Below are 144,179 nucleotides of genomic sequence, written 5' to 3' on the forward strand. Positions count from 1 at the left end.
CCATGCTGCCTATTTCTGTTCTTTCCATTGCTTTGCTGCCTCTCTTCAGTTGTTCATCCAGATGAATTCTACTTTGACTACTTACTGCATTAGTTCCCAGAGGCCTCCCCATTTCTGGATTTACCTGAAATCCAAACTGCCAACTGTGCCTCAGCTGTCCCAAAGGGAGAATTGTTTTTTGCCTAGAGCCACCATTACTTCCATGCTTCCTTTTATAAATCTTTCATTAATAACTCATCCAAACCCTCCTCAAAGCCAGGTAAAGTGACTATTTGTCCCAAAGACTTTTTTTTTTTCCCTCTGACTGACACTGAAGGCATTAAAGTAACCTAGGGCTTAGAAAACACAGTTCAGATAATGTCTCCAGAATGCCCCAGATACAATGCTGACATCTAAGAACCCTTGAGCATTTTTTTCCATTAGCAGATTATAGGGATTAGTTTAGAAGTTTAGAAAGTTGACACCATGAGCCCGGAAGGGATGAACTAGAGAATGGTAATGAGAGTCTGCCAGATGAAAGGCAAGTGGGGATGAAAGGGCAAGTTAGGGAGAGTTTGCCCTGCCTGGGAGCCATCAAGGCAAGAAGATGGGTTTCTCAAAGAGCGGATTTCAGTGATAAATTCACCTTAACAGTTTAAGATTCTTCCCTACTGTGCTGGGAGAGAAGGCAGGAAACTGAAATTTGGAATTAGTAACACAGACTTTGGGATACTTTGTGTGAACAATAGAGGGAAAGCTTCAGGGCTTTGTGGCAATTGAGTACTGATCCCCTTTAATGGGGAATATTTGTGCTTTGCCTCTAACAAACGAAGCAATCCTGTTTTACTCAGTTCTTATGTTTCTTCTCTGTCTGAAGCAGCTGCAGAAGCAGCAAAAACAGCTCTATCTGCACAACTGGCTCTAGCCAGCAATTTACTCCCAAACTACTTACTGATTGGCCAGGGCACTGACAGAGGGCTGGGACAGAGCCTCTATATATTCCTAAAGGAGGCAAAGGCAGCCCCAGAGCGTGCTGAAGTTGAGTTCGGCCAGTCCCACCATCCTGTTCACTGCTTGAGCTCAAAATCCAGAAGTCAAAATGTGCAAGGGATTAGCAGCCCTACCCCACTCCTGCCTGGAAAGGTGAGATAACTGAGGTTTTTTTTTTGTTTTTGTTTTTGTTTTTTTTGGCCTCACTGGCTGTACCCAATCAAAGCCTAAGGGTGGATAGGAACCTTAGGTGCAGCTGGGCGATTTGATGCTTAAGCAGAGGTGTAATTTGTGACTGACTCAAAACCATAATAAACTCTAGTATTCTCTTTTCGGAGCTAATGCCAAGCTAGACTTTAGCAGAGGTTTCTGAAGGAGAAGTAGAAATGGGTGATAATATTGTCTCTGGGTTGGGGTACTAATAGATTTGAAATCACAGATTTTAAAACTAAAAGGGACCGCAGAGATCTTCTAGTCTAATCCTTTTGGTTACAGATAAGAAAATTGAGGCCCAAAGTCCCACAGCCAAAAAGTGTCACAGGGGGGCTTTAAACTCTGGTCCTCTGATTTCAGGATCATGTAATTTGCCCCCTCTATCAACCTGCTACATTTAGCGAATTCCAGCTCTTAAATATGGTAGCTGAGTGAGCTTGGGCAAGAGTCTTTCTGCACCTTAGCTTCCTCATTTAGGTCTCACATTGTTAGAAACAAGGCCCCAGACTCAATTTCAAAGTCTGTGATGTTTTATTGAAATGCCACCTTTTATTGAAGGACTCAGCCTTTGAACTCTCTCACTCCTTAACAGCATGAAGGAAAACTTCCTAAAAAATAGAGCTTACCCAGAAGTTAAATGGGAGAGAATGAGGTTCTCCTGCTTTCATTTAGGTTTGATGTAAAGGCAAAATTCCTAATAATCAAAACTTATCCAAGAAAAATGGAGAAAAGTGGGGTTCTTCTTCTTCAAAGAAAGACTGGATAACCACGTTACAGATGATGGAAAATGGATTCTCAATAGTTCCAGGTTAGACTAGATGGCCACTGAATTATGATTAGTATATATAATGATTATAGGGATTAGTTTAGAAGTTTAGAAAGTTGACACTAGGAGCCCGGAAGGGATGAACTAGAGGATGGTAATGAAAGTCTGCCAGATGATTGTCTAATAGCTATTATTCTATTATCTGTAAAATCTAGCCTTCACTGTGTCAATAGGAAGAGAAATGTTCTATAGAGATGGAGTCATGATCTTCCCTATAGAGTTGGGTTGAAGATCAAATAAGATAATGGGTACTCTGTCCCTATAAAGCCTTTCTTTACAAATTGAAGCTATTTTCCTTCAAGACCTGAGAGAGGGAAGTTGTCTCAATGTGAGTGGTACTTGCTACACTGTTCAAAAAAAGACAGAAAATCCTTGTTCTAGAACCCAGTAGAACATGGGCATCTCAGTTTTGATTCTGATTTTAAAACAGAAGAAATTAGAAAGGTAGCTTTGTAATAAAGGGACTTCCATCTGGACCTTTTCCAGAATATTAGTGATCACTCAGCATCAGCTATTGAGATAAAAGAAAGCCCAAATGGACACAAAAAGTGCTTATTTACCTAGCATGCTTTCTCAGGTACATGTAGCATGCCTCCAGGCTTGCCTGGGACCTTGCCAGTGCAACCTTCCATTCAGAAATGACAGGAATCTGTAGTCTCAAGATTTTATTCAAAAGAAGGAATGTGACATTGAACGCCTAAAAATTTTAACCCCATAGTTACATCTGTCCACAAGAAACTGTGGTATGTTGATGGATTTTTCCCCCCTCCTTCTATTTTCTTAATTTTGCTTTGGATAAAATCTGTCTCCCTAATTGTTTAGAGAAATTGATATGTGATCTTGACACAACTTAACAATTGCCATAAATACCTTTACTGTGTTTATATATGATTATAAAAGGGTACAAGTGATTAATAGGCATTAAATAACTTAAATTATTGTTTATATTACTTATTTGAATAGGTTATTATATTAAATTGATGTTTTAATTTATTAAATGCTTAATGGACATCCAAGAGTTCCAAGAGTTAAGCTTAACCTTTTAAATGACTTCTTTCCCAGCATTATCATAATTACTTAAACAATGATAAAATAATATAAATGGCACTTAGATATAAATAGAATGCTGAATCTGAAGGCAAAAAGATGCATGTTTGAATTCTTTTGATCCCTAGCTAATTGATCAAAGAGAAGCCACCTAACTTCTCTATACTCAAATAACTGAGACTTATCTGAGAAATTATAGATGAATTGTGGCAAGGTATGAATTGAAGTCAAGGGAGTTCCCATACTGGTGATACTTACTGCCAGTCTTTGATGAATTGAAAGAATAATAGATTGATTTTGTCCAGTCAAGCTATCTGATCAAAGAAAAGCCATCTAACTTCTCTATCCTCAAATAACTGAGACTTATCTGAGAAATCATAGATGAATTGTGTCAAGGTATGAATTGAAGTCAATTTGTGGACTAAGTAAATTCTTGATTCTAATCCTGGCTAGCATCAACAACAACTCTATTAACAGAGATGTTAGAGAAGTTTTTTCCACTTAGTATTGGTAGTGTCTCCTTCTTAAACCAATGGATAACTTGAGTTGAACACATAGGAATTAATTTCTAGGTTGAAATATAATTATACTTATTACATTAATATACTAACATATGTTGCATTAAAGCTGTATAAATTCCTGCCTTCATTGCATTGATACAGCTCCTAGCATCAGGTCTAGTTAAATCCCAAGATCTGAAAAGTAGAGATTATAAAGGGAGCAGAGTTGGAATTCGAACACAGTTCCTCCAATTCCAAATTCACTACAGATTAATTTTAGATAGCTATTTCCCTTTGTCCTTAAGAAATGTGATGAAGTTGGTAATTGGGAAGAAAGCTGTATATTAACATGCCTGGAATCTCATCTCTGATACTAGCCTCTGTGTTTCTGGGCAAATTTTCTATTTCCTAAAACATAAAATAGGAATATTGCATGAATACCTGAGGTTTCTACTTCACAGATTCTTGTTTAAAATATTATTTATCAAATGGCAACTATCATTTTTATTCCTTTTATAAACACCAACAGATTTTTTTTTTTTGGTCTGTTTTTGTGACATTTTGAAAAGGACATGATAACCAGGCATTATAAGTAGAGTTACTATCTTTGTGCCTCAATTGACAAAAGAGAAAAATCTGTAAAATGAGTGTATTGTATGAGATTTGGGGTTTAAGATTTTTGATTATTTTAAAGCTTAATCATACCAAAAAAATCCCACCCTTTTTGCAAAGGAATAGCACATCCGGAGAAAGAACAAACCAGATGTCTTAAATTTAAATGGTAGTCCTTTAATATACTAACTCAACGAGTCACTCGCCTCAGTTTCCTCATCTGTAAAATAAGCTAGAGAAGGAAATTAAAAGTTACTCCAGTATCTTTGCCAAGAAAATCCCAAATGGGGTTATGAAGAGTTGGGCATGACTGAATGACAAGAAACTAGAAGTCAATGTCAGAATTTATAGTTGGAAAAGCCTGGGTTTGGAGTCTAGCTTCCAACAGTTTATCCTCTCAAGTCTTAAGTTGCAGATGATTTGCTAGTTGATATTGGCAGAAAGAGTTTTTATATCCTCCAGACCCCAACCCCTGCCAAAATGTAAAAAGAAAAAAGAAAAAAAAATGGAACCACAGGAATCAAGCTAAGCTATAGCCTCCTGGGTAATCCCAGCCGGAGCCAGAATAGATGAGGATCTCAGAGCTGAAATGAGGGAGGTAAAACTGATGAAGCACATGAATCTTAAGGATGGAAAAATAAAAGGTTATTTAAAGGGGGTTAGAACTAGTCTCAGGCCTAGTTAGCAGGGGAGAAGTCAGTTTTTCTTTTGTTTGATATAAATCTGTGATTTCATAGAGAATTATTTCTCCAATTATATATAATAGCAGCAGCAGTAGTAGCAGCAGCAGAAGCAATAGTAACAACAGCAACAGCAATAGCAGCAACAGTAGCAGCAGCAACCGTAGTAGTAGTAGTAGTAGTAGTAATAGTAGTAGTAGTAGTAGTAGTAGTAGTAGTAGTAGTAGTAGTAGTAGTAGCAGCAATAGCTGCAATTGTAGCAGTAGTAATAATAGTGGGAATAGTAGCAGCAGCAGTAGTAGTAGCAACAGTAGTAATAGGGGAAACAACAGCAGGAACAGAAGATGTAGTAGTAGCAACAGCAGTAGCAGCAATTGTAACAGCAGTAGCAGAGTAGTAGGAATAGTAGCAGAAATAATAGCAGTAGCAGTAGTAGTAGTAATAGCAGCAGCAGCAGCAATAGTAGTAGTGGGAGTAGTAGCAGTAATAGTAAGTAGTAGGAGTAGCAGTAATAGTGGTAACAGCAACAACAGCAGCAGTAGCAACAATTGTAGCAACAGCAGCAGCAGTAGCAACAATTGTAGCAGAAGCAGCAGCAGTAGCAACAATTATAGCAACAGCAGCAGCAGTAGCAACAATTGTAGCAGCAGCAGTAGTAGGAGTAGCAATATCAGTAGCAGCAGCAGCAGTAGTAGCAGTAGCAGTAGTAGCAACAATTGTAGTAGCAGCAGCAGCAGCAGTAGTAGCAGTAGTAGTGACAACACCACCAAAAACTAGCACTTATATGACATTCAAGGTTTGCATACCACTTTATCAATATGACCTCATTTTATTCTCACAACAATGCTGGAAGGTAGGTGCTATAATTATCTCCATTGTATGGATGAGACAAGTGAGGTTAATAATCACACAGCTAAAAAGTATCTGAAGACAGATTTGAATTCAACAGTGAAGTGGGGCTAGGGAGGAGTGGGGGAGAGAGGGTGCGCTGGATATAATGCTAGACCTGGAGTCAAGAAGATCCAAGTTCAAATGTGACATCAGATACTAACTAGCCCTATGTGACACTGAGCAAGTCACTTCACCCTGTTTGATTCAGTTTCTTCATCTATAAAATGCAGTGGAGAGGGAAATATCCAATCCCTCTAGTATTTTAGCCAAGAAAGCCCCAAATGGGGTCATGAAAAGTCTGACCTGAGTGAAGCAATTGAACAACAAAAACCATTCAGTCTCCAGCCCTGGGGCTCTCTCAATGTACTGTGCACTTTTGTATGTATGGGAAACACCTTTCAGTAATTCAGACCTATAATTTCTAATCTTAGAGAGTAACCTGAGGCCCCAAGTGACAAGTAATTTGTTCAAGTCACACAACAAAGAGGCTATGGGGTTTGAATTTGAACTCGGATCTCCAAACTCCAAGTCCAGGGCATTTTCCTATTCAACCCTCTTTCCTCCTGGATCATTGGACCGGCTGAACTAAGTTCAGAGCATCCCAGACTCACTCTTGCTATGTTTTATGCAAACAAGACTACAGTTCTATAATAGAAGCCCAGGAAAATTGTGGGGAAGGAAGGGACATAAATTGCTACAGAACAAAAAAGAGAGAAAGATGTGAAGAGATGACAAATCAGTTTAATTAAGGTCTTAGAGTTTTGTTGTTGGATCTTTTGCTTTGTTTGAAATAAAAATATTAGGAGGGTGTTATCTGTACTTGCCTATTACAAAGTTTGATCCATCAAACAACATTTATTAAGCACCTATTATGCCTCAGGCATTCAGCTAAGCTCTAGGGATACCAAAAAAAAAAAAAAAAAAAAAAAAAAAAAAAAAGTAAAAGTTAGTCCTAGACCTCAAGGAGTTTACAATCAACTGAGAGGGACAAAGGGGAAACTATGGTAAACAAAGTAAGTTAAATACCAGAAAAGGCAGCTGGATGGTTCTTCCAATAAAGGTGGGGAAAACATTCCCTCTTATACTGAAACAGAATATTTACATAAGTGGATTTTTTTGTTTGGCTGTTTCTCCTTGTTAAAAGGGAGGAATCCATGCTGAGGTAGAAGTAGAAAAGGAAGAGGGAATGGATTGGGGATTTTACTGGTAGGGCAATCTCAGGTGAAAATACTCCCTGCCCTAAAGCAGGATGGCCAGCAACTTTCTCTGTAGTTTACAGGGAGCTAACTTAGAGAACTCACTCAGTGATGGGCAAAGGACTTGAGATATAGCATCTTGATCACTGATCCTGCATTTTTACTGTGAAATGCATGGTGTGGATGCCCATGAACATCATATATATACCATCTATGCTCCGTATACATACATACATACACATATATGTATATATGGGTGTGTGTATATTAACATATATATTTATAATATATTAACATAATACTGAAATTCCAGGTCCATTTTCTCTTCTCCCACCCCTTCCCCTTCCATTGATTCCTCCCATGTAACAAAGAAAACCAATCAGAGATCTGTTATCTGACAGTACATGCTGTCTTTTGCCCTAGCAACAAGAGAAAGGAATTATGAAAAACATTTAATGTTATAATGAAACATAGAATACTTACAGAAATGACTTTTTAGTAAAAATGTTTAATATTTTTTAAAAAATGAAGCAGTGGGAGCAACTGTTTCTGGATTAGAATTTTGATTCTGCTTCATTTCCTGTATGTCTTTGGACAAATCATTCCCCCTGTCTGGGTCTGACTTTCCTCATCTCTTGAAAATGAGTGAGTCTGAACCAGCTACCTTCAAAAGACCCTCTAGCCTAAGTCTGTGACTTCTATGATTTGATGCAGCGTTGAGGATTTTCTAACAAGGACCCTCAGAGCCTTATAACATCTAGGACAAAAACAAACATAGTCCATTGTTCTGGACTCTCCAATTTTACCACCTCTTCCTGGATTTGGATTATACTAATTTTGTACATGTATTGCCATAGTACTCAACACCAGAAGAAAAACAATAATAAAAATTAAGCAAATTACTTGCATGAAAGGGAAGTCATTTCTGTTCTCCTCTAATCTCCCACTCAAAAATTTCAGAAAGCTCCTTAAGCCTGATCTTATTTCATCATTGTGATTTGGGGACCCTTTTAAGCAGTCACTGTACAAGCTTCCATATGTTCTAGCCACGTCTACTCTATCCCTGGACGCCTCCACCCAAAGAACATCCTGTTCAGATTGTATAAAAACTATATTATAGAAGAGTTTGGAGGAGGGAGGGATGCTAAAGAGGTATGCTTTGGGGAAAATATGGCGTAACAGCATTCTCTTCCCAGTATGTACCACCCCCACATGATAGTGTTGAAACAGATGGAGTTTCAACATTTCCCTCATATCTTCAGCATAGTATCTTCCTGTCCTTCCCACTTTCACCTTGACATCTATACCTATATTTGGTAGATACCCCAACTACAAAGTTATCACCTTTTCTTCTTTCAGCTCTTCCGAGCTCCCCACCCCCATTCTCCTTGTTCTGTTTCCCCTACTTCTCCAACATAAATTGAGATTCAGATTCTCATTGTAAGGCTGCCAACTTTCCCCTGAACCTGACCTGATTATAAGTTCCTCATCTCAACCCTGTTTTTGAGATCAAAACAAAGGGGGTGGGGAGAGGGAGGACATTTAATAAGGATATGATAAAAGACTTCAAGAGATCATTTGAAGGAGCTGGAAATATTTTATCTGGAGAAGACTTAGTGGGAGACATGATGGTACTTCATTATTTGAAGGACTGTCATGTGGAAGGCACATGGAACTTGTCTTGCTTAGATATGGAGAGCAGAACTCGAAGCAAAGAATAGAAGTTAAAAAGACAGATTTAAGCTTATAAGAATAATTCAGGTCAACTAGGTGGCTCAGTAGATAGAACACTAGACTAGAGTCAGGAGGAGCAGAGTTCAAATCTAGCCTCTGACACTTGCTAGCTCTGTGACTCTGGGCAAGTCACTTAACCCTGTTTTCCTCGGTTTCCTCATCTGTCAAATGAGCTGAAGAAGGGAATGGCAACCACTACAAATATCTCTGCCAAGAAAACCCCAAAAGGCTGATGAAGAATCAGAAATGAATTCTTATATTCTCAATATCAAGGCTCAATAACAAGAAAAACTCCCTAAGAATTTGCTCAGCCCTCATTGTTCTTTATGCAGACTCTGAGTAACAACTTGTGTGGTATTATATATGGGGTTCTCATTCAATTCAGAGTTGGACATTATGGATGGCTTCCAAAGTTCCTTCCAAATCAAGGAATCTAAAGTTCTGTGAAATATTTGCCACCATGTGGCTGACACATCAAGGTGTATTGGAATGGCAATACTGCACTTGAAGTTCCATGACCTGAATATGAGCCTCTGTTCCATCCTTATGGGGAAGGAAATAAACATATATTAAATACCTAAGGATCTGTGCCAGGCACTTTACTAAATGCTTTAAAAATATAATTTCATTTGATCCTCACAACAATTCTAGGGGGTAGATATTAATCATTATTATCCTTATTTTACAGTTCAGATAACTGAGACAAACAGAGATTGAGGAACTTATCCACACAGTTGATAAGTGCCTGAGGTTACATTTGAATCCAGGTTTTCTTGACTCCAGATCCTGTGCTCTATGCATACTAGTGACACCTTGCCCTATGTGATACCAAGTTACCTTTTCTTACTAAATCTCAATTTAATCTCTAGGTTAGACTTGATATCTCTATTCTCTTCCAGCTCTTTCACATTAATCATCATGGCAATATTGCTGTTACTGTGTACAATGTTTTCTTGGTTCTGCTCACTTCATTTTGTATCAGTTCATATAAGTCTTTTCATGTTTTTCTGAATTCATCTTGCTTATCATTTTTTAGAGCACAATAGTATTTCTATCACAGACATATATCATAACTTGTTCAGCCATTCTCCAGTTGATGGACATCCCCTCAATTTCTTTCATATTTTTGCAAAAAGCTGTCATAAGTATTTTTTTTCATAGATAAAACAATGGGTACTTTCCCTCTTTTCTTTGATCTCTTCGAAATACAAACCTAATAGTGATGTTGCTAAGTAGGAGAGTATCCACATTTATATATACCCTTTGGGCATAGTTCCAAACTGCTCTCAAGAATGGTTGGACCAGTTCATAATTCCACCAATAATACATTTAGCATCCCACTTTTCCCACATCCTCTTCAACATTATCATATTCCTTTTCTGTTGTATTTGTCAATATGATAGGTTTAAGATAGAACCTCAGTTCTATCAATTTGCATTTGCTTAATTATAAATGATTTTAAGGAAATATTTTATAAACCTTAAATCTAATACATTCACTACAATTTGTTTGATATATCTGTTTGTAATGAAGCTGTCATTTTTTCAATATAGATAATATGCTGCAACCTCCTTATACCCACCATGCAGCTTTCTGTCACCCTTTGAATCATGAACAATTGTGATTCTTCTTGGGATTGGAGTATTTAATGATTCTTAGAACCATAGCTTCAAAGGGAGAATGTAGGTGTAAAAAAGATGTACTTTCCTGTGTGGGAGCAGCCTATGATCATTGAAAATGTTCTGCAGCTATTCTAATGTAACCTAGCCTCTGTCTCCCTCCTATTCAATTGTTGATTTACCTCAGATAGATTCTGAACCTAAACAAAAAAAAAAAAAAGATGTTTTAAAATATGGACATATACTCTTCTTTTTGTGTGTCATTGACTTCTATGATGAAGGCAGGGCTTTTTCAGAGTGTTTTTCAAGAAATAAAATGCAGGGGATTACAAAGGAAACAAATTATATTGAAATACACTTACTAAAATAAATAAATAATAAATCCACAGATCCCAGGCTAAATTCTCCTTGTTTAAGAGCAGGGAAGGCCTCTTGGATGAGTCCTGTAATGCCTACCTGCAATCCATATAATGACTCAAGAGTCTGGCTCTATCTATGTCTGGGTTTGTACCTCTGTCTCTTATCCCTCTTCTTTTCTCTTCCCTCTTTTGGAAAATCAGTTTTATTTTTTAAAAAAGAATTTAAATATTTCACATAACATTATTCACATACTTAGATAAATCTGTGATTTCAGTGATATCAGTATTGTCTTCATGATGCAAATCACTACTCTTCCACAACTACCAACCCTGTGAGTGACTCTGGCTATAGAGGAACCCTTCAACATTCTAAGGGACCTTGCATGGTTTCCAGTTCTCTTGACAAAATAAGTCATGAAACCAGTGGAGGATGTGAGCTATTTAAGCCATCCTTCGTTCTATCCATTTGACAGTCTGTCTTTTTTCCTCCTCCTGCTTCTCCTCTTTCTCCTCCTCCTTCTTCTTCCTTTTCTTCCTCCTTCTTCTTCCTCCTCTTCCTCTTCTCTCTCTCTCTCATGTATACACACATGCACACACACATATGTTTATATTATCATTCATTTTTTGGATAATAAACATTCTTTTCAACCAGTTCTTCTTTGCAATTCTTTATTTATATGCTATGTCTTATGCACATTCATTTTGTGCCTTTCTATTGCCCTCTGAGTATTAATTATTCTCAGAAAACAACTCAGAAAGCCAATAGTTATGTTTTTCAATGTAAACATTTACATCTTGGCAATCAGCAAATGATACAAATTAGGACTTGATTTATTTTTTTCTTGATTATTTAAGATTCAATGCTAGAGAAAATTCTAATAATGTAGATTAAGCTTGAAAGTATTTCATGGATACTTTTTTAAATCAAAGAAACAGTTGTTAAACATTTAGCAGCATACAACCAATTTTGTTTCATGACTCAAATCTATAAATTAAAACAGGTTTAATATTGTGATTAAATAGATAGACCCTTATTTTAGGGAAAGTTTTGGAACACTACAATTCCATATGCAACACAGTCCAAATCTTTTTTCTGTTTCATTTGGAGCTGACATCATTGTGCATTTATATTGTCTATTTAAAATATATAAAATTGAAATATGTGCTTGAGGTATCCAACTAATGGAAAACCCTAGTCTAGACAATATTTCATCCTGTAACATTAAAACTAAAGCAACATTTCTACTCTACTCACCCCATCCCTGATAAAATTTAAAAGAAAAAAAAAAACCGTCTAGTATTGAGCTAGTGGGTTGTAAAGCCCAACATACCTCCTAGGCAAGACACTTCTTTGTGAGTAGACAAGGACTTTGAAGCTTTGTGAGAAATCAAATGCCATGCAACTGTTCCCAAAGGCAATTCCTTCAAGTATAAGTCACAAAGGATTTCTACTCCCTGCTACCAATAATAGCATAACTAGGCCTTGGTTGCCTTAATTTATTGCCCTTTTCTCAATATCACTGAGGTATAGCTCAAAATGTTGAATTCCCAGTTTTTGTTTTTGTTTTAAATATCTTTAATTCTCTGGTAAATGTCCTTATTCTTCTTAATCCTTTGGAAGGTAAAAAGGTAAGCATTCCCAATCTGAGTTTGAAAGAAGTTTTTGCTTGCACGAAAATGATTGGTTTCATTTCATCTACGATGGTGGATTGAGTTCTAGACTAGAAAACTTAGGTTTAAATATTGTCTTAGAAACTAGCATATATGAGGCAACTATATAGCACAATAGATAGAGCACTGAACCTGAACTCAGAGAGATCTGAGTTCAAATTTGATCTCAGATACTTAGCATTTGCTAACTGTGCCTTGCCAAAGCATAAAAAAAGAAACTAGAGTATATGTCCATAAATCACTTATTAATTTCTATAAACCTTAATTTCCTTAGCTATAAAATAGATAAATAATACCTACTTCTAATTGTTTTCATCAGAATCACAGGAGATATTGTATATAAAGGACTTCATAAGCCTTAAAAAGTTATATAAATTTGGTAAATGTATTTTGTATCAGGTCTGTGATTTCATTATTTTAAGAACTTAGGAACAGGAATCACCTTTAATATTAAAAGAGGGAAAGAATGTTTGAGATTAATCTGATATTTATTCATTCATCCATTCATTTGTTTATTTTTAGCAAGGCTAGAGGGCTTCTAAAGTTTTTGGAAACTAGGGAGAAAAAGAGTTAAAAGGCTAGTTCTGCACATTTTTCTAAAGATGGCATCCATTAGCTTTCAGGTCAATTTCAGGAATTCCTAGATTTGAAGATCTCTTTGTCCCAACTTGTTTAACAAAGAAACTACCTTTGACTTAAATTCATAATCAAAGCAAATACTACTTTGCCTTGCAGACTATTTAAGTTTACCCTATATAGAGAATTATAGGAGGCCAGCACATAATACGCACTTTTGCTAGCATCAATGATTTAGTAGAAATCCAAATATTAAGAGAATTTAGAGATGTAATACAATACCCGTTCTTGACCTCAATTACATTCTGAATACCACTGGCAATCTGGTGAAGATTTTGTACTTCTCAGAATAATATTTTCAAGTCCATAAAGTAAAATATATAGGAATATAATGAAGACCAGTGATGAAATACTATCAAGATATTTAAAACAAAAACAAGATCATGGGTCATTAGGTTAAAAGCTATTGCAAAGGATTCTTCCTATTCAACTCTTTCATTTTAGACACAAGGAAATGTCATTATAGAGAAAGTAAATAGTTTATTCAGTGTCACTCAGATAACAGAGCTAAGACTTGAGCACAGTCTTCCAACAGCAGAATATTTCCCCCCACCATGCTACTGCAGTTTATTGTCTCACTCATGTAATTTATTCCTTATCTCTAGGAAGAAACACACGGTATCCTGGGAGAAATTTTTTTTTCCAGGAAGTTCATATATTTCATTTTGGGGAACCAGTCTTAATGGTGTTTTTCTGAGTTGCAGAAATCCAGAGAAATAAGCATTAATTAATTCAGTCAGAGCTAGTCATTATGAACATGAACCAGATCAAGGCTGGAGGCCAAGAGATAAGAGGTCTTCAATTTCCTCCTCTTTTTTCAAGTTACATCAGTTTTCAGAAAAACTGGGCCAACAGTGTATCTTAAAGATTGAAACACAAAGAAAAGAAAAAAAGCAAACTATGTGCTCTATTATTCCTGATCATCTGGGCAAATGATTCTCAAAACCCACAAATGAGCCTTGTATCACTGATTAAGAACATTGCCAAGAATTTGGCTTAGGTTTTGGGCCTGCCCCTTTGTAGGTTGTCTGACCAACCTAACTCCCCTCTGTAGAAAGGATCCTTAGCAATTGCCAACATTTGACCCTCTCATTTTTCAGTTGAGAAAACTGAAGACCAAAAAGGTGAAGTGCTATGAGAATTATAGTTTGGTAGAATTTCATCTTTTATGTTTAATCATTTCCTCATACCACTTTCAATTTTTCTTTAAAGATCACAAAGAAAATGTCTAACTTTGTGGAAGTATATTATAGCTTGAATTAAAAGTACAAAATATATCACTTAACCTATCCTGACCTCAGTTTTCTTATTTATAAAATTATGTGGGATTTGGATGAAGCTACTTTTTTGGTTTCTTTAACCCCTTAAGTCTTTAACCTTGTGTTTCTCTTTAATTTTGGTATAACACCAGAGGATTCAAAGTCTTAACATCTGATTTCAAGTCTGACCCTTTGCCACTAAATAGCTGTATGACAGTGGAGGATTGAATAAAGAAAATTCTGAGAGACAGAGTTTCTATGTAAATTATAATCAGTTTTATGGACCACAACTAGCAAGTAGTTAACAAAAGATACTTGTTGTCCTCTCAAACATTAGGGATGATAACTATTTCTTAACACTTATATGCCCTTGGAAGAGTGGGTGCTCTAGCATATGGCAATCAGCTCTGATTGGTTAACAAGTAATGAGAAGAATGAATATTTTAATAAGAAGTGGATCTATTCTAATGAGGGAATGAGGGATGTGCCTTTGATTATGTCATTTACTTCCAAACCACCCCCAATCTTGGGGAATGTAATCAAAGAATTTACCTCACTATCCAAACCTGCTTGCTCCCTTCCTCCCTTCCTCTCTCCTTCCCTTTCTCCTTCCTTAATTGATTTGTAAATTCTTTGTAAAGTTTTCTAGTTGGGTGGGGCAACAACTCCACTTAGACAAGATAATCTAGGTGGGGTCAATTTTTGGGAAGTGGGGCCATTTTGTTGTGTTAATTCATTTAAGTCATAAAATTGAATTTCCTTGATTCCCCCTTTGGAATTTTCTTGGTAAAGATACTGGAGTGGTTTGTTATTTTCTTCTCCAGGTCATTTATAGATGAGGAAATTGAGACAAACAGAATGAAGTTACTTATTCAGGGTTACATAGCTAATGAATATCTGAGACACAGGAAGACCTGACTACAACGTCAGTGCTCTATCCACTGAGCCCACTTTGCTACTCCTTTTTCCTTTTATGCATTCCGTGCTTTAGCTAAACTGCCCTGTTGACCACATCTTTGTCCCCTTTGTTCATGTTGGTTCCTATAAATAGAACATCTTCCTGTTCTGCTTTATCTATATCTTTACTTATCTTTTGAAATTCAAAGAAGATCACCTCCTCCATGAAGTCATCTTTACACAGCACTTTGCCACACTCTTCTGTAACACACTTATCATGAAATTTCTTTTAATAACATTTTTTTCTCACCAGAGCTAGACTATAAACTCCAGGAAGGCAGGAAATGACGCCTTATCTAAATTATCTCCCAGAACTTTACTGGATCAATGTTCTTGACACAGTAAATCATTAATAAATGTTTATTAGATAAATGAACTAGAGGAATGTGGAAACAAATGCTTGTAGAATGTGGAATCTGCAAAAGATCACTGACTCCAACCCCATCATTTTATGGGTGAGGAGGCAAAGACCTAAAGGGGGAATTTCTCAAAGTCATATAACTAGTCAGTGAGCTTGGGCTGGGACCCAGCTCTCAATATGATATTTCTTGGTAGTGACTTACTGAGTTCATGTCAGTAAAGCCAGAGACAATTATAAAAGTTCATGCCAAATACAGAACACATGGATCATCAACATATTTTAATATACTGGTAACCCCCAACCTTAGCTTATTTGTCAACCTTAGCAAGGTATTTGAGCAACTTGTTAACACTGACTGCTTTTGGACTGGCTATGGTTAACCCTACCAAGTAGAAATCCATCAAGCTTTATAGATTTGTAGAATGTTAGAAACCAGAAAGTCATCCAAGTTAATTATTTTATTTTATTTTTTTTTTTTAAATTAGTTACTATTTGTTGTCTCCCCCTCCTATTTCTCCTGTTTGCCATTGAAAAGGGGGAGGGGGGACAATTAAAATACTTGCAACAAATATTTATAGTCAAGTCAAACAACTTTCCATATTAGTTACATGCAAAATGTCTCTTATTGTGTCTCCAATCTATCATTTTTATATCAGGAAGTGACAAGCAAGCTTCATCCTTCTCCACAATTGTGATTGATTATCCCACTGATCAGAGTTCTTATAGCTTTCTAAATGGTTGATTTTTACAACATTATTGCTAGTATATTTCTGTTCACTTTATTCTTCCTTCCCTCCTTCCTTTCCTCTCTCCTTCTCTCCAGCCTCCCCTCCTTTATTCTTCCCTTCCTTCCCTCTCTCCCTCCTTCTCTACTTCCCTTCTTCTCACCTCCTTTCCTTCCTTCTTCCCTCTCCTCCTTCCTTTTTGTAAGGAAATTAGAATTTTAATTTCAGAAAAGGAATACAAATTACAAAAGACACAACATTTTTCTAGTATTTTACAATAAATAAGATCTCTCACTGTGAAAATTAGTTAGCAATTTTATTAAATTGTTAAGGCCATTTTAGTAAAAATCTAGTTTAATATGTAAGAGAACAATTTCATTATCTAGTTTTAGTAGTAAAAAAAAAAAAAAGGCAACTTAAAGGGGCCAAATGAATGGACAAGGTAAAAATAATTTTGTAACTACCAAGAAGTCAACATCAAATTTTTATCCTGCCCAAAATCTACAAAGTCACATCCAAAGAATACCCTGACCAGAGTTACTGTGCAACACAGGCAGAGGAGGATCAGGAGGAGCAGAGGGATGTTGGATAGGAAAGACAGTGCATAAGAGTCAGACATCATAGAGATAACAGTATTAAGCACAAGTTGAACTGAGTACACTTGTCATTTATAGGATGTTCATGATGCTCCAGGAATGGGGACCTTGAACCATTCTTACAAAATCTATAAAAAAAAATACTTCACCTAAAATGAAGCAATAAAAAAGTCAAATAACCACAAGAGATCCTTTGTTGATGTTAGCTATATCTAAAACTTTGGCTTTTACAAAGAAACACGTGCCCTAAGGTACAGTGAAGCAATCTGACGGTGTGGGGAAGAACTTGCTTATCAGAACAACATCATTGTGAGAGTAGATAGAATGACTCTCTTGCAAGGGACTAGTCTTTTAAGGTAAGCAGTGAACATGTTCATTGTACTGGGTATCCAGTTCCAACAAGTAAATCCCATAGCCACATGGATAAGAAATTGTTTAATCATCAGCATACTAAACCCGGAGTCAGGAAGACTCATCTTTCTCAGTTCATATGTGGTCTCAGACATTTACTAGTTGTGTGACCTTGAGCAAATCATTTACCCTATTTACCTGAGTTTCCTCACCCGTAAAATGAACTGGAGAAGGAAAGTCCAGACAACAACTCTTTAGCCTGCAGATCCCAGAGGTCACAAAACAGAAGCTGAAAGATGGGTCAGCAGGCTGCTGTGAGAAAGAGCAAGAGACAGATCTGGCCACCACAGCTACATGATTCCCTTTGTGCTGCCACCTCTCATCTGGGTTCATGAAGCCCAGATTGTCTCCAGTTCACTCCTCACTTTCAACCCAAACTGGGCTGCTGGACCCAAAGAGGAACCTGACATATATCATACCAATACTGACACATCCCAGTCCCAGTTCACTGGCTTCCTCTTCAGTCACAACCAACCCATTTCATCATTTCTTAGAATATAGTAACTGCCTCTTTATTCTATAAGGAGGACACTAATATCAAGAGATGGAGTGACTGATGTTAAAATCCAGGTTTCTTTACTCCCAGTTCAGTGATCTTCCCACTACATCACCCCCTCCTCAGTCTTACACTTTGTATTCAAAAGAAATTATAGAAATACTACTGTTTTAAGATAGCAGGGCACCCAATAGGTATGTAATGTTGAAAATACTATACATTCTCTAACTAGTAAATGAGGGAAGTAAGGTGCTTTCTTATACATTCACCAATTCTGTTCTTTTCTCCTTCCCATCTTTTTTCTCCATGCTTTTCTTAACCTAACCCTTTATCATTTCAATCCATCGGGATTGACCCTCATGCTTGACCATTCATAAACTATGAAGCTGTTCAACCAGGAACACATGGAACATGAACGTGAAGCAAAAGACTTGGCAAATATCAAGTGCTCTTCTATACAAATATGTATTAACTGACTTGGAGCCAAGGATCACATTTTAACATAGTCTGGTGTAGAACATCTGTTCTATGATGAGGCCATGGGAATCCAGGAAGCACAGAAAATGCAAGATGTTCCATTAAAAAATGTAGTTCCCTGAGCTATTCCTCATGGGTCAGGGTAAATATTCTAAATGATGGTTATTTCAGCAGAGAGATATCTCAGACAGTAGGAGCTGTGACTCATTGATCTTTTAGGACAAGATTGAGGAGAGGTCCCATTTGGGATAACAAGCAAGATTACCTTCTCATCTGCTGGGACTGTCTGGGAAACAAGTGACCAGGGATTTAGACTTTCTTCCCAAATCCAAATCTATTAAACCCAGGTCATTTTAAATATATGCATATAACCCCTGGGATTTCTTGTTGTTGGACTGAAGGGAAAATACATTGGGAGTTAAAAGCAGAGTCCTCTGTTTTTTTTTTTTTTGTTTTTTGTTTTTTTTTTTAAATACACAAACTGAAAGGAAAATTGAGGCTTAATGTAAGAGAAGGGAACAATTTTTCTATCATTAAGAGAAATGTGGGTTGATGTTTTTTTTTTCCCATTTTAGCAAATACTTTCCTGTTTCCTTCTTTCATCTTTTATATTTTATAAGGGTCTTTCCTTTTTATCTGACACTACTTTAAAAAGTTTCTCTTAAAACTATGTCAATTAGAATTTCCTTCTCAAGTATTTTTCTGAGGAATTACAAAGTGTCTGGGTTATTATTATTATTTTTTTACATTATTATCTTCTTAGTTTCTCACTCTATATTCTACTGTGTGCAGTACAGGTCTAGTCTGACCTTGTTTAATCTCTGCCACAACATTTGATATATTATTATTCTGAGTTCTGAGTGCAGAAAGCTAGGTTGAAGCTGGGTGGTAAGATTAGCTTCTGCAGGGGGCACTAATGGAATACTCTTGTATTGGATGGGGCCCAGCATGACAAGCTGAGTACAGAAAAGATCTCTAGATGACTTCTCTCATCCTTGGCAAGCATGTTGATGGAAAGATAGATTCTATTCTCTGGGATATGATAAGGACATTTTTCTTTTCCTGCTTCAGCATTTTGACTCATATATATTTTTTTTCTTTTTTTTAAATAAAATTTAAATAAAAAACTAAATCCTTAAGGATCATCTGCTCCAAACTTACTAATTTAGAGATGAGTAAACTGAGGTCTAGAGAAGTTGAAAAACCACAAAGATAGTAAGTGGAAGAACCAGGAGTCCCAAAGGACCTACAAGGTCCATTTTTTGTTGTTGTTGTTTTTCACTAGACCAGGCTCATTTGCCTTCCAATCATTTTATGATGTGCTACATCTTCAATAGTTCCCATATGGAGGTTCTTCAATGTTGATAAAGCACCTATAACATGTAGATATTAATTCTGTCAAGTCCTTCAAGTAAAATAATTTATAGACCTTCTCCCCTCTCAAAGTTGCTAAGCATGATTATCTTACCAAATAAGCTTTGAAAATAGTTTTCTGGGCTGAATTCCCAGTTTATTATAGGAAAGCATTCTATAAATGCAGCTACTACTGAGGAGTAGAGGGTAGAGGGCTATGGGTAGGGAGCAGGAGCTTGTCACTGAATAGAAAATAAGTTCAATCTCTATTCCTCCAGGGAAGACCCATCTTTAACATCAACTGGAACTAGAAGACTTGGAGTTGTTGAAAACATTGTAGGTATAAGAAGGATCAGGGACTTCCCCATTTTTATCTTTGGATTTCCAGTATCTAGCTCATAGGAGGCACTTAATGACTCTTTCTTTCCCGTCTAACATAGGCATCAAATCCTTTCATAAAATCTACATATCTCTCATGTGTCTTTTACTCTTTTCCCACAACCATCACCTAATAAAAGATTTCATTATGTCCACCCACACTACATAGCCTCAAGGGCTCTTCCTACCCATACTATATGCCTCCTTCAATCCATTCTTGCCTCCACTGACAGATTTTCCTTATGCATAGAACTATGATTGCTTCTCTATTTCTTAATAAGTAGAATCCAAATATCTTTTCTTGGCATTCAAGGTTTTCCATAATTTGGTTCTGATCTACTGTTATCAGCAAGCACTTATGTGCCAGATACTAAATGCTGAAGAATATTAGCAAAAGCCAAAAGAAGGTGTCTGTCCTCAAGAAACCCACATTTTATTGGGAAAGACAGTATATAAATAAATAATTGTACATAAATAATAATAGTGTAAATGAGTGTCTGAGGTCATATGAACATAGTGTACAAGTCTTTATGACACTTTTTTTTTTTTAGCAAAGATATTCAAGTGATTTTGTCATTTCCTTTTCTATTCACTTTACAAATGAGGAAACTAAAGCAAACAGTACTAAATAATTTGCCCAAGATCATTTGTGCAGGAATGAAAAATGACTGAATGACAACTTCAAAATAGGATTAGTGTTATTTATGCTTCAAGAGTCTTGCACTCATTATATTAAATCTCTTCACCCAAGCTAACTTTTCAGATGTTGATAATGTATAAATTTTCCTTTTAAAATGAACATGTTGTTCATGAGGAGATTGAGAAAATTGGTTTGCCATTCTATGTAGAAAGAATGAACTTAGATTTCTTAAAAATAGATAGTGACATTCTTTGAATCAGAAATTGAAAGCCCAAGGTACTACTTGGGAAAGGGAATAGCAGATTCAAAGTATGGACTTGTGGATAAAGGTCCTTGAGTTGGAAGGAAACCTGGAGATAATCTATCCCCATCTTTTCATTTTATAGGTGTAGAAACTTGGCTTCAGAAAAGGAAAGTGATGAGCCCAGAATAACATAAGTAATTAAATAGTAGAGTCAGAATTGGAACCCAAATCTTTGAATCTAATGTTAATGAATTTGTGTGTTTCTGAAGGCATTCTAAATTGTTCTATGGGCTTGTGAGTTCCATTGACTCCATCTGCAGAATGGACATTATAATAATTGCTGGTATGATTATTAGACAAAAGTTCCCATAAAGTAAGAGTTTTATCCTGTCCAGTTTTATACCATAAAGTAACTTGCACACAGCTTGATGTGTACTGGCTAAATGCATTAATAATTGCATGGATAACATTTGGAACCCATTTAAAGTTTTTATTAAATCCTTGATTGGTAAAATGGAGTTGAAGTTGAGTCCTGAGATGAGAGCAAATAGGTAGCCAATGAATTAGAGCTCTTTAGGGTTATTCTTCAATTAAAAGGTACTTGATCCCAGAATAGGCAGATAATTGCATTGAATTGACTTGCAAAAACCCAGGATGTGAACATGATGCATCATTACTACCAGTTAAGGGTGAATCAGAGATATTCCTCTAGACTGTGTACAAGAGAGCAAAATGAAATGGGGTCAACTCCAGCAAAGCTCATACAAGTAGCTGCTTCCTCTTTGATAATTGACCAATTTTGTCACACATCAAAGAAGTCAAACTAATTGATTAATATCAATTTGGGAAGGAAAAAGGACCAAGATTTCTCCAGAATAAATCTGTAGTAGTCAAAGTGAAAGCTTTTGGAATTGATAAGATTGTGGGTTTCAATTTGTTCTTACTAAAATGCTTCTGATATCATTTTCTGGAAAGTTTGATTCCCCTAGGGTCAGGAACACCATCTCAAATAAGTTTTGATTTCAGTAAATGTTCCCCAACTATGAGCCATCACTAGAACCCATGTTCCTTAATTCTGAGTCATCAAGAGAACCCAGGTTCTCTAACTTTCAGCTTCATTTTCCCTTCACTACATTAGGCTATCTTTGTGATAGTAGAGAGAGAATGTTTTCAGGGGAAAAGGAAAGATGTGTACAGAAAAGTATATCTGGAGTGCATCAAATCCTGAATTCTAGTCTCCAGGAATTAACTGTGCCAGCTGAAGCTGGAAGAAATGTCTGTGCCTGGAGTCACAGGCCCTTAAGAACTAAGAAAGAGAAAATAAAGTCCCACATAAATCAATACAAGTACAAAGTACTTATTAGGCAAGGAATTATCCAGCTATTGTGTTCAGTTCAGCAACTATGATTATGAGTTTCAAAATCTAGTTAAGAAGCATGGACTTTAGCCTTGAAAAAAAATGTTTGGTTTTTTAAGCTTCTTTTCCTTGTTCCAAATTTTCAGCAGCCTTTCAGACTTGAAGTCATTTATTGTTGTTTCCTGGCAGATAAGATCCAAGAAACATCTCTCTATTAAGTATCTAATGTGTGTAAGAGCATTGTCCTGGGTGCTTAAGAAGATAGAAACATTAGATATGACGGAATCACTGTCCTCAATGTGGATAAGACACATAGGTAATGATCATATACATTAAGTGATGGATGCTTTACTGAAACAAAGTGCTTTCAAAGGTGTAAGGACTTGACTAAGGGAGGAATCTCAGAAGAAGTAAACTTTGAAAGATAAGTCATATTCAGGTAAATGGAAAAGATTAGGATAACATTCCAAGTGAGGAGTTAAGAGAGCAGTATATGAATTTTGGGGAAAGAATAAATAGATGATTTGATTCAGACTGAATTACTGAGATCTTGTGAACGGGGAATCATGGGAGGTAAGGTTAGAAAAGTACTTAATGAACAGAAAAGGGAAAAATAAGGAAGGTCTATCCTGTAGAGAGTCTTTAATGTCAGGTCAAGTAGACAATGTAGACAATGGCAGCCATTTAAGATTTCAGTGTAGAAGAGTAACATGATTAGAGTGGTGATTTAGAGAGATTACCCTAGCTTTGGGTTTTAAGGGGAATCAAGGGCAACAGTCAGGAGATGAGAAGACAGAGTGAGGTGACTAGAGTGACTGGAATCTGGATCAAGGTGGATGCAGCAAAGATAGAAAAGGGAGAATACATATACATGTAAGTATGGGTATGTACATATAGATGTTTATACAATATGCATACATGTATTATATAAGCATATACACATATATATGTATGTGTGTATATGTGTGTATGTGTGTGTGTGTGTGCATACACATATACTCACAAATGGAGATAGAGTTGCTTGCACTAGAAACTGCTTGAGAGCAACCACCTGCTATCTTTTGTATAATTTGTTTAGCATAGTGCCTGCAACATAGTAGGTGTTTAATAAATGTTCATTGACAGATTCGGAAAACTGGAATTCCCCAATGGTAGAATCTCAGAGTTGAAAGGGACTCCAGGGGTCATTTAATTCAACTCATACCTGAAAAAAAATTCCTTAATAACATACCTGATAATTGGGAATCCATCTTGCCTTTACTTAAAGACTTCAAGAATACTACTTCTAAATATCCCATTCCACTTTTAAATCACTATTTTCGTAGCAAGTTTTTTCCTTATATCAATCACAGATTTGTCTCTTTTCAACTTTTTAACATTGATCCCGATTCTGCTCTTTGGAATTAAGCTCCAAGGCAGCTCAGAGGAAGCTAGGTGGACCATTGTGCATAGAACACTGGATGCAGAGTCAGGAAGACTTGAGTTCAAACCCAGCATTAGACATTAGCTGTGTGATACTGAGCAAGTCATTTAATCTCTCCTTCCCTTAATCCACTGAGAAGGAAAATGACAAATCACTACCATATCTTTGCCAAGAAAACCCCATGAACAGTACGGCCCATAACGTCAAAGAGCTGGACATAACTAAATAACTAAACAACAACAAATACATCTAATCCCTCTTTTTTACAACAGCCCTTCCAATACTTGAAGACATCTATTAACAGGGGTGGACTGATGAATATTTAACAACTGACTCTTCACAAAAGAAAAAGAAAGAAAAAATATACCCACTATCAAGCTTTTAAGCTTAATTTACATTATTAACATTTTCTCTACCACTTTTTTGAGTCTAAACAATCAATATAGCAAACCTAAATTTCTTACAATGAATGTTTAGCAATCATTGGTCTCCCTGATATAATCTGGGTCCCATACCCTATTGGTATTAAATGCACCTCTCTCCTAGATCTTTTATTCGCAAGGTTAGTTCTTTCAACCAATCCAGATGTGTCATGGTCTCCATGTCCTTCACTATAGGCCTGCTTTGGATAAAACATCTTAGTAGACTTCAAACTTATTATTGTCCTTTCTAAAAATGGTGGCATTGAGAATGAAAGGCAGTACTCTAAAGTTCTGATATGATCAGGGTAGAATATACCAGGGCAATCTCTTCTATGGACACTGTACTTCATTTATGCAATCTTGCATTTTGTTGTTGTTGTTGTTGTTGTTGTTTTGTTTTGTTTTTTGCTTTATTTTTGGAAGTTGGCGGCGGGGGTGGGGGGATGTTGTAACATAATGCAACTGATAATCTATGTTTGTTTTCTCCAAAACTTTTTTCTTTCAGTTGAATTGAGAATTCTATATGACATAAGATACATCCATGATAGTGGTTGGCCAGTGGCAATGGTTATTCTGTAATGCAGTCACACATGATGAAATGATGGATACATGAATTAAAAAAAAATAATGCTTTAAAACCTCTAATTAGCTTAAAGCTTTACTAAGACTTTTGAAGCAGTCTTCATAGCACTTTAAAATTTATTAAACACTACCCATATTTTATCTCTATTTTTCTAGCCTGGTCATTGAATGCTAGAAATAATTGGTTATTTGTCCAGAATTTTTTCTTTCCTTAATTATCTGTTCTGAGGACCTAAAATATGGACTCTTAATTATCAAGTCAGAAACTATAGCTCCATTGGGCCAACCACTGGGCCAGTAGGATTCATCTCATAATTTTATAATCCATTATTTCAGTCATCTGGTTTCATGAAGCCAAGAATCCTTCCCCAATCCTTATATGGGCATCCTTATTTGGCAACATCTGTCATCCCCCATTTCCTTATGAATAAGTCCTCACACAAGAGATCTCAAGACCCAATTCTTATTGCAAATGAATAAAGGGGAACTTGCGTGACTGCATTATTAGTCTTTCTGTGCCAGAGTAGTCTTCCCATGACCCAGTTAGTTCTATATACTAGGTCATATACTAGGACTTGGGTCACTTAACAAAGGAACACAGTAGTAATCTGACAAACCAAGCATTTTTTGACATAAGAGTACAGAGACTCTTATCCATAGTGGCTGCATGATATTTTGTTGCCCCTTCTGACCAAGAACAAAATATCAGTGAGGGGGATTGGTGGGACCCCAAACTCTACTTGTTCATTAGAATGGAATAGATCAATGGTTTATTACTCCTTTTGAAATACTATATAGTAGCAACCATATCATATCCATGTTTTTACAAACTACTGATCAAAAGTCCATATTTAAGATGACACTCAGATATACTATTCCTCTCTTTTGTAGATAAACCACCTTGATATCTACATGACATAAATTGAGATAAATTGAGAGAGGGATGATCCCTAACAACAACTACAACAGAATCTTGAATGAACTTTGAAAAATTATGTACTCCTTGACTAATGAAGTTAATAATCTTATAGGATAGGACTCAAATAGTAAGCTTACAATTTTAAGATGACTTTCAGGGATGACAGTAATAGTGTATTTATTTGTGATAAAGATAACCACACTGTTGAAAGGACTGGGCTATCAACCTTTATTATACTAACATTTGTGTTCAAAGAGATCTGTAGAGCCTGGCCCGACTTTCCCCATAATTTAAGCCCAGCTATTTGATCTTCACATCACTGAATCACTCGCCTCTAAAATCATTCATAATTTTGGCAAAGCAAGTAGTAATTGATGAAAGGTATCTAGCTAATGCATTTATAAATTCTGTAAGGAATACTTAGGCCAATCTAGCAAATTGAACTGTTCATTTCCTTGATCAAGGACTCTTCAAGTTATTCTCTCAAAACTCTCTCAGGATATAAGGGTTATTTAAAGTTAAGGGATGTGGGGGCTGATACAAGAGCTAAAAAGTTTGAAGTCAAAGTTGGGACAAAGCAATGTACTCATTGGAACACTGGAATGGGTACCCTCTCCTTTATGGACCACCTAATTAAATTTAATTGAAGAGAAGCAAACAATGGAAAAAATGACTCTTGAGGTGGTTAGAAGACTAGTTAAAGATGGCCAAAAAACTGAGAATATGATCGATAGATTTGTGTTTTTTTTCAAATTTTTTCTTTCAGTTGAATTAAAAATTCTATGTGATATAAAACACATCCTATGATAACAGTTGGCCAGTGACACATTTGCTGAAATTATGCAGGCAAGCTCAGAATAAATATTAGGAAATATTTGACTGGGGCTGTCAAAAACCCTTTGACATTATTTTAAACAAGTTTGGGACAAGAAATCCATTGAAATATTCTTTCCATATTCATAGACACTGACACTGCCCAACATTTTTCCTTTTTAAGGACTTGATCCATTTTATCTGCAACCAATCAGATTGACTGGAGGATAGCTATACAAATCCTTCCTTATTCCTGGATTGGTGATGTACACCAATAGCTTTATTAGCTCTTTGACTAAGACTTCTTCCTTTAACATCAATGTCCTCAAGAGTCAAGAATTCTGAGCAAGATATGAAAGTTGTTTACATATTCTGTTTGTGTCTCTCAGTACTGGAATCGGTTTCAAGAATACAGATAGATCTAATTTCCATAGAGATAAAGTCTTGGCTGTGTTGTAAAGGATTAAAAATATCCTATATGATGAAGGTAGTCTAACAGCAAAACACAGACAATTCTAAAGAAGTACCCTGATTGCTGAGCAGAGTTCAAGTTCATTATCAATAGGTTGTTGAAATTCAGATATAAAGTGTTAGCATCATATGAAATAGTCTCTTGACCACAGATTTTGTTCTGACAAATTAACTGATTAGCTAATGGATCTAATTCACGATGGAGTCTAGTTGGACTCATAGTAATTTAATGAGTTATAATATTAGGCACTATGTATTCCTTATGTTGATCTCACTAGCAACTTAGTAGATTCTCTTTTCTAAAATCTGCACAGTAAAGAACTGACCCTTTCTATTGAACTCTTTTTCTTTTGAATCTAATAAGGGTAAAAGGTTTTATCCTTCCAACTCTTCAGTGCAAGGAAGAGTCAAGATACCTACAGTATTGTCAAACTTTCCATCATTTAAAGCCTTAACCAATTGTTTTTATCCCTTGGATTCAGGAAGCTGAACTGGCTTCTGATATCCATACCTGTATGTATTATAGTCATAGGGTCACCAATCTTTTTTCTCAATAATCAATTTATCAGATATCAACTTGCTGATGTGAGGATCTCAATCAAAAACATTATGTCCTTGAAGCAAAGACAATGCAGAAAAGTCAAAAGTCTCTTTAATCCATCTCAAATAACTTTGATAATAGGCTAGGCAAGAGAAGCTCACAATGGAACAGACTACCACCCTTTCTTGGTTAATATATCTTCGGTTGTATCTTACAACAAACATATGCCAAGCACACATATCCAAAAGATCTTGAGATGTCCAAGATCCATGTCTCATTTTCTGGAATTGGTGTGCTGTCCCTTCCTTAATGTAATTTTCTGGAAAGAAATTATAATTTTTGCACAGAGCACACTTCAAGTAAACTTTGTGGAATGTTGTCAGCAAATGTTTTTATGTCTATTGCTAACTCAGGTTTGTTTGAATAACAAACTGTTACATGTTTGAAGTCAGAAGACCAAGTCTGAACTGTTAGAAGAATATCACCTTGAGCAGATGGAACTTAGCAGATGTTGAATATGTGTATGGTTTTCCCTTGCCTACAAGTTTACATATATTATATTATTAGTAGATTCATGGTTATGTCTGAAATGTAAGAAAGTGATTGGAGAGTCATTAAGCAACTGATTCACTTGGGAATATCCTAAATTCCACTTAGAAATTATCAATATTTATGTTCTTAACTTTTATCAATTGGAGGTTTTTTTCCCCCACCTTTAAACATTTTCTTCTCCATCATCCACCATCTTTCTCATTCACTCTCATATAGATCTTCTTTTTCTACGTGGGGTCCACAGATCTTTTTTTTTCCATTGTTTTGTTTTTTCACGAATCTCTTAATGATTAAGACTTAATACACTAATGAATTACTTTTGCAAAACACAAAACTTAGTTTGCACTTATATTTGAGGATTGCCAAGTCTCTAGCTTAAGAGGCTCTTCAGACAAAAAACACACAATTTTTGAAGAGTGTATTTCTCAGATCTACTGAATGACTGCCTCATCAAGTTCTATAGTATTTGAAGTCATCCTTAGGACTGACACATTTCCTAGGTATTTGAAGTACCTAGGAAATGTGTCAGTCCTAAGGATGACTGGAAAGGACATTTCTAGGAATAGAAGCATTAACAACTTTATGCTGTATACTTGTGTCTTGGAAAATCTGTTTGGGGCTCCTAGTAGGAAATTTTAACTATTTTTCATTCTTGACTGTATTCTTTTCTGGAAGGTTTTTTTTTTTTTTTTTTTTTACCTTTTTCAATTGCAAGTAAAGAAACAGTGAGAGAAGGAAGACACATATAAATGTAGAGGGGAGAAGACTAGATTTGCATTCAGAATAATTGAGGTTTTTTTTAATCCAGTTTAATCTCTGTATGATTTTGGGCAATTTCTTGGGTCTAGTTTTCATATCCATTGAATGAGAGATGGCAGAACAAATGATCTTTAGGGTTTCCTTGCTTTTGTTATTCAGCTCTCTATTCTCTATTGATATTGTTAATTAAAGGCCAAGAACACACATTGTCTTTAGAATAAGAATTCATGCAGAATCATATCATTGGTTCTATCATGAAGAATATCAGGAAGATTAATACTGTTGATCAATCAATTAATCACTTAATTTATTCAATTGTGATTGTATATACAGGATTTCCCACCACAGAGGATAGAAAAGAAATAGATAAAATTGTACCTGTAGTAGAGAAGATTCCTATTTAGGTAGGGCTTGGTCTAGAAGTCAGTGGTCCTCAAACTACAGCCTGCAGACCAGATGCAGCAGCTGAGGATGTTTATCCCCCTCACCCAAAGCTATGAAGTTTCTTTAGTTAAAGGCCCACAAAACAAAGTTTTTCTTTTTACTATAGTCCAGCCTTCCAACAGTCTGAGGGACAGTGAACTGGCCCCCTATTTAAAAAGTTTGAGGACCCCTGGGATAGATCTATATTTTAAATTGAGGATTCATTGTTTATCATCTAGCTGCAGAGTAAGACAAACATGCATGAAATAATCCAAAGTCATTAACATTCAAAACTTCTTGACACTGAAAATTATGTCCAATAGGAATTCAGAGGAAGGAAGTATCAATGTGAGTAGATGGAAGAAAATAAGTATTGATTAGGCATCTACTGAATGCCAGGTACTGGGCTAAGAACTTTACAAATATTATCCCATATGCTCCTGACAACAACCCTGCAGGTTAGGTACTGTTGCTATATCAATTTTTCAGTGCAAGAAATAGCCAAAGAGAGAAATTAGATGACTTTTTCCAAGGTCACACAGCTAGTAAATGTTTGAGGCCAGATTTGAATTCACATCTGACCCAGCATTCTAGCCACTTGGCCACTTGGTGGTCCCAATACAACTATTTACTTAGCTGATTAGATTAAGGGATGCCATGATGAAATTTGTTTTGTTTCTTCTACCACTGATATTTCTTGTGCTTGTTTTTTTTTTTTTTTTAGGGGGGGAATTGGTTCTAGTTCTAGCTCTCAGATAGCTCAACACTTTCTTCTATCATTAGCCCTATAGAAATTCATTAGTTAGATCTTTGCTAGCTATTGTTCTATGTCTCTTTTCTCTTTTTGTGGCTAAATTCCTGGAGAAGGCCATCTACAATCAATGTCCTTCTAATATTGACCTTATTTACTGGGGAACTTCTTGTCTCCTTTTCACTTTGTACATAGTTGTTTGCATGCTGTGTTCCCCATTAACCTTTAAAGTCCTTTGAAGCTAGGGCTATTTTTTTTTCGGGGGAAGGGGAGGTTGGGAAGAGGTGGCTTTCTGTATATCGCTGGAATTTAGCACAGTGCCTCCTATATAAGCATTTAATAAATTCTCATTTCTGACTAACTTTGATTATAAAAGAATGCAAACTGAGGTTCTCTTGGAGATCTACTGAATTTTTTCTTTCTGTTACCTAGAAAAAGGTCAAGGAGGAAGAACAACAGCTAAATCTCTCATGAAAGAGGCCCTGTAGTAAAGATTCAGGGACTGCCTGGCTCTAAGGGAACCTTTGGTAAATCTAACAGTATTTCTTGCTCAGGTCTGTCTGGTATTTAGACAGGAGCCAGGAGCCTTGTGTACACAATCTCTTCCAGGATGAATAATGAAGAAGGTTGTATTACCCAGCAGAGGAAAACGATTTAGTGTTTTATCACCCCTGCCTGGAGGCCTTCCCAGATGCTGTCTACTTCTTAGAAGTCATTAGAAACTAAAGTAGAAATACTGAGAGATCTTTCTCCACTAGTTTGAAATGAGTCGTTGCTTACTGTTTTGGAACCTGGAAGACCTTGTTTTTTTCTCAGCTATTTCTCTATAATCTCTAAGGAAGAAGTCCTATCTATTCTGCTGTCACTCATTAGCTCCTTTCCTTTGGTGTGAGAAAGTGACCATGAGAAGTCATGTAGTCTGCTCATGCACAAAGCTGAAATTTCATGAACTGAATTCAATACAACAGAATCATAATCCCTAGAGCTGAAAGAATCCCCCTATGAGCTCATCCTTTCCAATTCCCTGTCTTGAAGTGGTAGGATGATATTATCCCCATTAAATGAATAAGGCACTTGAAGACCACAGCAGCTGAATGACATATCAGAGGTTGCTCTTCTGAAAATAACAGGACCAGGACTCTTGCTTCCTTTTGTTTTCCCATTACACCAACTTAATCAGTCTAGATGGTAGGAATTGAGTGTGTTTTGATACATGAAAATAGGAATCTGAGGAGCTAGTTGACAATAGAAAGTTAAATGTGGAGTCAGGAAGATCTGAATTCAAATTCAGCCTCAGACCTTAGTTTGCCTCAATTTTCTCAGCTGTAAAATGAGAATAATAATACCACCTACTTGTTAAGGTTATGGTGAGGATCAAATGAGATATTTGCAAAGTGTTTAGCAGAGTGCCTGGCACATAGTAGATACTTGATAAATGTTTGTTCCTTTCTTTTCCTCCTCTTTACCACCTTCCTCAAGTATTGGCTCCCTCCCCAAACTACCTTGTATGCCATATATATATATATATACATATACATATATATATACATATACATATATACATACACATATATAGTTTATATGTAGGAATTTATGTATATATAACATATATAATATCATATACTATTATATTATACTATGTTACTGTTCAGTTGTATCCAGTTGTTCATGACCCATGTAGAATTTTCTTGGCAAAGATTTTGCAATGGTTTGCCATTTCTTTGTCCAGCTCATTTTACAAATGGGAAATTGAGGCTAAATTGAGGTTAAGTAACTTGTCCAACATCATATAGCTAGGGTTGGTGGCTCTAACCACTGTGTCATTTAGCTGTCCTTAGACCTTTTCTTAAATAATAGCACAAGGATTTTCTCAAAGGTAACTCAAAAGAGAGCCAGAGACCAGCTGCTCTCCCACTTAGAAAGATCTTGATAATTGCATCTTCCCATATTTAACTACTGCTATTTTCCACTAGAAGGCCACTCACTGATTCAGGCCCTTTAATTCAATTCAACAAGTATTTTTGAAGTGTTTACTAATTCTAGGTCCTGCATAAAAATGATTAATAAGATGCAGTTTCCTACCTGAAGGAGCTTACATTCTAATTGAAGGATCAAGACGTGAACACAAATTACTATAATTCAAGGCAATTCTTTGCACTTAAGAAAATAAGTGCCAAGAAATCTCTAAAAGTACAGTGAGAAATATGAAAGAGAGGGAGTAATCATTGAGGGTTCTACACTAAAATTCAGAAAGGGCTTCATAGAGGAGATAGAAAATGTTTTAGGATTTAAAGAGGGGGAGAGATTTCATAGGTAGAATTTGGAGTGTGAAATGGAGATATTTCTTTCAAATATTAACAGAGAAATGATGATTGTAAAGCAAAAGACAAGAATTGGGACAAGGGGAAAAGGAAAGGAGGACAGTTTTCCACTTGGCTGGGAAGCAGAGTTCTTGAGAAACACAGTTTTTTAAAGGAAAAAAAATTTCTTATAGTAACAATCCTTGAATTTAAAAATTTAAAGGAATCTTCTAGTTCAACTTATACAATATTCATTGTGATTATCTTTTACAACAACCCAAGTAAGGATTATTTAGCCTCTGCTTGGTAATTTCCAGTGATGGAAAATTTACTACCTCCCATGAGCATATCATTGTCTTGTTGATTAATTTTTCAATATCTCTTAAAAATCTCTTTTTAAAAAAGAGAAGCACATTTTAAGAGATATTAAAAATTAATCTAACATTCTAAAAATGATCAAGAAGACAGTACAGCAAGATATCAATCTTCATGGTTCTTGTCATTATATTGCTATTAATACATTTCTTACTATGAGGTAGGCTCCCAATCATACTACTAACTCAGCTTGAGCTTTTTTTCAGTCCACTGAAACCTTCAGATTAATGAGCTTCTGTTCAAACTGTCTCTTCAACTCATACTTTTGTGGGTAATTTTTGATCAGTGTTTCAGGAATGACTTTACCTTTATTGATATTCTATTAGATGATATGCTTATTTGTATTAATCATTTCAATAAATAAATGAGTCCCTATTATGTAAAAAGAACTTTCACTAGGCATAGATGTGCAAATTATTCTTTGATGCCCTATTCTTGGGTCCTAGTGGTTTATTTAACTTACTTAGCTGTTTAAAGATATATATATATATAATGAATTCCCTTTGCAGGTGTTCAGTCATACCTTTTTTTTAAAAAATTTTTTATTTAATAATTACTTTATATTGACACTCATTTCTGTTCCGATTTTTTTTCCCCCTCCCTCCCTCCACCCCCTCCCCTAGATGGCAAGCAGTCCTTTATATGTTGGATATGTTGCAGTATATCCTAGATACAATATATGTTTGCAGAACCGAACAGTTCTCTTGTTGCATAGGGAAAATTGGATTCAGAAGGTATAAATAACCCGGGAAGAAAAACAAAAATGCAGATAGTTCACATTCGTTTCCCAGTGTTCTTTCTTTGGGTGTAGCTGCTTTTGTCCGTCATTTATCAATTGAAACTCAGGTCTCTTTGTCAAAGAAATCCACTTCCATCAAAATATGTCCTCATACAATATCGTTGTCGAAGTGTATAATGATCTCCTGGTTCTGCTCATTTTACTTAGCATGATGCTCAGTCATACCTTTTTGATATGGTTGGAGTTTCTAACAAGAAGAGAAGAAGCCTTCTTTTAAACAAGAGATTATATTGGGAACAAGTGCCAGTGAGAGACTTTGATTTTCTGTTCTTCATGTTCATTAGAATTCACAGGTTTTGCATGCATATTTTTGGAATACTGTACTTATTACATTAACTGATAAGTCAACAATATAATTACTGAATGACTTAGAGATACTAAAGAATAGAAGAACTCAAAGCTAAGGATCTTTCAGCATAGAATCTTAGAATTTAATTGGGAGAGGAATTGACAAAGACTTGGACACATTTTTTTTTAAACCAACAAAACAAAATCCTCCACAATTCAAGACACTTTATAAGTGTTTAATGCATAAAAAGATAGAACATGCTCCAAGAATTTAGGGGGATTGCTTCCAGACACAGGGTCTGGAAAAGCTTTCCAGAGGAGACAGGATTGGTTAATGTGCCGGAGCTAAGAATGGGGGCTGTATTCCTCAATAGCAGACAAGCTTTTGTTCTACAGGCTTTATCCCCAATCCCAGGCAGCTTGTAAACACATGCTTTTTATCTTGGTGGTTAGAAGAGGACAGTGTGGATCCTTCAGGGAAGGTCCCTTAAGAATTCTAAATAATAAAATGATTCAACTACCACTACAGACTAAAGATGATGAAACATGGTATCCTCCTTCTAATAGAGAGATGATGAACTGAAAGAATGAGACAAACATTTCTGAACATGGTATATATATAGATTTTTAAAAAAAAGTTTCCTTATACCTATTGGTTACAAGGATTGTATTCTTTTTTTATTGGTAATAGAGGGGAGATTTTTATTTTTATATATAATCCTCTTTTCTATTTTGTTTATGGAGATGTTATGGAGGGAGAGTGGGATTTAAGTCCAGATTTTTTTTTTTTAATTAAAATTTTCATTTCAATAAGTGAATGGAAAGTTACATAAAATGAGAGTATTCAAATTCAAATTTGAGCCTGTGAATTATAGTGATCTAAATAAGTTATCATCATATCCAATCCAAGTGCCTCTGAGGAAGGTCGTGACCTGTGGTGCTTTTAACCTGTGGTAGTGGACTTAATGGAGCTTTGAATCAGTAGTTTGGTAAACAATGCACCATAATTCAGTACTTCAAATCAAAATCACTCTTTTAAAATAGAATAAAGATAAAAGCTTCAAAATCCATATTTTTGTTGTTCAGTTGTTTTTCAATTGTATCTGACCCTTCCTGACCCTATTTGGGATTTTCTTGGCAAAGACACTTGTCATTTTCTTCTCTAACATATTTTACAGACAAGGAACTGAGACAAACAGGGTTAAATGACTTGAACAGGATCATACAACTGGTAAATGTCTGAGGTCAGATTCAAATTCAGGAAGATGAGTCTTCTAATATAGAGAGGGCTAAAGCATTTGAGCAGAAATTCTCCCCCAGCAATACCCCGCCCCTTATCTCTCTACAATTTGAAATTCAAAGATGAAAATATCCCAAAACTATCTGGGAGGGAATTGCATTGGAACATCCAGAATTAGGAAAATTATAATGTTCAGATGTTTACATTTTATAGTTTATTTGCCTTACTATTATTTCTAGTCATCTTGTGGGTGGAATTAATTTACTGAATAGTCAAATGCTAACATGATAAACAACAGGAAATCAGTTGACCTGGTACTCTGTCTCTTTGATTAGAGCATTTATTCTCTCTGGACCTTAGTTTTTTCCTCTGTAAAAAGGGAACATTTGACTAGATAAACTCTAAAGTCCCTTCACATTCTACCTTCTGGAATCCAGTTGTATTGGAGAACCTCAGGATTCATCTCTACAGCTTTTCCATAGCAGTGTACTTGATTCCCTTCTGTCCATGGCATCCGGTCTGATGACTGGAGAAGCAGAGGCTGCTTTTGGAATCCATGTACAGAGATGGAATCTCAGACAGTAGTTTATCAGGGCTTACAGTGAACATAGGATATTTATTATGGTAAATCTACCATGATGGTATTCTCTGAGTCTGAGTGCTAAAGAGGAAATCTTAAGTAACGTAAGCCTTTGTATCTAGCCTATTCTTAAGGAGGAGCTGGTATAGAATTTGGAATTTTCCTTTTTAGCAAAGTTCGGAAGATTATAGACTAGAGATGCAAAACTTCTGACTTGAGAGATGAAGCTACTGAAGCCCAGGGAGGGAGTCACTTGTCCAATGTCACATGGGCAGTGTCAGAGACAGGACTGAAATCCGAGTTCTATAACCACAAGGCTAGTATCTTTCTACATATCTTGATGTCATGTAGAAAGAGAAGACATAATGAAATCAAAGTCACTTGTTGAGATGCTGTGATACTTGGGAAGGACATTAAAGAGAGTACTAGAGCCTTCGATGTGTACATGTACATACACAAAAAAGGGAAAGCTGGACTGTGTCCTACTAACTCACCATGAAAAAGCTTGAATTGGATTTCTCATCAAGATAAGATTATCAGAATATGACTGTGTCAATTATGCCTTTGTTTCCAACATAATAGTTTGTTTAAATGAAAGCAGCCTCTCTCCTCATTAGAAATCAGTAACATGAAAAGTGTGGAACAGAAAGGTCAAAAGTATTTTCAGTTTACCATTACCTGGAGTGAGCTGGAAAGGAAATAGATTTTCACTGATGAAACTTGGCAGGATAGGGATGCAGACAAATTCTAGTTAAATCACCTATATCTTGGTGTCTGAAGAGTTCAGAGGCTAGCTATTTGCTTTTCCATGTAGTTTAAGAGCTTCATTTCAGTGCTAAAATGAATGCATTGTCTTCAATTCACAATGATGTCAGCTACCGATTACAAGGGCATAAAAACATGTGCATGTGTGCTATGAAAGACTGTGAGAAAATTTGGAGTGGTGGTTGAGGGAAGCTTAAATGATGCATCAGGTTCAGAACTGTCTACAAATGTGTTTTAAATTAGGAGTCAGGATCTATTGGTCATATGTCTTGGGACAAATTACTTCTCTCTGCCTCAGTTTCCTCATTTATAAGATGATAAGGTTGGAATAAAAGACTTCTAAATTCCTTTCTAAGACTCTATTTTCTTTTTTTAAGGACATATTAAATAACCAGAATGAAATGACCTGGCCCTTGAGCAGGACAGGAAAAAGGGCCAAACTGGTGATTTCTTGCTATCATGAACTGAGGAAGTTCCAACCCATTGTATTATAATCTTTATTTGAAAGAGAAGGGAACAAGCATTTATATAGTGCCTACTATATGCCAGACACTATTCTGAGCCTGTTACAAATATTTCATCCTCATAATGACCTGAAAGAATAGCTACTATTATTATCCTCATTTTATAGTTGAGAAAATTGAGGCAGACGGAAGTGATGTGACTCAGCCAGGATCACACAGCCAGTAAGTGTCTGAGATAATTTTTTTTTTCAGATTCCAGGCTCAGTACTTAATACAATGAGTGATCCGGATGCCTAAAATAATGTGAATGGGATAGTATTCTTTCTGAGTTTCAACATTTCCATGGAACAAAAGGGAGAAATTCTGCCCTGGAGCCGATTATCATCAATAGGGGAGATCTGGTTGTGGTGAGAATTATAAGAACCCTTGTGGAAAATGACCTCTGTGTCCTATAGTTTGTAGCTGAAGAGAAGAAATCCAGACATAGTCTGACATGCTCCCTAGGTTTGGGAAGTTCTGCTTTCTAAGCATTTAAAGGAAGGATAAATACAGTCCTGTTGTCTTGAGTTCCACAGAGGAAGATAACCCAGAAGGGATGGGAAGCTCTCAAAAAAGAGATTATGAAGACAGAAAGGAAAAAGTGCTTTTGAAGAAGTAACAAAATAGGAATTATTTGAAAATGTGGAAGCACAAGGAATTCACTAGTTAACCTGGTTTCTTTTTAAAGACTTGTCCAGAAGATGGATGCAAGAGAAGGTAATAGACAATGAATATACTACCATGTCATGGACCTCTAAGAATAGTTCAAAATTTCAGAGCAAGCTCTGGCTTGGGAGCAAATATGAGGACACCCAAAATAATCAGGGAATAGAGGAAAAGACAAGCTGTCACAAGAGCTCAGTTTGGGCTGAATGGGATGGATATACCTCATGAGACAAGGCAATGTTGCCAGAGTTTATTTGTCTTCTGTTTTCTCTGCCAAGGAGAATGATCCATGAATCACTTTACATGCTGAACAGAAAGAGTTAACAGGGAAAAAGTTAATCCAAGCACAGGAAGGGAATGGTAAGCAAACAGCCAGCTGCCTTTAATGAATTCAAGCCATGGAACTATGTCCTTAAACACTGAAAGCAATGGCAGATGTGATTGCTAGTCCCTCGGTGATGTCTGAAAGAGAGAAGAAAATAGGAGGGATATTATTGCATTAGAATAGACCAAATTTTGGTTTTCATTAAAGGTAAATGAATGAAATCTTCAGGTTATAGGCCACTGGGAACATCATTAAATCGAGATAAAATTCTATCATTAAAGATATAATGGATATGTAGAAAAGAAAATGGCAGCCAATAAGATCCAGCACAACTTAAGAATTAATCAGATTAACCTTATTTCCTTTTTTTGACTTAATTTCTGAATTAGTCATGCAAAAACCATATTGAAGATATGGTTTGCTTAGATTTTAACAATGAATCAATAAAGTCTCCTGTCATTTTTTTTTTTTTTTAGTTTTTTTTTGGCTAATTTTTATTTTATGTTCTAAATTCCTTTCTACCCATCTCTCTCCCACCCATTGAGAGGTCATGAAATATGACACATTGTATCATGAAGTCATCTCAGGTCATTTTTATGGACAAAATGGAGGCTAGACACTGGCACAGTAGCCAGCAATGGCTTTATGTCTACTTGTGATGAAGTCTACAGAGAAGCATCCCACTGATATATGCTTGGGTCCATGCTCTTTCAGTTTTATTTTGTCTTTTTTTAATCATTGGAATCCTTATCAAATTTTTAAGTGATCCAGAGTTATGCAGAATAGCTAACACCCTATATAATAGAATCATGATCTGAAATGATCTTGATTATCAAGAGCAGGACTTCTCAAACTTTTTCTACTTATGATCCCTTTTGGCCCAAGACATTTTTATGTGACCCCAGTTACATAGGTATATAAAATATGTATTCAAATTAAACATTTGCTAAAAATAAAGCATAATTTTGCAACTACCATATTCAGTTACAGAAACTTTAGCTTAGAATATTGGACTAAGTTGAATAAGATTAAATCTAATAGGATAAATATAAATTTTTTTCAACTACCCAAATTCAAGATGGAGCTTGATATCAATATTTAAACAGCAGGATTGTTTTTTTTTTTTTTTTAAATCAAGGTGACTAATTTCATAATACAATGGATCATATTTCTTGTCCTCTTAATGGTTGGAAGAAAGGTGGGGAAAAGAAGAGAATTAAGAATATAAAATAAAAATTAAAAAAAAATAATCAGGGGAGGGAAGTTAGTGGACTGCAAGATCAAAATGAGTAAAGAATGTGATACAATAGCTTTCTCCTTCTCCCTCCCCTACCCCCAAATAATAATGAACTCATGGACTATGGTAGGAGAGACATACTTCCCAGGAATAGGAAGATGCTTATCACTTCTACTCTGTTTTAGTCAAACCACATCTGGAAGGAGGAAGAGTAGGAAGGGAATAAACATTATCTTCCATTTACTTTGCATCAAACCTGGTGCTGAGAACTCTCCAAATATCATTTTATTTATTCTGGAAAATTACATTCAGTTTTACAAAGTATAGTTGTGATTAGTCATTTTTCAATCATGTCCAACTCTTCATTACTCCATTTGGGTTTTTTTTTTTTTGTCTGTTTGTTTGTTTTTTAAACAGAGATGCTGGAGTGCTTTGCCATTTCCTTCTCCAGCTCATTTAACATTTGAGGAACTGAAGAAAACAGGATTAAGTGACTTGCCCAGCTTCACACAGCTAGTAGGTGTCTGAAGCCACATTTGAACTCAGAAACATGAATCTTCCTGACTCTAGGCTAGAAAGAGTCTAACCATTGTGCAACCTCACTATCCATTATAGATAGTACACTAATTATGTTAAACATAAACATGGTGAAAAGTCTCAAGTTCATGCTTGATAAGTATCAGTTGAAAGCTGATTTATCCTGGAGAAAAGAAGTCTTGGGAAGACAGAATAACTGTCTTTAAGTGTTTGAAAGGCTGTTATGTGGAAGAGAGATTAAGACTAATTCTGTTTGGCTCTGTTGAACAGAATAACAGGAAGAATGTGGAAGGGACATTGATGCTAGGAAAACTTATCAAATAATTAGAGCTTCCCCAAAGTGGAAAGACTATTTCAGATGGTTGTATGTTTCCTTTCATTGGAATTCATGCTACGGTTGATGATCATACATAAAGTATATTATAGAGATTTTGTCTTTGGTAGAGGTCCCTTATAAGGATCTTTCCAATTCTGTAGTCCATTTATTCTGTGACATTTATTTAAAAAAAAACATTTAGGTCTATGAACAACAGCTAAGAAAGTAACCCTCTAAAAACCAATGGTACACAAAAGTGATTATACAAATAACTGAATTTCTGTCATCTCAAAAGGAACCAAAGCTGTGTCTTAATCTTAAAAGAGTAATACAGTCACAGTTCATATTCACCATGAATTATGTTCTCACTTAATTTTTAATATAATTGATTTGTTTAGTTCCAGTCAGTTTGCCTGTTATTCTTTTGGTCTTGTTTTATTCATTCAGCATCACTTGGAATCATAGATTTCATCTTCTCATATTTATTCAATATGAAAAGTCTGTCAAAAGAAATGTTCTATAGGTTTCTAGTAATAATGTCCCACTATTTCTCAACTCATGATCAATACAATATATAGATACAATGGTGGAATGAAAGTCACTTAGAGAGTAAGAAGAATTGAGTTCAAATTATGACTTTCACTAACTAATAAGCTCTGTGGGTAGAGAGGCCCTGCTTCAATTATCATTTTATCTGCTCCAATGCCTATCACTGGACTTTATATATAGTGTTTCTTCAGACTAAGTTTTCCTTGTTCATTTTTTGTCTTGTTCAGGTCCTTTGATCACCATTGCTTAGATAGTACTAGAGTAGAGAAGAGACCTTTTTGCCTATAAATTAACAGATGTTTCACTCCTTACTATAGGTAAGACACTATATTAGGCACTGTAGGAGATATAGAACTTTGGCCCTCACCTTTAGGGAGATTCCAGTTTAGAGAGTTTCTGTAAAATAGAACTAACAATATCAAGTAACTATCTACTAATTGGTTGTTGAATCAAAAAAAAAAGTTGATGAGGTAAATTACTTCACACTTATGGGTCTCAGTTTTTTTTTTAATCTATTCTCTAAGGTCTTCTCCTCCTTTGACTGTCTATGATTCTTGGCACAGCTCTGTCCTGAAGGCCTAATTAATTCCCAGCTATACATATCCTCAAGTAGACTCTATTGGATTCTCCCCCTCCTTTTTGTTCAGGTTAAGATAACATGACTTTTGCAGTGTACCTGTTTCTATTTTTAGTTTTCATATCTTCAGCAATCTATATGGGAAGAAAAGATCTGGAAGGGAACTCAGTGACCAGCCCCCCAATGTCTGCTGACTAGAACCAGTATTCTTTCTCTGGCACAGTGCTGCTAATATTGAAAATGAGTTGCAGACTTTTGCATAGTTGGCTTATTTTTGGCTTTTCTTGGTTATGCAAGGATATTCCTTTTTTTTTTTCTTTTTTTTTCCCTTTTTTTTTTCTGTCTTTTATCCACCTAAACAAAGGAATGTGGTAATTTGCTCAGAATCAATCCCCCGAGTACAGGGTTGCACTTTTTTATACATTTCTTTCCTGGGTCATCAGGCAGGTCTATCTCTTCAAGAAGATTGTCAAATGTTCAGCAAAAGGGAACATGAAGTGTATAGCATTAAGATTAGATTCTAAATGAAAGTAGTTTGGTTTAGTAAGAGTCCCCAGAAAATACCTACTATGTCCTTTTCTTCTTTCTTTGGCTGTTTCTGAGTCCTCTAAAAGGCAACCTGGTGAGGAATTTACTTTGGGTTCCAAGATATCAGACATCTCTGGAATCATCTAAGATTTCAATGACTTTGTCTAGATAAATGTTTGATCTTTAGCAGATTCCCTCTGTGACTACAGTTGACCCACAATCTTATTTCCAGGACTTTCTGACAAGACTATGCTCCATAAAAGGCTAATTGAAGTCATGCATAATGAATGAAGTACCTTGTGAGCACACTTGATTTGAACTTTATAATATATCTTATTTAGACCAAATCTTCTAACTTTTCTTTTATAGGCAGCATGTTTAGTATTTCCCCTTGGAATCCTCATTGGGTTCAAACCTGAGTGTTGACATTTACTAGCTTTGAAACCATGACTTCCCGGGGCCTTGATTTCCTCATCTTTAAAATAAAAGGACTGGAGAAAATGAAGAAAAACAAGTCTATGAGAAGCTTAAGTCAGTCTTAGTGGCATCTGTGGTCTTAAAGTAATGCTTTTTTTTTTCTTTTTTAAATCGCCCATTCTTTTGGCTTCAGTTGTTATTGAGAATAACTTTATACTAGGAACTTAAAGAGATAACTGTCATTCAACTCACCCATGAGCAGGGATGCTTAATGGGGTCCTGGGGCCATTTTGTAATTTGATTCTCAGACAGTGTATTTTCCCCTTCCCAAGAACAGATTCCATTCAGGGCAGCTCTAGAATTATTCACACCCCATTTGAGCTCAAAATGGGTGGTATGAGTCATTTAGAGAGAGAATTTCCTTTCCCTCAGACATTCATTAAAATCTTCACCTAAGGACTTCAATTGATTTCATTTCCAAATGACTTCTTTATAAAACAAAGGGGGAAAAAAGGGGGAAAATAAAATTGTTTCCTGTTACAAGCATCACCCTAATGTGGTCAAGAAAAATGGCCCCTGCAGGGTTAAATACAGTCTGCAAAATAGGAAGTATTTCTAAATTGCAAAATTGTCTCCTGTTCAAGAAGTTGTCTCTGACATTTGAGAAGTCTAAGCTCATCTCTCAAAGGAGAACAATAATGCTATGGGTTTGCATTTTTATTTGTTTTTCATTCTGAAATTTTTTTGTTTATGGAACTAGAAGGGATAAAATACCATTCCCTAGAATCTCCCAAGGGGGGAATTTATAGAAATACTGTATAATCTTGTGGATTTTCTCCATAACCTTAATTGAATTGGCCCCAGCTTCTATTAAAAGAAAATAACTCTGAAAGTCTGACTATTTTAGAATGAAAGGCTCAACATTTCATTAATTCATGTTACTTATGCTATTTTCTTCATCAGACCAAATTCTTGATTAAACTATATGGACCTCCTAAATACCTGATTTATGAATAATATACAGGAATGACCAGCCCAGGCTTGAGAGAGGGGGTCATGAAACAGAGAATCAAATGTATTTGTTGAGCTACCATTGGTGACATTCTGGGTGGCCAATGGCGCCATCCTGACTAGTGGAAAGAAAGAAGAGGGGGAGATGATTGAGTAAGAAATATTTCTGGCCTTTGTGTTCCCAAAGGGAAAATGGTACAGACTGTATAACCAGTCATACATACTGGTTAGGTTTCCAGATCTGCCCACAAAATCCTATTGAAACCAAACCATAGTAGATCTGTTACTCTATTATCTAATTATGGGTTAAATAGGACTTTTATGTGTTGGCCCAGGGAACTGACCACCATGTATTATATTGATACTCTAATCCTTTTCTCATAGAAATTAAAAGCTGTCTCAAAAATGGGTTTTTGGACCAAAATTAGTGTAAGTTGAGCATCCCCTATGGTATAGTTGAAATAATGTGGGAATTGAAATTATAGGAACTGCATTCAAATCCCAACTCTGCTACCCACTGCCCATGGACTGAACAAATCATCTCAATTCTCTGGGTCTTTAATTCCTTACATCAAAAAATAAAGTTGTTACACTTGTTGACTGGCCTCTAAGATCTTTTCCAATTCTTCATTTATTATTCTGTGAAGCCATTTCTAAAGAACTTGACTTCATCCTTGGTATGCTCTACCCAAGCTTTCTAATAACCAACTATTGTCCACTACCCATGAAGGGAATCAGAACTAAACACAAAGTCTCCATTTTTATGTGACACCTTCTTTTTCTTCCCTCTCCCATATCTGTGTATCCCTGATGTGGTGTTCAGGGAAGACTGTCATTTCTGGTAGGAGAGCTTGCTGAGCCCTTTGCAGGGCTGCTCATTTACCTTTGGGTGTCTAAGTAGTGTCAAACTCTTACCTGTGGCTTGAAGAAGCTGTAGTATATACAGTGACCATATCCAAGTAAATTGTCTCAGCAGATGAGTTGATGGTATCCAATAGGACTTGAACATATAGATGAATTGGGGGAGGGGGGAGGTATCTACCCTAGGAACATGAAAACTTCCTCGCATAGAATATATGGATGAGAACAATTTGTTCCAAAAACCATCAGTATGTGCTTAGAGCTGAGTCTGATATCAAAGATGCTCAGGTCATCCACTGCATCCCAGGCCATCATCAGTCATCCTGACTTTTGCCTTACCACTGAACTTCAATGATTCTGGAAGAGAAGCAAGGCTAATGACTTTGTCCAATGCAATGCCATTTAAATCCTACTCACACATGATTGAAGACATCACCGTGTGATTCATTAGTCCCCTTCAAAAACAAAGGACAAACAACCACTCCTGATCTAGGCAAACTCTATTCCATCAAGAACTTTTTGATCAGAATTAATCACAATGAAATGGCCCAAGTTGACATCAGGAAGGAAAGGAAAGGGAAAGAATCTGAATTATGCACAATTTTAATAAAATTTCCCTAGTCAACGGTAAGCTTGATTTTTGGATCAAGGTCAAATCTGACTTGACTGTGTGTGTTTTCCTCATGCAGGTGATGTGAGGAATTCTAATAAATGAATTGTGTGACTGTGGCTAGATCTTTTACTATCCCCTGGGACTCAGCATTCTTATCTGTAAAATGAGGGCAATAATATTTACAAAACTTTCTTCTTTAAGTTGTAATGAAGGAAAACATTTGGCAAACTTTTCTCTATTAAATAAAATGAACTGTTATTTAGATTCCAGAACTTTGACAAAGTGAGAGACACCTGAAAAGATTAGTTATGGGACTAAGTGGGAAGCCAACTTTCTTCTCTGAAGGATGAAGGCATCAGGGTAGTAATATGACACCACATAAAGACTGCAGGATTTGAAGTGAGAGGACCCAAGTTTGAATAGTAACTCTTGTTTACTCATTATCTGTGTGACCTTGGAGTGTGTGTGTGTGTTTGTATAAATTCATAATTTTAATAAAAAATGTTCCTTTCTTTTTCTTTATAGTTTAACTCCTATTAATTCTAAATAATTTAGCTATTGAAACTAATAATTTAATTTAATAATTATTTAAATAAGTTATTTACTTGAAGGAAGGAATTGAAGTGGCTAAGGTTAAGAAGATAGAAAAGGAGGATGGAATTAATTAAAGTAGAAGATGGACATCAATGCATATTGTACTATATAAGTAGGAGGTCACATGATAGTGAATGCAATATGGAAGTAGGATAATGTCTGGACATTCTTAATCATCTGTGGAAATGAGAAATTAGGATGACACTGGTAATTAAAACTCCCAAATCACATTTCATTCAATAGTTTCAATCACTTCCTTTTTAAAAAAACACTTAAAAAAAAAAGGCTATGATCTTCCACTGTACCTGGGGACATCTCCAGTCATTTTGGTCTTTCTCTTCATTGGACCTATAATAGTTCCAGAGGAGAGAATGAGGCTGGTGACTTTGTACAGCCCATACTCACTTAAATCCAATTTATTTGAAGGTTGTAGCATCACCTTCCTGATATCATGGTCTATTTCCCAAATGAAGAACAAACAAAAACAGCAAAGATCTTGGATAAATTTCTTCAATTCCTCATCTGTGAACACAAAAAGCTTGTGTAGTTTCTATTTTTAAAATTGTTACTGCAATTCATTTTAGCTTTAAATATACCATTTATGACTTCCATCACATTTAAGTATTGAGCTAATGTATTGATGGAAGGCATTGTTCTTCAGGTATTCAGTCAGTAAAGTAGTCTTTATTGAAAATTTAATATGTTCAGGAACCCCTTTTAGGAATACAAATTTCTTGAAGACAGGAATTGACTCATATTTTTATTTGTTTCCCCCAGTGCCTACAGAATAACTGGATATAGTTGATATTTAATAAATTCTCATTGACTGAAATATAGTAGAAAGGTAATATATGTTTTTAGTGGATTTAAAGGAGGGGAAATGTAAACCCTGGCCCCTCTCTGCAGTCAGGTTATAATCTAATAGAAGGGGGGTATATTTGCTAAATTACAAACTTCATGATAATAGAGGTTATATCAATCAATCAAAAACATTTATTAAGCACCTTCTTTTTGCCAGGCACTCTGCTAATTACCAAATTACCAAATACCAAAAGAAGCAAAAGAGAATTCCTGCACTCCTATGCTCCTTGAGCATATGATGTAGTGTCTAATCACAGTGCTTTTTGCAAAAAAAAAAAAAAAAAAAAAAAAAAGGCATATACTAAAAGACCCATGAATGAATTAACTAAAAAATACTTGTTATAGGCAGATGAATCAAGAAGGGGTTGATGGAATTTCAGAGTTGGATGGGCTTTTTGGAGAGTTCATGTTGTATAGAGTTTAAAGGTCTGAATTTGAAACCCAGATGTCCTGATTTCAAATGTACCTGTGTACCATCACTTAATCTCTTTCAGACTCCATTTCTTCAGTTTATAAAATGTAGCTAACAATATTTGAGAGTACCTACTTCTTGGGGTTATTGAGTAACCTAGATGAAATCAAATATTTAAAAGTGTTTTACACATCTAAAAATAGAGCAAATATATCCTAATGCCTTGTATATTTTTTTCTTTACATTTACATCTTTTCATTGGTTTGTGGAATTTTGGGTGAGGAAATTCACTTTGTGAAATCATATAATAGGCAATTATTAGGAGATTTATAATATCTTGCTTCCTGCAGGGCCAAGGAGATCAAGACTAAGTTGGGCACTCTCCTGCAGAAGCCTGATACAACCATTGACTTCATCATACCATATCCTGATAAGCCAGAAAAGCCTGTGAAAACCCAAAAGTGAGTATTGAATAAATATCAACCACATTCCCTTTGAGGATTGACACTTTGATATAGAATACTTCTTCATTTATAGAACTCTAAAGATTAGTACTTCAGGAAGTTCCCCCAAGAACCTCCAGAGAGATGACTAGTGAATAAAGCCATAGTACATCTCATATTTCTCCTGCCTGTAGCATCAAGCAGTGGACATTGATGGACTTCTTACAAAACAGAAGAAAATGGGTCCTTCCATAGAGCAGGGCTTCTTAAACTTTTTCTACTCATAACCTACTTTGTCCCTGAGAAATTTTGCTGTGACCTCAGCTATATAGGTATTTAAATCAAAATACACAAATCAAATATTTGCTGATAATCACTAAGAAATTTATTTTAAGACAATTCTTTGATATACATATAATTTCCCATTTTTTAAAGATAAAAGCAAAATTTCATACTAATAAGATGTATATATTTGTTTATTTTTATAAAGCATTAAATCTTTGTGGAATATTTGATACTACAGGATGCAGAGCATGTATGTACATGACATGGTTTTAGAAATTTTACAAAAGCTTCCTAAACATATGTCTTATACAAAGTTCAATGAAATCATTTCATAGGGGCCACAGATAGTATAGACAGAGGTCTGTCCTGGAAAAGACCTGGGAAATCTAATTAATTGGAAACTCAGTATTGATCTGTAGTATAATATTGTGGCAGAAAGGCCCCAAACAAGCATATTCTATTTTTTCTTGATTTATTTATTGTTTTTAGGATGTTTTTTTTTTTCAAAATATATAAAAAACTAGTTTTCAACATTCCCCCTTGCAAAACCTCAAACAAGCATAGCTTCCCTGAGAGCTATCAAGACTAGCGAGGTCATGATTCCAAAGCATCTGTCCAACCATATATGGAGCACTGTTTTCAGTTCTAAGCATCACATTTGGGGAGTTGAGAAACTGAAATATATTCCGAAGAGGGTGATCAACATCATGAGAGAGTTTTAGTTGGAGAAACTTGCAGTATTTGGGCTGGAGGAGTCATGGTGTAGGGCTCCAGATATAGGATTAATTATCTTCAAGTATTTTCATTGCTCTGATAAGAAAGAGGGATTGGATTTGTCCTATGTAATGCCAGAAAGAGAGAGAAGGACTTGAAGTAAATGGTTAGCAATTATGAAAAGGGAGTTTTCAGTTCCATGTAAGGACAAAAATCTTCCTAACAATTAGAGCTATCCAAAACTGGAATAATTTGTATCAAGAATAATGAATTCCTGTTCACTAAAGACCTTTTAGTGGAGTCTGGATATCCATTTATTTATTATGTTGTAGAAGAAGTTCTTGTGGCCTGTAATGGAGTAAAGAGGATAACTGCTAAAGGCCCTTCCAACTCTGTGATTTTCTGTAATTCTTATTTTGTGATTCTGAGTGATTATAGTGAGAATGCTTAAACAAAGATAATTGTGGTTTAGTTGAAAAAGCAATAGTCTTGGAATGAAAACCCTTGGGTACAAGTTCCATCTCTGATACCAGTTTCATAACTTTAGTAAATTTACTAATTTCTTTGGAGCCTCAGTTACTCCATCTATAAAATGGAGATAATAATATTTGTAACAAGCTATATCAGAGAATTTGTGATTGGGGTGAGGAAAGTTTTGCAAGTCTTTTAGAGCTATGTAAAATTTTGTTATTACTCAAGGATTCTTAAACTAAAACAACTTCATGGCTTAATGGGCTAGAGAACTAGGAGAGAGCTTCATTCAAGGTTATATAGCAAGTTAAAATAAATTTTAATTTAGAAGAAATAAAACAACTTTCTCAGCATAAAAATTCTTGCCCTTGTCGTTCCACTCAATGACAAACAACTTTGGCCTGGCCAGCTACCCAGCTACTTGATTCTGTGATATTGATATATTATATGGCTTCAGTGAGACAGTATAATTAAATGGCTACAGCCATGTCCATTTCCTCGTTTCATGAAAGATTAATTCCAAGGCATTTTTAAGAATCCTGGGAAATCCCCAGGGAAAGTCTGAGCCAGAAATGGTGACCCTCAAATGCACTTTAACAAATATTCTTCTCTTAAGAAGAAAATAGGCATGGAAATTGGGAATAGGTCAAGAATTAAAGGATCTTTTAGATATCTAATTAACAAATTTGGATCTCAAAACAATTGTTTTTCTAATTGATGAAAAATGTTAGATGTATCTAGATTAACCCCCATATTTTAAAGATGAGTTCTAGACAAACCAAATTACTTGCCAAGGATTAGTTAATAGTGGTTAGTATTAGAATAGGAATTTAAATACAAGTTCTTTGACTTCCAGGTTTATTGTTCCTTTCACTGGTCAAATCCTCTTTTTATGTTCTTTTCCATTCCTTGGAATGGAAAGAAAACAAGGATGAAACTCAGTAAATCTGAGTTCTGGGCCTTGTAATGTAGTAGGAAAAGCACTGGAATGAGGACCTCTCTTTGGACCTCAGTTTATTCATCTATATGTGGGATGGTACAGTGGATAGAGTGCTGTGGCTGCCATCAGGAACATCTGAGCTCAAATTCAGCTTTAGATACTAGCTATGTAACCCTGGGGAAGTCAACTTAATTCTGTTTGCTTCAGTTTCCTCACCTGTAAAATGAATTGGAGCAGGAAATGACAAACCATTGCATATTTTTACCAAGAAAACCCCAAAAAAGTTCAGGAAGAGGTGGATGTAGTTGAAAAATGACTTAAAAGGCAAAATTCTCTATCGTGAAAATCAGTGCACTTAATACTTGTAGAAATGGTCTTTAGAAAGGATACTTCATTCTTATTTTGTCAGGGCATAGGCTAAAGATAGACTAAAAATGGATGTGACCTAAAAGGAATGATAAGATAGCTGAGTTGAAAGGGAACTTGGAGGTCACCTAGTCGAATTTATATTTGAACAGGCCCATTTTCTAAAATATAACCAGATAAATGGTCATCTAGCCTTTGATGAACTCTGCTGAGAGGAAAACTCATTACTTCTCAGGTGCTTCTGGATAGCTCTAATGTGTAGAAGGTTTTTCTTTATTTTTGTCAGATAAGTGATTTCAAGTCTGCGTCTAACCCTGCTTCTTACCTTCTACCAATGATGATCAATACTTTCTCTGCAGTTTAATAGGCTTAGAGTTGCCTCAGACATTGGAAGTTAATTTACTTAGGGTCATACAATCAAATATGTATCAAAAAGTGAGATTTGATTACAGCTCTTCCTAACTTTATTACACAATAGATGCCTCTTGAACTTAATGTCCATTCACATCCCAATATTTTTTTAAGATAAACTTCCATCCTCCATTTTGTCTTTGTGTATTTGAGTTCTTGAACCCAAATATAAGATAGTATTCCTATTACATTTTTGTAAATTATATATGTTTTCAATAAACATGCATTTATTTTTTCTCTCCTCTATTATCTTCTTGACCCCACTGGTAAAACAAAAACAAATGCCTTATAACAAATATGCATGGTCAAGCCAAATAAATTCCCATACTGGCCCCATCCCAAAGTATGTTTCATTCTTCATATTTAGTCCATCTCCTTTTTGTTAAGAGATAATAATACTAGTAATATCAATAGCTAGCATTTATATAGTACCAACTATGAGCCATATACTATGCAAAAGTCTTTATAAATAGAATTTCATGCCTGAAATGCCCTCTCCCTCTGCCTCTTAGAATATCTGGCTTCCTTTAAAGTTCTGCTCAAATCCTACTTTCTTCAGAAGGCTTTTCTCAGACTCTCCCTTTCTCCCTTCCCCATCCAGAGCTCTTCTTCTATGACTATTTTCCACTTATTATGTTTTTATATTATATTTATAGATTTATGTATATGTTGTCTATCCTATGAGAATATAAATGCCTGAGATGAGAGAAAAGGTTTTTTTTTTTTAACTTTTCTTTGTTCTTAGCACAGTGCCTAGCATACAGTAAGCTCTTAATGAATGCTTATCCACTGATTTTCAATTGACCTTGGGTTTCAATTTCTTTGTTTTTAAAATAAAGGACTGAGCTAGATGATTTCTAAGGTCGCTCTTATTTCTAAAATTCTACAAATCTCTGAATCTCCTACCTACAGGCTTTCAGAACAAATGAAAAGGCTTGACAACACAGGAATCTCTTTCTGCCTACCCATATATGAAGAAGAAACCAGTATTTAGACAAATTGCTAAAATTTTTTTTTGTCCAAATAGCCTTCAACTTAATGTAGAATTGAAGGGTTGGTGTGGGAAGAGGCAGGCTATTATTTTTATCTTTACTTTTTTTTTCATCAACCTAAGTGCTTATTTCCATCTTCCTTTTTATATCTTCAAAGTGATCCTAGCCACAGGAAGGGAGATATAATTGAGTTTTCTGCATTTATAAAAGAGAGGCTCATCAGTGCAGAGTGGTCATTGGATTATAAAAGCCACATTTCAGAGCTGAGTCTGCAGCCCCAGTAGACCATAACCTCCCCTTAAAGTAAACAAAAAGGCAGTTATTGATCAGTTAGAACCTACTTAAAAAAAAGTTAAATATAATATCATGCTTCTGATTTGTTATCCCTACTGTCAGTAGACTATGCATAGTCTTGAACTATTTTGCTGAATCCTGTACTGGATTCAGACAGAAAGGGCCTGCTTTTGTAAGCAAATCCAAACCACAGGACTGCTTGTCCACTTCTAATTGTTTATGTGTCCCCCTTTCCCCCCTTTGTCCTTCCCCTCCCCATTCTCTTCTGGGAGTTTGAATTGTTTTGGAAAATGTCGCTTATCCCCAGAAGACATTTGTATGACTCAGAATTATGTTCCCTATAGGGAATTGATGTTACAGACCTTTTCCACTGTCAAACTCCCACTTGAACCTCTCTCGTCATTCCATTACTGTTAGCAATTTACTTTATCCCCCAATTGACTGAGAAGTATTAAGAGCGATGGGTTCCTTCTCTATACCTTAAAATATCTCCTCATTGTTCCCTCCATCTTCTCATCTCCTTAATTCTCACTGAGGAACTGTCTTTCCCCTTGAAAGCTTAACTCCTTCACCTATACCTTTGATCTTACCCCTTCCTACCTCTTCTGAAACATTGCTCCATCAATGACCCCTTTACCCGTATATCTTCAATCTGTTCTCGTTGGCTCCTTCTGCTTTGGAGAAAAAAAACATGCTGTCTTCCATATATAAGAAACCTTTTTTAAAATCTCAGAAGATCAAGGTTGTAATAGTTCTGTCCCTTAGGAGAAAAAGCACAGAACTGGACAGTATCTTAGAAGGTATCTAGTCCAATTCTTTCATTTTATAGGTGAAGAAGCTGCATCTTTCAAAGATTAAGTAATTTGCCTGTGGTCACTCAGATCATCACAGACCCAGGATTCAAATTCAAATCCCATGACTTTACATGCAGCATTTTTTTTTTAGAATTATTATGCCTTTCTTCCATGTTGCCTTCTTTCTACCTATATGACTTTGGTAGGTGAATAGCTTCATCTTTCTAGTCCTTAGTTTGTCAGTAAAATTAAATGACCTCTTAACATCCCTTCCAACTATAAGTCTATAAAATGCTGTTGCCTTGTTGAATTACCATTCTGTCTCTCTCCTGCCTTTTACTGAAAAGTAATCTGCATTTCAGTCTCTATATACCACTCATTTATCTCTTTCTTCTGCCCTCTTTATTTTCTTTGGATGACAATTATCAAATTCATCATCAAATTTAGTGACTTTTCTCATTCTTCATTTTTCTTGACTTCTCTTCATTGTCCTTAACATGTTATTCAGCATTACTTTTCTTCCTTACTGAAATAACCTCCTCTTTCTCTCTACATATGCACATATGTGTGTGTGTGTATTTGTATTGCTCAAAGTAGTTCTTCCATGTCCCTTCTCTCCTGCCTCCCATATCCTTCCACTCATCTCTCTCTTTCTTCTTCTCATCCTTGGAGTTCTCATCAAGTTTCAGGTATTACTTCTCTATTAATGATTTCAAAATTGCTTTCTTCAACCCTTATCCTCCAAAGCTCCAATGCCTCATTTCCAACTGCCTATCATACATATTTTACCTGTAGATTTTGCTAGAATGTCAAATTCTGCATGTTCTTTTCAACTCTAAGTCTGTATGATGCTATTATCTTGTTACTTTGCTAGGGTGCCATCCCATCTCTCTTGCCTTTTATCCAGTAGAATGCTGAATTTATTCTTTCTTTCTTCAGCTACCAAAAACCAGCTCCATTTCTGTGTTTCCTCACTTCACCATAAAAATGATTATATCCCCCCCCCCCTTCCCTTTACACTTTCACTCCCATTTTAACCAACTAATTCCTCTTTTTTTTTTTCTAAGTTCATACTATTTTCAGGAAAAGTCCCCCATCTGTTGGGGGTTGAGTGCCTTAAATTATACCACACAAAGCATATCTACCAATTCCAACTATGGCCTTGAAAGAAAGGGTCTATCTTATTGGTTAAGGAAAAGGAAACAAGGGAATATAGAATCAAAAATGGAACCTTAAGAATTAGGAGGACCATACAGACTGTCTTGTCAACTTTCCTGGCAACTTTTGCCCAAATTCTTCTTTCATCAGATAGATGTTTCCTATGAAGAATCCACTGTGATATCCAACTTAGATACTCTCAGGAGAATCAAATGATTTGTAATGAAAAATACAAAAGTAGAAGGTTTTGTGAATTGAATATAGACCAATGCCTAGAGGACTCATTCTTCTTTGAAAATGAAGACAAAAGTCACCAGAAAATGAAATTATGAGCAGATTGCTATAATGGTGCCATCATCTGAGTTCATAAAACAAATATTAAGGGATTCTTTACATGTTTTTTGATTTGTATAAGAATCTAGATTCTTACTCCTATTCTTATTTGGAAATAAATTTTATTTTGTTTTTACCATTCACTACATCAGAATACCTACCAGACAGATGAAAAGGAGAGAAAGAGAATATAAGATTTATTTATTTTATTTTTTAAAATAACTTTTTATTGACATAATCCATGCCAGGGTAATTTTTTACAGCATTATCCCTTGCACTCACTTCTGTTAGGATTTTTCCCCTCCCTTCCTCCACCCCCTCCCCTAGATGGCAAGCAGTCCTTTACATGTTGAATAGGTTACAGTATATCCTAGATACAATATATGTGTGCAGAACCAAACAGTTTTCTTGTTGCACAGGGAGAATTTGAATCAGAAGGTATAAATAACCCGGGAAGAAAAACAAAAATGCAAGCAGTTTATATTCATTTCCCAGTGTTCTTTCTTTGGGTGTAGCTGCTTCTGTCCATCCTTGATCAATTGAAACTGAATTAGCTCTCTTTATCGAAGAGATCCACTTCCATCAGAATACATCCTCAAACAGTATCGTTATTGAGGTATATAATGATCTCCTGATTCTGCTTGTTTCACTTAGCATCAGTTCATGTAAGTCTCGCCAGTCCTCTCTGTATTCATCCTGCTGGTCATTCCTTACAGAACAATAATATTCCATAACATTCATATACTACAATTTACTCAACCATTCTCCAATTGATGGGCATCCATTCATTTTCCAGCTTCTAGCCACTACAAACAGGGCTACCACAAATATTTTGGCACATACAGGTCCCTTTCCCTCCTTTAGTATCTCTTTGGGGTATAAGCCCAGTAGAAACACTGCTGGATCAAAGGGTATGCACAGTTTGATAACTTTTTGAGCATAGTTCCAAATTGCTCTCCAGAATGGAGAATATAAGATTTAAATCCCTCATCAAACCCTATTCACCAAAGGAGAAAAATCCCATATGCATCCCTTTTCTCTGCCTGAAATAGCCTTCTCTTTTCTCTGTGCTTATCCAAACTTAGCCTTTCCTTCCAAGCCCAGCTCAAGTACTAACACCTTCAAATCATTGACTCTTCTAGTTATTTTCCTTCTCTAAGCCCCTATTTTTGGGTACTTGAAATTTGATCAGTGAGCAGCTAGGTGCCAGGTCTCATCTTTCTAAGTTGAAATCTGACTTCAGTCACTATTATGTGAATCCCAGGCTGGTTTGCCTCTGTTTCCTCACCTATAAAACAAATTGGAGAAAGAAATGGCAAACTGCTCCAGTATCTTTTCTGAGAAAACCCAAATGGGATCACAAAGGGTAAGATAACAACTAAAATAACTGAATAACAAGATTTTGATCAGTGCTGAGCATCAGCAAAGTTGGGCATGCAAAGAAGCCTAAGGATAGCTGCTCTAAAGAATATTGCCAGCTTGTTGAAGAAGAAACAAGTAGAGAAAAATATAAATTTAGTTAAAACTTATACTCATTTTGCATTCCTCCAGAAGCTAAGGAAATTATTGGTGCCCATGACAAATGAATTGGTTGCAAATAGTTTCAATCACTAAAAGGGAGAGAACAAAATGTGCCAATAAATGAAATGCACCATTTTTCAATTGTGTCTTTTTAGTCTCTTGCCAACAGCTCTTGTAAAAGCCTTGGTGGAGGTTATTGAAATAATGAGCAAACATAAGATTTTTGGATCATCTGTGAATTTCATTTATCCAGGCCACCGTTAGAAGAATTAAATGGCTATCTCTAAAATGATTTTTTGGCCTTTTATTTGTTCATTGTACCACCATTGTCATTCTTGATCAGTCACTTTCCCCCCAACCCCTAACATATCTTCATTCCATCTACCACCTTGAGAATTAGAGTCCACCATGACTTTTAAAAGTATTTACAGGTCACTTTGATCTGTATTTTTTATTTCCAAAGCCTTGCCTTAATGAAGGGACTAGAATTCAGAGGTCTGAAACAAAATGAACTTGCTACTTCCGGGCTGGTAATCAAAATTCTGGGTCTCATGCAGGGGAAGATGCACCCTGCTTGACTTTGTGTCTTTGAATCAATCTGAGTTAATTTAAACTCCAGGCAGACTCTGCAGATGTCCCTTTCTGGGATTTAATTTTGGCTGTGATGTGCTACCATTATTGACCATTAGCCTAGTTTTCAAAAGCCCATTAGAGACAAATTGGATATGGTAACACACTCAAGCCCGGTATTCCTGCTTATGTGATAGCTCTTTACTAATACACCTTATTATTAACTGGAGGAAGGGGGAACAGTGAATGCACTATCTAAAAAGAATATTCACAGAGAGCTAAGCATTCTGGGGGCTTAAAAGGAACTCAATAAGTTTTGAAAGTCCATTTCCCTGCCACTAGTCAGAGGGACTTTGATTTCTTTGTTACAAAATGTTAATGAATCTTTTTACCTCAGTTAACCTAACTGTCCATCCATGCATTCATCTAATATATTTGTCAGACATCATATTTTTTTCCCTTTATCTCTTCATTCACAGTTTCCTTCTTGAGTTCATAGAAATCTGGCTTTTCCCAGAAGACATTGCATTTGTTTTTTTGTTTGTTTGTTTGTTTGTTTTTTTTGGTGGGGGAGGGGAGGCAAATAGGGTTAAGTGTAAGATCACACAGCTAATAGGTATCTGAGGGCATATTTGAACTCAGATCCTCTTGATTTCATGGCCAGTGCTCTATGTACTGCACCTTCTAGCTGCCCCTGCATTTAATCTTAATCCTCCTTTTCAGTAATTCTCTCTTGTCCTATTATCATTCCAGAGCACAAGGAAAAGAAATACATTCACACCTCATTTCCACATGCAGGCCATTTCTTTTGCTACCATCTTTCAGTAGCCTCTCCCCATTTAAAGTATTTTTGTCTTTGGATTAGAATGTTGGAGTTCTAATTAGAATTAAGAGTTCAAATTCTGCTTTAGACACTGTGTGACCTTAGACTTAAACTCTGTCTGCCTTGATTTTCTCATCTCTAAAATGATGATTATAATAGCACCTATTTTCCAGGATTGTTGGTGAAGATCAAATGAGTTAATATTTGTTAAGTTTTTGCAGACCTTAAAGTACTATGTAAGTATTAAATTTATTATTGAACACCTGATCTTAATCCTTGGTCCCATTTCAACCCCAATGAACACTTAGTGCTGCTTATTTACCTGTAGTGTCCACTTGGCACTCAAATCTCACCTGTGGTTCCAAGCAGCCAAAGTGGTCACACTACCTAGACACATGGAATAACCAAGAGTGAGGGAAACTAACCAAGCCATCAGTGAGTTGGAGAGGGGATTGCCTACCCAAGCATGTGATGACTTGTCCCAGTGGAATGGGCAAATGAGAACAATTTGTTCCAATGGCCATGAAGGTGGCTGAAACAGGTACTATGGAGCACTTAAAACTTGGTTAGACATCAAATACATGAGATTATCTGTTATATCATAGGCCACCCCCACTTTTCTTGGCTTTTGTCTGGTATTATAGCTAGTTATTATATATTTAATAATTATAGCTATAGTTATTGATCCTCACAACAGCCCTGCATTATTACTTATCCTCATTTTGCAGATGAGAAAACTGAGGTAAACAAAAGAGAAGTGCTTATCATTGCTGGTAAATGAGAGGAAATATGAACTCAGATCTTCCTGATTCCTGATTTGGTAGTCTGTCTAGCTGCCTCTCAGGAGAGGCAATTATCCAAAAAATTTAGGCAAAGTACCTATAAGCCATTCAAATGAATCAGGTCATAGGAAACACATTGTCCCTGTCATCCTAATAAATGCTTTGATCTTTGATCTGATTTTTTGATCTGATCTTTCTTGTGCAATGTGATAAATGTGTAAATATGTATCGAAGAATTGCACATGTTTAATTTCTATCAAACTATTTGTTTTTTAGAGAAGGTTGGGGGAAAGGAGGGAGAAAAATTTGGAGCACAAGATTTTGCAAGGGTGGATATCTTTGCATGCATTTTGAAAATAAAAAGCTATTACTAATAAATGCAAAAAAAACAGAACACAGTAGGACTGAAAGGGAGGGAGGGAGGAAGGAAGGAAAGAGAACTAAGAAAGGAAAGAAACAGAGAAATGAAGGAAGAAAGGAAGAAAGGGAGGGGAGAGAGAGAGGAAGGATTTATTAAGCATATACTGTGTGCCAGGCACTGTACTAAGCACTTCAAAATTATTATCTCATTGGATAGTTAAAGTGAGTGGAGCCAGGACTAAAGCAACTAAGCCATCCTTTCCGACCCTTTTCTTTTCATCCCTGCAAAGAGGACATCAAAGAGTCCTAAAGCCTTGACATGGCAGTGTGTTACAAAACAAGAACTAGAAACTAAAGCAGAGAAGCAGAAGGAATTCTCATTGCATTGCTACTCAAGCAATGGCAAATTTTATGGAAGTACTAGATTTGGAAATTCCAGCTTTGTTATTTACTGTCTATCTGTATCATCTTCTTCAAGTCAATTAAGCAATTTGGGTGTCCTCATCTCTAAAATGGAAGATGGAGTTAGACTCGATCTATGACTTATCAGGTTGATTCCTTCTCAAAATCTATGTTGGTTTTTTGGTTTTGTTGTTGTTGTTGTTGTTGTTGTTTTGTTTTGTTTTTACATCTGTGGTGCCTGTGATCAAAACCTCAGAAACCTTTGGTCTCCACATTACTCAGTTACACCAGGACCAGACATAGTCACTGAAATTTTCTCTGTAAACATGTATATTTTTTGATCATTCTCATTATGTCCATTACTTTGTGACCATATTTGAGGTTTTCTTAGCAAAGATACTGGAGTGGTTTGTCATTTATTTCTCTGGCTTATTTTACAAATCAGGAAATTGAGTCAAATAGGGTTAAGTGACTTGCCCAGGTTCATATAACTAATATGTATCTGTGACTCAGGAAGTTTGGTCTCCCGGACCCTGGATCATACGCTCTGGTATTATCTCTCTGTCTTTGTAGACCTGTAAAGGACAGCATAAATTCATGATAGATTTGATTTATTCACCTCTTCTATAGAAGACAATATTTCATTTACTATTTCTCTGAATGAGAATACAATGAGATGTGAGTAAGTGTAAATGCAATTTACATAATCAGATTAATAATAACTAACTAATCAATGACCTACTTTTCTACAGTACCTTTGCACTGGCTATCCTCTATTCCAGAAATGCTTCCTCCCTGATCTTTGCCTTGGAATTCTTTACTTCTTTTAAGAAGAACTCCTGTATTCTATTATTTATGAAGTATACTCCCAATCCCCATTTTTGCTGCTATCCTCCCTCATTTTCCATTCTTGTATTTAATCTATATCTTGTATTTAATCCATATGTACACATGTACTAATATATTTTTCCTCTTCCAAAAATCATCAGCTTTTATTAAGCATTACTACGTGCTAAGCCAAAAATATGAAAATTTTGATTTTCTCAACTTCAGGTCTGGAACATTATTCATTATGCCATCAGCTGCCTCGGAAAGATTAATTCAATAGCTCCTTGTCACATTCTTAATAAGTATAGAGTTAAGGACTCAAATCCAGGTCTTACCTAACTCTGCTTTTATTCTTCTTCACTTGATACAGTTAGAGAGATTGTAAAGCTAGTGAGACATCTTTTCTGGTGCATTCCCAGAAGGTGGCAATGACTCTGGGTTTTCAGCAGCTCTCTTAATAGACTGCATCCATTCTATTAGGTTCCACCAAGCTGGGGAGCTTTAAATGGCAGATTGTTGTCCAAGGGCCAGCCTGGGGAAATCTCTGAGAAGGTCATTACCAGGAGCCTTGCTACCAGGGATGATCCCTTTTTCGTATGGGTTGGAATCTTCACTGGTAGAAGATCCCAATTACTAGGGGAAAAGAGGCAAAAGTAGAGGTTTAGTCTCCTGAATGGGACAGTTGAGTGTTTGTTGGCTGTTGGCTTTTTGGAGAGTGTGGTCATGCTTGGGTCTGGGGCAGAGAACTTTGGGTTTATATTCCAGCTGTGTCACTGACTAGCTCTATGACCACAGGCAAGTCAGATGGCTTTTCTGGATCTCAATTTTTCCTTGATGAAAGAAAGAAGTTGGACAGAATGATCTGTAATGTCCTTTCCAGCTTTAACATCCTCTATCTGTGATAGAATATGGAAGAATAAAATGGAAATACCAGGTGCAGTTTCCCAAGGACTCAGGAAAGAACCCTTAAAATGAATCACAAAGAGGGTACCAGATTGACCAGGGGAGATCCTGTGGGGACATTACCAGAAAGCTAACTTATGACTGGAAGAACAAGTGTGGGCCCCCATATTCTGCTAATGGAGGGGAGGCTCAGAAGAAGCCTTTTGATTGACTAATATTGTATATATGTAACTCTCCATTTATGGTCTTGACTCATGTCCTTCTCTGACTTTAGGCCATCACCAGAGGAGGCTCTACAGTGGCGTGATTCCCTGGAGAAGCTTCTACAAAACAACTGTAAGTCTTGATGGCTATTAGCACTAGATCTGGAGTTAGGAAAATCTTAATTCAAATCTTGTCTTAAACACTTACTGACAGTGTGAACTTGGATAAGTCATAACCTCTATCTGCCTCACTTTCCTTAATCCACAAAAATCTGCTAATATTACCACCTATCTCCAAGGTTTGTTGTTAAGACAAAATGAAATAATATACATAAAGTGCTTTGCAAATTTAAATTGCTATATGTATAGTAATTATAATTGTTTATAATTTCTCAATTATACTGGCTTTTGATGACCTGCTTTGAGTTTTTCTTGGCAAAAATACTGGAGTGGTTTTCCATTTCCTCCTCCAGCTCATTTTATAGATGAGGAAACTGAGACAAACAGAGTGAAGTGATTTGCTCCAGATCACACAGTTAGTAAGTTTCTGAAGTCAGAATTATTGAGTTCTTATCATCATGACTGCTAGAAGCTCAGAGGATTGGAAAGGACTTTTATATTTAAAGTCACCTTCATTTTATAGAAAAAGGAACCAAAACATATATTGTATCTAGGATATACTGCAACATATCCAACATATAAAGGACTGCTTGCCATCTAGGGGAGGGGGTGGAGGGAGGGAGGGGAAAAAAATCGGAACAGAAACGAGTGCAAGGGATAATGTTGTAAAAAAAAAATTACCCTGGCATGGATTCTGTCAATATAAAGTAATTATTAAATAAAAATTAAAATTAAAAAAAAAAGGAACCAAATTTTAAGCAAGTCACTTGGACAAGATTACACAGTGAGGTGATATCCACTCCAGATTTCCTGTTAGGATTTTTTCATTGCTCCATGTCTGACTCTATTCCCTACCCCATCTGTGAGCTAGATGTGCTTCCCAGCCCGTTCCTCACCATTGGCACTATTCTCTTACCAGCTCTTCTGTCTCCCTTTTCCCATATTTGCTTTTCATCTAACATCTTAGCTCTCTACTAAATAATTTTGGGCAATAGAACCAAACTACTTGATTGGTTCAGTAAAAATTGTCTTAGAACACAGAGGAAAGAGAGTCAAAATACTTAAAATCAATAAACCAAGAATGGCAGAGCTAGAAAGGGATTTTGGAAATCAACAGAGACAACCTTTTCACTTTACAGATAAGGAAACAGAGATACACAGAGAAATAACTTCTCGAGATGACAGACAGATTAATGACAGGACTAGGAATCACATGGAATCACTGGATTGGACATTGAAGCTGTCAAAGACCTCAATGATGCCTTTTTTTCCACTCTACACCAAACTAGTAATTCTATCCTCTCTGCAATTTCCGCACAAGAATAGGGATTATTTTGTCTTGCCTTTATTTGTATCCCCATCACTTATACAATGCCTGGCACAAAATAGGCTCTTAATCAATCTAGGTGGTTGATTGATTGATTCTATTTGCCCCTTTGGGGCCAAATAAATTAAAAGCTCCTCAAGGGCAAATAAATTATAATCTTCTTGCTTTTCTTCATATCCTCATCTCTTATTACAATGCCTAAAACATAATAGGCACTTACTAAGTGTTTATTCATTGTTTGATTTAAATAGAACAAGATTCTTTCCCACATGGCAGGTACTCCTTTTAGTAATTTGTTTATCCCACCTAAGTGGGCTAAGCTCTTCTTCAGGTTAAACATCCCCAGCTCTTCCATCAATCCTTATATGCTTGGAATTCAAGGTCTTTGAGCATTCTGGTTCCTCTCTTAGAGATCCATAGATCCACAAGCATTTATTAAAGGCTTTCTGGGCTATGCTTGAAGCAGAGCTCCACAGTGCATTTTCTCCAATGTGGTGTCCAGAAATGAACACAATATTTCAGGCGTGAGCTGAGCAACAAGACATTAATTGTCCAGCACTAAAGTCCTAGCTCTGAACCTCTTGACTGCCAATCTAATATTCTTGCTCTGATTCACAGTCCAATGAGTCTCTTCTTTAGAAGAGAAAACAGAAGTCAAGAAGGAATTCTATTTTCTTTCTATTGTCTATTATTGTCATTTCATTCATTCCCTATCCCTCAAATTCTTCCTCTCCTTTTCAATAGTTTTTTTAAAGCCCCCTTTTTAAAATTATTTTTAGTATTATAAAACATATCTTCTGATTCTATATTATTTTTATTCAGTCCTTTAGGGGATATTCAAACTCATAATTCTTCATTCTGTACTCATTACTTTTATATAAGTCCTGGGCTTACCTAACAAGTTACACAGCTATAACCCTATTGGGTTTTTTGAAGCACTTAATAACAGATTTAGTGCCCTTATTAAGTGAGATTTAACTAGGATGTTTTGTAATCCATGAAATTATGATAGCAAAATGAATATCTTATGGCATCAAATCAATCCTTCTACTACGATTTATTGATTTCTTCAGATACTATAGTTCCATGCTTGTGTTTTCAACAGAGACAGGAAGAGAGAGAAATATTTCTCTATCCAAGTGTTTTCCTTTTGAGTTACTATAACACTTGGAGAGAATTGCCCATATTTTTAAGGATATTATTAGACAAAAAGCTATTGGGATAAGGGAAATGGAATAGGAGGTAAGCCAGAGGCTTCCAGTGCATATCAATCCTATTTGTAAGTTAAAAACTAACACATTTCATGTCCTGTAATAGTAATATATTTAACATTAGCCCTTAGGACTGTCAAATGTTTATGGAAAACCAAAGGGCCAGAAAACTTTATTGTTTAGTTCAAGAGTTGATGTCTTTCACAGTGAAAAGCACTGAATCTCTTATTTTCAATACTGTGTCCTTGGGACCTGTGTCTTACATTCCAGGGTAAAATATCATTCATCATTTTAAAGTCTCATCCAATCAGTATCTCTGATCTCCAAATCTACTAAAATAACATAATCATGGCTTAGAAAAGGTTGTAAATATTAGGCCTAGAGGAATTATAAACGGACATCCAGTCCATTCTCCTTCTGACAAGCAGGATGTCTTCTACATAATAGATACTTCATAAGTGTGAATGAGTAATGGGTAAATAATGAATCTTGTAGCTCTACATCCACAATAGACCTGTTTTCCACTCCACCCCCACTATAGTCTGTCATGGATTCCAGACCAGCGTCATCAAATGCCATACCAGGGAGCCAGGAACTATTTTCTTCCCCTGATCCCTTAATTGCCCAATTGGCCAGTTTTCGTCAGGCACCAAATGCTGATCTATATTCTTGTTTCCTAAGGTCTGCAGGGTCTTACTTTCAGCCCTGTTACACTCCTTCTCTGAAGCTCCCTATGTATCTCCTGACCTTTTCATCTGCTGTGAAATGAACCAAACCTTCCTTTATGGATTGTTTCCATCTTTTAGACCCTGAACATCATTTCTATTTGTATCCTCAGCATTTAGCACAGTGCTTTGTATATAATAAAGGCTTAAACTTTTTTAAAAAATTTATTCTTGGAAAAATTAGATCATCCTAGTGTATGATGAAATGATAATTAAATGTTAAAAGTTAGAACAGTTAAAAATATTCCTAAAAAAAAAAAATCATACAATCAAATAATAATTAAAACATTGAACACAAGTACACTATAGAAATCTAAATGCACACTAATTAGCAACATTCTTAATAAGTGGGTCAAATAACACATTTTAGAAAAAAATTGTTAACAATGCAAAAATAATTATGACAAAAAGTCAACATAAACTCATGCAGATATATAGAAATATATTAGATATACACATATGCATATATGTATGCAGATATATACATAAATATATATATATGTAATTTGTATATAAACATATATGTATATATTTCAGAAAATATGTATATATTTCAGAAAATATTAACAAAATAGTAAAAGAGAGAACTAATGAACTGATCTCACAAATAAACAATTTGGAAAATTAATAAATATTTATAAAGTAAACTTGAAAGAAGAAATATCAAATATTAGAGAAAAATAAAACAATAAATTTTAAGACCAAGTTTTCTTAAATACTAAGGAAATTGGCATATGCTTAATTAATTGGGAAAGAAGAAATATGAAAATCAAAAAAAAATTATTAAAGCTTTTTGTTTTTCAAAACATACGCATGGGCACAATTCTTTAACATTAGCCCTTGCAAAACCTTGTATTCCAATTTTCCCTCATTTCCCCCATACCCTTCCCTAGATGGCAAGTAGTCCAATATATGTTAAGCATGGTAGAAATATGTTAAATCCAATATATGCATACATATTTATACAATTGTGCTGCACAAGAAAAATCAAACCAAACCTCTAAAAAAAGAGGAAGAAGAAGAAGAAGAAGAAGAAGAAGAAGAAGAAGAAGAAGAAGAAGAAGAAGAAGAAGAAGAAGAAGAAGAAGAAGAAGAAGAAGAAGAAGAAGAAGAAGAAGAAGAAGAAGAAGAAGAAGAAGAAGAAGAAGAAGAAGAAGAAGAAGAAGAAGAAGAAGAAGAAGATGATGCAAGCAAGCAACAACAAAAAGAAAAAATGCTATGTTGTGAACTACACTCAATTCTCACACTCCTCTTTTTGGGTGTAGAAGGCTCTCTTTATCATTGAACAAGTGGGTTTGAATCATCTCATTGTTGAAGATCATCAGAATTGATCATCATATAATCTTCTTGTTCCCATGTATAATGATCCAGTCCTGCTCATTTCACTTAGCATCAGTTCATGTTAAGTCTCTCCAGGCCTCTCTGAAATCATCCTGCTTGTCATTTCTTACAAAACAATAATATTCTATAACATTCATATGCCATAATTTACTCAGCCATTCTCCAATTGATGGGCATTCATTCAGTTTCCAGTTTCTCATTACTACAAAAAGTACTGCTACAAACGTTTTTGCACATGTGGGTCCCTTTTCCTGCTTTAAGATTTCTTTGGGATATAGGCCCAGTAGTAACACTGTTGGATTAAAAGATATGCACAATTTGATAACTTTTTGCGCATAATTCCAAATTGTTCTCCAGAATGGTTGGATTCATTCACAACTCCACCAACAATGCATCCATATCCCAGTTTTCCTGCATTCCTTCCAACAATCATCATTATCTTTTCCTGTCATCTTAACCAATCTGACAGGTGTGTAGTGGTATCTTAGAGTTGTTTTAATTTGCATTTCTCTGATTAATAATGATTTGGAACACCTTTTCATATGACTAGAAATAGTTTCAATTTCTTTATCTGAAAAGTGTCTGTCCATATCCTTTGACTATTTATTGATTGGAGAATAGCTTGAATTCTTATAAATTTGAGTCAATTCTCTATATATTTTAGAAATGATACCTTTATCAGAACCTTTTAATGTAAAAATGGAAAATCAAATTATTAAGTGAAAATAAACCAATTTACAACACACTGAAATGAAATAAGTTTCAAAACTAATATACATAAGGAGAGATAAGCAAAAAGGAGTGAAAAAATAAGTGGATCATTACAAGCATAATATAAAATAGTTTAAATTAGCAAAACAAAAAATAGATATTTAACAATCCAATATCAGAGAGAGAGAGAATTCAATGAATTCAATGAAGAAAGAAGCAAAGGAGGGCTATGGTCCAGATATCTTTATGATAGAATCCTAGTAGATATTTAAAAACAATTAATATTTTTGATATCAAAATTATTTTGAATAATTAAGAAAAAGTACACTAATCAACATATTTTATGTTGTATATCACTTATATTGTATATCAATTAGAAATTGTTGTGTATCAAAATAATCAATGTCTAAATACAGACAAATATTACTCATGAATATTGATACAACTATAATGAAATTGCAGAAAAATAATTATAGCAATATGCTAAAAATACATTCATTTTGAACAAATTATAATTATGCAAGAAATGCAAAGATGGTGCAACATTACATAAATAATCAGCATAACTCACAACATTCAAATTTTCAAATAGATCTAGGGTCTCATCAACTTGGCATTTCCTTCAGTTAATTAAATTGCAACATATCCATGCCTGGACATCATTCAAAACTTTTGTCAAAGTCCCTATATAACTACACCACAAGTTTACTAAATACACAAGGATTAAAATATTTTATTCTCAAATTAAGAAATAAAACAAGCATTTTCATAACATGGTAGAATAGAAAGGGAGAAAATATGGTTGCACATAAAACAGGAAATCTATTATATTCAACTTAGTATAACTTATTATTTCTATCATTATGACGCAATTGGAGCTAAGTGGCTTGTCCAGGGTCACACAGCTAGTAAATGTCAACTGTCTGAGGTCAGATTTGAACTCAGGTTATCCTGACTCCAGTGCTCTATCCACTGCCCCACCTAGCTGCCCCAAACTTGCTATTCTTTTAAAATATGTAATAAAATTATCATGTAATTTTCCTTTTTCCCCCTTTTCTCTTCCTTCTCCCACACCTCACCCTAGAGATGGTTATCATTAGACATAAATTTCTGTTCCATTCTATTAACTTTATATTAGGCAATTAAATCTTTCCTTCAAAAAGTTAATTCCATTGCATATCAATCCTATTTGTAAGTTAAAAATGGATATATATCATGTCCCACACTGGTAATATATCTAACATTAGCCCTTGGGACTGTTAAATGTTTAGGGAAAATCAAAGGGCCAGAAAACTTGGTATGTAAACATTCATGTTTCCAAGATTACATCTTTCTGATTGAGTATAACAGTTTACATGTCCAAGAAGAGACATATTACATTCATTCTAGGTCTTGTGTCTTGATTTATTCTGAACTTAGACAGCTTTTGTGCTAATTCTGGGTGCTACCCATGACCTCTAAAAGTAAACTTGTTTTCTCTTGATCTTTCCTTAGTAGGAATGAAAACAGCTGGGTACAATCCATTTAAAAACAAACAATGATTTTATGGTTTTTGAAGACTGTGATTAAGTCACATCTTAGCTTTCTCTTCTCCAAACTGCATAATCTCAGATGCTTTCCCTGAGATTCCTCAGGCTCTGAAAATGTTCCAGCTCCTATATATTCTCCTTCAGTTGTGGAAGATCATCTGGCTTTCATTCAAGAGGTCTGGTGGGACTCACAAAAGATATTTTCTTTAGACTCAAAAATAAATGGCCCTAGACAGCTCAAATTGGGAATGGCCTTATTAAATAACACTTCCAATGACAATATGTGAATCCAGGGAATTGAGATACCATATTCAGTCCCCAAGAAATTTCCATTCAAGACCTATTTTCCCCCCAAAGTCCTAAAGGTCACAATGTTTCCTGCAGACACTTATAGGCCTTGTCCTTTTCCTTGGGAAGCAGAGCAGTTCAACATTTGGCCTTCATCTTTCATACTATCTTTAGGTACTCTTGCTACCACTTCTCCCATATACTAGTTATGAGAGAAGAGGGGGGAATATTTGATGGATGTTGCAAAAATAAAATCAAAAGGTATTGGTATTTGAAGATTGAGGGAGTGGGAGAAAGAAAATGAGAATCAAAGATAAATTCCAGGTTTTGAACTTGGAGGTCTGGGAGGATAAAGGTACCTTCAACAGTAATATAAAAGTTTGGTGGAGAAAATTTGTGGGCAAAGATGATTTCAGTTTTGGACATGTTGAGTTTAAAATTGTCTACTGGGCATTTACTTTAAGATGTCAGAAATACAGTTGGAAACAACCATGTTAGCTGCACTCAATGTCATTTCACACAATGAGACCACCAATTCACCAAATGTCCTAACTAGAGATCTTAGGACTTGAAGTGAATCTGCACAGAAATCAGGGCCAATCTTCTCATTCTATAGACAGGAAAGCAAGTTAGTGACTTGACCAAGATCATAACTAGTACATGGGAGAAAAGGCATTTGAACTCATGACTTACTGACTCCAACCATAAATCTCTTTTCATTACACTATGATATTATTTTTTTCTCTTTTATCTCAATTTATCTGTTCATTATCACTCAAATTGAACTGTTTTTTTAGAACTAATAATCTTATTGGCAACTGATGCAGAAGATTAAGGTGAGAAGGCAGAGGTATTTCAAGTTTGTTCAGTTTTCAGTCACATTTGACTTTTCATGTCTCATTTGGGGTTTTCTTACAAAGATACTTGAGTGGTTTACCATTTCCTTCTTCAGCTTATTTTACAGATGAGGCAACTGAGGCAAATAGACTCACAAGGTAATATAAAAAGTAAGTATCTGAGGCCAGATTTGGACTCAGAAGGATAGATCTTCCTGACTTTAGATCTAGCCTTTCATCTACTACATCACTTAGTTCCCATAATCCTAAATATTAAGGATCAGACTATAAAGGCACAAACTTTGTATCAAATCAAATAGGAAAGTAGGTCATTTGAAAAAAAAAAAAAACTTACTTCCATTTGTATGCCATGATCCTTAGATTTTTGCCTTAACTCACACTTGACTGTTTTGACCTCTATGTTTCAATTAAACTATATTTCTGTGTTTTGAACAAAATTCTTGTCCCTCCCTTTTCCCCACGCTACCTCATTGTTTCCTGGTATTAGTTGACTTTTTGGTTACATATGACCTTCCTTCAGGTTCATTCCATTAAAAATTTCTATGTGTAGCAGATCCTGTTCCAGGAGTGAGATTAAGGGTATATATAACAATAGGAAAAGGACATTAGCAAGATTATATTCAATTTGGAGTTTTTGTTGTTGTAGTTATTACTTAGTAATCTTTAATTAATAATAGATTGTAGCCTCACATATCTAGAGTTAAAAAATAACTTGAAGGATATTTAGTCCAAGCTTCTCATTTCACAGATGGGGAACTTGAGGTCTGAGGAGACTTGCCCCAGTTTATACAAATAATCAAGGTCAGAGGATCATTCAGATTATTGCACAGTGCCTGACACATAGTAAAGCTTAATGAATGCTTGTTGATTGATTAATTGGTTTTCAGTAATTCCTTTTCCTGTTAGAGATTGATGACCCCATTTTTTTTGGACACTGGACAAATGGACCAATAGACCATTCAGCTGTTTCCATCCTATTTTCAGTAAGGCACTTATAGTGGGTTGGGGACAATAATTTTCATTCATATTAGATTGAGGCAAAAGTTATTGATCAACTTGTCTAGAAAAAAAATCATTGAGTGAAAAACTGAATTGTTGTGGTCACTAATAGTTAATACTTATTGAGTTAGAAGGTAAAGTGGATAGAGTACCAAGCCTGGAGGCAGAAAGATTCATCTTCAGATGTGAGCCTGGGCAAGTCATTTAATCCTGTTTGCCTCAGTTTCCTATAAAATAAGTTGGACAAAAAAATGGAAACCACTCCAGTATCTTTGCCAAGAAACTCCAAATAGATCATAAAAAGTTGTATTTGACTGAAAAACAACTGAAGAATAATAAGAATATAATAAGAACCCACTAATATGCCTAATATGTGCCAGTACTATGCTAAGTGCTGGGGAAAAGCTAAGTGCTCTGAGAATATATGTATGTATGTATGTATGTATATAAATGGGGGGGGGGTAAAATTCGAGTTTAATCAATGAACTGAAGGCATTAGCATTAAGAAGAATCAGGAAAGGCTTCCTGTAAAAGGTGGGATTTTAGATGGGACTTGGGAGTAGAACTTTATTACACTTTAATGGATTGAGTAGGATTTTATTTTTCCTAATTTACAAGGAAGTTAACTTACAGAGTTGTTTGTCAAGAAGCCCAGGATTCACTTGGGCTCATCTGAGAAAGAGAGAGCATGGAATAATGGAGAGAATGTTAGACTCAGAATTGGAGAAATACAGGTTTAGAAACTTATTATCGTTGTGACCCTTAGCAAGTCATTGAATCAACTGTGTCTATAAAATGGAGTGGGACTAAACTGGCCCCTTAAAAAGTCTCAATCTATGACCCTGTGAGTTAGCTGTGCATAGGCTCCATAGGAAGCAAGCATAATTTCATTGGCTTCAATTAGCAGTGAGTGGGAGATTCCTTTCCTAGCCTCTTTTTGGAAAAGTTGCTGATCATAATTACATCCTTGGAAGAAAGTTAGTTGAAATCTCTTATTTAAAGCAATTAAATTTCAAATAAGTATTGAGAAGGAAGAGGACCATATTTCTTCTTGGAATAGTCAGTTACTCCTGTGCCAACTTAATAATAATAATAATAATAATAATGATAAAAAATACATTTACATAGTGCTTTCAGGTTTGCAAAATGTTTTATATTTGGTATCACATTTAATAGCACCTTTACAATAGTCTTGGAAAATATGTGATATTATAATGTTATTGTACTGTCTAGGAAATTGAGGCAGGCAGCAATTAAGTGACTTGTTCAGGGTCATATGACTAGTATGTTAATGAGATAATATTTGAACTCAGGTCTTCTTATCTTCAGATCCAGCTCTTTATTGAGGGTTGCACGCCAACTGGTTCACTATTTTCTTAAGTGGCAGAAACAATAGATAGGAGCAGGAAGAGGAGGAAATCAAAAGGAATCCAGTTTGTGGACTAACTACACTTCTAAGGTACAAACCTCTCAATTAGCTGCAATTGATTTAATAATCTAAAGGTCCAAAGTGATTCACCTCCATTCATTCCTGGCTTACTCCATTCATGTCCAGTTCTAATCCAATGTGTGATTATAAGGCAACAGATTAGGGTTCTTAATAAAGCAACAGTAACTCTGTCTACTCAAATGATGGTTGTCATTATATGTAGACTCCTTGGGAGGCTGGCTCATGTTAAAAGGGACTATGGGAGGCTCATGTTAAAAGGACCAAAAATTTGCCAAATCCCCAAAATTATCTCTGAAAAGCTTCACAAAAATCCTGAAGCTTGGCTCAGTACCACCTTCATTTGGGAAGCAGAGCCCCACTTTATTTTTAGAACCTCACTTTAGTATAAAGATGAAAATCAAGAAATGGCCTGGAAAAATGAGCAAACAATAGGAAAAATGCTGACCATAGAAAACTACTACAGTGATAAGGAAACTCAAAACACACACTCAGAAAACAAGTTAAAATTCCTGCATCCAAAGCCTCTGAGAAAAATATAAATTTTTCTGTGGTCATGGGAGAGCTCAAAAAGGATTTATTTTGACAATGATGAGACAACATTTATTTATTATTTTTCTCCAGTAACATTCAAAACATTTTTTTTTACATTTGTTTTTAAGATTTGGGGGTTCTAGATTCTCTTTCTTATCCCCATCCACAATTAAGAAACCATATGTGATGTTATTATAGACATTTCTATAAAAGTCAAATTGTAAAAGAAAACATAGATTTCCCACCCTAATGATAATAAAAACCCTCAAGAAAATTTAAGTTAAAAATATATATAGAGAAAGAGTAATAGAGAAAGTTTTGATCTGTATTCAAACTCAATCAGTTTATTCTTTGGATATGGATAGAATTTTTCCTCATAAGTCCTTTGGAATAGGTGTGGATAATTGTGCTACTGAGAATTAAAGTCATTTACAGCTGGTCATTGCAGAACTTTGCCATTACTTTATATACAATATGTTTCAGTTTTTTCACGGAAGGCTTTCCAGGTTTTCAAAAAGGATTTTGAAACTCAAATAAGAGAGATAAGAATAAATTGGAAAGAGAAATGAAAGCGATGCGAGAAAATCATGAAGAATGAATTAATAGCTTGGTAAAGGAAACAAAAACACACAAATACTGAATAAAATAACATCTTAAAAAACAGAATAATCCAGTTGGGGAAGGAGACACAAAAATTCAATAAAGAAAATAATGCCTTAAAAGTAAGAATTGGTCGGATGAAAAGATATATACAAAAATTCACTGAAGAAAAGAACTCCTTAAAAAGTAGGATTAACCAAATAGAAAAAGAGGTTTTAAAATTAATTGAAAAAAATATTCCTTAAAAGTTAGAATTGGCAAGTAGAAGCTAATGATTCTTTAAGACATCTAGGAACAATCAAACAAAATTAAAAGAATGAAAAAATAGAGGAAAACGTGAAATATCTCTTTGGAAAATGAACTGACTGGAAAATAGAGCCAGGAGAGATAATTTAAGAATTATTGAACTATCTGAAAGTCATAACCAAGGAGAGAGCCCAGACATCATCTTTCTTTCTTTTTTAATAACTTTTATTGACAGAACCCATACCAGGGTAATTTTTTACAACATTATCCCTTGCACTCACTTCTGTTCTGATTTTTCCCCTCTCTCCCTTCACCTCCTCCCCCAGATGGCAAGCAGTCCTATACATGTTAAATAGGTTACATAGATATCACCTTTCAAGAAATTATCAAGGAAAATCATCCTGATATTCTAGAATCAAAGGGTAAAATAGAAATTGAAAGAATACGCAATCATCTCCTAAAAGAGATCCCAAAATGAAAACTTCCAGCCACGTTGTATCCAAATTCCAGACCTCCCAAATCAAGGAGAAAATACTGCAAGCAGACAAAATAAAATAATTTAAATATCGTGGAGCCACAGTCAGAATAACACAAAATTTAGCAGCTTCTACATTAAAAGATAAAAAGATTTGGGATATGATATCCTGGAAGGCAAAAGAGGTAGGATTACAATCAATAAAATTTATCCATCAAAACCAAATATAATCCCTTGAGAAGAAAAATGTATATTCAGTGAAACAGAGAACTTTCAAACATTTCTGATGAAAACAGTTCTGATAAACTGAATTTAAAAAATGACTTTCAAATACAAAGTGCAAAGAATCATAAAAAGATAAAAAGGAAAAATAAATCATAAGGGATTTAATTAAGTTATTTCCCTACATGGAAAAATGGTATTTATAACTCCTAAACACTTTCTCATCATTAGAGTAGTTAGAAGAAGTATACATAGATAAAAAGCAGAGGTGTAAGTTGAATGTGATGATATAAGCCTCTGAAAAATAAAATTAAATATGTATTGATCAACCTGCCATCTGGGGGAAGGAGGGGGGGGAAGAAGGGAAAAAGTTGGAATAAAAGGATTTGCAACAGTCAATGCTGAAAAATTGCCTATGCATATATTTTGTAAATAAAAAGCTATAATAAAAAATAATTTAAAAAAAGAAAAAGAAAATTAAGTGATGAGAAAGAATGTACTGGGATAAGGTGGGGGGAGGGGTTAGGATGCAATTAATTAACTGACATAAAAGAAGCCTGAAAGAGTTTTTATAGGGAAAGGGGAAATGAGGGAAATTGGAGAAGTGGGAAGGGGAGCAAATTAACCTTACTCTTATCAGAATTGCCTGAAAGAAGACATAAAATACACATTGTGTTGAGTGTAAAAATCTGTCTTGCTATACAGGAAAGGATGTAGGGAAGAGATAAGGGGACTGGGAACTGATAGAACAATTGCCAAGTTGGGGAGGTAAAAGTCAGAGGAAAGTACCTTTGAGAATGAACAGGGAAAATGGAGAAAGTAGGATAAACAGGGTAGAAGAGATAGAATGGAGGGAATTACATAATTAGTAATAATTACTGTGGGGGAAAATTTTGCAGTTATTTTCTCCGAAAGACTTCATTTCTGAAACAGACAGAAAATGGAGTCATATTAACAGAAATAAGAGGTATTTCTCAATTGATAAATGGTCAATGGATATAAACCAACATTTTTTTTCAGATAAATTAATCAAACTATCTATAATCATATAGGAAAAAGCTTAATCTTGATAAGAGAAATTGATTAGGAAAATGAAATTTAAAATAACTTTGAGGTACTAACACTCCTTTAAACTAGCTAATATGACAGAAACTGAAAATGACAAATTTTGGAAGGGGTGTGGGAAAAGTAAAATACTAATGTACTATTGGGAAAGTTCTCTATTAATTCAATCATTTTGGAAAACAATTTCAAACTATGCCCCAAGGGTTATGAAACCATGCATGCCCTTTGACTAAGCAATACCAACTAGATCTATATCCCAAAGAAATGTTTAAAAAAAAGGAAAAGGACCTAAATATACAAAAAATATATATAGCAGCTGTTTTAGTGGTGACAAAGAATTGTAAATTGGGTGCATATCCATCAATTAGGGAATAGCTAAACAAGTTGTTGTATATAATTATGATGGAATACTATTGTATTTTAGGAAATAATGAGCAGAATACTTTTCTAGACTAATGCCAAGTGAAATGAGCAGAACCAGAGAATCATTGTACACTGTAACAACAATATCATATGATGACTTATGAATAACTTAGCTATTCTCAGTGATGCAGTGGTCCAAGATAATTCTGTAGGACTTATGATGAAAAGTACTGTTCATTCCAGAGAAAGAACTGGTGGAGCCTGAATGCTATTTATTTTTTAAGTTTTTCTTTTTTTTATGATGTTTTTTTCTTTCACAAAATGAATTACATGGAAATGTGTTTTGCATGATTTTTTCATATATAACACCTGTCAGATTGATTGCTTTTTCAGTGAGGGGAAGAGACGAAGAAGGAAGAGAATTTGACATTCAAAATTTGTGTGGGGGGTGAGAATTTTAAAATGTTTTTACATGTAATTGGGAAAAAATTAAATAAATGAATACATCACAAAGGCACAAATTCAAAACTGATTCACATTCATACCTTATAGTCCAAGAGTAAAAGAACTCTTTTTTATTCCTAAAAGGATAGGAAAAATTAAGTGTTTGTAGATTCCAGAAAGAATTTAGATGAGCCAAAACTGATTTTTTTGGTCATAGGAATTCCAGTACTATAGTATCAAGACTTTGTGAAGAAAAGTAAGGCAGGTTCTTAAGGGGAAAGAGGAGGAGGGGAAGGGATTTCCCATTTTACTTAGTGCTGAAAATAATCTGATGTAGACATGTATATAATCTCTTTTCCCCTTATTCAACCTCTTTACTAAGGCAAAGGAATGAACCATCCTCTAATTGCAATCACATTCAATCCTCAAGATGAATGTTTGATGACTTCTTTTTCCCTTCAAATTCCTTGTGATGTTAAATTTAATCTGATTTCATGTGGATAAAAATAGATATGGGAGAGCAAAGTATCCTGTGAGCTGCCTGGGGCATGTCATCCTTGAGAGATGGCTTTTAGTGAAGCTAATCCTTACCTCCATGCTGTTTCTCTAATTTTGAATGATATTTTAGAAGACTGTAAAAGGGCTGAGATAATAATTGAAAAGGACATGAAGAAAAAAGGGCCCATTATGCCTAATTTTACTTGGTCACCAAGACCATTTTTGAACGTCTGTTGTATATAGGACATTGCAGTTAGGCTAGAAAAAGAAAGAAAATCTGATAGACACGAACACATACTAGGAGGAAGGAAAGAATGTTTAAATGGGATAATCTCATAGGAATGAGATTAAATGAAGAGATTCAGGATTCATTTGCTTAGGAAGGAAAGCACTTTGAAGTGAGAGAAGTCAGCTAAAATCCTACACTTAGAATTTATTTGTAAATATGTAGTTGAGGTTTTTCCTTACATTTTCCCCTCTAACAACATTTGGAAGCTTTTCATTTTAAATTAATTTTAAAACTCATTTTAAGTAAAAGTTTTAAAACAACATCATTTGGGTTAAACTAAAGTAAAGTTGCAGTGTTCTCTTTCTTCTTTTGAAATTTTTTCCCATTGGCTATCATGTTCATTTGTCCTCTATCATGGATTAAACATCTACAAATTTGGCTTGAGATGAAGAAAAATAAGGACCTAATTAGTGTTACTTCATTTTTCTTTCAATGAGAGTCCATGTCTCTCTTTGTGACTTAGAAACAGAGAGGTAGAGAAGAAGAAGAACCTGAAACTCATGTGCAGTGTGTTTTTCAGGTGTTTTTAAGTTGTGAACAGATAATTATGTGACATAAAAAGGAGAACTTTTATTCAATCTGAGAAAAATTTATCAAACACCTATTGTGCACAGAACACTGCCAGGAACTGAGGGCTCAGAGACAAAGAGGAATAGGACTTGATCAGGCATGAATATAGCTTCTAGACATAAGTTGGGTGGGACTTTCCATGCTCAGTCATGGTGGATTTTAGGATTGGGAGTCTGAAATGAGAAAAGCTGGTGACTGTAAGCACATTAAAAGCACACTTCTCTACTTCTAATACTTCCTAGGAATAAATTTCTAGTAAGTCTTAAACTGTAACATTTCCATTAAACTATAAACTATGAAATAATTTCTATTAAATTATAATTGTAACACTCTTTGATGAAGTCACAGGCATTTATTAAGTGACTATTTTGTGCCAGCCACTGTGCTAGGAACATGGGATGCAAGTACAAGGAATGATACAATCTCTGCCCTCAGAAAACTCACACTCACTTACACGAACTGATTCTGAGTGAAATGAGCAGAACCAGGAGATCATTATACATGGCAACAACAAGAATATATGATGGGCAATTCTGATGGACAGGGCTCTCTTTAACAACGAGATGATTCAAACTAGTTCCAGTTGTTCAGTGATGAAGAAAGCCATCTACACGCAGAGAGAGGACTGTGCAAAGTTAGTGTGGACCACAACATAGCATTCTCACTCTTTCTGTTATTGTTTGCTTGCATTTTGTTTTTTCTGAGATTTTTTTTTCCTTCTTGATCTGATTTTTCTTGTGCAGCAAGATAACTGTATAAATATGTATACATATATTTGATTTAACATATATTTGATTTAACATATATTTTAACATATTTAACATATATTGAACTACCTACCATCTAGTGGATGGGGTGGAGGGAAGAAGAGGAAAATTTGGAACACAAGGTTTTGCAAGAGTCAGTGTTGAAAAATTACCCATGCATATGTTTTGTAAATAAAAAGCTTTATTTAAACAAAAGGAAAAAAATAAATTGAAATAAACCTGAAAAAAAAAAAGGCTCACACTCTTAACAGGTGGAGGGTGGTAGGGTATTTGTCCATCAAACAGCCGGGGTCAAAGAACGGAGTTAATATATTTGTCACTTGTCTTAGCTTTCTACAGTCTGACTTCTGACCTTATCATTCAGCTGAAACTCCTCTCTCCAAGGTTATTAATGATTATTTATTTGCCATATATGATGACTTTCCCCAATCCTTATCCTTTTTGACCTTTCTGCAGCCTTCAGCAGTGTCAGTCACCCTCTTTTCTTTGAGTTTCTCTTCTTTTTGTGACACCATTGCTTCCTGGTTCTCTTCTTACTTATTTGACCACTGCTCTGTCTCCTTTGCTGTATCTTCATTTAGTTACTCCTGCTAACAAAGAATATCCTACAAGCTCCTGTCCTGGGCTCTCTTTTCTTCTCCCTCAATTCAATTCATTTCCATGGATTCAATTATCATCTCTATGCTAAGGTTCTCAAATCTACTTATTCAACTCTAACCTCTCTTCTGAATTTCCACTCTCAAATCTGCAATTGCTTCACCATATGGATGTCCTAGACATCTTAAACTCAACATGTCTAAAATTGAATTCATTCATTTCCCCCCAAACCTCCACTTTTCCTAAGTACTCCACTACTATTGTAATATTACTATATATTGTAATATACCTAGTGCATAATAGATGCTTACACTTTACCTACCTTTTCCCATTTCACTTTGCTTTTGAACTAGCTGTACCTCCCACCTGCAACACTCTCCTATTCCATCTCTATCTTTTAGAATCCCTTGATTCTTTATCAAAGCTCTGTTCAACTGACACTTCTTAAAGGAGATTTCTTGTTGTCCCAACTATAAATTAATAAATAAAATTATATATATATGTTAGATGTTATCCTTGATTCCTCCCACTTCCTCCCCATATCGAACTTGTTGCTAAGGTCTGTCATTTTACCTTCATATTTCAAATATACCCCCTTCCCTCCTCTGACACCTCCACCATTCTGGACAGGCTCTCCTTATCTCATGCTTAGATGATTATAATAACCTGCTGGTTAGTTTGTCTGTCCCCAATCCAGTCCAATTTCCATCTAATTGTCAAAGTGATCTTCCTTAAGTATATGGTCTTATATCATTCCACTACTTAATAATCCTGCCCTCACTCCCCTCCCAAATATCACCTCTGGAAACAAATATAAAACATTCAATTTAGTATTCAAAGCCTTTTATGACCTACACCCTTAACTTCTCAGTGTTCTTATACTTTAACCCCTAACCCCATTACATACTTTGTATGTAATCCAATAACAATGGCTTCTTGATAGCCTCATACAAGATATTTCATTGACCAACTCTGGACTTTTTCTGATTAATTCATATGCTCCCTCTCCTCATCTCTACCTCTGGCTACCTTCAAATTCCAGCTCAAATCCCACTTTCTACGGAAGTCTGATCTTACCATCCAGTTCCTTCCCTCTGTTATTTTAAATTTATTCTGAATATAGCTTGCTTGTACCCGGTTGTTTACATGTTGCCTCCCTTCTTAGATTGTGAGCTCCTTGAGAGCAGGATCCTCTTGTGCCTTTCTTTGTTTCTCTGATGCTTAGCACAGTGCCTGACTCATAGTGGACCCTTTATAGTTTATTTGTTAACTGACTTGTCATTCTTTCTTCTCTATATCTCCAATTACTCTTTAATATGGAAAGATGTGTTATCTCTCTATCTCTTGATGCCCCAGTTCTGAACTTCAGAGAAAAGTCAGAAATAAAAAGGTTCCTGTCCTCTTTTTGGCCCTCTGATCACACATATAGAAAATTCTTCAAGAATAGACTCAATAGGATCTCATCTTTTCTACTTACTTTCCCCCTGATAGATGGACTTGCCAGCTTCAAGAGTTTCCTGAAATCTGAGTTCAGTGAGGAAAACATTGAGTTCTGGATTGCCTGTGAGGATTATAAGAAAATCAAATCACCCATCAAGATGGCTGAGAAGGCAAAGAAAATTTATGAAGAATTCATCCGAACTGAGGCTCCTAAAGAGGTTGGTTTAATTGGGTAAATGGGTGAACATCATTGAGGTATACTAGTTCAAGGGCAATTTTGGAATTTATAAAGAGAAGGAGCTGCTTGAGCATCAGACACTGGAGTGAGGGGAAGAAGAGGAAGAAGGGACTTATTGGGAAGAGGTGAATTGGATGAGATTCAAAACAACAGAACAGAATAAGACAAGGATTTTTTGGACCCAGGTCCACCCACAATCCTTTGGCTGCTGTCTGCCTCAGTTTCTACATCTGTAAAATGGAGATGACAATAGAGATGTTTGTAAACAAACAAAAAAAAAAAGCTCAGCACAGCACCTAGCGCATAATAGATGCTTACACTTTACCTACCTTTTCCCATTTCACTTTGCTTTTGAACTAGCTGTACCTCCCACCTGCAACACTCTCCTATTCCATCTCTATCTTTTAGAATCCCTTGATTCTTTATCAAAGCTCTGTTCAACTGACACTTCTTAAAGGAGATTTCTTGTTGTCCCAACTATAAATTTCCATCCCTTTGCAATATCTTCCTTTTATCTTTATAATTCTGGTACCTAGCAAAGGGGCCCAAAAAATCCTTGCTTGGCTTTGTTCACATAGTTAGAAGGTGTCTGAGGCAGAATTCATGACTTTCCAGGCCAGTACAAGATCTGTCCACTGCACCATCTAGTTGCAAGATAATTCAGAACTGCTGGTAGTAGGTCACCAACTCAAAACTTGGTCTATGGACTCCTTCTCTGGTGTCATACTTTTTATGTTGTATTGCATCTTTATTTTATTAAACACTTCCCAATTACATGTTAATGTGATTCTGAGCCTTTGCAAATTCCCGAATTGGACACTTCTACTCTAAGACTATTAATGAAATTTTGGTAGTCTTCATCAGGCTGAAAAGGATTAAAATGTATTTGGTCTAGCTAAACTTGGGAATGGTGTCATCTTTCTGGTGGTACTTTGCTCTGTCAGCTAAGATAGCCAGGATTTTATACAGTGCCATTGCCCTAAGATGCCCCTGTGTTTACACAGGGGACTGTGAAGGCACTATTTTCCTAGAGCTAAAATAGATAACATCAGTCCTGATGAGTCCCCAGGGTCTGCAGATGTTTTATTTGGTCCAAGAGCTATGTGAGGAAAGTCTGACATCAGAAAAGGCTGGAATGTGGGGGCTGAATAAGGGGCTCATATATAATTGAGACATTTTCTTGCAGTTACATTTTAAAATGATATTCTCATGGACACCACCCTAAAACAAGCTTCTATCGCTTCCTGCCTGGATTATTGCAATAGTCCCCTGCCAAGTCTGCTGGCCTTTAAGTCTTTTTTTGTACTGGTACCCAGCTAAGCTTCCATAGTTCTGCTCAGCCCATTCTTCCCTTTGCCAAGCTTAGTATAGTACCAGCATCCTTAGAGGGCAGTTGAGGCCCATTGAATGCTACCTTTTCAACTTCATCTCATTAGCCCCTTTCCAGATACTCTGTATTCTAGTCCAACTAGATTACTTTGTATCTCCCAAACCCATCCAGGTCATTCTCCAAAAGCTCTCAATGAATCCCTCAGTCAGCCCATAAGTATGTATTAAACACCTACTATGTGCCAGGCACAGGGCTAGGCTTGGAGATTCAAATAAAAAGAATGAAGCAATCCCTGCTTGCATTCTCATAAGGAAACCAAATACATATACAAATACATGCAATTTCAGTATAAAGTGAATAAATGAGTTGTTTGTTCAGTCATGCCGCACTCTTCACAACCCACTTTGGAGTTTGGAGTTTTTTTTTTTTTTTTTTGGCAAAAATGCTGGAGTGGCTTGCCATTTCCTTGTCCAACTCATTTTACAGTGGAGGAAACTGAGGCAAACAGGATTAGTGAGTTGCTCAGGGTTACACACAGTTAAGTGTTTGAGTCTGTATTTAACCTCAGGTCTTCCTGACTCCAAGACTAGTGTCTTTCTACAGTGCCATCTGACTGCCCCTTTAAAATGAATAAATATTCAAGTGTATATTTGTGCACATAATAAAGTTGCTTAAAAAAAAATCCAAGGTAGTTAAAAGCATAACTGCAGTCCTCCTTTCCACGTAGACTTCCTTGATTTCCTCCATCAACTTTCTTGTTTCAGTTTCAAATAACATTGTGTTCTGTGTTCTGAATGGACTTCTTGTGTATTAGTTTGTATTGTAGTTTGTAATGTCTTGTTATCCAACTAGACTATAAGCTCCATGAGGGGAAGGATTTTTTTTTTTATCTTTCCCTGCACCAGCACAGTACTACACAATGAAGTAGGTATTTAAGCAAGATTTGGTGAGATAAATGTAAGTGTAGAAGATGGTCTGCTTGACTTTATAATGGTAGTAATAATAGTTAATATTTAAATATTGCTTTTAAAGTTGACAAATTATATAATACATACATATATATATATATTTCCTAATTTGAGCCACACAAGAATAATATGTAGTAGACTCTATTATTATTTCCATTTTACAGATGAGGAAACTGAGGCCAAAGTAAGTTTAGTGACTTTCCCAGGAACACATAGCTAGTAAGTATGTGACTGACCATCTATTCTATATATATATATATATATATATATATTATATATATATATATATATATATTCAAAGAACATACTATACAGTTTAGAATGCCAGAATGTTAAGATGTAGATATGACCTTAGAGACCACCTCACTTATCAAGTTAAATTTAATAAACATTTATTGAGAACCCTTGAAGACCTAGAACCCATACTGAGGATGTATGTGCTAAAGGGAGATATAAGGTCCTTCTTCTCTTACTGTATGCTTTGCTGCTTAATCATAGCTTTCTAAATTTAATTCTCCTTTTCTCTGCAGGCAATAACACATTCTGCCCTAGTCTTATGATTCTGAAGCTTTTCTGTTATTTATTTATTTATTTATTTTTGAATCATTTCTCATTCCATGGCTCTTGCCTTTAGCCCAAGGGAACTCAGTAGCATCACACTCGTGACCTGCAGCACTCCCTAGTGTTCCAATTGAGAATAATCATCAGACATTTCATTTTCTTTATTTTGGATCCAACTTTATAAACTTTTTAGAAGGCAAGGCAAAGTAGATAGAGAATGACCCTCAGTCCAAAAAGTTCGTCTTGACATATTCTGGGCAATTCTCTTAACTACTCCATGTTCTAGAGGGCTCACTAAGCCTATATATTGCAAAGGATAAGCCATCTTTCATTGACAGAAGGAATTTCTTTATCTGAGAGCTCACTCTGTTAATGAAATCATAAGTCCAGGCCCTATCCCTATTTCTAATAAACTATTTAAACTTCCTTTGAAATAAGCATCTACCCATTTCTTGACCACAGAGTGCTATATAAAGATCCTAAAAGTTATACATCAGCCTCAATTATCTGAGCTGCAGTTTCCCAGGGGAGGTAGTTGGCTCAATGGATAGTACATGGGCCTGGAATCAGGAAACCCTGAGTTCAAATCCAGCCCTCAGCCACTTGCTTTGTGACCCTACACCAATCATTTGATCCTATTGCCTCAGTTTCCTCATCTATAAACTGGGGTTAATAACAGTATCTTCTGTATCTCAAGGTTATTGTGAGGATCAAATGAGACAAAATTGTAAAATAGTAAGTGTAATACATGTTTTAGCTAATAATATTACTATTAAAATATTATTCCTAATTTGAATTTGGAAAGTCGTGTCCTGATAAGTTTTCCTGTCCCAGTCATCATTTGCTATTTCCTACTAAAGCTCTGCCCTACCTCTATAAACCAATAGCTCACCTTTTCATTTTGTTTCAAGGGCTACCAGATGTTCTTTTCTCACAGCAGCCCTCTGAGACTGGTAATATGAAGAGCTGACATTGCTCTCTCTCCAAAATTTGGTTCATTTGCTCTCTCCTCTGAGCCTCTCAGGCACCTGGCAGGAAGTTATTTTTATCTTCATTTTAAGGTGAGAAATTTGAAACTTAGAGATATTAACTGACTTGCCCATAGTCACCTAGTAAGGCAATGCCAGAGGCAACAACTGAAGGCTAATTTTGTAGATTTCAAGTCCAGCTCTGATATATGCTCCTAAATGCTCCAGACCATCCATAGTGCTATAAGCATTTTTATTCCCCTCATTTCTGAGGTGAAGGAAAAGATCCAACTAGTAAGCATCAGAGCTCTTAAATCCAGTTCTTTTGACTCCAAAAATCTTTTTTATTTTTTAAACAGTTATTATTTTTTATTTTATTTTTAAATAACTTTTTATTGACAGAACCCATGCTAGGGTATTTTTTTTTTACAACATTATCCCTTGCACTTACTTTTGTTCCGATTTTTCCCCTCCCTCTCTCCACCCCCTTCCCTAGATGGCAAGCAGTCCTATACATGTTAAATATGTCACAGTAAGTTATTAATTATCTAATATGTGCCAAATGCTGTGCTGGGCTTGGTATAGAAAGACAAGAACAAAATAGCCCCAACATTCAGAGTGCTTAGATTCTACCAGAAGGAAATTAGAGATAGTGGCACAGTAGATGATAGGTGACAGGAAGGAAGAAAGGAATGGAGGAAGGAAGGAAAGGAGAGAGGAGAAAAAAGGAAGGGAGGGAAGGGAAGGGAAGGAATGAAAGAAAGGGAGAAAGGAAGGAAGACGAGTTCAAATCCAGTCGCTTTGACACTTACTAGCTGGAAAACACTGGGTATATCAGTTAACTTTTATTTGCCTCAGTTCCTTCAACTGTTGAATGAGGATAATAATATCAGCTACCTTCTAGGATTGTTGTAAGGAACAAATAAGGTAATATTTGTAAAGATCTTAGCACAGTGCCTATCATATGTAAATGCTACCTAATTATAACTATTATTAAATTCACAGTATTCAAAACACAGATAAATAAATTCAAAGTATAGGCAAAACCAATGAAAGTAATTGTAGAAGGCAGAAAATACTAATAAGGAAAGGCTGGGAGAGAGAGAATCAAGAATTGATTTGTAGAGAAGAAGGCATCTGAGCTGAGTCTTGAAGGGCTAAGAATTCCAAAAGGTACAAGGGAAGAAGGAAGGATATTCTAGTTATGGAAAATAAATAGAAAGCCTATGCAAATACACTCAGGTAGGATGGGGAAAAGCAAGTAGGGCAGTTTGGCTGGAATTTGGAATGCATAAGAAAGAATTAGATGGAATAAGTTTGGAAAAAATAGATTATGCTCAGCCAGATTGTGCTGGGCATTATATGCCAAATAGATGAGTTGTATTTCATCCCTATTCCAAAGTCCTTATACTGGATGGTGCATCTGCTACTCATGAAGACTTCTTTTTAGTTATTATGGCTCTGTAAATGCAATAGGGACTCACCAAAGTTTCTCAGACAGTGCAGTAACATGGTTGGAATATCAGGTTAGCATCAGTGTGGAGGATCAATGGGAGAAAAATCAGGAGGTTGTTTCAGTGGTCCAGGTAAAGTATAGGGAGATTCTATACTAGGGTATTAGCTATGTGAGGAATAAAAAAAAGATAAATGAAAGAAAAATATTGGAAAAATAAAAATCAATGATGAGGGGAGACTAATGAACAGAGGATAACTCTTGATATTTTTAACCAATGTGACTAAAGGGGTAGTGGCACTTTTGAAGGAAATAGGAAAGTTAGAAAAAAGAGTATGTCAGAGGAAAAGATGATGACTTTAAATTTAGCACTTTTTTATATTGGAGGATAAAAAGGAAAAAAAAAAAGGATTATAACTTAAAATGTACACCTCCTTCTTCCCATTCTCTTCCCCTTAAGCCATGTGATTTTACTCTCCAGACAAATGAAGGTTGACACTTGCCTCCCTGTATCCTTGTCTGCAGGTGAATATCGACCATTTCACCAAGGCTGTGACCATGAAGAACCTGGTGGAACCTTCACCCAGTAGCTTTGACATGGCTCAAAAGAGGATCCATGCTCTGATGGAGAAGGATTCCCTGCCACGATTCATCCGGTCGGAGTTTTATCAGGAACTGATCAAGTAGCAATGTTAAAGGCATCTTGGGAGTTCTTCCCCTGCCCCTTCAAGGCAATCTATTTCTTTTTAGTTACCTACAAAGTTATGCATGAAAACCCTATCCTGAAGATTATCCTATCCAAAATTATCCCAGATGGTGTTGCTGAGATCTTTTCCTCCACATTGTTTTGGATACACTCAAGCTTGACTACTGTTCTCTCTTTCACAAAGTTGTAAAACCTCAGAATCTTCAAACTGGAAGGTGTCCACAGAGACCATCTAGTCCAGGGAAGACGTATATGAGAATCTTTTCCATTACATTATTGAGGGTGGTCATTAAGCCTCTTCTTGTTGTATGAATAGGATCTAGAGCCTCCTTGTTCACTCAGATCAGTCACCACAGTGTACTTAAAAGTTTCCCAGATCAGAATTAAAGCAAGAGGAGATGAAGAGAATCAACCATAATGAAGGATATGGGGAAATCCAGTTCATATAATGCAACTATATGATGACAATCTGGGCCCAACAACAGTCCTAATTCTATAAATTCTATAAGGGATAGTCAAATGGATTTTTGTTGTTATCATGATTCAAAGGGAATGAGAATGTCAGAGTGAGTACCATGACTTCAACTGTTGTTGAACCATTATGTCTTTCTTGTAAGAGTTAGAGATTTGTGAAGATTGGCCCACTCTATTTTCTGAAGCAGATATTATTTAGGTTAATTAAAGACAGTTTGGTGCAGTTGCTAGTCAGCCTTGGAATCTCAAAGACCAGGTTTGAAATCCTTCTTCTAATACACACAGCAAAGTCACTTAAGTTTGCAAAGGACCAGATAAATCTCTTAGATTACATACTACTGAACAAATTCTGATCCATATTCATAGAGAACATCTCCTCCTAGATAAAATGAGAGGTTTGGATTTTTTTAAAGGTACTCTTTAAAATTTTGAATATTTCTTTAGGTAGGTGAAAGCTAAAAATGCTGTTATCAATCATTTATATGCATATAAAAACATTTAACACAGTTCTGGAGGCTTCTTACAAAGAAAACATTAGATCATACTGTACAAACATCATTCCAATAGTGACAGCATGGTCTTCTTTTTTTCCCCTTCAATCTGAGGAATTGATTTCTAAACCTAACACCTTAGTAAAGGAATGACTGAGGCAGAATACAACACCAACTTGTGATCTAATGAAATGAGAAATAGACTAAATGGAGAGAAATAGGAAGTACTCTGTTTGTAACGATTATTCCATGGTCAAGTCCTTGGACTGCCCAGTCCTCATTCTAACAATGCCTGAGACCTTGAACAAATTAGAACAATGATAATAGTATTTTATTCTTTCAGAAAAAAAAATCCCTGGTATTCCTTTCCTTCAGCTTCCCCCTCCACACACACACACAATTTTCACAGAATATCTAACCTCCCTTTGTTGAGCAACTATTCTTTTGAAAAAATAGAAAAGTAGGAAAGTATCTAAAAACTATAAAGTACAAAGGTCTACTGCACATATATGCCTATTACCCAATATTATCATGGCTAATTAGTAATAAATGACATTATTTTTGAACCATTCTCAATTTTTTTAGCAAGGAGCAGGGAAGAGAGTAAGGGGGACATACTTTGACTATCCCTAGAGCTTGAGGGAGATGTAGTAGTCAGTATTTTCCAAAACAATGTGCTCTTTTAGCAACCCAATTTCTTTTTCCCAGTTTCTACTATCAGCACTAGTGAATTCATAATCACAGTAGTTATTCATGACCCCAAGATGCCTCATACAGCCCTTAGCTCATGGTACCAAGGTATTTTGTGGTATGTTTGTACTCATATCTATTTTAGTATGGTAAGTGAACTTGTTCTATTTCTTTCCCTGTAGTATATATACCAAAATAATATTTCTTTAAATTGTTGTGACATAGAAATGAATCTAGATATCTGAGCATATTTGAATCATATCTTTGAACAAACTTGTCAAGGCAATTGAGGTTTCGATGATGAATTTTACTTGGAGGAGAAGGATTCTGATGTTGGGGGAATAAAATGTATGTCATGTTTAAATCAGAAAGAATTAATTGTTTAGTTTCCAGCAATCTATTTCCCCTTTCCTATGCCTTTTTCCCATTTGTTTCTGTTATTATCAGTTCTCAATCTCCATGATACTGTTACTCTTTTATTCAGTTGTTTCTTAAAGAAAGTAGAAGAATTGTCCTAACATCACCCCGTGCTTTAAGAGAAAGCTAACCTTAACCCACACCCAGGCAGAATTTTTACAGGATATTTCATCTCTCCTGCTGAGGCATTGCTTCACATTTAGCAAATGTCAAGGTGGAGGGGATGAGGTAGGTAGGATAGACAAGTCACTGCCCACAATTTCCTTCATGTCTGCTATGAATCTGTCATCCTGGGTCAGATAACAATCAATCTATCACACAGTGGAGAATGACTCTATGTCTAGTTAACTGTGTCTGTTCACCAACCTTCCCTTTCTCTGGTGTCATAATTTGTTCTTTTTCCCCACCACTCAGGCAATCAGGATCTTTTTCAATGGCTGTAAAATTAGATTTGCAATAAGAATGTGTCTTAAACAGTTACCTTTGAGTGCCTTTGAGGGTGGTATAGACCAGCCACAGGAAAAGAAAAGCACAATGAATCTTATTGGCCCACATTTTCCAGAGTAGCTATCGACACAGAAAAAAAAATAAAACTAGTGGGAAAATGTGACAAGTTGTTGGATTGTGTGGTTTAGACTTTCATGATGAGGATCAGGGAGCAGGAACCTTCTTTGGCAATCAGAAGTTTAAAACATACTGAGAAGATTTGAGACTGATTTAAATGGTGTCAATACGTGCACAAAATGTAAAAATAATTCAGCTCCAAATCCATATAATATACTAAATATTCTGATATTTGAACTTATCTGGAATCAGACTTTTTAGTCTTTCTCCATCTGTTTGGAGTCACACATGAAGAACTTGAGAGTTCTCAGCATAATTGAAGGCTCAGGATGATGAAATAAAATTCAGGGAGATGCTAAGAACTGTTTTCTCTAGATTTTTTCCTGAGCTGGAGGATGAGGCACTAAAAGTATGTTTGTCTCCAAGTCTGTCAAGCCAACTATTTTCATTAGACACCCCCAAATTAATCGTGGAAATGTTTTTAAATGTCAACTAGACATCTTTATAATAGATTAAGTAACTGGAAAAGACCATAAACAAAAAAGCTGAAATTCAAAGTGGGAAAAACAACTTTTAAATCTCTGAAGAAATTTATCTGAGAACCTCTTTTATTTAAGGAATCAGACAAAAAGAATATTTACCAAAAAAATCTCTGTTACAAATGGTTTCCATAGAAACATGATGAAAATACTTTCTTTTTCTGGGGAACAGGAGGAGTTGGGATATTCATTCCAGAATTTTTTAAAAAAATGTAATAGTTTTGCATCTTTCCCCCTTTTTTCCCTTGAGCAAATTGCCTGGGAAAGTATGAGAATTAATAACAAGGGAGCATTGTGATGCTTCCATTTTCCTGCCTTGTGAAAATATAAATGTTGCTGTAAGTTGGCTTGGGCTGTGTGAGGTTGTGAATGGTGGAGGAAACAAACAGGGCTCAACAAGAAAAAAGGAACATGATTCTTATCCCAGGACACCTCCCCCACCAAAAAGAAAAGAAAAGAAAAGAAAAGAAAACTACCCCATGAAATTAGGCTTTTTGCTGCCTGGATTTGCAACAGATTTGAGCTAGACCAGAACCTGAACCAGGGCTGGGACAAAGAAATTGGAAAATGATTGTGAAGTAAAAATCAGATTATGTTGTTTCCATTTGTTTGCTAAAAGTCCACATGGACACATTTGTAAGTGGAGACACATAGAACACATTCTCTCTCTCTCTCTCTCTCTCTCTCTCTCTCTCTCTCTCTCTCTCTCTCTCTTTTTCTCTCTTTCTCTCTCTCTCTCTCTTTTTCTCTCTTTCTCTCTTTCTCTCTTTTTCTCTCTCTCTCTTTCTCTCCTGAGCTCCTAGATGGAGATGTTGTAAAATGGGGCTTCTATTTTCAGAGAAATCAAGACAATTTAGCTCAGAAACTGCCAAAAAGGAGATAAGTGACATTATAAATGAAGTCCAAGCCTCTTTCTCCCCTTCAGTTATCCTGAACAGATAAGGTTGTATGGTCAATATAATTGTGAAGAGATAGGTTGAATCTTGAAGAGAAAAGTGGTCTTATAAGGTTTCTTTCTTGTCTTCTCCCCAAATAAATTCATTGTATGCAAGACTGGTTGAGCTAAAGATGGCAGTCAACAAGTTGTAACATAAGAAAACAATATGATTTTTTTTTCTTTTCTCTAAGATTCCCCGATTCCCACTCATTGAATATAGTACCAACTAAATGTTTCTATTTCTGTACCTTTCATTTTTCAATTTTTGTAAAATAAGAGTTGGTTTCTGTAAAATTAGAGCTTGTATCTAATATGCATACAAGCAAGACCATCCATTCCCATGCCTCTGATAAAATTGAAATGTTATAGAATCACCCACCAATTTAATTATGGGGATAATCTTGAAGCAATCTGACCTGAATTGTGATGTCATAGTTTAGACTAACTAAATAAAGCCTTTTGGCTTTAAGGCACCAGAACTGGCCCACTTCTGGGAAACAGACACATTCCAAGATGATCATTTGGACTATTATTCTATCACTCAGTCTCTGCTCAGTGTTATGAGGATGGTGTGACCGACAGATGTGTTCTCCCTTCCTCCTGAATATTTAATCTTCTTAGGCTGCATTTTTTTAAAAAAGAATCTTAAAGAGTATTAATTTCATCATTGAGCCATAGCTTGTATGACATTTGATCATCTTGTTGGCCAAGAATATTTCAGGCAAAAAACTTCCTTCCATAAAAAATGTCCTATCTAGCTGCACATGTTCTGTCCAGCCTCCTGGCAGACAGGAATGAGCTAAGGCGAGGTGTGCCAGACATATGTGTCTACCATCCATTAAGGGGAATCAAAGCTAGAAAGCTTTGCACCAAGAAAAATACACACACACACACACACACACACACACACACACACACACAAACACACTCACACTCCTATTGTCTAGGAAACAATTTTGATTTAAACAAAACCCAAATATCTGCCTGCTGCCACTTTTAAAATTGTTTGAAAGGCACTTGCTTCTTAACATCAGTAACCTTCACAGTTTGCTGAATGATGGAAAAAATGGCTAGATGGGAGTTGCATTTTAATTCTGGGCAGCTTTCCGATTACAGAAAAGAACAGCTGGGACCAGGTGTTTATTCCTATTGGTCTGGTGTGAGCTGGGAAGGCAAGAGCTTGGACTGAGGAGGTTGGAGAATTTCTGTGACCCAAGGAGTTTGAATCCCAGGAGCCTGCTAACTCTTTGAGGGTTCATGGCTTGGAATCATAGTGAAACTCAGCAACCCCCTGAATGGCATTGTCACTTAGTTGCATCTGGAATGAGCCAAGCTCACATTTTACTTCAATCATCTGTCCTGAAGCTGCTGGTGATAAACCCATCCTCCTTCCCCAGGAGATGTGTCTGGGACCTGCCTGCAGGGGGCTTTATTCTTAACACATTTTAAGTTCCCTTTGAAATGATGTTCTTGAAATTCAATAGAAACCTACATACTAAATTTTTTTAATTAAAGCTTTTTATTTTCAAAATATATACATGGATAATTTTTAACATTCACCCTTACAAAATCTTATGTTCTATTTTTTTCCCTTCCTTTCCCCAACTCCCTCCCCTAGACAACAAATAATCCACATATTAAAATTTTAAGAGGAGAAATTCCAAAATTAAAAAAAAAACTTTTTGCAAACTTTATTTTAATTTTATTGTATAGTGTTATTCCATTTTCTCTTTGATATTTTGATAAACAACTTGCCAATATATACTCCAACATGTATGACCAATTTAAATGAGCTCCTTGTAAGGTATCTATCTTCCTTCCTTAAAGTATTTTATTTCTTCCACAAAACTGTTCTTATCCTCCATTCTAGCCACTGACAAAGGAAAAGAAAGATAGTGGATGAGAACTAACTGTCTGAATGAGAAAATGGGTAATTTTTAAAAATCATGTTGCTGTGAAGGAAAAAATGTGCAAAGTCACATTGACATAAGCAGAATAGAGAGTTGGAGAATTTGACAGTGGCTCAGAACAGTAGAATCAGGTCATCTTGAAAAAAATGGACTAAAAGGGCATTCCCCCCCTCCTCAAAAGCAGGACTTAGGGGAAGGGGTGGTCTGTAATTTGTATTTCCTCAATTCTCAATTTTATTTTGTTTTTAATTTATACAACCCTAGTACTGGGAAGGAGTTTGAAAACCTATAATTTAACATTTATCCATTGACCATCTACTACAGGGACATTTGTATTTTACTCCTTATTTTTGTTAACCAATGCTTTATGTACCCTGATATACATTGTGATGATTATAACACAAAACATGTATTCTGTAATCATTATCACATACATTATGTATTAAATTCATATCTATATATCAACATTAGCCTCATGTGGGTCCTCCTTGATTCTTAAGACATTTAAAAATATGTTTTAAGTAGGGATATGATTCTTTTTCTTAGTTTGCTTGCTGAGGTCTGGAGAATGGATGAAAGGCCAAGTTAGGGGGACTTCAGTCCTAGGAAGAATCAACTATAATACTATCTGATCTATTGAATCAAAAGATGAAAGTGATATAATAATGATAATAGCTAGCATTTTATGAGCTTTAAGATTTACAAAACACTTTACATGCAGCATCTCATTTGATTCTCATATTAACCCTATGAGTTTGAAGCTATAATTATCCCCATTTTACAATTGAGGAAACTCAGATTGAAAAAAATTATGTGACTCTCAGTTAGTGCCTAATAATGTCTAATTGCCCAGAATATCAATATGAACATAGTTTTTCTGACTTCAAGTCCAATGCTCTATCCACCACATTAAATGCATTCTTCATAACCACCCTTGCACCATCCCTCCTCTGTGTTGAGCTGTTAGACAATGAGCAAAGCTGTGATTATCATTAGCAAGTAGATCCAATTCCTCACACCATTTGAAATTAGTGACCTCTAGTACATTAGAATTCTACATATGTATTAAGATGAACCCAATGAGAAAGCCTTGAATGAAGTCCTGCAAGATTCCAGCTCACAGTCTTATGTATGGAAAGTAAACAAATCCTTTGGACTTATTTTCAATACATCCTTCCTTGGTTGAATTGGTTTGTTTTATTTACAAATATATAAGTATTTTGGACTCTCTTCTCCCCTGCCCACCTCAAAAAAAAAAAAAAAAAAAAAAGGACATATGAGAGCTGAGATCTGGTAGAATTTCTTTATCTCTGTCATACTTTGCTTTTTGGCTGGTAATCTCTGAATATGTTTGGGAATAGTTAGTTTTAATATCCTACCCACTCCCATCATGTGATAAGACTCTCCAGCATGCTGAGCTATAATTGCCCATAACCATAGTCCTATGGCTCAATGCCTAGCTTAGGACAGTACAGATGGCACACGCATTTGGTGGTAATGTGTGAAAATATTTCAAAGAGCAGAGCTGGATTTGCTCCCTTAAAAACATCAGATATATAGAGTGATCAAGTGCAAAGATTTATGGACTTTTTTGCTTTTTAAAACTATCTCAAGAAACGATTGATTGTCAATCAATTAACAAAAGTTTAATAAATGATTACTGTATGCTAAGTCATTGGTCAGTTTCCATTATATCTAAATATATTGTTCTAGGAATGAACTATTCTGCCTGGCTTTAATGCAAGTATTTTCATATTAATAAAAGACCAGGTTTCTTTATAGTAATTATCCAATTGCTACATTAGTTCATCTTGAAAATATCTTAGGGTTTTAGGTCAGTACTGGCTTGATTTCATCAACAATATAAGATAGCAACTTATAAAGCTAAGATCATTTGTACTACAATAAGAGAGGTGTAGTATTTAAGAATAAAGAGTGGATGATCTTGCTGAATTTTTTCCTGGTCAGACCACATTTGGAATATTGTCTTGAGTTCTGCACACCATATTTTTCAACGAGACAGGATTCAATATATTCAGATTAGGCCATTCACAATAATGAAGGCCTTTGTGTCGCATGCCAACTGAAAAAACTGGAGATGTATACTGAGACTAAAAGAATCTAGAATAAGTAGAAAGAGGGGACATGATAGTTGAAAGAAGTACTTGGAAGATAAGAAGAAGTATTAACTCTTGTCCCAGAGGAAAACTAGGAGTAATGGATAAAAATTGTAAATGCGCAGATTTAGGCAAAAAAAAGAAATACAAACAAACAAACAAAAAACCCTTCCTAATGATTAGAATTATGGTAAAATAGAATGGCTCAGGAGTTCCAAGCTGCAGAGTATTGTTCTGATGCCCATACTCAATCTAACAATCTGTAGTAGTGAGCTAATGGGAGCTGAAGCTAAAAGCAAAGTTTTGGAAACAGAGCAGGTCAAATTTCCCATGCTGACCAGTAGTGGGATTAGGCTGTGAGAAGTCGCTGTGCTTCCAACTTGGGTGAGATAGGAAAAGAAAAGTAGAATGACTCTTGTGGGATTTCCTCCAACTAGAGCTTTTCAAGCAGAGGCTTAGATGACTACTTATGAGGTTGATCTTAAGAGTGCATTATTGTTCAAGAGTATACTGGACTTAATGGATATTATCAGGATAATTAATAAACAACTTGAGAAAAACGAGTTTTTAATTGTTAATATCCAATTCTTTTCTTATACTGTTTAGAATAGACAGTTATTTCTATTGTTCATCTATTATTCATTTGTTTGTGAAATCATTTGTCTTTGCAAATTACCAATATTTCCTCATGCTTGCTTACTTACATTCATTCTCTGAAGCTTTTGAAGTATTCTCCTTGAACTATGGAATGTATAAATAGAAAAACCTTAGGGGATTACCTAACTGGTGCCCTCATTTTTCAGATGAAGAAACTGTCACTGAATCGTGGAACCTTTCCTTAAACCAAATAAGAAAGAAATAGCAGAGATGGAATTTGTACTCGGTTCTTCCCTCTCCATATTCAACAATCTGTTCACATTCTACAACACTGAGGTTCTAGGGTGGTGAGTTGGCCACTCCTAGAAAATGATTGCTTCTTGGAATTCTGTGAATACAGGAATTCTTTTCATCTTCTCCCCCCTCTTCAAAGACATTCTAAAAAGAGATTCTTATCTTTTTTGTGTGTTATAGATTCCTTTGGAAGTCTGAGCAAGCCTATAGATCCCTTTACAAAAATAATGATTCAAATGCAGAAAATAAAACACACAGGATTTCAAAGAAAACAAATTAAAGTATAGTTACCAAAAAAAATGTAAAGATCCCAGGTTAAAATACCCTTGTTTAGAGTTTGAATTCTACTGACTCTAAAAGTACTCAAAGACATTTTGGGGCTAATAGATCTACTCAAAATAAAATTGACCTTGTAGATACTGATGCTTAAAGAACTATTACTCATTTTAGATCTTTTTTTTCCTTCTTTGACTTGATTTTCTGTTACTTAGGGGCAATGAATTTGAGTTTGAAGAAAGAAAGCATATATTGGAGTAAATTCCACATTTTAATATAATAGTGATAGCAATGAAAACTGACATTTTTAAAGCTCTCTAAAGTTAGCAAAGTACTTGATAAATATTTTCCCATTTGGACTTTACAACTCTGGGAAAGAGTCCAGAAAAGTGTTAATTGGCAACATTTTTTTAGAAACTTAGGAAAAAGAGACCCAGAGAAGTTTGATAATTTATCCACGACCATGTACCTAGTTAGTGGTAGGGTATGAATTAGAACCCAGGTTTCCAGACTCTTTCTCATGTGGCCTTTAGCACCTACTGAGAACCCACAGTTATTGTTCCTAGTTCTCAGCTGAGGCCATTAATATTATCAAAAATGGGTACTATTACTGGCTGGCACCAGAAACTTCAGAAGACACATACATCTCAAGTAGACCAAAAAGGTAGAATATTTATTGTACTCTCTTGGAGTCTGGGAAAGAATTTGTAATTGGTATTTATATAGCAATCTGTATTTCTAAGTAATTTTGTTAGTCATTTTTTTTACCAGTCTGTGCAGGGGAGGTAAGATCATCATAGCCTTTATTTAATATATGACAAGAAAAAAAATTCAAAACACACTAAATATAAAAACCTCCCAAACACTACACCTGCTGCATTTGTTCATTTCAAAACTTTCCAAGGCTATTTTTTCCAACGAGCACAGTGTTTTTTGGCTAAAACCATAGCAGACTAGTAGCATATTGGCCACAAATTATTTTCCATCCAAAGCAGAAAGAGTAAATCATAGCTCTAGAGTTAAAAGAGACTTTAAACTTGATTTAGCTTAATTTATAGATGAGGAAACTGAGGCCTAGATAGGAAAAGGAATAGCCAAAATTATGTAAGCAAGAGAAGACAAACTCAGAATTTGAATGCAGATTCTGTGATTCTAAATCATGACACTTCCCACTGTACCAGACTGTCTCCTTTTACAAGGTAACAAAACTTCAATGATTAAACACAGTTGTAAAGAATAAATGTTCCAGAAAAATTGTAGTTATCCTCCCTGTACCTTTGAGTCAATAGAATGAAAATGAAAAGAGAAAAATTGACTGGTGTGGTTACTAAAATGTCTGTGTAGCTTGCATAAATTTGGCTTCTCCTGATTTTCAGTATTCTAGCAGAGGTCTGACTATTCACTAATTGTCATTATCCTCTTAACTATCAATCATGTTTCTCTGATCAATTAATTGCACTCCCTGATTCAGACCTAGTAAACTGTCATAATCCCATGACTGCTTGTCTGGCAAATTGTTATGGCAGATGTGGTAATGGAAAGACCCCTGAACTTCAACTCCAAATTTATGGCTGCTTTGTCCCTCACTAGCTGCATGATATTGGGCCACTTGCATAACACATCTAAATCTTAGTTTTTTCTTATATAAAATGGGGTAATCATATGAATCCATCACTTGGCCAATAAGCATTCTAAAGTATTCACCATGGGTCAGATATTTTTGTAAGGAAAGCACTTTGTAAACTTTCCTAGGCTGCATATAAGTGAGAAATCTGATTCTTCCTTAAATAAGACAAACGTGAATAAACTACAATATACCAAAGTCAAAAGTAGCAATCTTAGGAAATTAGTTCCCTGTTCAGATTTTAAGGTAGATGCATTCCAAATGGGTTTTCTTGTCATAAGTAAAGAAGAATTCATGTTTTAAGTAAGTCTTTGCCTATCTCTTTTCTTTAATATCACTCAAATTTTTCTAGTATCTTTTTTCTACCATCTTGTTAATGCTAAATAAAGAAGAGAATGGCAGTGTATATTCAGGGACTCCTTGCAATAAGAACTTCATTTTGGAATCCCTGACTTAATGAATTATTTCTGTATATCAGATTATGCACTTCTTAATAATGGACTTCTCAAAGTAATTCTAATATTAAAAAGAGTACATTAAATAGTGGGGATTTTAGGCATGATGGTAGGTCAATGTGGGAGACATTTTGGAGAAATAGGCATGAAATTTCTTAGGTCACACACTATAGGTGGCTGATTGCTCCCTTTTAAGAAGAATCATGCATTAAGTGACCCTTACACAAAAGCATAAAGTATATCTAAAGATTGCTCCCTTTTAAGAAGAATCCTTCATTAAGTGACCCTTACACAGAAGCATAAAGTATATCTAAAAATGGCCAGATTTGGGTTTTCCAAATAATCAAAGAATTAGAAGGGACCTTAAAGGCAATCTAACATAATGGTTTGGTTCTCCAGGAGTAGTCTTGGAGCTTCTGGGGATCCTCTAGGCCCTTCCAAGGCATCCACAAAGTCAAAAGAAGTTTCATAATAATATTCGCATTTTAATTTTTAATTTAGTAAATATCAATAGATATAACCCACATTAAAAAAGCTCTCATTCTTTCTCTCTCTCATTCTCTCTTTTCCTCTGTCTCTCTCATTCTCTTTCTCTCTACTCTCTCTCTTTTTCTCTGTCTCTCTTTTCCTCCTTTCCTCTCTCTTCTTCCCTCTTCTCTCTTTTCCTACCTCTCCCTCTCTCTCCTCCCTCTCTCTCTTTTCCTTTCTGTCTCTGTTTCTCTCTATGTCTCTGTCTTCCTCTCTCTCTTTCTTTCAATTCTACATCCAAACATGTGTATGTTTATATATACATGTATAGTATATACATATATACCTATACTTATAAATCTATAGAGATTTTTAGTCCATATTTTGATCTCCCCCAAGTAATTTGACACACTTATCTATGTCAATGTGTTACCTTAATGTTCAACTACTTTGAGAATCACTGCTCTCATCCAATTCCCTATACTTTTTACTTCAATGCAAAATGCTATGCTATGACTAAACCCCAGATCCCCTGCTCCAACCATTATTAGACCCATGTAGAGTCATTCATAAACAGGAGCACTATTGGCTTGAAGTTGAACTAAGGGAATAACAATAATGATTGTTTTAGAAACATGCAAGAGTGGGAATTATGTCTTTTATCTTTAAGAATCAACAAATGCCATATTTGAAAGCCACATTACTCAATGACAAATTTTTTAACACAATTTATGGTTGTGTCTCAGCACTCTGCTCCATAGGTCCCTCACAACTCTGAACTCCTTTACTATTTATCAGATTGATTGCAAAGTTTAGATTCATCAACTATATAAAAATTTTTGTTTGGCAGTCACCTGGCAACCCTTATCACATCTCAGAGCTTTTTCTTTCTTTTCTTTAAAAATATATTTAATATTTTATTTTTCTCTAATTACATGGGGAACAATTTTTAACATTTGCTTTTTTTATTTAAATTTTGCTTTCCATATTTTCTTCCTCCCTCCCATACCCCTTCATTGAGAAGGCAAACAATTTGATATAAGTAATACATGTGCAGTTATATAAAACATATTAGTCATGCTGTAAAAGAAAACAGGCCAAAAAAGACCAAGAAATAAAAGTTTTTAAAATATGCTTCAATCTATATTTCTTTCCCTGGAGATGGATAGTATTTTTCATCATAAGTCTCTAAGAATTGTGTTAGATAACTGTATTTCTAAAAATAAGTAATTCATTCACATTTGATCTGTATACAATATTGCTGTTATTATGTATAAAGTTCTCTTGGTTATGTTTATTTCATTTTGCATCAGTTTGTGTAAATCTTTCCAGATTTTATGAGAGCATCCTGCTCATCATTTCTTATAATACAATAGTATTCCATCACAATCATATACAACTTATTCATACATTCTCCAATTGATGGTCATCCCCTCAATTTCAGATTCTTTGCCACTACTAAAAAAACTGCTATATTTGTTCTTTCCCTATTTATTTTTTTCATCCCTTTGGGATAGAGACCTAGTAGTGTTATTGCTGGGTCAAATAGTATGCATGGTTTTTTGATCATAGTTGCAAATTGCTCTTTTTTCCAAACTCAGGGGTAAAGTTTATTATAATTACAACACCAATTAGAGCAGAATCATTTTCTTTCAAATTGCTCTGTATATTGATTGCATCATTCATAATTCTACCAGAGTTGTCCACCAACTCCATTGGTATTTCAATTTTCACATATCTCCTTCCACATTTATTATTTCCTTTTTCTATCACAGCCAATCTTATAGGTGTAGGATGTTACATCAGAATTGTTTTAGTTTGAATTTCTTTAATGAATAGTGATTTAAATTATTTTTCACATTATTGTAGATAGCCTTGATTACTTCAACTGAAAACTACGTGTGTGTATGTGTGTGCGTGTGTGTGTGTGTGTGTGTGTGTGTGTGTGTGTGTGTGTGAGGATGTTCAAGGAGGATTAGTATCTCTATTGTGGATTTGTAAAAGTCTTTTCAGGACTGTTTATCCACCTTTGTTGTTCACCTTCACTCAACTCTTAGGTGTGACTTTAAGAAACTATATCATGAATGTCAGTTACATCCTTACACACACACACACACACACACACACACACACACACACACACAATTCAGTTGGATTTAAATAGTCTTGATTAATTTTTGCATTTGGGAAGGCAATATGGTCATTTTTCCTGAGAAGCCCTGCTTTCACCTATGGACCTAAATGAAGTTTATAGTCTAGTATTATAGATTTTTCTTTCTCAAGCAGAAAAAGATGGGTAAAGGGAGACAAAACAATAGGGAAGATTTAAATGAAGTTTAGGTAGGTAATCCCCACAGCACAGTGAACTGGCAGATAGTTTCCTCTATTAAAGAGTCATTTGCCCTCCATTTCTAATAAGAAAGTCAGTGGAGAATGTCTTTTCAGGATGTAGATAAAGGCAAGGTTGCCCCTAGTACATATTGAACCTTTGGAGAGAAGTTGAAGTGGGCTTACATGAGAAAAAGGGGGGACCAAAATTTAGAACTTAAAGGGAATTCAGAGGCCATCTTCAATAATCTAATTGTTTTATAGAGAAGAAAACTTAGCTAGAGAGGCTAGGACTTGATCACAGCCACATAGTTAGTGGTACAATCTGAACATAGAACTTTTGAATCCAAATCCATTATTAGTCCTCCTGAACCAACATTGTGTTCTCAAATACTCCGGCCCCCTATGAGGAGGAATTCCCAGAACTACTCAGAAAAGAACCATTTAGGAAGAGCCTCTGCTGCTGTGAGGAGGTTGTAATGAGTCTGTTTACATGGGGGATTGATTTCCCCTTTGCTTCTTTTATCTGTACACTCATTTTAACACATTCTTTATTTAGCAACTGAAGCTGTGACTTGCATTTCATTATACACATTCCATTTTCTCTGATTGTTTTGTTGTCAGAGAAGCAGAAAATGGCTCTCTTTCTTGATTTCTGAAATTTTACCCTCTTGGTGATTAATTCCATTTTGTTCAACTTTATCCACTCTCTTAGGGGCTCTCTTAAATCCCAAAGAATTTTGGGAAGAGTAACACATAATGCCTAACCCTCAGTATAGAGTTCATCTGAAGCTGTTCTTGAATGACCAGAAAGGGAACAGCTTGAAAGCTTAGAATTATAGGAGGGAACAGGGTCAGAAAGCTTGGAGGTGATAGGAACACTAAAGCCACATTTACTTAGATTGGCCTAAATCTGGACCTGGAAATTAAGCCGTGAGAAAATTGGTTCGTGTTGCTCCAGCTCAAGAATCCTGTGAGGTAGGAAAAGTAAGTATTTTAATCTCATAGATGAGAAAAAATGAGGTTCAGAGCAGTTCACTGGTTTACTTTAAGTACATAAAATCCAGGCACACTGACTCCAAATTCAGTGCTATAAGAGTATGTCTAGAATACTTGATCCTGAAAATTCTTTTTTAAATAATGTTTTATTTTCCCAAATAGATGTAAAGATAATTTTCAATATTCATTTTTGTAAGACATTGTGTTCTAAATTTTTCTCCCTCCCTCCCTTACCTTCCACCTATCTAAAACAGGAAGCAATCTGATATAGCTTAAATATGTGTAATCCTTTTAAACATATTTCCATATTTGTCATGTTATGCAAGAAAAATCAAACCAAAAAGGGATAAAAACAGGAGAAAAGAAAAACAAACAGTAAAAATACTATGCTTTAGTCCACATTCACTCTCTCTGAATGTGGATGACATTTTCCATGCCAAATCTTAAGAGCCAAGTCCATCACAGTCGATCACAAAATCTTGTTATTGTGTACAATTTTATCCAGTTCTGTTCATGTCACTCAGCACCAGTGAATGGAAATCTTTCTAGGATTTTCTAAAATCAGTCTGTTCATCTGTTCATCAATTCTTATAGAACATTAATATTCTGTTATATTCATGTACCACAACTTTTTGAGCCACTCCCTAACTGATGAGTATCCACTCAGTTTCCAGTTCTTTGCTATTACAAAAAAGCTGCTATAAATATTTTTGCACATGTGGGTTGTTTTCCCTTATCCTGAAAATTCTTTGAAAACTGAATCTTTTTGAAGTCTGGCTCTTGAGCCCCACTGAATCTTGGACTACTCTGAGCCCTACATGGATTGGGTGAGAGGTAAAAAGGTGAAACCTAGGAAGGCTCAGATGGTTGAGAAGCTTCCTAGGAAAAATAGAACGAAGGTTTCTACAAAACAAAGATATGGGTTTTCTTTTTTCAAGCAGAAAAAAGTGAATGAAGAGAGATAAAAACAGTGATTTAGCTCCAATTTAAGTAAATAATCCCCACAGTCCAATGAGCATCTGATAGGTTCCTCTGTTGAGTTATTTGCCATCCATTTTTGATGAGGAAGTCATTGGAGAATGTTTTTTTCAGGATGTAGATAAAGGCAAAGTTTTGCTGTAGGGGTGGGATCTGGCCAGATGATTCCTAGAGGTATGACACAGAGGGGCTTTGGAATCATGAGGTTAAGTGAGGGATATCAACAGCAGGAAATGTCTGAGATCAAAAAGGATTATGTCAGTAGTTGGGGAACCCCTTGACTCACAAAGATGTTTCTGTGTTAGGTTCTTTGTAAATTAAGGGTTAAATTAGCATCTTTCTCACATTATATTTTGCTCCGAGAACCACTCTTTAAGAACATTCAAAAACTAAAATACTTTGAAAGGACAATTAAGAAGAGTGTCTGTGACTAAAATTCATGTCATGAGTTCTTCTCAGAAACATCATATTAAGGAAGGGTTCAGATTATCCATCTATGACTCTCTCATTCTCTTTGAACCACCCTATTTCCTGAGATGCAACAAAATGGAATATTACATAAGTCTCATCAATAAAGCTGTGATTGGGTTTGTAAGAATTGACTCTAATTTTGAAATAAGTTCTACTCTTAAGTAAAATGACATCAAATGGCATTGCTTGCTATAGAGAAATCATTCATGAAAGGAAAAGTCAATATACACAGCAAACTTCATTGCTTCTTAAGAAATTGACACAGCTGCCCCAACCTTCAGCAACTGGCACCTTGATCACTTAGCAGCCATTAACACTAAGGTAACACCCTCTACTACCAAAAAGATTATGATCTGCTGAAGCCTCAGATGATGGATCAGCACTTTTTAGCAAAAATAAAATATTTTAATTATGATATATGCTTTTTTAAAATAACTTTTTTATTGATAGAACCCATGCCAGGGTAATTTTTTTACAACATTATCCCTTGCACTCACTTCTGTTCTGATTTTTCCCCTCCCTCCCTCCACCCCCTCCCCCAGATGGCAAGCAGTCCTTTATATGTTGAATAGGTTATAGTATATCCTAGATACAATATATGTGTGCAGAACCGAACAGTTTTCTTGTTGCACAGGGAGAATTGGATTCAGAAGGTATAAATAAACTGGGAAGAAAAACAAAAATGCAAGCAGTTTATATTCATTTCCCAGTGTTCTTTCTGTCCATCCTTGCTCAATTGAAACTGACTTAGTTCTCTTTATCCACTTCCATCAGAATTCATTCTCAAACCGTATCGTTGTTGAGGTATATGATGATCTCCTTGTTTTGCTCATTTCACTTAGCATCAGTTCATGTAAGTCTCGCCAAGCCTCTCTGTATTCATCCTGCTGGTCATTCCTTACAGAACAATAATATTCCATAACGTTCATATACCACAATTTACTCAACCATTCTCCAATTGATGGGCATCCATTCATTTTCCAGCTTCTAGCCACTACAAACAGGGCTGCCACAAACATTTTGGCACATACAAGTCCCTTTCCCTTCTTTAGCATCTCTTTAGGGTATAAGCCCAGTAGAAACACTGCTGGATCAAAGGGTATGCACAGTTTGATAACTTTTTGAGCGATATATGCTTTTTAAGGCATAATGTAATTGTACTTTTTATAGACTACAGTATTGTCATGAGATCAAATAAAGCATGTATTTAAAATTCACTTGCCTGTATTGCTTTGTGGGTTTTTTTTTTTTAGCAATATTTATATATTAACTAATTCTTGTTTAAAATAATCTTTTCAGATATAACTGTTTTCTTTTCTACCACTGATCTATTAGCAACATTCTCACAGAAACTCTACTAAATAGGAGTTGCTCACTGGTTCATTTGAAAATCTACCAGACAGAATAACAAAAGCAGAAAATTTGTTTAAATCTATAAGCAATCTTAAAACTTCAATGAAAGGCAACCTTAGTTTGACTTCTACAAAATATTTGTGATGGTCCATGATACATTTAAAATGGTTTATGAGGTGCAGTGATCATTATTTTCAAACAGCCTGATATTTGCAAAAATCCAGATGTTTAGTAACATTTTGTTTATGTGATCACACAGCTGATAAGGTACCATCACAGGGTACAGGTACAGCAGAAACAAAGAAGCTACTCTGACTTAGTGCACAGAAAGTTAGGAGAGTATGCTATGCAACAAACTATTTGTTGGAAATTACTTTGAATTGAAATGTTGAACTTTTGTGGTAGTTTGGATACAATATGGTGATAGGTTGAGAAACTGCAAAACATATCGTACTTAGAAGTGTCCAGAATTTGACATAATCACTGAGCAAGCTCCAAAATCATTGTGCTCGTGACCATGACAATTTCAAATCACTAAAGAAACTAACATTCACATGCTTGTGACAAAGGAAAAAATATAATTATCTATATATTCCAATTATTTAACATAATTAGAAAATCATCTGTTGTTTAATGTACCATTAAAGAATTGGTACAAATTCCTTGGACCATCATGATGTATTCCCAAAGGTTCATCAGTCATTAAATAAGAACTGTTGACCTATAATGGAAGCATTGGGAGACAATGGGAACTTGAATCTAGAAAAAATATATTTTGTACTGGTCTTCTATGTTGTAGGTCCATTGGCTGTATAGGTAGAACTGACTGTATCTTTAGATCTATCTGCCTGAAACATAATTATTCTTTCTTTCCATCAGAGTCCAGGAGTGAAGGTCTTGTTTGCTCAAAGCAGAGATACCATGAAGTAAGTTGTACAGGGAAGGGCCTCTTTTCCTTATGTGCTATGGCCCTGAGAAATAAGCTTTGGTCTGTAGTCTTGCTTCATTTGACATTTTTCAGTTCCAGGTGCAGGCAGTATAATTGCTGACAGGGGATCTCAAGATCTGATAATGCTTAGACCCCAATTGTCCAAGCCAGTCCACTGGGGAGCCCAGAGAAAGAAGGGTTCAAGGAGTGGGGCACTTTGGTTGGGAATTTAGTGTAACTGATGCCATTTGGGAATTGAGTTAAATTGTGAATACCCCAGGGTATATAGGGGGATATAGTTAGAATTATGTTCTCCAAGAAGTTGAGGAAAATGCGTACATGCTTGTTTTTGCTATACCTTAGAAGTAAATGTGTCTTTGTAAAAGTCAATCTGTTAATTAAATTGGGATTAATTAAATTTAATTGGAGGAAATGTTCAAATAGACTGACCAATCTGTTGTAGAGCCTTTCAAGCTCATACTGGTATGATCAGCAACAATTAGACACACTCTACCTGGCACTGACTCAAGATGTCACTTTGGTCCTCTTCAAGTATAAAGGACACCACCAACAATAATTGGAGGAAGATAGATAATGAAGGTTTAAATCAATAGTCTAAAGTGTTAGAGAAAGCTGGAGAAGGGATAGATATATAACCTTCATTTCCTGAAGATTACCTGACCTTCAGGTAGTGAGGGACCAGAATAATTACTAAAATATTTAAAGTTAGAGGAAATAGATTAGGTGATGTATGTGACTTCAGGAAAATTATTTACTGGTTCCCTCATCTCTAAAACATAAGGGTTGGACCAAATGCCCTTTAAGGTCTTAATAAATAATGTATAAATGTATATTGACTGTTTTCCACCTCTATATCTATGTTCAGTAATCTCTAAAGTTCTATATACTTTTAACAATTTACAAGTACCTTTCCTGAATCCCTATTCTTCTTGCTGAGATGTAAACATTTTAATCATGACCCCAACTCCTGATTTTGGGTTATCTTGCCCAAAGTAATACATTTCAGTAGAATTTCAGTCCTAATTATCGAGGCACAAGGCCAGAACAGTGGGAGAGATCTTGGGGGCAGACAAAGACTCATAGCACCTTTCAAGTTTACTTTATTGACCTAAAGGATCCTTCTTTTCCTTCTTCTTATAGGTAATTGTCAATTAAATTCACTTGGATTCTGCCTCCCAGACTGTGTTCCCTTCAGTGGATAAATAGGTCAGCCATCAGGCAGTGTTCACCAGAACATCCAAGGACAATTTACTTATTATTTTAAAAAAAAAGAAGCAGCCAATTAAATGCATGTTGTTTATTGTGGGCAGAAAAAGTGGTTTTTCATCCTAATTCCATTTCTATTTCACTCCTGGGGACTTTGAAGCTCTGCTTCATTCCTCTAAAAGGGATTAATTGTCTTCAGGGATTATGTGGCCCTCATCTTGCCAAATTTTACCAATCCAAACACCCCTGAATCACTAAAGATACACAGGAGGGCCAAGGAGCTTGTATTTTTAGCCTGTATTTTTAGAAAGGAACTGAAGAGAAGAGGGCATATTTATTCAATTACCTGTCCCACAGTGGGAGGCAATTGGCCTGCAGAGGATGTTGTTAGTACAGGTGGCAGATTTGAGTAGAAACAAACCAGCTCAAAAATCTCAAAGCCATTGGTTCAATTTTTTGTATCACAAAGACTTTCTCCTCAACAACAAATATTGTTAAAGCAACTCTTATGGGGACAATACTGTGCTAAGCACTGTCAAAAATGAATGTCGAACTGTCAAAAGTGAAAAATTATTCTTGTCCTTAAAGAGTTTCTATTCGTTTAGAGGATTTAACATGTATATAGGCTCTACCACTTGACTGAAACTAAAGGACTGAGGTCATATGTTTAGTATAGTAGTGATTAAGAAGCAAATAGGGAATGAGGAAGACTATGTAAGGAGGGTAGTCTGCTTTTCCTAGGAGTGTGGTTATATGCCTCAAGAGGAAGGGCTTTTTGTTCTTGGTTTATTTTTTTTTTTTTATCTTCAGTAAAACTGGAATACTGATATGACTCTAATCATACAACAAACATTTCTCAAATGCTCAGTGTTAGGAGTTAGAAACACAAAAACAAAAATTAATGAGATAGCATCTGCTGTTAAGGTTCTTATATTCTACTTGGAGATACTACATGTAAACAGAAATGGAAATTAAAAATAATTTGGAGGCAGTTAATGGAGTGATATACCTGGAATCAGGAGAACTTCAGTTCAAATCTGGCTTTAGACACTTACTAGCTGAGTGACCCTGAGTAATACCGATTGTTTTCCCCATCTCACCATAAAAAAGATAATTTGGAATGAAAATAAGAACACTAGCAATTAGGCTGGGCTAAAGATTCAAAGAGGCATAATTTGAAGGGAATGCATTTCAGGCATTAATTCATTTAGTCAACAAATACCTGAGATTTTATTGTTTGGACAAAACCTCTGCTAGATGCCGAAGGGAATTACAAACTCCTAGACAAGACAGTCCTCATCTTCTTAGTGGTAAAACTGCTCAAAGTCTGTAAGAAAACATAATAAATACCCACCAAATTCTTATACAAAATAATACATTCTAAATGAATTAAAACAAAATTTTAAGTGTTCTGTTTGAAGTCTTGGGCGAGGTAGAAGAGGGTATTATTAATTGGGATAATCAGAGAAAGCTTACTGGAAGAAGTATCATTTGAGTTAGTTGTAAAACGTAGGATAGAAACTCCACTGGGAGGTATTTTAAGACTCAATCGAAAATGGCTCAAGTAATCTACTGTTTGATAAACCCGATTTAGTTTATGGGATAAGAATTTACTCTGTGACCAAAACTGCTTTAGAAAACTGGAAAAATTTTGACAAAAACTAGGCATAGACCAACATCTTGCACCACATACCAAGATGATAAACAAATTGGGAGAACAAGGAAAAGTTTATCTATTGTATCTATGGAGAAGGGAAGAATTTATGACCAAACAAGAAGAGCATTATAAAATGCAAAATGAAATGCACCAAATTAGGAGGAAAACAGAAAGCTGAGAAACAAATTTTACAACAAATGTTTTTAATAAAAAGCCTCATTTCTCAAATATAGAGAGAAAGTAGTCAAATTAATAAGAATACAAGTCATAGTCCCAAGGATATGAACAAACAGTTTTCAGATGAAGAAATTAAAGCTATCATCAAATGAAAAAGTATTCTAAATCAAGTCTTCTTAAACTTTTTCCACTCATGACTCCTTTTCTCCTGAGAAATTTTTATGTAAACCCAAGTATATATGTATATAAAATAAGTATAAAAGTCAAATATTTACAGATAATAAATCATAATTTTGTGATCACCACATTAAGTTTTGTGACTTCATATGGTATCACAACCCATAATTTAAGAAGCTTTGGTCTAAGTCATTTTTGATTAGAGAAATACAAATTAAAACAATTCTGAGGTACTACCCTACATCTATCAGATTGACTACTATGACAAAAAAGGAAAATGATAAATCTTGGAGAAAATGCAGGAAAATTGGTACAGTAATGCTTCATTAGTGGAGTTATGACTTGATCCAACTATTCTGGAGACCAATTTGGAATTGTGCCTAAAGAGACTTTGATAGAGCAATACCACTACTAGGTCAATATCCGAAAGACATCTTTAAAAAGGGACAAGGACTTACATGTACAATTCCAAAAGATTCAGTATGGACAATGCTATTCATAACCAGAGAAAGAACTATGAAGTCCAAATGCAGATCCAAGTATACTATTTTATTTTTTTGTGCATGTTTTTTCCCCTTGTTCTGTTCCTTCTTTCACAACTTGACTAATGTAGAAATATGTTTAACATGATTGCATATGTATAACTAGATCAGATTTCTTCCTCTCTTGGGGAAGGGAGAGATAAGAGAGGGAGGGAGAAAAATTCAGAACAAAATATAAAAATGAATGTTGAAAACTACCTTTACATGTAATTAGAAAAAAAAATATTATTTACAAAAAAAATAAAAAAACTAAACTAAACAACCAGGAGATGAGGGGGAAGAAGAACAGTACAAACATAGGAAATAATATAACTAGATGTTATAAAAGAGATTATTGAGATACAGGAAAATATGAATCATGAGACCTAGGATTTGAACCCAACCTCTGCCCATTACAATCAATGTGACCTTGGGGTAACTGACCCTTTCTGGGTATCGTTTTCTCATCTGTAAAATGAGGGAGTTGGCATAAATGACAACTAGGGGAACTTCAACCTCAAATCATATAATCCTATAATAAATTAACTAGTCCTTCCTGTAATTTTACTGAAATGGAAACTGAAGAAGAGAAGTTAAATGACTTGTTCAATTTTAATTGAATTTATTTGGGGTTTTAAATTTTATTTAGAAATTTATTATTCAGTTTGTAAGGCAATTTATGTATTATTATTTTGACAGGAATAATTGTGTGGTTTAAACAAAAACCACTCAATTGGGAGACAAAAGTCTTGGTAAATTATAGATTTGACTGTTAACAACAAACTATGTAACTTTGGGCAAGCGACTTTCTCTGTTTTTCATTTTCCTCATCTGGAAAGGAGCATGGAGATATTGGACTTTGGGGAAGGAATTATGGAGTTTTAGATCATGTAGCCACATGGGCTCCAGGGAAGAAAGAGTTCTAGTGCCAGTTCTAGCAACAGAGTGGAGAAGTAAACTTCATCAGTAGGAGTAGAACAAACTGAGTATTGTGTCTGGCAACTTCTTTTCTTGGCCAAGCAAACAAATGAGGAGGAAAAAGGTTAGGTCAAAAGAAGAAAAGAATTGAGAAGTACATAGAGAGAAGACACACAGAAACCTACAGACAGAAAAATTGATAGTGCACAAGTATTTATTAAGCATTATGTGCCAAGAAAAGACAAAGAGAAAGAGACAGAGACAGAAAGAAACAGAGACAGAGACAGAGACAGAGATAAAGAGACAGAGAGGATATTTGGTTGAAAAAAAGAAACAATCCACCTCCTTTATCTTCTCATAATCTAGAAGGCTCCTAGAATTGTTGTTAGGACAATTCAAGTTTGGAATGACTGAGAATGTGTTTCTATGCTATCCTTTAAGATTGAAGGAGTGATCATGTTCTTAAGCTACAAATAGAATTTTAGTCATTTAAAAGTCTATGCTGCTATTATTGGGGTCCAAACTGGCTTTAGCTCTTTGTACAATATATGTGTACTTAGTCTATTAGGAAACAATGAGACAGCCTTTTTGGCAAAGTCTCTTTCCAAGGCAGCCAACTTGAAAAGACTCCAGGAAACTTGGAAGCAAAGGGCATACCAGCTGGATCTGTTTTCTCCCCTTGTACTTGTAGATAGATATACACAGAAGACATTAAGTGATGAGCCCAGGCATTTAACAATAACACCAATCCGACAATTTGGCAAAAATTTGTCAAGTACCTACTCTATGAAATACAGTGTATAGGAAATAGAGAAAGAGAATAGAGATAGAGAAAGATGAAATAAGAAATAGTCTATGCTATGAAGGATTTTACAATCTGATAGATATGTTTAAGACTTCTTTGTATTTGTGTGTGGAAGAGTGAATGTATACATATTCACATATATATGTTGTGTGTATGTTTTTATGTATGTATGTGTGTTTATATGTGTATACATCACATACACACACTTACACACACACACACATACATATATATACACATATACCTTGGGGGACAAATAGGACAAGCAAATCAAAGTTTGTCCTCTCAAGTGTATAACTATTTGTTAGGTACCATTACAGGGGCAGGATAGTAGAGAGGAAATTTTAAAAAAAAATCAGATCTAACAAAATAGGAATATAATCAACTTCCTGGAGAAATGAAAAGGAAAACAATTGCTCCTCCTCTTTCCATCTCATCCATTGTCAAGTTAAAAAATTTAGTTCAAGGTCAGTAAAGATGCCTGGCACCCTGATAGAGAGCTCTTAGAAGAAGATCTGTCTCTTAGAAAGAAATTGATTTGGATCCAAGGGTTTCTGAATATATAGAATGAACTCATTATGACCAACCAACTTTTAATGCATTGATTCTGGAAGCATTTATTTACTAATTAAGTGATATATATTAACTTTGAAAAGTTGAAAGCTACCGAGGATGCCATTCTAGTATTCTATGTGAACACCAGTGTCTTATGTGAACAGATAAATATCAACCCACCATCCCGATTTCTGGTAAGCACTTAATAAAGGAGTTTTTGTCTTCATGCTCTGTGATCCACCAGAAGAACCCCACAAAGATTTCTTTGAACCAAAAGTAAGAACCAGAAAAGGCACCTTCTTTTGGGGACTGCAGTGAGAGACAAGAGATTCTAGGACATTTGCTCAAAAGGAAATGAAGAATTCAATCTTGCAGATTATCCAATAACTTCTCATCCAACTCAATCTAATCCAATTCAATCCAATCAAAGAATTGCAACTATGTTCTAACTCACTATCCTAGAGCCAGGCTGCCGTAGAGCTTGAGAGCACACTATGAGGTTTGAAGATACATTTCTTTTTTCTACTCTTATTGTTTTGAGCTCTCACTTGTGTTTCCCTTATTATTAGGGAGTCAGTGCCATTATCCCCAGCTTCATTTAGTCAATGATATTTTTTTTTTTACAAAGGGATACCTACTTCACTGATATATCTAGATCAAATATACAAATATTTCCTCACAGTTCAAAGGCAAAATCTTCTCTATATCTTCTTAAACTTTTCCCACTCACAACTCCTTTTTTACCTGAGAAATTTTCATATGATCCTAGTTATATACTTACAATAAAATAGGTATACAAATCAAACATTTACTGAAAATAAATCATAAATTTTCAACCCCCATATTCAGTTACAAGGTCCCATGTGGAGTCATGAATCATACTTTAAGAAGCTAGGCTTAATATCATCTCAGCTTCTGGGAAGAATAGGTTCAAAGCTTAACTCAGTTTCTACATTACACTATATTCACCAAATTCATCACAAAAAGGAGCATTTCTTTCAGCTGTGCTCCTGTCTTAGGTAGTGTTGGACTGAAGTCCTGAAGCTTATCTTTTGTTCTCTGGGACATCAATACTGTACTAACTAAAAACTTGGAACTCTGAAATAGGATTCTAAAATATGCTCTAGAGTCCAGGGGTCCTCAAACTATGGCCCACAGGCCAGATGTAGCAGCTGAGCATGTTTATCTCCTTCACTCAGGGCTATGACATCTCTTTATTTAAAGACCCACAAAACAAAGTTTTTGTTTTTACTATAGTCTGGTCCTCCAACAGTCTGAGGGACAGTGAACTGGTCCCCTATTTAAAGTTTGAGGACCCCTACTAGACCTTTCAGATTCACAAGGTCACTCATTAGCTCTATTCCCTTCATCAGTTTCCAAGAATAAAGGAGTCACCTAATGAAATCAAGAGTAAAGAAGCAAAGAAAGAGCTTTTTTGAATGATTCCATAACTGATTAATAAACCACCTCTCCAACATAGGAGCTTGACTATTAAAAGCAAGGAGAGCTATAGTAAATTAGCTTAATTTAAATGATTATTCTTACTAATTAGAATGGCACCAAGCCAGCATCTGTCAAAGGTGAAACCAGTGATACCTGCCACATAGTAAAAACTTAATGATTGTTGCTTCATCTTTTAATTGATTGACTCTTAATCTCTAGAAAACTTTCTTTTACTTTAGCTCTCTGGACCAAGACAAGATCTCTAAGGTCCTTTCCAGAACTAACATTCTATCAAAGATTTACCATGACAAGAATGATCCAAGGAAACTGTCTGGGCGGCACATACTTGGCAGGAGCATCAATCTGTTCTAACTACTTGGCAGTGACTCACTGACATTTGACAGACTTCCAGGAAGGACGATAGAAAGGAAAAAGAATGTGTGATTTCTGAGTAAGGGAGTATTCTGAGAGGGAGGAGATGCATGAAGATGATGGGGAAAAAAGTTTTCTGGAATGGTGATCATGGAGATGTCCTTATAGGGGAGTAACAGTCTATGTTCAGGAGCAGGTTAGACCAAAAATCTTAGTGCTCTATTAAACATAAAATCACATGAAGACTTTTGGGACATCTTGCAGAAGACAATCTGTTTAGTCATTCCCCAGCAATTGACATCTGATTTGTTTCCAGTTTTTTGGTTTGACAAAAAAAAATACTGCTATATTATTATGGGATTTGCTATATTATACTATATTGTGGGGTTTTTCTTTTCTCATTGACCTGTATGCATAGTAAGGTGATCTCTCAGTCAAAAAGTATGGCTATTTTAATCATTTTCTTAGCATAATTTCAAATTGCTTCCCAGAATCTTTCAACTAATTTTACAGGCCCAGCAAGAGAGTCCTAATGCTCCTCCTTCTTTGACAACCAACTTTGATAATTCCTTTATTATCTTGGTCAATTTATTACATGTGAGATTAAAACTTAGGGTTTTGTTTTTTAGTTTTTAAATTCCTAATTTAGAGCAGTCTTTTCTGTGGCAGCTTTTAGTTTTTATTTGGGGGAAAGTTATTTCTTTATGTCTTTATCTATTAGGGCACAGGTTTTGCTCTCACCTATTTGTGTTGCTTGCCTATCTTATATTTTGGGTTTTTGAAAATAATTATTATTGGCAAAGATAATTATTAAATATAATTAGTATTAAATTATGGATAATAATTGCTAAAACTATTAAAAATAATTAATATAAAAATTCTTCCCAACTTTCCCTTTTTCTTTTAGTCATGATAACATTTCTCCCCTTGCTACAGTTGTGAAAGGTATGAAGTCTGATTCTCTTCTGATATTTTATGGCATGGCTTTTAATTTCTGTCACATCCACTTTGAGCTTGTATGTGAGGTATGATGTTGTTATAAACCAAATTTCTGCAAACAACCTTACATTTTCTCCAGCATTTTAATATCAAATAAAAATAGTTCCTAGAATCCTTTTACTACATCATTGAAAGGATGATCTCCTGTAACTTTCCTTCTGTGATCCTTGTAGAGTCTTGAAGCTGTCTTTCTGTGTGTTCCTGGTTTGCCCTTGGCTCCTTCTGTGGGTGATATGCCAATGGTTTGGGGGAAATTGCTAAGAATACAATGCCAACAGAAAGTACATCACCCTCTGAAGTTCACAAAATCCTCCTCCAGTCAAGGGAAGGAAGAGACAACAACAGAGACTAAACCTCCTTCCTTCTCTTCCTCCAACACCTTCTCAGAGGCTTGATTGGAAAGTTTCCACTACAATATCACCAGACATTTTAATCCACAAGTTTTAAACAGACTTGATATTTTCCATAAACCTCACAGGCTTCACCAAGTTTCCTTAAGCAATGTGAATATATTTCTTGTGCTAGATCACTCCAGTTTTTATAAAATAGGTTCTCAGAAGTTTTGACCAACCTAGTAAATGCAACTGGATTTTTTTTTTATTTCATAGCTTCTTTACAGCCTATCTAAGTTTCATAGATTACAAGATAAAAGGTCCATCAGATACTCCAAAGATACTATCTAGTGTTGTTTGGTTCAGCCAATTTTCAATCACATCTGACTCTTTGTGACTCCTTTTGGGGTTTTCTTGGCAAATACACTGTACTGGTTTACCATTTTCTTCTCCAGTTAATTTTACTGCTCAGGAAATTAAGTCAATAGGGCTAAGTGACTTGACCAAGTTCACTCACTTAGTAAGAATCTGAGATGATACTTGAATTCAGGTCTTCCTGACTCCAGGCCCAGTTCACTATCCATTGAATTACCTAGGTCATCTTCTGTATTTTACAAAAAAAAACAAAAACAAAAAACTCGAATCCAGTGAGATTACATCTCTTATCCCAAATAACAAAGGAAGCAAGTGTTTGAGAAAGTTTACTCTTGAACTGAGGTTTTTTGCCTTCAGAATAGTACAATCACTAGTTGGTATTATTTTTTATTTGAATGTTTTATATTTTTGTAGATTAATATCTACTTCTTGTAAATTCTCAATATGTAGGATTACAATTTATAGCATTTATAATTTATTCCTTCATTGTGATTTCATCTTGTTCATTTTTAGTTTTGTCAATATAATTTTCTTGTCTCTTCTTAGCTAAAGATTTGTTGATTTTCTGAGATTTTTAAATTCTGTTAGTCATCTATTTAAATTTTTTCTCTCTATGGGTGTGATATATCTATTCCTCTAATTTTCAAGATTTCCTCCTTTGTACTTTTTAAAATTTATTTACTGATTGATTTTCTAATTTTTGAAATTCTGTATCCAAATTCCATATTCAGCTCTTTGTTGCTCTCTTTTTTTTTTCTGTTTTGCTAATTTAGGTTCTCAAGAATATAATGTCTTCCCTAAGATCCATTTTATTGGTTTCCTAGACATCTTAATATATTGTCTCCACATTTTTTTCTCTTTACCTCTTCTCTTTCCTTTCCCCCCTTTTCCTTGAGTCTTAAAGTTTGCTTTCTCAATGTTTAATTATCCCCAAAATAACCAGCCTCCTTCCTAGACCTGTATTTTGTACATTTGATATTGTCATATTAAGTCCATACACATGTATTCTAGGGAGTTCTCCTCTCATAACGTCTACTTGCATTGCCTTGAGCTAGTCACTTAGTGTCTGTAAAAAAAATGGAGAGAGTAACATTTATATGACATCAAGAAGTAGAGATCAAATAAGGCAACTAGGAGTCACAATGGATAGAATACCAGACCTGAAGTCAGGAAGATCTGAATTCAAATTCAGCTTTAGATATTAGATGTGGGACTCCAGAAAATCACTTTTCCTCTTCTGTAAGATGAGCTGAAGAAGGAAATGGCAAACTATTCCAGTATTTTTGCCAAGAAAACTCCAAATGGGATTACAAAAAGTTGGACAAGACTGAAAAGACTGAACAACAATAAAATCAAGTGAGATAATATCTAAAAAGCATTTTGAATCCAGAAAGAACCACTTGAATGTGATCCTGCTCTTCCACTTGTCCCCTTCTCTTTTTCCTGGATGACCACTTGGTGGTCTTGTAGAGGAGATCTCTTCTGAGATCCTGTGTCTCTTCCTTTAGCTGTCCCCTATTTTCTCACTCTTTTTTTATTTCTTTCTTTTCATCTTTATTTCTTCCATCCCTCACAGTACTCTCTCATTCTTAGGTTACTATAGACCCAACATTGGCCTGTGGAACTTAAAACTAAAAAGGTGATTGTACTCTAGGCTAGAAGTAGTAAATACAGATTCTAGAATAGCAAATCCAGGCCTTCAAGATCATGGGTTCTAAAGAAGCTTTTATAGAAAGGAAGCATGATATAGGGGAAGAAACATGATAATGGGAAGCCAAAGACTTGAATTCTAGCCTTGATTCTATCATTGATTTACTGTGTGACTTTGATTATGTCACTTAATTTGGAGGGCCCATTTTTTCATTTCTAAAATGAGGAGGATGAACTGGACCAGTGATGTCAAATTCAAATATAAATAGAAGCCACTAATTCATATAGGGATTCCTGTAGGGTGAATATTGACTTACTTTTAAAATGTAATGTTATCTACTTTATTATATATATATATATATATATATATATATATATATATATATATATGTTATTTATTTTATTTATTCTGTTAAATATTTTCTGATTAAATTTTAATCTGGTTCAGACAGCATTCAGAAGTGTTGGGGGCTGTTGGCAAGTACAGGCCTTTTGTCTGACACTTCTGAATTAAATAATCTCTGAAGACTTTTTTTTAGCTTTCACCCTCTTTCTACATTTGCAGCTTTCCACTATGTGTAATGGGACAATGTGCATTTGGGAAGAGACAGTGAAGATGCTAATTGGAAATGCTTGGGCACTTGTGACTTAGTTAAGTTAGTTTCTTACCCATGATAGCCCAATGTTTATCAAAAGAAAGCAACCACAGCTGGACCAGCTCAGCATCAGTGGTTCATTTCAGTAAAGCTTGTTGACTTTAACAATGGGGCTGATAAATTACGTTTCCCACACCCTGCAAATATTTGTCAAATCTGTTCTTAAAGAGAGTATTGGGATGTGAGCCCAACACTAATGTCAGCACTTTAAAAAAAAGTTTTTTTCTTTTCTTTTCTCTTTTCACTTCATACATAGATGATTCTAGAAGGCACAAAATGCACTTTAGAACACCATGGAAGCACAATGAGGAATATAAAGAAGGGTAAGATAGAACCCCTACTCTCAAGGATCTCACAAACTTCTCAAACCCTGATCCTTTCTCTTAGTGGATCATCTGGCTTCTTAGTTTATTGAGAAAATAGAGATCATGTCGTATAAGCTTCTCCTTCTAATTTGCCACACATCTCTTAAATCCTCTACATATTTGCTAATTTTTACCTTTCCTTCTCTCAAAGAATATTCTTTGATAAGACCAAATTCTTGAGCTGTTCCTTTAATCCATCCTTTCTCATCTACTTTAGAAACATTTACTTTTGATCATTCCCTCTATTTCTCTCATTTTTTTCAGTATCTTTTTATCTAGTGGTTCTCTCCCTGAGTGCTTAGAAACATATTTTTTAGCTCTAAGTAACTTTTTCTTGACCATGACCCTTCAAGTTATCAACCTGTAATTCTTTTCATTTTACATTTTACAAAGTCACATTCTTAGTGAGACCTGCCCACTTTCCTTCCTCATCCATTCATTTTCCAAACCCTTGTGGCTTCTCAATGAAATTATTTCATTTAAAGTTACCAATGATATCATGTGAAATCTGATTTCCTTAATCTTGTCCAAGAGAGAATTAATTTTCTTTCTCTTTAATTAGTCCATTTTATACCATTCATTGGGTTTTTGTTTGTGTGTTTGTTTTGTTTTGTTTTGTTTTTGCTGAGTCAATTGGAATTAAGTGACTTGCCCAGGGTCACACAACTAAGAAATGTTAGTGTCTGAGATCACATTTGAACTCAGATCTTCCTGACTTCAGGGCTCTGTCCACCAATTCATTGTTTTTGTTGCGTGTACCATTATTCTCCCAATCATCCAAGTTTCCAACCTCAGAGTTACCTATGAATCTTCAAAGACTCTTCCTCATTCCTTATCCCTACCCTCTTCAATCATTTTCCAAATTTTATTGATCCTTCCATCACCATGGATCTTATATTTATGACCTTCTTTATTCTCAGTAACGATTGTGTTTGAGACTTTTAGCATCTCTCACCTGAACCATTCTTACTTTGTCTCATTGTTTCCAAGTCATTGTTCCACCAAGTTGACTATATAATTTTCTTGAGCCACAAATGTGACTATAGTGTTCCCATATTCAAAGATATTTGGTGATTCTCCACTACCCACATGATAAATGATGAAACTTTAGCTGGATATGTAACATCTTCTAAAATATGGTTTCAGCATATATTCCCAACCTCATTGCATCTGATCTACTTTCACAAACTCTAAATCTAGTCACAGTGAGTTACCTCCCTATCCCAAGCACTACATTCCATCTCCTCCTTCTATTCATTCAAACTAACCATCCCTCATATATAGAATATGTCTTCTTTGTCACTACTAGTTATTGGTAGTCCTTTCTCACTCATTTCTGCTTATACTGTACTGATTTATGTATAAATTCTATCTCTGAGTAACATGCAAGTTTCTCAAGGGCAGGGACTATTTTATCTGTATTCTCAGAAATTGACATATAGCCTTGACCTTTTTTGGTACTTAAGTGTTTATTGATATTATCCTCATTTTATTGATAAGGAAAATAAGTCTTAGAGAAATGACTTGTTCAAGTCCATGCAGGAAGAAAGTGTCAGGGATTGAGTCAAGAGTCAAGTCATTAAGTCTCATTTGTTTTTTTCCAAAAGCCCACATGCTTCTAGCTGATGGCTACACTAAAAACTTGGGCAATCCTTGACATCGTATGCTGTTTTCAGAGGGCAGATCAGAGAGCAGCAAAACTAAGAGCAGATCTGGCTCCTATGGGATGTGGGGGTATTCACTCTCACCCATGTAGCCTGAGCTGACATTCTCCATTTCAGATTTAGAGACACAATGGTATAACCTCTCAGTCTGGAAAATAGCTGATGTAGACAACTGGTGGGAGTACCACCTGGTACCCTTAAGATACTTGGTAAAGAAAGGAAATTTTCTAAGTGATGTCAGATTTAGGATTACTTCTAACCTTAAATTTGAGAGACCTGGGACTCCTGAAGAGAGAAAAGAAGTCTCTGGGTAGTGTCATCCTACCTAGAGGAAAAGATCACATATCTTGCCTCCAGAGCTAGAATATCAACAAGAAACAAAAGTCATGACATGGGAGAGTAAAAGATGTGGACTTTTCATATTATTATCATGATTTCCCTTGACTCTTTGGGTGTAATGAGAAAATGATAGCCTTTCTGGAAAGTCCAAATTTATTTCTCTTCTAAGGAGAGTTCAAATCAAGGGATAATATTATAATTCTTGGGGACTGGATAGAGTCCTGGGGGAAAGGTGGGACTGACTAGAGGTATAGGAGAATTATACTAGCTTTTCAGTCTTCTCTGTAATCTTTATATGTATTCTGAATTTTTTTTGTAGGTTGAAATAAAAGCAACCCTGTTCCTAATATCACCTTGCAGTCTTGCATTGAAGTTAAGGCTTTTTTGAATTTATAAGGCTACCTTCAATACTGAATCCAGTCCATGAAAACTTAGGGTCCTGGGCTATTTTTAGACTATTAAGAAAAGAGAATTTGAAAGCATGAGAGAATCTTTCATCTGCTGGGTTTTTTTAAACTTTTAATTGGGGCAGGGTTTTTTTCACCTAATGGTCTGTGGTCTTTGCTGACCATTTTGCAGTAATTAGGAAATCTCAGTAACTCCAGTAATCTCAGTCCACTGTTTGAAGTCTTTTTAATGTGTTTATTTAACTGGGAAGTCAGTGGGCTTATTTGAACAGCAAATGACTGGCTCATATTTTTCCTCCCATAATATTTCTTATTCAAATATGTTATCTTCATTTATTTTCTTACTTGCACATTTTTGTTTCTTTAATTTTCTCAGCTTTCAAAAAAATTCTTTTCCCCCAACACTTACCTGGACTTTTATTACCAGCACTATTCATTCCTTATTAATCTACCCAACATGTTTATTAAGCATTAGACATATATAAGATTTTGAGCTTAATGGAATGGGGAAATAGGAAAAAAAATAAGATAATCATAGACCTAAGTCTGGAAAGGACTTAAGAAGTCAACTAACTCAATTCTCTCATTTTGCAGAAGAGGAAACCGAGTTAGAGAAATAATTCTAGAAGCTTGTTCCAGCTCCCACAGGTAGTAAATACTGGTGGTAGGATCTGAACCCAGAGCTAGTATTTTTCCTCCTATATTATATTGTCTCAGAATTGAGCTCAGAATTATGTAATTGTGAGACTTGCTTGCAACATGCCCTGAATAGCAGAGTGTCAACTTGCATAAAGGCATGTATAATAGCACTCCCATATTTTAGTGCATAATCAATAAGCATTATCAGAGCACGCAGTGATATATAAGGTCTTGTTGAAAGTTACAGAAGTATAAGATGTAAGATCTTCCCTCAAGGACCTTATAGCCCAACAAGGGAAATAAGATATAGAAATACATTATGACACAAAGTAATTAATTACTAAATTGTGTGGCACAAATCCAAGAGTATTCTGGAACCAGCTCAAACCATCTCATAAGAGCTAATTGTTCAATTTTCAGTGTTAGCATTTACATCTCAGAGATCTGCAAATGTTTTAAGTCAGGGCTTGATTTATTGTTTTGCTGATAGTCTAGGCTTAGGAAAATGTTAATTATACTGATTAAGCTTTAAAATGTGCCATATTTTTTTCCTAGAGTGTTGTTGTTTCAATGTTTTAAGCTGTGTTTAATTCTAACTCCATTTGGGGTTTCCTTGGCAAAAATACTAGAGTGGTTTGTAATTTCCTTCTCCAATTCTTTTTACAGATGAGGAAACCGAGGCAAACAGGATTAAGTGGCTTGCCTAGAATCATACAGCTTCATTCTGGAGAGCAATATGGAACTATGTCCAAAAGGCTCTCAAACTGTGCATATTCTTTGATCCAGCAGTGTCTCTACTGTGCCTGTAACCTAAAGAGATCATAAAAAGGGAAAGGGACCCACATGCATATGCAAAAATATTTGTGGCAGCCCTTTTTGTAATGGCAAGGAACTGGAAACTGAGTGGATGCCTATCAGTTGGAGAATGGCTGAATAAGTTATGGAATATGAATGTGATTGAATATTATTGTTCAAAAGAAATGATCAGAAATATGATTTTAGAAAGACCTGGAGATACTTACTTGAATTGATGCTAAGTGAAGGGAGTGGAACCAAGAAACCATTGTACACAGCAACAATAAGATTATATGATGATCAGCTGTGATGGATGTGACTCCTTTCAATAATGAGGTGTTTCAGGCTAATTCCAATTTGTTTGTGGTAGAAAGAGCTATCTGCATCCAAAGGACTATGTGGACTGAATGTGGATCACAACATAGTATTTTCACTTTTGTGGTCGTTGTTGGTTGTTGTTTATTTACTTGCTTTTTTTACTTATTCATTTTTTCCCTTTTTGATCTGATTTTTCTTGCACAGCATGATAAATGTGGAACTATGAATAGAAGAATTGAACATGTTTAACCTATATTGAATTACTTCCTGTCTCCAGGGAAGATGGAGAAAGAATTTGGAACACAAGGTTTGCAAGGGTGAATGTTTAAAACTATTTTGCATATATTTTGAAAATGAAAAGCTATTATTAATTTTTTAAAAAAAGAATACAATCTGAAGTATCACCTCCAGTTAGCAATATCATATTATGAGAACCTGTAAGATGGAGGGCACTTTGTGGTAAATAAAGATGGCAAAGGAACTAGAGACTATGCTATATGAGGAGCAGTTGATAGATCTAGAGACATTCTGAATAAGAGGAAATTTGGGATGGGGGAAGGAAAACATGATATATCATGTCCTTAAAATATTCAAAAGTTTTTATATCAAAGAGCATTAACTGTTTTCAGTTTGGACTAAGGAGAAGAATAAAGAAATTATGACTAGAAACGAGAGGGGAAAATTCAGTTGAATATAAAGCATAAGTTCTGAACAATCAAGACTAACTCAAAGAGGAATGGAGTGACTAATTGAGTAATAGGATTCTCATCATAGAGTCCCTCAAAGAGAGTATAACTGAACAGCAGTAAAGGATGTGATAAAGGGGATTTTTATACATAATTGAATTGGACTAGAAGGTCTCTGAGATTCCTTCTGATGGTGAGATTTCATGATCACATGATAGATGGAAGGAGAAAAGGGACACAAACCAAGCAAGAAGAAACAACATGAGCAAAAAGTTACAGAGGATACAATGAGCTCCCCTCTAATTTTCTACTCCTCTTATCCCATAAATCTTTCTTGACATTATTGGTTCAGAGGGATGTTCCATCCTTTTGCATGATTTCATTTCCAAAGCTTCATCCATAAATCTTTTTTCCAGAGAAAAGGCTAATGTTAATAATTCCCACTCCTTAATTGTAAGCATCTCAACTTAGGTTTTTTAAACTATAAACCAAAAGGTTTGTCTTTAGTTCTTTTTAGAATTATAGAGCTCATTACTTTTTGTATTGGTGTGTGAGCATTTTAAAAGTAAAACAAGAATCATAAGGAAGCATGGGAGGAAGATGAAGATGATGATGATGATGAGTCAACATTTATATAGTGACAAGCTCCACAAAGCAATTTACACACATTTTTTTTCCCTTCTGAATGTGTAATACCTTCTTGGTGTAGTATAATACATGGTCTTTCAATCTCTCCAAACCACCATCCCATCCTTTTGTGGATATTTCTTTCTTTCTTACTCTGTGACTTGTTTTCCATTGACCTGTATCCAAGCTGACAATTTGGAATTTTTTTTCAGAGTAGAAAGACTGCTACACTCATTACTTTAAGTATGCTAGAGGTAATCTTTGTGGATGATTATTTCTACCATATGCTACAAAAAGTAATGATGATAATAATGATAATGATTCATATAGCACTTTAAAGTTTGCAGAGCACTTGACAAATATTTTCTCATTTGATCCTCCTAGCAACTGTGGGAGGTAGGTTTAATTATTATCCCTATTTTACAGATGAAGAAACTGAAGCAGACAAATTAAGTGACTTGCCAATGATGATACAGCTGGTACATGTCTAAATTTGAACTTAGGCCTTTCTGTTTCCAAGTACAGTATTTTAATCCTTAATGCTATCAAAAGATAGCATTTTATCCAATTTATCCCATATATATCTTGCTTGTATACATTTGCATATATGTATGCAACCTAGCACCTAGCACCTAGCAGGTGTTAATACATGCTATTACTTGTTAATACTTGACTATTGACTGTACATCTAATTGTCTACAGCTATATCTATATATCTCAATCATACTCTCACATCAAGTCACGTGGTATTCATGGGGAGAATGGGTATACATTTGAAGATCTAGTATTAGAATGGAATATGAATAGTGGATATATATGCTGAAGGCAACTTTTTAATTTTTGAATTGCTGATATCAATATTGCCTATTTCAATAAATGTCCCAAAAGTTGTTTGATGGGGGTTTCTTCTGTATGAAGAAATTCTTCCACTGCTAAACTGAGCCAATCTGTCCCATGCCATGTCATTTCAGCCATACAAGTCAATCCATTCATCAGTTCTTGATAGCAACTATAGTATCTGCCACTTCCAGCTTCAGGCTTATATGATACCTTTAGCTAAAGGAGTGTGGCCTTTTTTTAGGAAATGAAATTACCCGTCTCCTATTATTGGCAAAGACCTTTCCAATTCTGTTGATTTGACAGTGTTCTTTTTCATCTCTACTAATTCTCAACAGAAGTCAATACAAAGAAATATCTTTTTTTCTCCTTTACTTTCTCTTTTTCTTGCTTCTTTTTCCTATTTTCTTCCTTCTTTCTTCCTTTTAACAAGAAGCAATAGAAAAGAGTATATTCTCTCTACTTCCTTTCCTTCTTAGTCGTAAATGGTAGCTGGCACTTTGCTAACTTATAATATGTGAATCAGCAAGTGCTCTCTCAGAATACTCAAATGCTGCTTTTCTCAAAACACTGCCCCAGAGAAGTGAACTGCCACGAGTCAGCCCCTTTAAAACGATTTAATGAAAAGGTTTCAGTATTAGAAGACCTGTGTTTGTATAAGATCTGACTCTTGTATTAAAAACTTGTATTAAAAATCTAACCTTTAGTAAATGCTTACTTTACTTTCCTCTTCTATAAAATGGAGCTAGTAATACTTACCTCAGAGAGTTGTTGTGAAGAAAGTGTTTTTAAAAACTTTAAAGCATAAATATTAATATCACAAGTTATCATAAATTTTAACATACATTTATTTGTTAAAACTTATTGATTATTTAACATATATTTAATAAGCCATCATACTTGAATGATCTAATTTCTTGTCTTGACAGAGTTACTAGACTTATAGGTCATGGCAATGAAATCATGACCATGATTTCATTAGATTTTAGTAAAGTGTTTCACAAAACTCTGACAATATGCTTATAGGCAAGATGAAGAGTATAACTTTACATGAAGTAGATTCAGAATATGGTTGAATTAATGGACCTAGAACAGTAATGATTGATAGATCAATGGTAATCTAAAGTAGAGGTTCTAAACTGGGGTCTGTGAACTTGATTTTTAAAAATAATAATATTTCACTGTTTCAATATAATTGGTTTCATTTGAAATCCTATGTATTTTATTTTATGATTTGAAAACATTCTGAATAGGGGGATATAAACTTTATCTGATTCGCACACATACAAACACAACACACATACACAATATTAAGAATGTTTTTATCTAGAGGATGGTATCTAATGAAATGTTTCAGGGGTCTGTCCTTCAGGTTATGTTAATGAACATTTTTAGCAACATCTCAAAAGTATAGATTACATGTTTATCAAATTTATTGGTAGTCTGGGAGAGATAATTAACATGCTGAATGACAATCAAAAGACCAAAACTCCCCTCTAAGATCTCTTCCTTTTTCTCTGGACTTTTTCTAACTCCTCTCGAATTACTTTTTCACCTTGGAGATGCCTCAGATCCTGTGGTCCCCTCCTCCAATTGGACCATCTTTGAAGGAAGTATCTAGGCCATCCATGATCACTTCTCTCCCAGATGTTCTTCTGACTTACTACATTTTTGCCACATAACTCTCATTTTTTACCTCTCTCCTGCTTTCTAACCCCCTTCTGTGTGTTGTCTTTCTACATTAGAATATAAACTTCTTGACAGAGGGAACTGGTAGATTTTGAATTTGAATTTTCACTGTTTATTACAATGCCCAGTCTGATCTCACCAAAACCAGCTAGAGTTCTGGGCTTAATATAATGAAATTCAGTAAGGATAAATGTAAAATATTCTCCTTTACTTAAAAAAAAAACACATTAAGTAACCACATAAGTAACAAAGGAACAACATAGCTAGATAAGAGTTAATTGAAAAAGTTGCACATTTAGTGGATTGTGAGGTCAATATAAATCAAAGGATGGACTGAGCAGCCAAAAAAGAAATAATGCTTCATAGGCAGCTTGAAGAAAGTTGGCCTTGTCCAAAACTTAGAGAGTGATGACTCTGCACTGATCAGATCCCAGCCTGTTACTGTGATCCATTCTAAGCTGCACATTTTAGGAAACACTTTGACAAATTGAACTGTATCAAAGGGAGGGACCTTATGAAGTCATTTAACTTCTCTAATCCTAAGTTTCCTCATTTCTAAAGTAGAAAGAATGATGAGGGTACTACTTAATTGATAGGTCATTATAAGGAAATCATTCTCATTTGAATCCACATCTGATTTTTCTGTCCTATCATTACACTTAAATCTCTTTCTTCACAATTCCTACAAAAATTCAAATATAGGTTCATGGTTGACATTTTGTTGAGCTAGAGTGAACATGTCAAAGAGAAATTCTTAAGAGGATCTCCAAAAGCAGAGTGCTTTCTAAATAGTGATTAGAATCAATGCATCAAAGAGCAGGTGCCATATTGAATATGGCCACCCCAGAATTTGCCATTCCAATATTTTGGCTTAATTGAGAGGAAGTATGGGAGATACACTATTCTGAGAGAAAATGGCTCCTGAAAGAATGACAGATGATTTAGGGGAAGGATCTGGGAATATTACCAATGAAATCTGTTTATTTATTTATTTTGAAATTAAGAACAAAACTTTTCCTTTTCTTTCCCAACAAAGCAATACCCTTGGGGTCAACCCTAGAGAGCTACTTTCTAAGGTCATTCCTGATTCCCACAGTCTCTCTCAGTACTGATTTGGACATCCTGTTGTTTTGACCAGGCCCTTGTTTGGAGTTGTTCCCACTTAACCCCAGTGCCATCATGACAGCTGGACATCCTCACAAGGGAAAGCTGGGAGCAACGTGACCGGATCCTGGAGCAATCCTCTGGTTTCCATTTTGAGTCTTGACTGCGTGCAGTTTCCCCAGTGAATGTATGACCCTAGTTCCCTTTGAACTTCTATTTCCACCAATAAAGAAACAGTTTTGTTTTGTTTCTTCCTTTTGAAGAAGGGAAGGGAATAGCACAAAAAATACTATTGAGTCAAGAGGAAAGGCAAATTTTAGGAATTTGAAGAGAAAAAAAAATGTTGTAGTATAGAGGACTCTAATGCAATCTTCTACCAACAGAAAATAGGATTACCACAGCAAGACAAATTATTTCTCAGCAAATGTGGCTCAGGCAAATACTGAGGTCAAACAGTTATTACCTAGATAGAAATCATAGAATTTTAACCACCTAATCATAGGATTTCTGATTGATAGGAACTTTTGTTGTCACAAAATCCAGTCATGTCTCATTCTTCATGATCCCATTTGGGGTTTTCTTGACAAAGATATGGGAGTGGTTTGCAATTTCCTTCTCTAGCTTATTTTACACATGAGAAAATTGAGGCAAAAAGGTTAAGTGACTTGCAGAGTGATACAGCTTGTAAGTATGAGGCAACATTTGAACTCAGGTCTTCCAGACTTCAGTACCAGCACCCCAGCAACACCTAGCTGCCTTCTTATAAATTCATTGGGCCTTGATTATCTCTTATCCAAGACCTGTCGTTCTTGTCATCAGTGCTTGTTGGCTAATGCAACCAATAATAATCCCCCAGATGAGATATGGTCTGATCATATTGCCCTCCTTGAAAATGAACTCCAGTAGTTCCCTATTGCTCATAACATCAAAGCTATTAGATTATAAGGTCCTTGAAAGCAGGGACTAATTTTTGTCTCTTTTTTGGTATCCTCTGCACGTAGTTCAGTTCCCTTGATGTTAGTCTCTCTTCTCTCTTAACTCCTTTCCCTTTCCTTCCTTTCTTTTCCTCATCCTCCCTTCTCTTCCCTTGAAGTGTGAGTTAAATCTTGAAGGGAGCTAGATATTCCTAGAGGTGGAGATAAAGAATGAGAAGATCAATCAACCAATAAACATTTATTAAGCACCTAATATGTGCCAGGCACTGTAGTAAGTATTTCAGGCATGAAAGACAGCCAGTACAAAGTAACAGAAACAGGAAATTGGTTGTGGTGTATAAGGAACACCAAGTAGTCCAGCTTGTCTGGGACATAGAATGCATATGTAATCAGCCTGGAAAGATGTTCCAGAGCCAGATCTTAATGGGTTTCAAATTCCGGACAAAGTTTGTTTTTCATTCTATCACAATAGAAAGCCACTAAAATGTCTTGTGATGGGAATGACATGGTCAGAACTGTTCTTCAGGAATAATTATTTGGCAGCTGTATAAAACATGGATTGTAGAAGGAAGAGACTGGGTGCTGGGAGACTAATTAGTAGGCCATTGCCCTATGTAAGCAAGAGGCCCAATGACCTGAATGAGGAAGAATATCTTGTGAATGAAGAGAGGAAGATTATGTTGTGAATGCAATAGATGTTAAGGAGGTAAAAATGACAAGACTTGGAAAGTGATTGGAAGTTTTTTTTTGGTTATTTTTTTTAAACTTGTGGCTGACTCCTTGGTTGTGAAACTAGATACATGGAAGAATGATGGTGTCCTGGACAAAACCAGGGAAATTAAGAGGAAAACTAGGTTTGGATAGAAAGATAATGAATTTGGTCTTAGATACATTGAGAGTGATGTATGTAGTTGACATCTAGGTTGAGATGTCTGGTAAGCAATTATAAATGTGGGACCTAGAGCACAAGAGAGAGATAAAAGTTAGATTTAAAGATTTGTGAGTCATTTACATAGAAATATAATTAAACACATGAAAATTATAATAAAATAGTAATAGCTACCTTGTACATATAGCATTTTAATTTGCAAAGTGCTTGGTCCTCATAACATCCCTGGGACGGAGAATTATATAAGGTATTCATGCTTTGGGTAGGAAGCAGTATTTGGTGTCATGGAAAGAACTCTAGATTTGGGTTCAAAACAACTGAGTTCAAATAATATCTTTGCAATTTATAATCTGTGTGAATTTGGATAAACCACTTAGTTCCGGAGTCTCAATTTCCTAATATGAAAAGCAAAAGGGTTGCATTGAATGATTTCTAAGACTTCAAATAATGGTAAACCTCCACTTTCATGGCATATCATATTCCAGTTGGTAAGTTTTCCCTCCAGAATCTCCATTTGAGGAAAATCTTTTTTTTCCTTTCCAGCCTGGCTTTGCCTTAGACTTTCTGGACTACTTTTTCTCCGAGCTAGAAATTGTACCAGCTTTTTTTTTTTTTTTGGCTCTTCTTTAAGTCTTGTTTTATCTAATTAGAACATAAGCTCTTTGAAGGCAGGAATTATATTTATTTTTGTTGTATTTGTATTCGCAACACTTATAACTGTGCCTGTTACATTGTTGCTGTTTATTCTTTGTTTTAGTAGACAACCAGTGAGATCATAGGGGAATTAGATTTAAGTGAGACAGAGTTGCACAAAGTCTACCTCACTCTCTCTTCCTAAATCACTGAAGCCCAGTTGAAGGACAAAAGCCCAGACCACTGACGATGGCCTGGGATACAGTTGTTGCCCTTAGTGTCTGTGCTGCCTACCCAAGTTCTCAGCATCCCATAGTCCCTGCTTTAGCTACCTTCGTGGCCATTGGAACAAATTGTTCTCTTCCACCCATTGTAAACTTTTAAGCAATTGATCTTTCTTGGTGTGTCTCTCTTTTTCTCTTTCTTTCTCCCATATCCTTTCTTCGTTTCCTCTCTCATATTTTCTTACACTAAATGTATCAATATTCCCTTGATTGGCCTCTGATGTCCTTACCAAACCAATTTTCAGGTTCCATACATAAAAAAGTATAGTAGGATGAGAAAGGGATTGACTATGGTGGGAACCCTTGATTTATGGGAGGAATACTCACAATAGCACACCTGAAACACAACTATTGAGGGAAGATCAACAAGAGGAAAAGATTAACTTCCAACAATTTTGTGGGGATTTATAAACATTATACTTCCAAGACTTTCACTTGTCACTGTTCCCATCTCTTCTCAACATTACAGAGGAGAAGAGGTACAGGTGTGAAATGTGAACTCATATTCTGGGAAATTAAAAAAAAATCTCTAAACGAATTATTTGGTGACAAATTTAGTCAGAGTGCCCCAGGACTTTAGTGTTTCCTGAAAGATGGGAGGGATTTGGTATCTGCTCTTTTTTGCCAATATTGGTATGGAATGCGATGTAAAGGTGAAAAGAAGGAGATTGTTTGCACTCCTCTGGGTTTTCCACTTACTCATTCCCCAATCATGGTTCATATGTTAATAAGCAGACATTTTGTATGAAGCATTTATTCATTGTTAATAAAATATCTTGGTTTTTTTCACTGGAAGTATTAGCATTGAATTGTATGGTATTTGCCACACAGTACAGAGAGGACACCAAAGGGAATCATGCACAGTTTGGAAGGAGAGGTATCTGTGTGGATCACTGGCAATCAAGATTACTCTGCCAAATGGAGCCTGAAGTGGAGGGGAAATATATAGAGGAAAACCACACTTCCAAAAATCTTATGCAGAATAATTTACTTCTCATTCTGAATCATCTTCTGGCTATCCCTCAGTTTCTATCCCTCACACAAAATACCTGCTCGAAAATATATATCAGGACAACTATAATAAACCAGGTGATTGTAAGTTTGGGCTCTAGTTCTGAAGTCTAGCATGGAGTAGGGAGCAGAGCAGGGAGGATATAAGAGACAGAGGGAGGACCAAAAGACATCCTTCAGGAATGGGAGATCAGGAGAGAAGGGTGAATGTGACTGTCAAAGAGATGAGAAGGACACAATGGAAAGAACCTCTCTCTCTAATACAAAATTATATTAAATGGATACACACACAGCACATCACAAACTTATTCTCCTGCCTTCATCTTGCAGCCTGAGGAAGTGACTCAGAAGCCAAAAGTATGTTTGTGCATATGAAAAATTTGGAAAGGATTTTTAATATATATGTATATACATATATCTGCAAATATCATTACATATTTAAAATGGCAGCTCCAGAAGAATGAGAAGAAAATTAGTACCCCAACTATTAAAAGGTGACAAAATACCTTACACTTAAAAAATATAATAACAACACTAATAAACATTGTACAAAACAAAGTCATAAATAACAAAAATGAGAAGTCTTCAAGTATTCAGCCTGCCCTCAAATTTCAAATAGTAGTTGCCAACTATGGGGATTGTCTTCTTGCTTCATGATCCAAGATCCTGTCATGTTCCAATTAGTGCAGGGACAGACCTTATGTGCAGGCGATGCATGGGAATTAAGCTGGGGAAAATGAAAAGGTCCTCAAGAATTCACTCAGGTGATTTGCCCCAAACTACTTTCCTTTTCCTTTACAAAACTGAAACTTTCTCCTTCTTAAGAGGTAACCCCAATTGTTACCTCTTACAACAATTGGTAGCAAGAACTAGCTGACGGACCTTGGGGATGAGATTGATAATTAATAATAATAAATAAAATGACATTCACAAAGCACTTTACATTTACAAAGCACTTTCCCATACACTATCTTATTTGATTGGGTAAGTCACTCCATTCTTCCAGAATTCACTTTCCTCATCTATAAACTGAAGGGCTGTGCTAAATGGAAGGGCACAGGACCCTCTCAGCCCTAAGATTCCTTATCATTGGGTGTACATTATCATTAGAAGCAAAATGTAGAGAATACCTTGCACAGAGGTGGGGAAGAGCATTTTTAATTCTTTAACATCTCACAAATTGATCAATGAACTGGGAGTGTACAGAACGTGGCTTTTGGCAAGTAGATTCACAAAGACCTCAACTTTTTCTCTTTTAGTCCAAATACTCTTTCATCTGTATCATCAATACCATCATTTAAGAAATACAGACAAAAAACCTGTATGTTTAATAAAACTCTGTGCAAGGAGAATGACAAGCAAGTTCCCTGTAGACTGGTGGTTAAAAGAAATGACCACATGGGGCTTTGTGGGCTAAGCAGAGGAACATTGAATTAAATCTAGACCCAACAGTCATTCATACTTTATTTCTGCTCTGTCTGTTCAATAAAGTAAGAGAACATTTCAGCCTGTATTTTCATGGAGTTCATTAAAAATTCAGCATGCAGCTTCTTGGAGATTTCTTTCTAGCAAAGGGTCAAAGGTGGCTGTGGTTTTGTCCATTGAAATTCAGGATAAAAGCACAATGATCACTTCTCTCTGTCTGTCTCTCTTTCTCATACACACATACACACAAACACACACACACACATACACACTGTAGTTCTGAGCACCTAGGGTCCTTTTTTTTTCTCCTCTTAGAGCTGTGTCTGCATATATGATATAGGTCACCCTCATACAAAATCTACAGCATAAAGCATTGATTAACAGCATACATATGCACATATGGATACCACACCATGTAGGGCAGTCAGCCCAGGATTCAAAGAGCTGGATGAAAAGCTCTTAAGGCCTTGATGATGAGTTTTAGAGAATCAGATGGTAACCTTAAAGGGAATATCAGGAAAGGGGATCTGGATGAGATTCCTGCCCTGATGAATGTCAAGACAAAAGACATTTAAACACTGAAATGGAACATCTACAGGTGAGTGAACCATTGCACATGCCTGCAGTGGGTGAGATGGTGAGTTCTGTCATGGGGCCATGATGTGGACACTAGGCTACTATTTGTTTATAGCACTGATGCTTAATAATACAGATTAGTGATTTGCCTTAGTGGGTTCCAGATGAGAGTCTTGGAAGTACCCCCTTTCCCCTCCCCTTGGGGCTTAGGCACACTGAGAAACCAAAGGACAGTCTAAAGTGGGACCCTTGGCTCCTTTTTGGTTCTCCGATCCACAGCCACTGCTGCTGGCTTGGTTGACCAAGTCGAGATAGAACCGGGACTTGAGGAAACGGCGGTAGGAATCCTTCTCCATGAGGTTGAAGATTTTTTTCTGGGCTTCATCAAAGCAGGTTATTGTAGGCTCCAACATGTTCCGGCTGGTCTCCTCTCGTGTACAAGAATCCAGGTTCACCTTGGGGTAAACAGTTGAGAATTCTGTTAGGGCATATCATTCTGTAGATTCATAGAGAGGAACAGCCCCAGAAACTTAGTTGAGATACATACACACAAATACACACTTTAATACCATACCACCATTACTACCAACAACAATAACAACAAAGAGCAAAATACAGTCTTAAGCACTCAAATAATTTGGGCAAAAAATAAGTGTGATTTAAGAAAAAAGTAGGATTTGGAAAGAGAATTTGCATATTCTATACACTTTTGCCACCTCTGTTCTATAAATAAAGATACAGCCCTGAGAAACCTAGCTCTCTCCCCCATCTTCTCTTTAAGACAGCACAGCACCATGGATACCTACCTCTTTAGTTGCCTGGACAGAGATAAATTCATTGTATATCTTCTTGGCCTTGGGGCTGAGCTTGCTGGGTGATTTGATCTTCTTATACTCCTCACAGCTGACCCAGAAATCGATATTCTCCTCACTATATTCAGACTTCAGAAAAGCTTTGAAAGCAGCCAAGCCACCTGTAGCAAAACAAGAGACATAGCTCTGTTTGTCATGTTGGGCTTCTTCTGTGAGATCCTATGTTTAAGACCAAACTGAAGGACCAGGCTGCTGAAGGGCCCCAAATTTAGGGTTAGGGATCTTTGATCTTAGGGTTGATCTATCAGACATTTCTTCCCTTCTTGTGTAATGGAATAAAGGGTCAGATATCCTTGGACTAGTTGTAGTGGGATCTTTGCCTATTCCTTTATTGGTTCTATCTTCAAGAACAATTTTTCAAAGAAAAAGTTCATTGAAACTGTACCAAAAATGATCATAAAATAGGAAAGCATTCTTGATCTACCAAGTGTCACATGATAATCCAATTAAAGGAACAAAAGCTAGATTTTGAAAGATTGAATACTTCTATTTGTGGGAGAGGCAAAAAAAAAAGATTTCAAAAGAATCCTCCAATCACATGACTCCATCTTCAATAAAATGAGGTTTAATTTGTATTTATTTCACTTCTCTTCTCAAATTTGCTAAGTCTGTCCTGCCATATAGATATGAGTGCTTCTACAAGGTGTTTGATCAAAATCATCTGATGTTGGGGAAAAGAACTTGTGCATTTCTTTAGCAAGCTGTTTAGCAAGCTTAATTTCCATTCACCAACCACTCCCTGATGTGGGAGTGGACATTTTTAACCTGAGAGGATACCTATATTCACTATGGAGCTATCTCAGAATCAGAATTGGAATGGATTTGAGAAGTCATTCAGTTTGACCTTCTGAAACTGGTGGATATAATTCCTTTCTGTGCCAGAACTACAATGTAATCACTCAGCCTTTGTGTGAATGCCTCCAATGAGGAAAAGAGAGCATCCCTCTTCCAAAAACTCTGTTAATTCATCCTTAGCTCAAGCTCAAAAGCTATTAGAGCCATCTTTATATGCAACAGATCCCCCTTATTTGGGAAAATCCATATACTGTATGAAAGTACTCCTATTGAAAAAAGTTTTTATAAAATAGCTAATTGCTAAAAGATAATGATATTGATCCCTCATTATAAGGAATGAAGAGCAGGCATACTTACAATCATGAGTAATCAGGTTTTCCAAGGATTCAGCCCACTTCTTAACTTCCTCATGACTCACCCTATATGCAAGAGAAACAGATTGGGGAGAGAATAATTGAACATGATTGTTTGACATAATCTATAAGACCTAACTCCCATCTTCATGCTGCAGGGATGTGTTTTCTCCCTATTCCCACCCATTCCCCTTAACAAATCATTTTGATATTATACATATAGTCTCTTTTTCAATTTTTCTCTTGATATACAGTGATAAAATCTAAATTTGCTGAATCTTGAAATTTAAAAAAAAACTAAGTTGGGATGCTAATACAAATGCAGAGGCTAGATGTACTCGCTTCTTAAGCATAAAGATATTTATTGATGTAGAAGGAAGAACTTCTGAAAATCTTGGAATGTGCTGAATCAACTGCTCTAATTATACAAAAAATAATAGCTTACATTAGTAAAACTTCCTTGCCTTTACAAAGCCCTTCATGTACACTTGCTTATCTGATCCTAAAATGCTCACTGCAAGGTAGGTTATGGAAATATCAATTCCCATTTTATAGAAAAGGAAACTGAAGTTCATAAAAGAATAATGACATTTAAAGTTTCTTAACTAGTATGTAATTGAGCAAAGAGGCTCAAATTCAGCTTTTCTGACTCTTAGGTACAGCATGGCATAGTAGAAAAAAAGGTTTATGTTATTTTCAGAATTCTGGGTTCAATTTCTAGCTCTAGGGGGCAGCTAGGTAGTGTAGTGGATAGAACACCAGCCCTCAATTCAGGAGGACTTGATTTCATATCTAGCCTCAGATAGTTGTGTAAAGCTGGGCAAGTCACTTAACCCCAATTGCCTCAGGAAAAAAAAATTAGGGATATTCAATTTCTAGCTTAACCACTCATTTCTCATGCAATTTTAAGCAAATCACAATCTTTATAGCCTCAGTTTCCCCATCTGTAAAAATGAGAGACTTGATTTTGTGACATCTAAGGTCCCTTCTATGTATCTGAAGACAAAATGCCCATCATGAGATTTCAAATGGTTTCATTATTTGGGACTACTTTTTACCTCTGGGAAGAAGATGCTTTGTCCTTCTTGCTATGGGAAGAATTTTGATCGCAGGAATCTGTCTTCTGGAGCAAGAATCCTAGGCGATGCTTCATATCCTTTGCACTGTAAAAGAATAAATTAAGAAAAATAAAGATAACCTGATAATCACGTCTCTGGTTTCCCTAAAGGAGCTTGATAATGAAAAGAAAAGTTAGAGGCGTAAGCTTAGTACTGACATTTCATTCAGTAAAGATTGGAAAGGCAAGTTGGTCTCTGAATGCAACCTAGAAGGAATATGTCTGAATTCAATGTCTATTTTCACCAATGTCTTTCTGGAGAGCTGGAGGCCAGTCCCTTCTCTTAGGGACTTTCATATGCAAACCAGGGGTCTCAGAATCTGGTCCTTAGCTAATATGCAACTATTAAGGACTTCTTAAGTATAAACTGTAAAATTTATTTGCATTCCCTGGAAGAATAAACCTACCATCTCCAAATTCAGGGATAAGATCTGAATAATTACTCTCTCTCTCTCTCTCTCTCTCTCTCTCTCTCTCTCTCTCTCTCTCTCTCTCTCTATGTATGTATGTATATGTATATATTTGTATGTGTATGTATATATTTACATATGTATATATACATGTATGCATGTGTGTATATATGCATGTATGTGTGTTTATATATATGCATGAATGTATATATTTTCTTTAAATAAGAAAGCAGCAAGTGCATGCATGACGAAGTAACTGCAGAGTTGGGTATTTCAGTGTCACCACCTACTGAGTGCCTTGAAATCACAGCTTGCCTCCTGGCTGCCTGCAAATCCAGACACTACACCGCAATGCTGACAAGTAGGAAAAGGCAATGCAGTTATCAGAGAGAGAGGGAGGGAGGGAACAAAAGACAGAGGGAGGGAGGGAGGGAACAAGAGAGGGAGGAAAAGACTGAGGAAGGGAGGGGAGGTATTGGATGCTTCCTGCATCTTCATCAAGGCATTCACAATTTGGTCTTCATTGTGGGTTTCTGATACATGATGTGGGGGCACTTGTGGGACTCTGATGTACTGTGCCAACAGAGGCAATGAAGGGAGGGAAGAAAAGAGGGAGGACGGATTGTTAAACTTCCAAAAAAAGACCTAGCTTTCTGTTCACAAATGCTCATCCGGGGCTTAACCTTAGGTCACCTGTGAACAAGTTTTCCCCTTCTCTGCCCCTTCCCCCCACTTTATTGTTCATAAATACCTCATAAAGGAAATTACAAAGGTGTTAAAGATTAAGAAGAGGGGAGAGAGACTGGGCTCAGGACTTAGGAAGAAGCAGCTGGGATAGTTATTAACACTGACAACCTGTTTTAATTAAAACAGAGGTTTTTAGCTTATTATCTATGGTTGAGGATTTTTTTTAAATCAACTTTCAATTAGGTTCCCTAGCTAGCTACCTGTTGATTGTTCTGGGTTAATAATCCATTTGTATGCAGGATCATTCACCTAGCTAGTAATTTAGCAATTCTCAATTCAAGAGAAGCGTGAGATTGTAGAGGGAGATAGGACAGAAGAAATCCATGGCTTAGTAGAAAGTGTGCTAGAAAGGAAGGCAAAAGACATCTACAGGTACCAGCTCTTGTTATATTATATTAACCAAATGTCTTCATTTCTCTGGCCCTCACATTTCCTCTGCTATAAATTGAGAGGGTTGACACTCTCCAGTTCAAACAAAGATTCTTATCTCACCTAGAGGACAGGGTTCGGGTCTAATTTTTAATCTGAAGTCCAACGCTGTTAGGAAAATAAACCTCCCTCCCAACACCGATATATTTGATTGCTTTGCAAAGGCTTAGCCCAGGCACAGAAATGCTTAAGTTATTTGCTGGACTGGTGGAAGAAAGAAGCACTGACCTATTCAAGGTTCAAAATTGTCTCAGATGCTACTGCCCCCTTACTAAGAAGATCAATGGCATCTTTCTACTGTCTGTGGAAAGATAAGGGAGGGGGATGTCCTGAAACTGATGGCTATTTTTCTGGTAAGAATTAGAGGGATCTGATAAACTGGAATCTGTTATCAGTAGGAAGTAAAGTGATTCTCTGTGGTGGATGACCTTGCTCTAAATTTGCTTGGAAAAAAAATTGGGATTTGTTCCACTTTAAGGCAACAAGCATGGAAGGAGAGAAATTATTGTAACAGAAGCCATTCATTTATTTATTCAAATGTGTGTTGGGGCCCCTGGAGGCATTTCTGTGGTCCATTTTCTTAAGAGCTATATCCATGTCAGCAGCTGAAACTGTCTTAAAGGTTAAATAACATGGAACCATCTTTAGGATGTAATCTTCTGTGGATTTCCTTACAGAATGCCTGCAGTGTAAACCTCCCCTCAGCCACAATGCACTCATATGGAGCCTTTTAAAAGCTGGGAAGCAGTGAGGGAGGCTAGATTTGAGGAAAAAAATGTTCTGTTTATATAAAAATATAGTTTTCTGTCTCAGCAAAAGCAGTTCAGTGCATAGCAACACATCAGTTATGAAGGGTTGGAATGTGTGACAGGTTAATAAAAGTTAACCATGAGTTTCTAACATATAGCTGTAAAAAGAAGCAAAATGTCTTAAAATGAGTTTTCTTTAACAGATGAATAGTAGCAGAGAATTTTAAAAAATTTTAGTTCAATTGAACACATTGTGGTTACTGCTTTGTTTGAAGAAACATATGACTTGTCATGGCTAGCCAGAGCCCCTTGGACTAATTTAGAGTAACTGGGATGGGCTCACTGCATTGTCTAAAAGTATTGGTTGTATAGCTCTTATAGTGACAGCTGTATCCCTATGCTATTTACTCCAAATCTGTGTTTCAGGAAAACATAAAATATGGAATCACCAAGCTTTTTGTGAATATTGATTTTTAACATCTCTTTTGGTAGAGTGTTTCATTGATACTAAAAAATAGTACAACATAATATAGATCCTCAAATACAGAGTGATACAATTCATGAATTGGAACAGTAGAACTGAAAGAAATCCCAGGGATCATCCAACTCAAAATCTTCATTTTTTTTTTAACAAAAGAATTAACTGAGACTCAGAGGGAGCTGATCTGTTCAAGGTCATATAGTCAGATAGAGCACTCTTTTCACAACACCAGACTGTACTTTTTATATCAATAAAGTGATATGTCATTGGAGAAAAACTGTCTAGTTGATACTCATTGCTAGCACAGAACAGATGCAATCATAATATCCACCTATCAGGAATACTAATTAAACATCAAAGATAATGAGACAGATTTCAATGCATTCAAGACAAAAATCTAATTCTTCTCCCCCAGACTAGAGGACCCATTAAATAGACTATAGACATTAGAAGTAAAGGAGAAAAATATTCTCTAAGTTAGTATTCATATCTAGTTTTTGAGAAAAGTCTAGTAAGTTGATGTTGCACTGACTGAATGCAAATACAGGGTATCCCCAAAGTCTAGAATTTTGAGCTCAAAATTGCACTAAGACTTTTAAGACACCCTGCACAGTAAGTTCAAGATTAATAGAGCACATCTGTCATAACTGATGCATGAAAATAACCTTACCTCCTCAAGCAAGTGGCTGGCAGGGCAGCAAGTCCTTTGCACATCTTGCTTTCTTATTTGTCTTCAAAGTGCAGAAGAGAAACAGAGCAGGAGCAGCTGGAGCTTCTGTTGGAGCCTTTTTGTCTCAGGCAGGATGCTGTCAGAATCCTCTGAGGGTCTTTCTTGTGAACCTGCCTGAGTTTCTTTTATAGTCCAGTCCAGCCTAGCCAGCCAATCAGAAGGCAGCACTGCGGCACTAGTTCTCCTCCCCTCTGCCTCCTCCAACCCTTGGAAGAGAAATGAGGAATAGACAGGCTGACGCATGAACAATGCTAAATGGATAAACGGGGGATAAAGAAAAAAAGAGGAAAAATAAAGAAAGCACACGGTGGAGAAAAACTTTACCCCAATACCCTGTTTTGAGATGTCTGTTTTGAGATGTATGGGCTTCCAGAAAAGAAAAAGCAAGACTTTTATGATTTTTTTCTAAAGAAGGCAATTTAGGGATTAAGAACTCTGACATGGGAATCATTTCTAGACTTACCTCTGTCACTCACTAGCTTTGTGACACCTGAGAAGTTATTATCCTTCTCATGGCCTGAAATCAATTAATAATCACCAGCTGTTCTCATCTCTAAAATGAGACATATACTAGATAGTCTCTGAGGCTCCTACTGAGCTCTGACATCCATCCTCTGTTTATGTTTTTGTCTGTTTTGCAGAATGAAAGAAAACCATCTCAAGGAAGTTAAGGTGTTAGTTAGCAGGGGCATGTGCTTATTTTGTGGATAATTCCTATCACCTGTGCTCAGCTACTGTTATAGATAATACAGAAACCAATCATCACCAGTTTCCAAATGAGAACCATCAGGATGCTCTTATTTCTCAGTAGAGATTTGTAAAAGTTGAACCAACACCTGGCATATTGCAAAGGATTGTACAGGGGGAAAAGAAACCTGGTAAAATGATGATTAGTCTGACAGCATATAAAACTCATGCAGGAAAGATGGATTAGCTGCACCTGTAATCAGCCTGTCTGTAAAATGTGTGCCTAGAAACCTTATAGAGCAAAAAAAATAAAAAAAAATAAAAAAAAAAAAACCATAAACAGCAAGCTGCCTAGCCAACTCTCATTTAAATGTCTATTTCAGGATGGAATAGCTACTTGAGGACCAGAGGAGGGAGTGTGTGAACCAATATAGAAATGGCTTTCTTTACAAATAGGTCTGTGTCTTCTACAGCTCTGAGCTTTGGCTCTGTTGTCTCAGAGATGACAATTTAGATTTTTATCAGACAGCATCAAGTATCAGATGAAAACTGAAAAAAATCAGCCATACCAATGCACACAGATATCAGGATGTTTGCTATCACAAAGATGAGTCATCCAGATGATTAAGTAAATGTTTCACATGTTCAAGTCATTTCACTTAAACAATCATTTCAATCAAACAATCAATTCTTAATCCCTTCTGTGCAAAATGTGTTGTCCAATAGGTATAGTCTATAATTCTCTTGACAGATGTGAGAGTAATTCAACTGAATGCTATTTTAATAGATCCAAGCTGTATACAGTATCATATAGTGAATAGAGAATTAGTCTTGATAATTATTCATGTACATGATTTGAAAATAAAAAGCTTTAATAACCCCCCCCCAAAAAAAAGAGACTTAATCTTGAAATCAGGAAAACCTGGTTTCAAATCCTTCTTTTTGACACATGAGACTCTAGACAAATCATTCATTCTCTCAGTGCTTTAGGCAGTTCTGTGAGTTGTAGGAAAGATGATGATTTGTCATAAGGGAGCTTCCTGTGTCAAAGAAGGCATAGATCTAGCCCCTATGTGCAAGATAGGACAGAGACTATCTAATGGAAGGAATGGAATGTGCAGAAATAATCTGACAAGGAGTTGGTGAGCTTATAGGTAGTATGCTGTGAGAAATATGAGGAGGGAGAAATCTTTGTAAACTGCTCAGTGAAGGAGTGAGTGAGCTGGGAGGATTAGAAAAACCTTTATGGAGACAAGGATTTCAAGACTGAAAGTGTCAAACACTCTCAGCTGCATAAGACCCATTAAGACTGGGTTTGAATAATCAGATTAAAATGTAATAGGAAAATATTTAATGAAACAAAAAATAAGATAAAACACTGATAACATTATATTTTTAAGCTAAATCATTATGGCCACAGAATTCCTCATTCATGGTTTAGAAGCCCTCATTTCTATTTGAGTTTGACTCCACTGGTGTAGAGAATGGAGGCAAGGACAGAGCATTCCAGGAAAAGGCATATTCTTCAGGAACTTCTGAGGAAGGACCAGAGGTCAAAGAAACCATGTTTTGTTGCACCTGGCTACAGCAGCTTCCATTTTGAAAGTGGAGAGGTGGGTGTCAATTATAGAGACAAGGAGACATAAACAACAACAATAGCTGACCTTTCTGTAACATTTTATATCCCACAAAGGGTTTGACGTATGTCTCCTTTGATCTTCAGGATACACCTGTGTAGGTAGAATAGTTTTTGCATCAGCCAGCTGTGGTAGAAAGGAAAGCCAGCAAGTGCCCTAAAGGTGTAGCAGTGACAATAACTATTTATGGTAGTCTGACACTTTCATTTGTTGATGTCTTGCATTTCCATGTGGAATGAAAACTTTTTTATTCCCTGGGATGGTTATTCTTGCAAGAGTTATAGTGGTGCTTTATAAATGCTCATCTGATTGAATTGGATATCACATACATAATGTTCATTGATCTTTACAACAAACTACTAAGGCAGGCTGTGCAGCTCCTGCCCATTTTACAGATGGTAAAAACAAAGTAATAAAATAATGATAAATAATAATAAGAAGAAGAATGTAACAAATCTAATTTTCAGGTAACAAAAATGATTTTCTACAAGCCAGAATATAAAGCCCAGTCTTTTGACTCCAAGTTCCCAGTTATTTTCATGTCTCTAATCTGCTGAGAGAAATACAAATATTTCCAAATAAATATATAAATATAGAACCCATAGCCAGCAGAGGAGTGAATGGTAGAATCACATTAGAAGGATTCAGAAAAATGAGGCTTAGGTAACAAAGTATTAGCAGAAGAAAAGCTGAAAGGGCTGAAAGGTCCAAAGCAAGCTTTCTAGAAAGGCATACTTTAAGCCCCCGTTACTTGAAAGTGTGATTCCTTGTCTTTTTCTGTCAATAAATGTGTCAATTAAGTAAACCAGGAGATGGGAAAATATTAGATAAGTGAATTTCACTGCTCTATTGAAGTTATGTAATGAAATTAATTTATCCTATATGAGGGTATAGGGTTAGATGGACAAATATGAAAAAATGAACTATCATTCAGACAATTCCTAAGGAACAATTCAATCTATCACTCAGTTATGAATCACCCATTATGTGCAGGCACTACATAAAGATATTAGGAAACAAAGACAAAAGTGAAAACAATTTTCATCCTCAAAGGGGTTAACATTCTTTGTGTCCAATACTTGCTTCACAATGTCATTTCAGGGATGCACCTCAGTCCATTTGATTCACTTCCCTATTCCAAAAACTGCCCAATTAGAGCTTAATTTGTTTAAAAACCTTAGCCAAAAGGGAATTTTTGTCTCTTGTTCAAATAGAAATATTGTGGGAGAGATGCTACTGAGAATTTTGAGGTCATCTGGTCCATTGAAGAAATCAAACTTAAATGATTTGCCAAGGATATACACCTAGTTGGTGACAAAGCCAGTGCTAGACTCAGGCTTCTTGATTTCTACCCAGTCTAGTGTTCTTCCCAGAATGGCTACTACTTATTAAATCTTAGGAGTCATTTACAGTTAATGACCTCCCTATGTACTGATAAGAATCATCACTCATCCTCATTGCTTCTCACCTGAACTGTGGCAAAAATCTCCAAATTTGTCTCTCTGCCTCAAGCTCTCCATATTCCATTCCATCTACAATACATATGTCAATGTGATTTTCCTAAAATGTATATCTGACAATGTCATCTCCCTAATCAATAAAGTCTGATGGTTCCCTATTACCTCTAGGATCAAATAGAATATCCTTTACACAAAAGTACGGGGGGAGGATGGAGAAGGAATCATGAAGAGCAGGGAAGGGCAGAATTACAGGACTATAATTTGTTGGGAAAGACAAGAAACAGGATGATTTTGTCAAAGAATACTGCTTTTGGAGGCAGAGACATCCATCAAAGTCTCAGTTGGCAACTGACTATCTGAAGAGAGTACTCAACCCTATCTGTAATGATGGTTGATGATTTGATAAATCCAAGGATTCCTTATAATCTCTTCAAGTTGCTTAGGGGGGGAGGGTCATAGAACTAGACATGTTCCCATGTCTTGGGCTTCCTCCAAGATGTTGGTGACTGATGTTCAGATGGAACAGGTTGTTTTATGTTGGGATTATCCACGATGCAGTCTATAAGAGTGAGCAACTGAATTTTCAGACTAAAAGGTAGGAAAGTGAGGAATAGTGGGAAGAACTTTTCCGCGGGCATTCCATCTCTAAGGAGTTATGGTGATTTACAACAGAATCAAACAGTGGGAAACATTTTTTGGGGGAAGGGAGGCAATCGAGGTTAAGTAACTGGCCTAGAGTCATACAGCTAGTAAGAGATTGAGGCCAGATTTGAACTCTTTAAGGTCCTTCTGACTCCAAGGCTTGTGCTCTCTACTATACAATCAAGCTGTCCCAGAAACATATACTTATATATATTCTAAGAGAAGAGTTTGTGGACCTTGACTTCTTGAATAACTTTTTCTCTCTGTTTCCCTTACTGAGTACAGGTCAGAGTATAAATATTGAGAAAGGACATTTTCAGCCCTGAGGTTACTTCATGGGTCACATTGGATTTGACAGTTGGGTCCCAGTTACTTTAGGGAAAATTTATTTAGCAGCATGCTTCTCAGAGAGGACAGCTATCAACAGAAGTATCTTATTGCTTTGGGACTAAAATTATGACATGAAGGGATAAGGTAAATTGGACCTTGCCAGCCCTTTATGTTTTTTTTTTTCTTTCTGTGAGTTGTTCAAATGATACCAGACTGAGATGAAGGAGGAATATTTCTTCATTATAATTGTCTTTACTTTTCAGGTGGTCTAACGAATCCAATGAATGATTTGGGTGTCTTGTGCACCCTATATTTGTTCAAGTGCAACAAAAGTCCTTTACATTTTATATCCTTTCTGTGGAGAAAATGAAAATTTATCTGATATAATCTGATAATATCCATAATTTACAATGTGCCTTTGCAGAGGGGCAAGGAGAATTGGGGGTGGGGTAATGGAACCTCTTATCCATACAGGGGGAAATCTTATCTTTGTTTTAAAGTTTCCCGTGATATTGAAGAAGAGCAAAAGGGAGAAAATGACCTTTCTAGGCAAGTAGAGAGTACAATGGATAGAGTGATAGGCCTGAAGTTAAGAAGATCTAAGTTCAAATCCAGACTTGATAATTGTGTGATCCTGGACAGGTCATTTAGCTTCTGTCTGCCTCAGTTACTTCATCAGTAAAATGGAAATCTAATAGCACCTTCCTTCCAGCTTGGTTGTGAGAATGAGATAAGATGATATTTGTAAAGTACTTAACCTAAAGCACCATATTAGTGTGAATTATTATAATCTAGTCAAGATCCTTAGGTATAAATTCAATTTGTATAGCCCAGAGTCTTTGGGGATGTGAGGAAGAGAAAAATAAACATATGAATGAATATGTTATACAGGGATATATTTATCTCGAGGATTGTTGTAGGGATGAAATGAGAAGATAACAGGTTATAGTAACATAAATTTTCGTTATTTTCATGTTACAAGGTTGCCTGGACCCAGTTCTAATCATATGAATAAAAATGACACATGGAAGAAATTCCAGCTAGATGGGTATTTGGGACCTTTCTTCCAAGTCATAGTTATGCTACCTAATGATCCCATTTAAGCTTTCCCATTTCTCCTGCTTCCTGTAAGAAGAATCTTCCTAGAAGTCAGGAAGTCTCTGTTTATATCCTTGTTCTCCTAATGACTTTCTATAGGACATCAGGAGAATTAGTCAACCTCCATATTTCTGAACTGCAATGTCTTCATCTATAAAATAAAAGGATTAGAGAAAGAAAATATTTCATAGTACAAGGGAATTTTCATTGCCTACTCTAATTCCTTTAATATCTTTCTCGACTCTTATTGCTGAGGCTAGTGTTTCTAATACAATATTAAATAATAATGGTGATAGTGGGCAACCTTGCTTCACTCCAGATCTTACTGGGAAAGGTTCCAGTTTTTCCCCATTGCATATGATGCTTACTGATGGTTTTAAATATATGCTCCTGACTATTTTGAGGAAAAGTCCATTTATTCCTATGCTCTCAAGTGTTTTTATTAGGAATGGATGTTGGATTTTATCAAATGCTTTTTCTGCATCTATTGAGATGATCATATGGTTTTTGTTTGTTTGGTTATTGATATAGTCAATTATGCTAATAGTTTTCCTAATATTGAACCAGCCCTGCATTCCTGGTACAAATCCTACTTGGTCATAGTGTATTATCCTGGTGATGATTTTCTGTAATCTTTTTGCTAATATTTTATTTAAGATTTTAGCATCAATATTCATTAGGGAGATTGGTCTATAATTTTCTTTCTCTGTTTTCAGCCTACCTGGTTTAGGTATCAGTACCATGTCTGTGTCATAAAAGGAGTTTGGTAGGACTCCTTCAATCCCTATTTTTTCAAATAGTTTATTTAGCCTTGGGGTTAATTGTTCTTTAAATGTTTGGTAGAATTCACATGTAAATCCATCTGGTCCTGGGGATTTTTTCTTAGGGAGTTGATTGATAGTTTGTTCTATTTCTTTTTCTGAGATGGGACTGTTTAGGATATTTA

General features: G+C 35.6%; 2 protein-coding genes across 3 annotated transcripts; one reads left to right on the plus strand and one right to left on the minus strand.

Annotated features, from left to right (window-relative positions):
• Window positions 1–991: 991 nt before the first annotated feature.
• RGS5 (regulator of G protein signaling 5) lies at window positions 992–86,728 on the plus strand. Its single transcript, XM_051999148.1, has 5 exons — window positions 992–1,122; window positions 46,568–46,678; window positions 59,882–59,943; window positions 78,527–78,693; window positions 84,519–86,728. The coding sequence occupies exons 1-5, from the start codon at window positions 1,079–1,081 to the stop codon at window positions 84,678–84,680; spliced, it is 546 nt and encodes a 181-aa protein (XP_051855108.1). The 5' UTR covers window positions 992–1,078; the 3' UTR covers window positions 84,681–86,728.
• A 41,694-nt stretch (window positions 86,729–128,422) lies between these two features.
• Window positions 128,423–137,488, minus strand: RGS4 (regulator of G protein signaling 4). Of its 2 annotated transcripts, XM_051999146.1 has the most exons (5): window positions 137,320–137,479; window positions 133,775–133,879; window positions 132,721–132,782; window positions 131,503–131,669; window positions 128,423–131,151 (listed from the first exon to the last, which is right to left on the minus strand). In XM_051999146.1, exons 1-5 carry the CDS (start codon window positions 137,361–137,363, stop codon window positions 130,903–130,905), a joined length of 627 nt encoding a protein of 208 aa, XP_051855106.1. In that variant the 5' UTR covers window positions 137,364–137,479; the 3' UTR covers window positions 128,423–130,902. The 2 variants fall into 2 exon arrangements, with proteins under 2 accessions (XP_051855106.1, XP_051855107.1); XM_051999147.1 differs by lacking the exon at window positions 131,503–131,669 and having other exon boundaries at window positions 131,081–131,151; window positions 137,320–137,488.
• Between the last annotated feature and the right edge of the window lie 6,691 nt (window positions 137,489–144,179).

This window comes from Antechinus flavipes, chromosome 4 (assembly GCF_016432865.1).
Source record: "Antechinus flavipes isolate AdamAnt ecotype Samford, QLD, Australia chromosome 4, AdamAnt_v2, whole genome shotgun sequence".
NCBI classification, from domain to species: Eukaryota; Metazoa; Chordata; class Mammalia; order Dasyuromorphia; family Dasyuridae; genus Antechinus; species Antechinus flavipes.

What these genes read in the sequence shown, in the direction of transcription:
- RGS5 (XM_051999148.1), top strand. Translation starts at nt 1,079, where the DNA reads ATGTGCAAGGGATTAGCAGCCCTACCCCACTCCTGCCTGGAAAG. An exon ending in AAGCCTGTGAAAACCCAAAA is followed by an intron (nt 46,679 to 59,881) that starts GTGAGTATTGAA and finishes CTCTGACTTTAG; the next exon opens with GCCATCACCAGAGGAGGCTC. An exon ending in GAACTGAGGCTCCTAAAGAG is followed by an intron (nt 78,694 to 84,518) that starts GTTGGTTTAATT and finishes CCTTGTCTGCAG; the next exon opens with GTGAATATCGACCATTTCAC.
- RGS4 (XM_051999146.1), bottom strand. Translation starts at nt 137,363, where the DNA reads ATGTGCAAAGGACTTGCTGCCCTGCCAGCCACTTGCTTGAGGAG. An exon ending in CCAGCCACTTGCTTGAGGAG is followed by an intron (nt 133,880 to 137,319) that starts GTAAGGTTATTT and finishes ATTCTTTTACAG; the next exon opens with TGCAAAGGATATGAAGCATC. An exon ending in AAACCTGATTACTCATGATT is followed by an intron (nt 131,670 to 132,720) that starts GTAAGTATGCCT and finishes GTTTTGCTACAG; the next exon opens with GTGGCTTGGCTGCTTTCAAA.